Source organism: Eutrigla gurnardus (assembly GCF_963514095.1).
Source record: "Eutrigla gurnardus genome assembly, chromosome: 11".
Lineage (NCBI taxonomy): Eukaryota > Metazoa > Chordata > Actinopteri > Perciformes > Triglidae > Eutrigla > Eutrigla gurnardus.
The window spans coordinates 8,656,267-8,798,716 of record NC_139925.1 but is presented as its reverse complement, the minus strand read 5'-3'; the positions used below and the strand labels follow the sequence as shown (position 1 = coordinate 8,798,716).

General features: G+C 40.9%; 9 protein-coding genes across 16 annotated transcripts in view; 4 read left to right on the top strand and 5 right to left on the bottom strand.

Annotated features, from left to right (window-relative positions):
• The window catches only part of mlip (muscular LMNA-interacting protein), a 20,201-nt gene extending 10,702 nt beyond the window's left edge, over window positions 1-9,499 (top strand). For all 3 annotated transcript variants that reach the window (XM_084021843.1, XM_084021844.1, XM_084021845.1), the window contains 8 exons: window positions 455-526; window positions 1,766-1,840; window positions 1,915-1,998; window positions 2,090-2,149; window positions 2,947-2,991; window positions 4,088-4,150; window positions 4,267-4,395; window positions 8,703-9,499. In XM_084021843.1, the coding sequence (XP_083877969.1) occupies window positions 455-526; window positions 1,766-1,840; window positions 1,915-1,998; window positions 2,090-2,149; window positions 2,947-2,991; window positions 4,088-4,150; window positions 4,267-4,395; window positions 8,703-8,909 (735 nt within the window). In that variant the 3' untranslated portion in view covers window positions 8,910-9,499. The remainder of the gene's footprint in view (window positions 1-454; window positions 527-1,765; window positions 1,841-1,914; window positions 1,999-2,089; window positions 2,150-2,946; window positions 2,992-4,087; window positions 4,151-4,266; window positions 4,396-8,702) is intronic.
• A 13,546-nt stretch (window positions 9,500-23,045) lies between these two features.
• On the top strand, window positions 23,046-30,929 carry fam83b (family with sequence similarity 83 member B). The gene is made up of 5 exons (XM_084021713.1): window positions 23,046-23,198; window positions 24,605-25,069; window positions 26,049-26,213; window positions 27,397-27,521; window positions 27,907-30,929. Exons 2-5 carry the CDS (start codon window positions 24,620-24,622, stop codon window positions 29,918-29,920), a joined length of 2,754 nt encoding a protein of 917 aa, XP_083877839.1. The 5' UTR covers window positions 23,046-23,198; window positions 24,605-24,619; the 3' UTR covers window positions 29,921-30,929.
• A 3,886-nt stretch (window positions 30,930-34,815) lies between these two features.
• On the top strand, window positions 34,816-48,941 carry hcrtr2 (hypocretin (orexin) receptor 2). 2 transcript variants are annotated; one of them, XM_084021019.1, is made up of 7 exons: window positions 34,816-35,041; window positions 41,772-41,938; window positions 45,408-45,651; window positions 47,557-47,672; window positions 47,766-47,986; window positions 48,181-48,302; window positions 48,560-48,941. In XM_084021019.1, the coding sequence occupies exons 1-7, from the start codon at window positions 34,822-34,824 to the stop codon at window positions 48,715-48,717; spliced, it is 1,248 nt and encodes a 415-aa protein (XP_083877145.1). In that variant the 5' UTR covers window positions 34,816-34,821; the 3' UTR covers window positions 48,718-48,941. The 2 variants fall into 2 exon arrangements, with proteins under 2 accessions (XP_083877145.1, XP_083877144.1); XM_084021018.1 differs by having other exon boundaries at window positions 41,760-41,938; window positions 48,560-48,938.
• A 2,929-nt stretch (window positions 48,942-51,870) lies between these two features.
• Window positions 51,871-57,281, top strand: gfral (GDNF family receptor alpha like). The gene is made up of 9 exons (XM_084021167.1): window positions 51,871-51,965; window positions 52,247-52,372; window positions 52,804-52,959; window positions 53,144-53,200; window positions 54,612-54,927; window positions 56,259-56,518; window positions 56,607-56,675; window positions 56,920-56,998; window positions 57,094-57,281. Exons 1-9 carry the CDS (start codon window positions 51,929-51,931, stop codon window positions 57,152-57,154), a joined length of 1,161 nt encoding a protein of 386 aa, XP_083877293.1. The 5' UTR covers window positions 51,871-51,928; the 3' UTR covers window positions 57,155-57,281.
• A 2,122-nt stretch (window positions 57,282-59,403) lies between these two features.
• Window positions 59,404-75,568, bottom strand: hmgcll1 (3-hydroxymethyl-3-methylglutaryl-CoA lyase like 1). The gene is made up of 9 exons (XM_084021714.1): window positions 75,294-75,568; window positions 73,066-73,143; window positions 72,436-72,543; window positions 71,961-72,056; window positions 71,639-71,787; window positions 71,003-71,066; window positions 70,590-70,778; window positions 60,786-60,911; window positions 59,404-60,392 (listed from the first exon to the last, which is right to left on the bottom strand). Exons 1-9 carry the CDS (start codon window positions 75,387-75,389, stop codon window positions 60,288-60,290), a joined length of 1,011 nt encoding a protein of 336 aa, XP_083877840.1. The 5' UTR covers window positions 75,390-75,568; the 3' UTR covers window positions 59,404-60,287.
• Window positions 75,569-82,901: 7,333 nt separating this feature from the next.
• Window positions 82,902-92,280, bottom strand: bmp5 (bone morphogenetic protein 5). The gene is made up of 7 exons (XM_084020865.1): window positions 91,103-92,280; window positions 88,439-88,631; window positions 85,481-85,629; window positions 85,058-85,255; window positions 84,635-84,711; window positions 84,397-84,507; window positions 82,902-84,265 (listed from the first exon to the last, which is right to left on the bottom strand). The coding sequence occupies exons 1-7, from the start codon at window positions 91,596-91,598 to the stop codon at window positions 84,116-84,118; spliced, it is 1,374 nt and encodes a 457-aa protein (XP_083876991.1). The 5' UTR covers window positions 91,599-92,280; the 3' UTR covers window positions 82,902-84,115.
• Window positions 92,281-93,089: 809 nt separating this feature from the next.
• Window positions 93,090-114,683, bottom strand: col21a1 (collagen, type XXI, alpha 1). Of its 3 annotated transcripts, none has more exons than XM_084021330.1 (29): window positions 114,407-114,681; window positions 109,582-109,709; window positions 108,819-109,379; window positions 108,537-108,702; window positions 108,232-108,460; window positions 107,265-107,438; window positions 105,842-105,919; window positions 105,040-105,123; window positions 103,840-103,902; window positions 103,412-103,465; window positions 103,268-103,321; window positions 103,091-103,144; window positions 100,601-100,654; window positions 100,440-100,493; window positions 100,305-100,358; window positions 99,975-100,028; window positions 98,542-98,586; window positions 98,399-98,452; window positions 98,236-98,289; window positions 97,169-97,222; window positions 96,954-97,025; window positions 96,542-96,577; window positions 96,022-96,066; window positions 95,145-95,177; window positions 94,906-95,052; window positions 94,731-94,785; window positions 94,456-94,647; window positions 94,298-94,375; window positions 93,090-94,182 (listed from the first exon to the last, which is right to left on the bottom strand). In XM_084021330.1, exons 2-29 carry the CDS (start codon window positions 109,676-109,678, stop codon window positions 93,995-93,997), a joined length of 2,883 nt encoding a protein of 960 aa, XP_083877456.1. In that variant the 5' UTR covers window positions 109,679-109,709; window positions 114,407-114,681; the 3' UTR covers window positions 93,090-93,994. The 3 variants fall into 3 exon arrangements, with proteins under 3 accessions (XP_083877456.1, XP_083877457.1, XP_083877458.1); XM_084021331.1 differs by having other exon boundaries at window positions 107,265-107,435; XM_084021332.1 differs by lacking the exons at window positions 93,090-94,182; window positions 94,298-94,375 and having other exon boundaries at window positions 94,479-94,647; window positions 94,906-95,048; window positions 114,407-114,683.
• Window positions 114,684-119,220: 4,537 nt separating this feature from the next.
• On the bottom strand, window positions 119,221-131,218 carry LOC311021080 (uncharacterized protein). The gene is made up of 26 exons (XM_084021394.1): window positions 131,059-131,218; window positions 129,952-130,075; window positions 128,572-128,965; window positions 128,401-128,478; window positions 128,209-128,304; window positions 128,017-128,070; window positions 125,499-125,552; window positions 125,356-125,409; window positions 125,221-125,274; window positions 125,008-125,061; window positions 124,874-124,927; window positions 124,729-124,782; window positions 124,308-124,361; window positions 124,121-124,165; window positions 123,988-124,041; window positions 123,848-123,901; window positions 123,701-123,754; window positions 123,500-123,571; window positions 123,379-123,414; window positions 123,077-123,121; window positions 122,940-122,972; window positions 122,232-122,378; window positions 121,671-121,847; window positions 120,906-120,996; window positions 120,118-120,195; window positions 119,221-119,855 (listed from the first exon to the last, which is right to left on the bottom strand). The coding sequence occupies exons 1-26, from the start codon at window positions 131,135-131,137 to the stop codon at window positions 119,653-119,655; spliced, it is 2,292 nt and encodes a 763-aa protein (XP_083877520.1). The 5' UTR covers window positions 131,138-131,218; the 3' UTR covers window positions 119,221-119,652.
• Window positions 131,219-132,934: 1,716 nt separating this feature from the next.
• The window catches only part of dst (dystonin), a 91,537-nt gene continuing 82,021 nt past the window's right edge, over window positions 132,935-142,450 (bottom strand). The window contains exons 86-100 of one of the 3 annotated variants that reach the window (XM_084021834.1): window positions 142,378-142,450; window positions 141,988-142,176; window positions 141,736-141,865; window positions 141,373-141,536; window positions 141,126-141,288; window positions 140,889-141,043; window positions 140,718-140,792; window positions 140,521-140,538; window positions 139,684-139,800; window positions 138,124-138,241; window positions 136,766-136,831; window positions 135,434-135,624; window positions 135,105-135,215; window positions 134,419-134,539; window positions 132,935-134,025 (exon numbers count right to left, since the gene is read on the bottom strand). The exon at window positions 142,378-142,450 is cut by the window's right edge and continues 71 nt beyond it. In XM_084021834.1, coding sequence (XP_083877960.1) covers window positions 133,769-134,025; window positions 134,419-134,539; window positions 135,105-135,215; window positions 135,434-135,624; window positions 136,766-136,831; window positions 138,124-138,241; window positions 139,684-139,800; window positions 140,521-140,538; window positions 140,718-140,792; window positions 140,889-141,043; window positions 141,126-141,288; window positions 141,373-141,536; window positions 141,736-141,865; window positions 141,988-142,176; window positions 142,378-142,450 — 1,948 coding nt within the window. In that variant the 3' untranslated portion in view covers window positions 132,935-133,768. Of the gene's footprint in view, window positions 134,026-134,418; window positions 134,540-135,104; window positions 135,216-135,433; window positions 135,625-136,717; window positions 136,832-138,123; window positions 138,242-139,683; window positions 139,801-140,520; window positions 140,539-140,717; window positions 140,793-140,888; window positions 141,044-141,125; window positions 141,289-141,372; window positions 141,537-141,735; window positions 141,866-141,987; window positions 142,177-142,377 lie in introns of all 3 variants that reach the window. The other 2 variants (XM_084021835.1, XM_084021836.1) reach the window with 2 other exon arrangements.

Below are 142,450 nucleotides of genomic sequence, written 5' to 3'. Positions count from 1 at the left end.
GGTTTTTAACTACGAGTGTTTGCTGGGTTGTTATGATTGACGTATCTGAAATGTCACACGTTGAAGCAAGAGGGAGCGTCGTCTTCACTTCTGAGTATTAAACATCAGGAATTCACTTAAAGGAGTGCGAGCAGGGAAATATAAGTCAATCTGGGACACAGCCTTCCTGCCTGTAAAAGTTGGGTGTAGCTGAACTGTTGTGTGACATTTACAGTCAGTCAAATGAGCCACCCGAGCAGCTGTGGAAGCAGACAAACGCACTCCAGTATTGTTCTTGCCATTGAGCGTCTGGGGCATGGCTGACTGTTTTGCATGATTAATAGCCTGTGGCAGAGTGAGATAAAGCATGCCTTTTGGGAATGTAAAACATGCATTTTCACGAGATATTATACAAAGCATGTAAAATGTATATTCGTTATCTGCTCTTCTCTCTCTCTCTCTCTGTGAACTCCAGACACACAAGATTAAGTTAAGCTACAAATCGCTCGCTGCAATTCCCACAAACACCCTTCTGTTGGATCAGCAGGTGAGTTCACTTGTTTGCCCCACAGACTCGCCTTGTAATCCTGGTAAACATTCAATGACTCGAGGATCATTTATTGTCACACAGGGTTGCACAACGAAATACATCAGGACGAATGCAAACATGCAGCAACTCAAACACTGGGGGATTCTCTGGGCAGATAATATGGCTGTCTTTTTTAACTTAGATCATTTTTTAGCACCATGCATCATTGAAACCAGAGTCAATGCCCCACTAAAGCCAGCCTGCCTGTCAAAGGGATGCATGATGGAGCCAGGTCTCTGTAAAGATAAGGGCATTTTTTTTTATTCATCTTATATTCCAGGAGCAGGCTTGGTAGTGGAGTAGCCTGAGGCCCTAACTGGGTTAGCTTAGCACCCGCCTTGGCTCTCGTCCCTCTCCTCGTTGGACGCTTGACTCCGCTTTCAGTGGTGTTAAGTCTGGCTTGGTGGTTGGAAGATACCATGATCGTCTCAAGGTCCGCTGCACTTTATCCAATCCCCCCCTTCCTTCTCCGATGTTGACGAGTGCACCTTTGTCAGATGCCATACATAAACCCCTAAAAGACAACATATTTAAACAGAAATGTAGTGTTAATGTGAGCTACCAGCTGTTGCATCTACATGATACAGATATATGACACCCTAATGGAAGAGTGATAGAGGCACTGTTGCTATGTGGAGCATCATGTGAGGAATTTAAAATGGGAACAAAATGTATTCACAAACAAATTACATTTCTATTGCATTTCCAAAAACCTGCAATTTAAACAAGATGCACATTTGAAAATCTTTTCACAAGCCAAATCTGACTAAAGAGAAGTAAAAGCATGGCATATTGCTGTGTTATCAATGCGACAAGGTCCTTTTAGAGCTGTAGAGGAGGGAGAGATGAATGCCTGGGAATAATACAGAGTGGCTGAGTATGAATTGACTGGAGGAGATGTTGCAATGTTGTCAAAGCCCACTCTGAAAGCACTTGCAGCAGGGAGCGGCAGGGAGGATGAGCGAGAAGAAGGCCGATAAGGAAGTGCTTTAAAAGAATGTGGCAGGGATTCAGAGGAACCATGTGTGCACGCACGGTTTTGGAAGCAGGCTTGATATCTGTTTAAATAAAGATCATTCTCATTCCACCTGCCTGACCCCGAAGATTCATTCATCACCGATCTACACATCGATATCTTTGGGGAAGCTGCCTAAGAAACCACAGGAGCTCAATCCGAACTCTTCTTTGCGTTGACAGGTAATAGACGAGGAGGTAGAGAGAGAAGAGAGTCCGTGTGACAGTTTGCATAGAGGTGTGGACACCCACGCTGAGGTATTACTGCACACGTCATTCCTGGTTGGCTTCCTGCAAAATTCAGTCGAGTAACAATCGATCATTTCCCATAGATGTGTTCGCCTGCTGAGCTCCGACAACAGTCGGAGGAACTTTATGCTGTCATTGATGAGATACTGGCCGATTCCATTCCAACAGTGAGTTCATTTATGTGTATCACAATGCAATATGTGCTCATGTTCATTTGTAATATCATTAATTATGATACATTTTTTTTTCAACTTTAAGAGCAAATCATCGCGATCACAGGAGCCCTCCAGATCATCGACCCCCAATACTGGTCTACAAGTAGGTGGTGTTTCTTTAACAGAATGTGTTGCAAACTTACAAACTCTTGATTTTCCCTTTAAGTTAAGGGATAGTTTGACGTTTTGGGAATTATACTCATTCGCTGATAGTTAGATGAGACAACCGTATGTCTGTGCAGTAAATATGAAGCTGGTGCAGGAGACAGTTCACTTACAAAACCAAAGACAAAAACAAAAATATGTATTTTAGAAGGGTTGTTTGCCTGACACGTCATGTATTTTTACATCAGGAAATAGTCCAGCACATATAGCCCACATATACTTTGTTTGTATGAAATAAATGATATATAACATGATATTTAGTGGGTTGTGGATTTTTTATGCTAAGCTAAGCTAAATTACATTAGACATTAAAGTATGTATCTTGTTTAAACATTTCCCTAAAATGTAGACATCATTTGTATCTTTTGAAAATGTGGTATGTTCAATGTAGTTGGAACAAAAACTGAAACTTGTTTTTTTTAACATATTTCAGCTATAGCTAAAAATTAATAGTTATTTATAATAATCAATAAAATCATTAGCATGAAAAAAATAGAAATTAAGAGATGCAAAACTGCGGTTACCTTGGGGCCGCGGGAACTCTCTATTGTGTTTTACTGAATCTGGAAGTGAGATACCAGTCTGCATAATAATCAATGCAAGAAATCTGTTCATTAATCATCAAAGGACATTTTTCACATGAATCTTTTTTTTTCATTTTCCCACCAGAAGATGCTTTGGTAACTTTGATGTTTTGTTTCAGATATTATTTTCTTTCTTTTTTCCTTCCAACAGAACAACTCATCATTTACAAAATCTTTGGGACGTGAAACTAAATATGTGAGTATTCTGCCTGTTTAATTACAGGCAGACATTTTTTAGTTTACTCCCACATGAACACCAACATGACAAGCCACTACTGGCAGTACGCTTAACATGTCTCTGCAAAATGTGGTGGTCAAAACACACGTTTGATATTATGAAAATTTCACACAAATGTGACTAAAGAGAAGTTAAAGTTACTGAATGAATGACATATTTGACGAATGTAGACTGTAACTTGACTTGGAGTCGGAGGCATGCAGAGACATATTAACTCTAAAATGATAAGAACTGAGCTGTTAAGACAACACTTTATCATTTGTATTTGAAAAGGAGGGCCCTCAAAGTTATGAAGAGAATATTTTCCATCAGCAATTTCACTGCTTGCCAAATCTTAGATTTATGTAGATAATAACTTTTGCTTGACTTCACATAAAACCTTTCTTGTATCAGTGCTCGTTCAAAATGAGTCGAATCGCTCATCCAAACAACTTTGCACTCGACACTGCTCTTCCTGTGACCTGATCAATACACCTGCATCATGTAGTTGCCTCCAGTGGTCCAATATAAATAAGTACATCCTCCTGTACTTAAATACACATTTGAGGTACATTTACTTCAATTGAGTTTTTCTATTTTCTCCTACTTTATAGTTCTACTTCTACTTCTACTGTTTTGCTTGTAACAGAGTACATGTAAACTATAAAGATAAAGATCTGAGTACTGATTCCACCACAGGATACCTTAGTACACGTGTCGAGTGTGTCTCATATTGTTGTGGGTTACCATGTCGACACGGCCCTTTGAAGCAGTGCAAGCTGTACCCAGCATGCCATTCGGCGGTGTAGAAGTTAATTAGGATCCCCTCTCAAAACACATTATGTACACACACACACACACACACACAGACACACACACACACACACACACACACACACTGATAATAACTAATAAACATGTCCTTTAGATCTCAAGAGCTCACACTCGACACTCCACTTCATCGGCTCCTCAGCAGAACACCTGCCAAGTGGGAATTAAATTGGACAATCGATCGACAAACATACAGAGACTCCTTTCATTGTGTTTATGTTTTTCTCCCTAAATGTGTATCCAGGCATCTGTATGCAGCTTGCACCCCTCTACCTGTGTGGAAAGAAAGCTTGTGAATCCTAAAAAGGTACACATTTAATTGTTGTTTGAGGCTACCGCTGCAACTGATAGGCTATGACTCCGTTTCTTGGAAAGCAGGAATTTATTCTCTTTTGCTGGCAAACTCTGAACCCTTCCTTCCAGACGAAGCCAGGGGTTATTCGCCCGATGACGGCTATTCCAAGACTCACAGTCGACGAGGAAGAGGAGTTTCATCCAAACCCTTTCAGGCAGTCTGAAAGGGTTTGGCAGACCTCGGCTGACAACAAAAAGGTAGGCTGGTGAGCTCATTATGTAAGAGCAGGAATCTGCATCTGTGTATGTTTTCACATATAGTGATAAACATTATAGTTTTAACACTCCTCAGTCTCATGAATTCTAGTATTATGTAGTTGGAAAAACTTCTCGAACTATAATCAACATAAAACATGCATAACAAAGTGAAGCTTTCTGCCCATGGTACACGGTGGAGAGCTCTTTATCTCTTCCTCCTCCGTAAAGTCACAATTAAACAGGAACCCGACGCCTCCTGAATTACTGACCACTGCAAAGAGAGTAGGCAACTACATTAGTTGGAAAGATTAAATTCAGTTTGAGCAATCAATGCAATGCAATTTCTTTTATGTATGCGGCACAGGAGGAACGTTCGATAACAACAAAACCAAATGGTGAAAAAAAAGACTCATCTGAGGTTCCAGTTAAACAAACAATTTCAGACTTATGGATTAAATTTTTTTTTTTTGGTGTCACATACAATTATTTTCAAATAAGCCAAGTCATACTCTCTGCAAAAACAATGACATCCAGCACCTAAACTTCTCATACTGTCATGTGTATGGGTGTGTGTGTGTGTGTGTGTGTGTGTGTGTGTGTTTGTGTACTCCGAACAGTCAATAAAATCATTAAAATCTGTGATGCAAACATAAGCAAATGCAAGTTCCATAAGCAATTTTATTATTACATTAGTGGTATTGAATCCTCCTGTCAGTCCCAAATTATTGTTTTAATACAATATTTCAAATGTAATTACATTTTTGATAACTCATAACTAACTGTACGTGCTTTATATAATGAATCCCCGCTCTCTCTTGTATTCTGACTTTGATTTTGTCTCCAGTTTCAAAGTAAGTCATAATGGCATCCCTAACTATTCTGATATCACAAACTTTTATTTGAACCCAACACATAATAAATGACAGACCTGGCATTACACTCTCATATAAGCCAAGAATATGGTTCAGTCCCTCTGTTGAGATTTAAAATATCTATAAGGTACAATGAATAAAAACATGGACTGCCTCCATCCATCTGTTAAATTAAAGTTGCCTCATGTAGGACACAATCAATAGTATGTATCTTAAAGCTTAAAGGCAATAGACTCCTGTTTTCATTTGAACTCAAATGCACTGGATACGGTCGATACTGTGGCCTACAGCCATGTAGCTGCATGCGTACGTCCTGCTGTCCGTTCTCCTCCTGTTTTCACCACAGCACCTCTCTCGTCCGCCGGCCTCCTCAAATCCTCTGACAAGATGATTTCTTTTACTTCATAAGCTGTCAAGGTCTTCTCAACCTTAACTGGAGAGCTTAAGAAATTGGCATTTTCTCAGCTTTGAAGCATTGTCGATTGCAGAGTTTGTGATGTAGCACAATTTTTGAAGCCTTCAATAAAAAAACACATAGTACAATAACAACAACAGAAAACAACTTGGCTGCTCACTCACATCGTATTTTTTCAAAAATCAATCAAATTTGATAAAAAAAATTCAGAGAAGAGCCAAAGAATAGATGAATGCATGGTAATATATCAGCGGGAGATGGTCAAATATGCACATTTAAACTGCACAAAAGAAGTTCACAGGGAATCCTGTTTTTAAACCATAGCTGGTGCAATGCAGTAACCACAGAATAACAGCTTCCTGCAGCTTTGGTGCAAGAAATGTATTCCCTCACTCATATCAATATTAGAATGAACATTTGCCATTCATACAACGTTTAGTTTTCATTTCCTGCTGCTTGTCACACATGGGGACAGGCGGTGATGTGAACCAGAAAAATACAAAAACGAAATACGTGGACTTCAATAATAATGTGAATTTACTATCAAATTATTACTGAAAGCTCTTTCAAGAGAATCAACACAGATTGATAGCGTCTTGTGTACCTTGTTTATTTGTTGAATATATGACATCAAATGTCACGGTCTACAAGATCCAGACAGATATACAAAGAACAGAGACTGAGATGAGATGAGATGAGACTGTGAACACTTAACCATGTCACCAAGTACACACTTTCAAAACTCTTCACACTAGAGAGGATTTTAACATGTCAAGGCTTTTGACTAGTTTTCCCTCTGAAAGGCAGCCATTTACCTGCAGAAAGCCAAACAATAGCAGCGTTTCTGATGCAGACACATTGGTCGATGTATTTCTGAGGGGTGTAATATTTTGTTTTTGTGACTGTAATATTCAGTGTTGGAGCTCCAACATTGATATTCAGAGTGTGATGCAATGTTTCTTAGTCGACTGGCTTTTGGCCGTTGTCATTTCTCCTCAGATCTTTGATTCATCAAGGTCGTCATTATGCAGTGAGGTAATCATTAATATATTTCCGTGCATTTCAATTCAATTGAAAGGGAACTTTGACTTACATGCTCTTGATGCTAACAAACACTTTGACATACAATTATATATTATATATTGTTATCGTTAAAGGCATAGTTCCACATTCTTTGTATTCGAAGATCCCTTCTTATTCACCGACACAGTGAATATGAAACTGCAGCCGGTTAGCTTAGCTTACTGCTAGCCTGTCTAATAACTACATTTGCCTACCAGCCCCTCTAAAGTTCACGAATTAGCACGTTTGACCTTGTTGGTTTAATCGGTACAAACACTGAAGTGTAAAATCGAGACTGATTGATAATGACAAAGACGTTTCCAAGCAGATAGAGGAGACTCCAGTGACCCAGTCGAAAAGTAGGAACATTCCAGCACATGACTCCCTGTTAACAGATGGGACTTGTTTTAATAACTGACTGGCTGATAAATGTTCTTATTCTTGTCATGGTCATAAAGCAATGGCCTCTTTTTAAGACTCCATAAGCTTTTACTCACAGTAGTTGAGTTATTTGAAATAATCCTGACGTAAAATGTAAATCGTATGAATCATTTTCTATTCTAGTCTTTGGTAGAACTTTATAATGAGCAGCATGAGAGTGACACATTTATTCAATGATTAAGAAAAGAAACATGGATAGTGGTTACGTGTGCAGCCAAGATAAGCTGCATCGACATGTTTTACTGTCTGATTTTGAGCCGTCTGTTGACATTAACAATCGCGGATTTGTTCTAACAAGACAACGACTATGCAATCTGCATGATATGACAGCCCACACACTCAGGTCTTATGCTGTTGTCACGGTTACACTGATTTCTCTCAGCTGCCCCTGCTTCTTTTTTGTTCAGGTTTCTTTTTTAATCCTAATTGTGCCAGCGTGTCAATCCTCAATTATACTTTGCAGTGTCGGTATATTTCAAACCTAATATCTTCTGGGTTCAGGTCTTTGGAGCGGCTTGATTACCCTCTCTGCAGACCTTTTCTGCTTTTGATTCAACTTGTGTCCAACTCAATATGTGGTAATATAAATATTTCTGCTCCACTTGTTTTCCAATTTTCTGAACTCATCACAACTCACTAATCACATATTTTTTTGTCACAAATGAGACTTTGAGCCGCAGCCTTAGAACCCCATAACGACATGTGATAGATTGAAAGTGAGAAAAGCTGTGCAGTGTATCAGAGACGTAAAGAATTAAGAGTCATTGGGAGTATTATTTCACAAGAGAGCTGTTGCAGGCAGGGAAGTAAAAGAAGATGTCTGTAAATCGTTTTGAGAAAGACAGAAAAAAAGCTCTTGAGATTACACTATATTTAATTAGAAAAAAAATCACTGAATTAATTCTGCTGCTATACTTTTTTTCTTTCTTTCTTTTTACTTTGTACAGCAGTGCTTCATTTAAAAATTATATATATATTATATATATTTCCATTGTTGGTCACAGGTCACAGGGAGTCGTGGACAGACAATATAAAAACAATTAAAATGGGATGGTTTGTGTTGAGCCACAAAACAAACATTGAGATTTTGTTTGATCAAGTTTATTGAATTTGACACCAGAATCCTGATCAGGCTGCAGAAATTATTATCCATAGATGGATGGGCATATTGACATTAAAGACCAGATTTATGTCTTTAATGACCATTAACACAACACATCAGTTTAGTGCATCAAAATTACGGTGATAACCTGAAATGCCTTCAAAAATCATAATAACGAATTAAGCTAACATAGAGCAGGTGATTGAAGTCACCATGCAATCCAAAAATATAATTGTCAATTATAATCAAATACACAATGAATATTTATCACAGTGCAATCCTCAAGCAGCCACAGGGGGAACTTATTTCAAGCAATTTCACTTCCAGATGGCAAGTCTAAATAGAAAGCAGCACCCCATGTTTTCTCTGACTATCAATGCATGAACCTAAAAAACATTGTCCATTTCTATTTCAGGTGGACAGAGGACAAAAAGATTTTTATGCAAGTTCAGAAAGCCAATCATTAAGGGAAGAGAGGAAGCCTGAAAGAAGAGGTCCAAGCTCAGTGTGTGACCTGCAGATAACAGAGCCTGATGAGCGGGTGAGCGCCCCTGTGAAAGATGCCTCGGCATCTTTCAGTCCAACTGAAGGGCGGATGGAAGCTTCTGAGACTCACATTTAAAGGATTACCAGTAAAGCATTAAGCCTTTACCCTAAATGATTCTATTTTTTTAGTGAACAATTATCTGCTAATTATCAATATTCCAGACCATTAAAGGAGGAATGACAAGTTAATTGGCCCTTCGCTTAGCCCTGCGCCCTCGCTACGACTGTCAATGTGTCACCATGGAGCCCACAATAACACTCGTTGAATAAACATGATCTTATCTTTGGAAAAAGGAAAAGCAGAGAAAACAGTGAGTAGGGTGTACAATATGATGTCAAATCTGATTCAGCAGCAAAAAAGGAAAAAAGATAAAGATCACAGTCTGATCTGGTGATCGAGACTGCGAAATGTATGCAGATCATCCAGCAGCGAAGAAGGAAAGTTCAACTGTGATGTGGTGGAAACAACAGAAAAAGTCACGCAAATGATGTAACTCATTCACCTCTAAAGAAAATATTATTTTATTATTGTTAAATGATTTGAAAAAAAGCTGTAATATGTAATGACAGGCATCCCTATCTTCTACTATGCTCTGAGTTTTATATCCCATATGTATGGCGTTATATTTGTACATTTCCATATCAATAAAGAAAATCGCAAACGAATGACATGGAAGTCTGTTTGTTACATGGAATAGAGGTGGGGGGAAATGGATATGAGGCATTTTGTTCATGAGTAGGGTGATCTTTCATGTTTTCATTTGCAGAGCAATAGTACTACAAGGCATTGGATCTTGGAATATGAAAACTCACTGTAACACATGAAAATAAACTCATTATCTGCTGTGCTCCATTACATCCTCGATCAACATAAGCTATTTGAAATAACACACTTTCACTTTTTCTAAAAAAAAGTTACAGTATAAATAATATGTCGAAAAAAGTTATAGTATAGTAGCCTATGTCAAAAAAAAAAATCCCAGGATAGTATATTAAAAAAAAGTAATGAAAAAGTAAAATTTTAGTATGTCAAAGAAAGTTATAACAAAGTCATAGTATGTCCAAAAAAACCCAGAATAGTATGTTGAAAAAAACCCTCAAAAAGATAAGTTACATTTAAGTAAGTCAAAAAAGTCATAAAAAAGTAACTTTTTGTTAATTTTAGTATGTCAAAAATTCCTAAAAAGTAAAATTTAAGTATGTCAAAAAGTAAAAAAGTCATAAACAAGTAAAATTTGAGTTTGTCAAAAACTAAAAAAAGTCATAAAGTAAAATTTTAGTATGTCAAACAGGTAAGAAAAAGTAAAATTTTAGTATGTCAAAAAGTCATGAAAAAAGTAAAATTTTTGTATGTCAAAAAATCATAAAAAAGTAAAAAATTTAGTATGTCAAAAAAGTAATAAAAAGTAAAATTTTTGTATTTCAAAAAGTAAAAAACATCATAAAAAAGTGAAATTTTAGTATGTCAAAAAAGTCATAAAAAAAGACATTATAGTATGTTGAAAAAAATCCCAGTATACTATGTTGAAAAAGTCATGAACAAAGTAAAATTTTAGTATATCAAAAAATTCAAAGACAGACATACAGATACATGGATGTACTTTATTAATCCTAAACTGGAATTTATTTGTGTTACAGCAGCCAAAACAACAGTAAATGTACAGATAATTTACATATCACACCAGATATATACCTATAGAATACACACTATAAATCCATCCATCCATCCATCCATTTTCTACCGCTTTATCCTGTATTCAGGGTCACGGGGGGGCTGGAGCCGATCCCAGCTGTCATTGGGCGAAGGCAGGGTACACCCTGGACAGGTCGCCAGTCTATCGCAGGGACACACTATAAATAATACATTGAAATATATTCTACTGTTCATCCCCTCCCCGACGACATCCAGCAGCCGTGACGCACCCCGGGCACTGTGATCTTTAGCTTTTATGTTTTTATTCTGTTTTCACTTATGAATCAGTTTGACATCCTGGATATTTATCCTTAAAACGCATATTGTAGAACCTTCTGTCTGCACCTCTCTGAAGTGACAGTGTGGGCTCCGAAAATGGAGTCTTATTATCAGCGCCTCTGGTCTCCTGATGGACTCACAACTGATCTGGACTACACTAAATTAAGCTTGTTGTATGTTTTACACACTAATAATTTGATTTCACTCTCGGATGTGACCCTTTTTTCATCTGGAATTGGCTCCCGACCCCTGCGACCCTCTCACAGATTCAGCAAGTAGCTAATGGATGGATGTTTCTCACACCCTAGTAAGATAAACCTCCTCAACCCATAAAGGGCTTTCTGACATTGAGGAGTTCAAGCTAAGGTAGATGATTGATGCACTCACAGCCTCCAGTCCAACAGGAAATGTGTGCCCGCAATTAAAGTCAAGAATGTTGAAGCAGCGTTATAAAAATATCTTGGACAGCAGCTAAATAAAGACCACGACATTGAATTCAAGAGCTTAGAGAGCTTTGTTGTTGCACTTCAGGTCTGGGTGTGGTTTTCCTTTCTCAGGGGTGAAAAATCTAACATTCAGGCTCTCCCCTGTAAGCAACAGGATTCAGTATTTCTTTATTGATCAAATTGCATCTGGTAAGCTTAATTTGATATAAAGTGTCATGAATCAAGAACTGATGGATGAATATTTTGATGGCTGCTGGGTGGATTAGAGACAGTTTGATTCTGGTGCAGAAATAGATAACAGATCTGTGATATCATCTTCTTCTTGACCTGCTTCCGTAAAAGCTTCGTCCTCCTCGTGGGTGTCCAGATAACAGCATGAGATCTGCCACACACCAACTTTCAGACATTTCACAGTAGCAATATTGAGATATTGGTCTCTACGGCAACAACTTGGGGCGCAAACCATATTTCGCTCTTTCTTTGTGCCCGCATCGCAGTGAGCAACAAAGTACTTTCAAAAGTAGATAGCATATTGGCACTGCAACTGTTCCGCTCAGCATGCCACAATTTCATAAAAGTAGATGGTGGTATTCTGACTGACAATTATTCTGAAGCACATTGTGTCTCCGCTGTAGTACTCTCAGCCTCAGAGTTTCATGCTGCTCTCATATATGTTGTTTTCACTACTATTTCATTCCAGTTGCTGCTGCAGTGTCTGCACTATTCACTGGACAATGTTCACTCTTATTATTTTGACCTTATAACTCAGAGTCCTCGCTACATTTAAGGCATTTGCCAACAGATTAATGAATACAAGGACACTTTCGTCTCGTTACCCTGGGAGACTGTTCACAGCACAGACACACAAAAAGAGGGGACAATAAGGTGTAGATAAATGAAATACCAGCATGCACCAAGGGACCCCCTGAAATTACTTCTCAGATTTGACATTGTCAGTTTAGCAGAGGAATAAAGATCACAACATCATATCAGTATGCTGACTTGAGTGTGTACTCTAAGATTCAAATAAGTGTGAAATGATGAAATAACATGTAATATTTCAAGCTTGATATGTGACACAGAGGTTATATGCACTTTGATGAACTCATCTGTGCTTTATGAGCAGAGAGTCATAAAAGAAGCGTTGCACTCCAGTCCACCACCAGCGGATCAGCCTGGCACCCACTTTGCTCCCCTGTGAAGTGCTACCAGGAGGCAGGGGGCCGACAATAACAAACGTGAAGAAAGAAAAAAATTTTTTTGCTGATGGAGCTGAGATGACTTGGTTTCGAGTACTTGGAGCACTCAAGCTTCGTCCCAGCTGTGTCAGCCAGCTGCCCACACAGGCACGGATGACGGGAAACAGTCGACAATCTGCTCCTCCAATGTGTGAATCTGAGGAAGAAAGCCCAAAAAATAAGGAGATCCTCATTGAAAACATGATGTTTAAAAAAAATAAAATCAGTTGCTAGAGTAGTGTTTTGTAACTATCCCTAAAATATGTTTTATGAAAAAAAATCCTTGTTTGAGATACTTAGTTCCAGAATGTGTTGTCTCCCCGTGTTTGACATTTGCTACCAAACATCCCACACAGCATTACATTCAAATGCGGCTGCTGTTTGTTGTCCACTGTGCTGCTGGAGGAATGTTTTTCTCTTCACTTGAACAGAATTTACAGGTTTGCTGAAAATTGCTCTCTGGAGGTTGAGGACACAGTGGGGAATCTTGTGCTTTCTTTCGTGTATGTGGGTGCTGATTCAGACAACAGTGTACATATCTGTATGCATTGGAACAATACAGGCATTATGCTGTTCTTGTAAAGTTAACTTTTTATGACATTTTTATTATTTGTTTTTAAAACACAGAAACTTTATGATTTGTCTTCCCTGCCGCTACATGAAGGCAACCATCCAAACATCACCTTTGAGCGCATGTGACGGCGAGAGTTTTTGAGTCTGACGATGTAATGCAGAATATGCGATAGATATAAAGTGTATAATATGATGTTATAACATGTGTAATATGGTTTCACAATTTGGGATTAATTATTATTTTTACTATCATGTTTTAATTGAAAAGTATGTAGATGTCATATTGTAATTATTTGCCCGAATATTTAAATGCTTTTCACCCATAAACATGTATTCACCTTTCTACAGTTTAGTAAAAAAGGAGAAGAAATCAGACAGCACAGCAACAAAATAAAGATGGTAGCAATCAACTTTCACATCAAGGTCAAGGCCATAATATCCGCATTGCCATTACAGCACATATACATATATTTTATTATATATATATATATATTACTTATAACTGAAGTGAATATTATCATATTCTACATATCACCTATTGACTATATTATACAATAATCAATAGGGGATAACGCCTAACCTAACAACCTTACCTAAAAACCAACCTGGTCCTAAACAATTCCATACATGAGATTTTTTATCTTTAATTTATAATTTCATTGGTCTGTAATCATCTAGGATCTGTTGAATATCCTTGTGTATACTGGCGCTAACTAAGTAGCACAGGCCCTAAAGCAGGATTCATACAATCAAAGGGTTTGGGTTTTTTTTTTTAGAAAATAAACTTTGTGTTAGTTAGCTGAGTTCACTAGCAACGGTTGTTATGTTGGAGGAGGACGTCCAATATCCGTGTTCATATGACAGAATAGGCTAATCTGTGTTTATTTCACAGAATTGAGTTTGGGCTATCCTACCGAGCTGTAAAACGCGATCAAACTGCGGTCCGTGTCTATGTCAAGGAACCGGAACCTTGTTGTCCGTGTCTATATCACGGAATCTCGCCGTCCGTGTCTATATCACAGAACATCGCCGTCCGTGTCTATATCACAGAACATCGCCGTCCGTGTCTATATCACGGAACATCGCCGTCCGTGTCTATATCACGGAACATCGCCGTCCGTGTCTATATCACGGAACATCGCCGTCCGTGTCTATATCACGGAACATCGCCGTCCGTGTCTATATCACAGAACATCGCCGTCCGTGTCTATATCACGGAACATCGCCGTCCGTGTCTATATCACGGAACATCGCCGTCCGTGTCTATATCACAGAACATCGCCGTCCGTGTCTATATCACGGAACATCGCCGTCCGTGTCTATATCACGGAACCTCGCCGTCCGTGGCTATATCACGGAACCTCGCCGTCCGTGTCTATGTCACGGAACCGGAAACTCGCTGTCCGTGTCTATATCACGGAATTGCTGTGGCCATTTCAGGGATGTCTGTGAGACCAGGTTGCTAAATACAGTCAGTCAGTCCAAGTGAAGTTACAACTTATTTTATAGTCAATAAATAAACAAACATATATATATTTAGAAATATATTTTTGATTGACCATAAAATTAAAAGAAAAAAATTAATATATGAGACATTTCAAACTATTCATACAAAAGTGATTGTAACAGTAATGTTTTTTTTTTTTACATGGTTAGAGGTCGCTGCGGACTATTGTATTATTCAATATAAAAAGATTCATAAGAACAATATGATATACTAAATTACTGTGTGTGTGTATATATATATATATATATATATATATATATATATATATATATATATATATATATATATATATATATACATATGTAATCTTAGAAACCTCGGGAGGAACCTATCCGGCCTTTAAGGTTTGTCATCTTCCCTGTTAAGATTCACTTAACCTGAAAGATTACTATTCCTTCAGATTTCCCATTACACTGGAATATAACTGATTTCAGCAACTCCTCCTACAAGAGCAGCCTGACAAAGACCCCGACGACAACACAATCTCACTTTTTATCACTGGAGTACCGCCCACTAACACCTGTTTCGGGACTTAGTACCTTCTACTTAACCTGACCTTGTTTCCCACAGTTTCCCACCAAACCAAACACAACATATAAACTGAGCTTCTGTCTTTTACACAGTTTTGTAGCAGTGAAATAGTTTTGTCAGTTTAAGTCACTTCTCATTGTTTAATCTAAAATATTTTGTTATATTCTGGTCTACAAACATTAATTTCTCTCTTATTTCTGTCTTTTCATCTTTCATCCCATCTGTGATTACGAAACAGTAAACACTCAATATGTTTGCTACAGTGAGTGGATTTTTTTCTTTTGTTGCACTTGTATTGCTTCAGGTTTAACAAATGAGGATTAGTTCAAGGGTTCAGGCTGCATAGCTTCAGGCAGCTATACTGATATGGCTAATACAAAGAGTTTTACTTTCGTATTTCTGGGTTATTAATGGAGCTGTTGGCAGTCTGATACAGCTGATAAATCCTGTATTTTATATAAAAAAAAGGATCGTCAAGTAAAAAGGGTGAGAGGTTGTTTCTTCAGACCTTTAATGGAATTCAGATGAATACTGAATTGATGATAACTAGACGTATAGCTCCAGCACTTGACAGTGTTCTGCAGATCAAAGGCTTCAAATTCCTTGTTTCGTCTGCACACATCCCTTGAGAACATTTCATCACCTGTGTTGATGTGAAACGCCACATTGATTCCACATCTTTGCACAAATCTATAAAAACATTTAAGCAATATAATGTGGTTTGTCAGTGTACGAAGGGGTAAATATGGTGTATTCAGATATTTTCTGATTGCTTGGGAACAACCAGGTCTATACTTAAATGGGCAGGCCAGAGCAGATTAACATACTGATGCTTTGCAAATCACAAACCTCTTCTTTTTTCTTCATATAATCATACATCTTCACGGTGTCCCTGAATGTAGCATTAGTATGAAATGGTGAGTGAAACTCTTACAATGTTGATACCAGTCTTTCTGTCCTCTTATCTGTACATCAATTATGTTTTTGGGCTTTTAACAGAGGATTAAATAATAATAATTTGTGTTAAGACATATTGTTCAGCAGTAAGAAGTGCAGTATTAATTCTATCTTAACTCACGGACACAAAGCTCTTTGTTGGTGCAGTTTTCTGTAGCAAATCTCATTTTAATGAAGTGATGTAGCTGTCTTGGTCAGCTGTCAAAGGGGAGATCCTGCACAGAGTTGGGGTTTTATTTAGTCATTTCCTTTTACATATGAGTCCGGATCCATTTTCAAATGAGGAAATTAATGTCATGTTGTCCATAATTAGGCCATTAACATATTAATAGAGGGATAGGAAATTAGGTCTTTATTAATATGATCAACTGCAATTTACATAAGTATCTTCTATTTGCACACATGGAAACCTGAGACTCCTGCACTGTGAACATAGTACTTTATTTAATGTATGTTTTCATTAAGACTCATTTACATACATGTTCTCATGAAAGAAAATACAATTCAAAGGCGTGTTCCCATGATTAAGAGATGAAGATCTCATTACATGACACTAAGTTATAATTAAGGGATAGTGAGACATAAGTTAGATAAGGAAGACAGTTCTGTTTGATTTGTCATCACACGTAAAGTAAAGTCATCAGGAAAGTGAAAGATGCAATCAAACAACATTTGAGATTAATGATATTGGGTTTTTTTCTTATCTCAAGTTTTGCATCCTTTATTATATTCTTGATGTTTGAAGTCATTTGAACTTTCGACACATGATTGACATTTGAAGAGCTCACAACCTCAAACGTGGCTAATAATTAAAAGATCCGTTATCAAATATTATGCTCAGCACAATTCAAATGTATTCCTGATGATTAAATGCACATTATGTACTACATCTGCAGAACCAATTACAACAACCTGCAGTTCATACCTCCATGGTAAATGCCGACATTGTCACTTTTAAGATGCAATCAATCCATATTTATTGCCTTTTTGCCATTTAAAAAGTCGATAAATCGTCTTTAAATATTCTGTTTTGATTCAGAAGTCCTGACGTTTGAATTCATAAGGTTTAGTAAAAATTGTCTTGATGGGCCGTAAATTGATGTTTATGCATTTCTGAAATTGCTCCTTCAACTTTGAATAGAAAACACGACAGACAAGGTGCTTGTGGTCACAAGAGCATTGGGTTTGTTTGCTTTTTCTTTGTTTGAGTTTATTGCATGAAGAGGATAGATGAGTCACAGCACTCGCTTTGTGTAGCTCTGCTTTCACTTTCTCCACTGTCAATAACATGTTAAAAAGCCAGTTCGTATACTTAGCCCACACGTAGCATATTCTGAACAAATACCTCTGATTAAATTAAATTAGCAAAATAAAACAGTTTTCCACATTTGAAATTCTTGTCCAGTATTTTCCTTTCTTGTTTCTCTCCCTCAAATCCTTCATAATAAAATAAAGTGTGTCAGATCGGTGTGAATTAATTGAGATTACAACAGTTGTATTGAATAAAAGGGAAATGGGCTAGAAAGCTACATCATTTAAATAACTAAAGAATGTGTCGAACCTCAGCTGCTCTCTTCTCATGTCCTGACAGTGTATTTTTATGGGTAATTTTTTTACACCTGAATTAGAGAATAATTTGTTTGGCTGACCTTAAAATGAGCGGTGGTTATTTTGAATCCATCATCATTAGGGGTTCCATTTTTCTAAATCCATTATCAATGCCCTGCAGGACATAACTAACAGCAAACTGTTGGCTACAGCAAGCCTGTGAACTGAGAAGCATGAGACATTTTTCACAGTATGAGGTTATTATTATTATTATTATTATTATTATTATTATTATTATTATTATTACTATTGTGCTAACAAGCATCTATGATGATCTTTATTCTCATGAGGAAGATTTCAAGCACCTCTAGCATCCAATCTGTGTGTGGAAGTCAGCAGGGTTCACTTTATTGCCACTGGCTGCTCCAACTGGCTGAACAAATTGGCTGCATGGAAGTGGTCGGGATCTGGGGGGAGTAAAAGCTTCAGCCATCCATTATGCATAACTGCTTATCCTATTCAAGGTGGGTGGGCTGACATCGGGTAAATCGCAGGGCTGACACATGCGGACAACTATTGAGGCTCACTTTTTACGGCCAATTAACGCTCGCCAATTAACCTATCCTGCATATCCTTGAACCGTGGGAGGAAGCCGGAGAGCCCGGAGAAACTCACACTGACGTGGGGGGGAACATGCAAATGACAGCACGAGGCTCAGCATGCTACAAACAAAGTGCTCCGAAACGAATAATCCCAGAAGCATCCCACACGTTATAGGTCTGAGCTTTTCTTTTTCAAGGCTAGCAGCAGGCTTTCCATCAAGTGTGGCCACTTTACCAGATACAAACACTTCTCCCCTTCAGATGTAGTCATTAACACATCTTACAACATTGCATGGACACTGAACCCTTTGAAAGTATGAAGAACCAATGGGATGGAATGAGATTTGGGTGACAGTAAAAGGAAAACCCTTGTGTGTATATATATATATATATATATATATATATATATATATATATATATATATATATATATATATATATGAAAGCTGTGGGTGCATTAAGATAGATTTTCTCTAGAGAGAGTGGGTGCTTTGATGTTCTACTCTCTAACAAGTGTTCCCAGCAGGAGAACTGCGGAGTGTGACAGCAGGAGCTGCTAACGCTGTTTGAAAATCCTATTCTGACTAGAACAATCAAAGAAGACATTCATTTGGAAAGAAATAATGAATGGTTTATACTCTTATAATTATTTCTGGCTATACAGCTGTTTTTCTAAATAGAAAATCCGAAGGGCCACTGCATATAAAGAGATGAGTGACAGTGAATGTAATTGGGTTCTCTCTGGGGGAGGTTTGCCACCTACAATTTACCTTATTTGGAGGGAAGAATAGTCGGAGGCCAACGATGCAGATCATTATTATGTTGGTCCTGCCTCGGCCTTGTCACTTACTGGGAGAATATCTATCAGTCCTAGTAAGAGGTAGCCTACTGATAGAGTACCACTATTCCTTGTAAATTGATGTTCTGAGTGCAATGTCCCTCATGATGATTCCTCTGGCTGCATGAAGCTGAACCTCATAAAAGGGTTAAGCTGAGTGGATAGATTCATCAAAAACATTAAAAGGAGACTTTGATATATTCCCTCAGAATAAAACAACACAGATTTAGATTTATATCCTGAACTGGGACATTATCTGATTACAGTAGCTTGTTATCCAAAACAACAATAAATGTAGAGTTAATTTACATATCAATATAAATCATATAGTACAATATACTATATATACCAAACTAGAACAGCTACAGTATAAAATATGAAAATAGGATTAAATTGACTACAATACATTAGACAGTGTGCAAATTTGCCGCTGTTTTGTTTGAGTTCAATAAAAATGAAATATTGTGATAGTAAAACATGCAAATTCACCATGTGCAGGTTAAAGGAAAAGCAGAACAAGAACTATACAGCTATGAAATTTACCCGTACATGGTCATGGCGGATTGACGAAGCAGTGTGTCATGGATATTGATTTAAACCTGTGCTGTTGCACGCGCGCGCGCGCACACACACACACACACACACACACACACACACACACACACACACACACACACACACACACACACACACACACACACACACACACACACACACTCTGTATTCCTCCTGGTTGGCTGACGGGGGTGTGGTTACCTAACAGAGTAACAGAGAAGAAAACAAGATGAACAGATAATGAATAATAATTAATAAAAAATAAAGTTTTCTATAGTAGGTGTCAGGAAGTCATGCAGGCTATAATTAAATACATGTTCTAGGGCATGCATATATGCACAGCTGACCTCTGATTGCTGACATTTCTTATGTCAATTTACTTTGGAGAGTGGAGTGAGAGTAGCCGGCTGTAGTATTTGATTGCTGTGACATCACCACATCAATGAATTACTTGTTCTACGGACTAAAACCCTCCTTAAAAAAAAAAACACCAAGCAAGCTGTTATTAACCATGTGTCATAAACAGGCAAGTATTAACTTTGATGTCACCTTTTGTGTGAACCTGCTATGGCATCGCCTACAGTTTTGAACTTAATCCTCCTCATCTGTGTTGAAGTAAATGATGCAGGATGAATAGGCTGTGAAATTATTATTATTAGCCGTGACGGCGATGCTTTTGTGCGTGTCGTCGTGGCCAAAGTTCATCCTGGAGGCTTCTGTAAGAGGAACCACCACTGATGTCATTTCCATTTCTTTGCCAAACATTTTTTTCAGTCTGTCCATGTGAGGACAGGACTTTGCTTGAGATCAAAAGTTGAGGTCAAAGATGGGCGTGATTTGAGTATGAGGGAGGAAGGAAGTCGGCATGCTAAAAGATGATTGAATACCTGAGAACAATCCGTCAATCCAGCATTGTCATGCTGCTCACCAAAATGTCAGTCCTGCATTTAGTCAACTAGAAGCGCCCCATGACGACAGACACAACATGCTGCTTGCTCAGACTCGCTACCCGCCTGGGGAGCCGACCGTGACGACTGCACGGAGGAGGGATTGGGTGTCACTAAAGGTGACTCACCCAGAGGGAGAGAAAGAGAACTTCTCGGCAACTTACTTCGTCTTAACACACCCAGATTCAAGACGCAACGACACAATGGAACAGAGCTGTCGTTCTTCGTGGCTCTTTTCAGGTGAAGGAACAACCAGAGGTGTTTTCAGCCTTAAGACAGTGTGTCTTCATTTCCATGTTACATGTCACGCACTGTACGATAGAATATCATGGTCTCGTTATCATCAGTTTCCTGGGAAATCACGTCAATAAATAAGTAATTGGAAAGGTTAATTAGATCACAGCATATCCACTTTTTTAAATGAATAAGTGTTTGGCCTTAATTATCACATTAATTATGTTGGTGATGGATTTAATTTCCTGACTTTATCTCAGTGATGCTCACAATACAAAATAATTGGCAGGAAAAGAAGACTTTTTTTGGCTATTATTCATTAAATGAAGTGCCATGAATAGATTTAATTATTGCTTGAACAAAGAGGAATAAACACAGATGCACTGAGAATCTCTTAATTGCCTTTCAACAGTTTGGTGATTCTGTCAAGATAAATGTTAATGTTAGCACCCTGTGGCTACATTAGACAGGATAGCCTCTTATTACAATTATCTAACTCTATTTGAGCGTAATTCTCCAAATCTGAAAGTATTCCTTTGAGTATTCTTATGATTAAACTGAATGTTTTGACTCATTTTCAGTACGCATGTGGAAATGTATTTGTGAAGCCATGTCTCGTCATTTAATGAAGAGGCCAGTGTGGACATGTGTGTATGTGCTACAGGACATGGATGTCATTTAGACAAATATTGTTCAGTGCCTCAGGGTAGTTTACTTGAAATCCTGGACTGACCCTGAGAAATGCTTTGTGTCTGATACTCTGGATGACATCCAAACCGTCTTGTTTCTCCCCCACTAGAAGTTTAAAACATTATTCATGTCACACTGGTGCCTGACAGGAAGTGTTGGCCTCTCATTAGCACTATTGAAGCAGTAATATTTGAGTCTGAGAGCCGAATTGAGAAAAACATTCACAGCAGCAGTATAAATTGAAAGAAAAGAAGAAAAAAAAATGAACGGCTAATAGAAAATCCACCACCAGAAATAACCGGTTGTATAATGTATCACATATTTGCTGTGCTCAGTTTTATATATTCATTTTAGCAAGTGTGTAAATTGAATCCCAAATAAAATCAATGCATTTATTCATTAAAAATAAGCAAAATAACTAAAAACAAGACGGATTAATTCGCTCAGAACATTTTATGTGATATCTGCTTGTGTGTGAAGGGTATTCGATGTTGAGATGAGAGTAGAAGGTAACATTTACACAACATTTTCTACAATAAAAACAGGACTGAAAAGACACAATAAGTCATTGATCAGATATAAACTATGCGCTTTAGAAGGCTTTGCAGGATTCTTTACCATGTGACTGCCTTGACACTGTGTTATGTTATGAATGCACGTGTGCAGACATGTTTACCTTTATGTGCTTTTGAAGGAGACAAGCTTTGCACAAATACATTCATGAAAGCACGAACATACAATATTTACTGTAAATGTTCTTTATCAAAGTGTGAATATGACTCACACATCCATTTTATTCTTTGGCAAAACTAGTCATTCATGGCCTCCTGAAAAGCAGCAATTTTGTACAACATAAATACCAACGAGACGTCACAAACATGTCTTGAAGATCCCTTTAAGCTATTTTTTCTTTACGTGTGAGCCATTGTTCAAGGTCACACTGAACCTGTTTGTGCTTTTCGCCTCGAAGGTGAATGTTGTTGTTGGCTCTTGTGAGGTGGCTTCTGGGTGGTTGCAGTTTTTCCCTGTAACAATGCAGATGTTACACGATGAGCCACTTCCTCAAGGGTGAAAGTTGATCAGACAGGGCAAAGAAGTCCAGCTGCAAGCAAGATTTTACAAATATAAAAAAAATGTGCTCCTATATATTGAAGAACAGCCGTGTCTCCACCCTGATACTTCAGCATCTGAAATTAGATGAAAGTGACCAATGATCCTTTGAGTTAAACTTGGGTTTGTGGGCATCTTCTGTGAGTTCTTTTGTTTTAAATTGTTTCATAAAACTCATAAAAAGTTGAAGAAACACAAAGCAAGTGAATGATGAAATACATTCCTGCCATATTGTGCACATTCACAGCCCCGGACAGAACCCCTTCAAAGAAGTTCTCCCTATGAGCGTTCGTCAAAGCGTCTTTATGTCCCTCATTATCTTGATTTTCGTCACTGTGCACTTTGTCCGTGAGAGGAGGAGGAGGGGAGTGGCTAAATGCCTCAAACAGGTTTATGGCTGCCTGTGAGCGGGTTTCGAACAAGGCCGTTTGCATGTCAAAACTGGAATCCACACCCTCCATCTGCAGACTGCTTATCATGTTGAGACGCCTCCTCGTCTTTGTGTTCTTCCAGCTGCTGGTTTCTTCCAATATACAGCATAAGGTGAACGTACATAAATCTCAGAGGGATTTCCTGGGAGCAGTCAAGAGGATTCTCACAGAGTTCACAATCTAAATGTAAGTTGCTGTGGAGCATATGCTAACGTGGTTGGGACGAGGGTTTCGGCAAGAAGCGGCAGAATACCAAGCGCCTCAGTTTTCCAAATGAATTCTCTGAACAGCGGGAGGTTTGTGATAAAAATGCGTGTATACATATGCTGTTTGTACAAGGTTGTGATGTGCAGTGTGGGCTGTGATTAAATATGCCTCAACAACAGCTGCTCAGCGTTGCTTTTACAGTTTGGCATGTCTATTTATATAAGGCACAGCAGTGACGTAAAATAATCTTAAAAGTTGAGAATGTAAAAATATGATTTTAAAGCACAGTAGCAGGTTCCATAAAAGAGCCTGTACATGAAAAGGTCAAAGGATGGCTGTACTCTTGATAGGGAAGCTCACCTGGAAGTAAGTTCAGCACAAACTTTCCCATGTCAGGGTCTCAGCTGTTCAGCTGCTTTAAAACCACTTGTTTCTCTTTCTTGACACTCACATGTATCAGACATGACTGAAAACACCAACTCTGTTAAAGTGGAATGCCTAAATCTTTAAAATCCCAGCCGTTTCTACTCGCCTGTTAAGATATGATTGCTTTCATCCAGTAAGCTTTGATTCATAATGCTGAATATAAGCATTGCTTACCAGACTTTGAATTCATCTCTCAATTAAAATGTACAAATACAAGCTGCATATTTCCCTTTTTGTCAAGACGTGATTTAAAAGATGGTCATGAAGGTTTTCAATACGTCTATGTTTTATAGCTTCGTAGTCCAGTTTATGTCTGAAAGTCCACAACCTCATCAGAACGTGGGAGAAAGATGACGTCTATTTTAAGTGGTTTCATTTCTACTCCACCTTAACTTTTAGGTGGCAAACACTACAGGTGCAGCAATAGCATGTTCTCCCTCAGGCAGTCACTGTCTCCTCATCCTTTAATCCAGACTGTGAACAGGTTCAGCGTCTGATAACGATGAGTCAGTTTTCATGACGCGGCTTGTTGCAAGCGAGTTCAATTTCTGTTCCTAATCCATAGAAGTCATGGAAGACATGTCGTGTGTTGCATAATATTGTAAATTATGTCTTCTAGATGGTGATAATGAGTGTGTTTGGAAATGATAGGCCACTTCACTTCTGTAGTACACACGGTCCCAATGTAAACAAACACTGTCGCATTTACAAAAGGTACACAAGGATCCAATTAACTGGTCCATTAACAGTATTTATCCTTTCAGTTTTTCAGGTAACTGTTCATTATCTAGTTCTAAGTATTCCATAGAATGAACAACAGGTTGTACTTAATAATTGCAGCTGTAAGTGCTTTTCACTGGGGTTTTGATATTATTACATTTAACAAGAGCCTCTCAGCATTTCCCCCATCATGATGTTTAGCCTCTGATCCATGACAACATTGATTTCCATTACGGCAGGTGCTGAAACGAGCGATGGAGTCTCCAGTGTCTTCCCAGCTCTCGTCACTGAGGGGAGAGTTGAAATCAGAGGATTACATCCAGCCGCACTATAAGGAGTCATATCGCCTGGCGATCGATTTGCTGGCCAGCGGCGGTAGAGAGCGCTACCAGGAGTTCCTCAAGGGGGAACGCATCGGGAGCTTCCTCTCTGAGGAGGAGCTTCTCTTCATCACTGAGCATGTAGTACACCTCCCACCTCAAATCCACGCAGAGGAAAGCAACGGACCAGCGGACACCCAGTCGTCCTCCGGGACGTACTGGCCGCTCCACTCGGACGTGGACGCGCCAGACTTGGCGTTGGGGTGGCCGGAGGTCATGCACGGGAACCTGCAGACAAATATAGATCTGCTCTTTCATCCACCCAGGCAGAACAACCCCACCATCAAAGAGGTGGTTCGGAAGCATATTCAGGATGCAAGACAGGTGATCTAAACTACCTGCAACAATGCTTTCAATTCCCAGTCATAAGGAGGGTTAGGCTGCTGTTGTTGTTGTTGTCCAAATCTGGTTTTGCAACGTACCATCAGGAGGAGAAAGTGTGGGAACCGTATACAGTACAAGCACTACATTGCAGAGTCATGTCCATTATGCAGCTAACGCCTCAGCAAGTTCTCAAATTGTGTGCTGATGAATCACAAACTAGTTTTGTAACCAAAAGTAAGTAAGAATTAGTATTCTCCGTGCAGGTATCCATGCAACCTTGTTACTGCTGCACTGCTGCTTTTAATTAAACCACCTTCTACAGCAGAAACAGTCAAAGGAGGTCTGGCGAAATCAGCTCGAGATTTTTCTCTGTTCTCTCCTAATTACACAACCGGTGCAGTGTAAAGTAATCCATATGAAATGACAAATGCGTCATGGGACACATGAATGTTCGTCTTTTTTTAAGGGGTTGAATAATATTCATTTAAATGTGGGGGTGAATGGCCCATGCATGATTAAGAATGACTCACTTTTTCTCACATTTCACCTTGAGGGACAGAAACCTCCTACACAGGAAATTAAACAAGGAAGTTACGAGTCCCAACAGCACACAATGTAGTCGGACTGATTTTAATTGAAGAGCTCATTACACTGAATGGAACCCGGGATGATGTCGCTGCTTTGTAACATTCAGGTTATTCCAAACTGCACGTATACCTTGATGAACTTTCATCGTAGCTCATTCAAAGTGAAATGGAGGAGAAAAGCCTTTAATCTGGTCCTTGAATGCCAACAGAAATGCTCCAGGAGTCGTCTCTTTCTAGCTCTCAGACTCACATGAATTATTCCAGTTTGTAAATGACGACTGTGCGTAATCCTAAATAGGTCCTTTACAGGTGTCACAATTGGAAACTGGTTAAAAGCGCTCTGCTCTCTTGCATGATTAACTCATCATGATTTATTCACTTTGTTGTTGCAGGTCATTGCCATTTCCATGGACACGTTCACTGATGTCGATATTTTCAAAGAGGCCGTCGACGCCTCGATACGAGGAGTCCCTGTCTACGTGCTTTTGGATGACGTCCATTTGAAAAGTTTCCTCGCAATGGCTGAAAATCAAGACGTCAAAATCCAACAACTCAGAGTCAGGATATGATTTCAAACATCCATTTGGTTTTCTCAGTTTTAACCCCCTTAATTGATTCATTTACGGTTACACTTTGAAATGTTATGAAACATTCCTGTTGCGTTATAAGAAGCTGACATTTGGAAATGTCATGAGGGTCTTAATAAACAGTAGTATGACTTCTAAGAATAATGTATTCACTTCCTTGCTGAGAGTTAGACAAGACAGCTTGTAAAATCACGACTTGTCATTGTCATTCAGCTTTGTGAGGATTAAACAGACAAGATATAATGTGTCAATAAGTGATGGAAGTCATTTTTTCCAATCTTTGGTTAGAGCCAATGTAAGCTGTTCTGTCATTTCCAGTCCTTCATGTCCTTCCATGCTAAGTGAAGCTAAGCTGTAGCTTTAAATTCAATGATCTCACTCTCAGCAAGAAAACAGATAAGACAATGTACCAAAATGTTTGAAAGTGAGAAAAGGTAATGTTGCAGGGATGTAAAGTGTTATTTTTTATACACTTGTATCTTTGACTAAGATAATACATTTACATTCATAAATGTGTTTTTGATGGGAGTCTTTTTTAGGTTTCATTTCAAACCTAATTTCTCCTGGGTTTTTTTTGGGTGAAGTCACAATTATTTCTGTAGGCAAAAAAGATTCAAACACGCCCGTTGAGTTGCCATTAAGTGAATATCACCTGTTCGATCTATACTTCTGCGGCTGTGCAGTTAGGCATACACAACATCAACATTGTTTCTTTTGTATTTGGCCTCACGGTTTTCAAATACAAGGTGGTCTTTGATTAATTGATGGGTGTGATTTAGTATAAGTTTGGTGCAACACCAACTTGACCTGCCAGACAGGTTTGTTACACAAAATTCAAAAGAAGCCGTGATTGTTTGGAACATTTCAGGCACCTTAAAAAAAAAAAAGAAAAGAAATTGGCAGGTGATTGGATGAATCATCTGCCAATTAAACTCTTGCCAAAGCGAGACGGGAAATGCTTTCCTGCAGAAGTATAAATACGGCATGTGGGACTCAACAAATGCAACATATTTCAAATCTTTGGATACATCTGCACAGAACATCCATTTTTTCTCAGATTGGCATTTGATAATTGACATACTTATTACCTTCAGCTGTACGATTTAACTGACAAATCTCTCCTGACATTTTGCTTTCTCTACTCTGACCACAGAACATGAGGGTGCGCACTGTGAAAGGTCAAGATTACCTCTGTCGATCAGGAGGTAAATTTCATGGGGCGATGGAGCAGAAGTTTCTTTTAGTCGACTGCCTGACAGCGATTTACGGCTCATACGGGTAAATGCAAACTGCACTGCTTGAGACAACTGAGGCATTGACTAAACGTACACTCATACAGCAAAGCATTACATTTACTGATGTACTACGCACAATTTCTCTTATCATTTCTTATTGATGCCTTTTGAAGAAGTTGACTAAGCTTTCTAGAAATTGAGGCAACACGAAACAGCCCTTCACAAAGAATCTTCCTCAGTGAGTTTTAGAAATATATATTTTATTTGCTTTGTGTCGATAGTGTTTTGGCTCCACTTCTTTTATTTGTATTGATCTGGATAACCAAATTCATTTAACCCAAAGACATACATTTTTTTTTAAAGACACAGCATTCTCTTTTCTCCACATTAAAATAATAAAATAATCATGCATTTGTGTTTGTTTGCAGCTACACATGGTCGTATGAGAAGATACATCTGAGCATGGTGCAGGTCATCACAGGCCACCTGGTGAAGTTGTACGACGAGGAGTTTCGAACACTCTACGCCCGGTCTACTGTGCCTGCCGAACTCTGCCCCCCGGAGGGTTTGTTCCAACGCAACGGGCCACATGGACCACAGGTGTTGCCAAATTCTCACTCTGCCCAAAAACTGGATCGGAGGGACCAGTTGAGGCATACGTTGGACACGGTCTATCGGAAGACCTGCGACAGGAAACTGGGTGTGAGAAACCTTGAGGAGAGGCTCTTTGAAGAGGAGCCTAACGAGTTTGGATCCTTTATTCAGAATGGGTGTGTTCAGAATCAGATGCCCCAATTTCAGTCTGCAGAGATGATTAACTTCTTGAAAAGGCACAGCTACGCCGGGGAGAGACAAGATGGACAGATGCCACAGAACATCAGGGCGCCCAGAGCGAGCAACTGGAACATCTCCAGAGAAACAGGAAACGGGACGAGACATAACCCCATGGACAATTATTTACAGATGCCCCAGATCCACCGAGGTCAAAACATTCGTCAGTCGTACAATGGCAGCGACAAACAGATTCTGTCCATGCAGCAGAACATGCCAACACTAGAGAACACGTCCAAGTCCTTCATGCGCACATTGAGGATCGAGTCTTACCTCAACAAGCCCGACGTCCCATTTGGAGACTCTTCTGACTATTTAGATCAGTTCGAACCACAGGACAAAGCCAACGCCTTCATGCAGGCAAGGATGAGGTCTTCCCTTGTTTTGAGGTCGAACATACCGGAGCAAATGGAGCCAAACAGACACAACTCCTCAGCAGCACCGAACTCTGCTTTGCACTACTCATCCATGCAGTGGAACCCAACAGCGTCAGGTGAAAATAGATTAAGTAATGATGAGTTTCCGTTAAACAGGCAGAGATTGCAGATTCCAGATGACAATCGGAATAACCCAAGCTACGGTCAAGGTAGAAGCGCTTACCAATCTGTATACGCTAGCTTAGGCAGAGCTAAAGGGGGACACGGGACCCCAAACCCAGACATCATGACGGACAGTTGGAACAAAAGGCATAGCGTGGCAGATCCACGATCAAACACAGAGTATGCGAATGAATCCTCAGATCAAAGGTATGGAGCTTTTGCAAAGATGCAGATGAACAGAAGCACAGCAGGGATTAATGCACAGAGTGGAGGATACGGGTCACATCTAAAGGAAGATCAAAGGTCCGCTTCTCATTACGATGTCAAGAGGCTCTCAGGCCAAAAGGGCCCCGGTACTCCCTGGCAGGAGCCGCCATTCAGGACTCTGTCCGAAGCAGCCCTGGATGTCAATGGACAGGATTTAAAAGCTAACTCCAACAGCTCGAGCCAACAGCATTTTCTAAAGAAGAGTACCAACAAAATTAAATCATTACTGAACATACCAGAGAAAAAGATGGGTTCAGTAGGAACCATGGGAACACGGAGTGTGTCGTCTGGTGGCAGCACAGACACCATAACAGCCGAGGATGAGGAGAGGTTATCACACGGAGGAGGAAAACCCCAAAGCACAACCAGCTCCGTCAGGTCCTCCTCGGAGCACCAGAGTAGGCAGATAGAGGGCGACGGTGCAAACTCATCAAAACCTCGATTCAGAACTGAGGAGCAGCAACGTCCGTCTCCACCAAAACCAAGCACGCAAAAGAAACCTGCTATTTTTGACAAAAGTGCAAGGCCCAGCCATGACTCAGTAAGCTGGAGCAAAGATAGAAGCACAGAGACGCGCCTATACAGCAGATTTGAGCCTTTTCACTCGTTGGAAAAGAAAAATTCTTTGCGCTCTGCACACGGCTTCGGAAAGCCTCTCACACACACTCAGGAGAAAACCAAAGGCCTCCTGAAAGGCGAGGCGTCCATTGAACACAACCTCACCCGGGCTGCTCGAGGGCACCATGAAAATAAGCTGGAGAAGTTCTTTCACAGAGTTGGAAATTTCATACATAAGAACAAGTAGTGAGTCTACACACGTCACTTATTGCCAATGGACGTTTGGACCATGTTTATATTCTGCTGGTATGTCTATATTTCTCTGTCTACTTTTGTCTCCAGCAACGCTGTTTACATTTTGACGTCTGCTTAAGTTATGTGTACAGATGCAATGGCAATTACCAAGGAAAATATGTTTTATAAGAATGCAGACAATTGCACAACATCTTTGCACAACAAGTCTGTCTGGAGCCAACCTGAAGCAATAAATTCAAACAACAAGTTGTTGTGTCAAAACGTCGGACATGGAACGAATTTTTGCTGCAACTGTGTGCGTGCACATACCAAAGAGCTGTTACTTCTGTACATTCAGAGAATTATTCTGAAGGTGTTGCAACACACAAGCCAACCATGAATGTTATGAGTGGTGCAATACATTTGTAAAATGGAGCCAACAGGAAAGCAGCTTTCCTCTGCAAAGATGGCATCTCTCCAGGGTTTGTTATAGACTGGGAACAGGCATTAGTCACGGACTAATCATTGTGTGTTTTGTGGCTATAATGCTTCCATTATGTCTATGTGGAAACAAAACATCCAAAATAAACACATGCGTTTATTTTACTAGAACTACTTCTGCTTATTTGCTTCTATAGATTTCTACTATATTCTCCAAAAGTTTGCATAAGTTAATGCCACAAGGGCATATTTAAACATAACATTTCAAAAAAGGTGTAGAACAAATAATAATTGTTTTGTGAGTTGATATTTACATATGGTTTCTCCACATAAGGCACAACTCGACGTGCACAATAATGGAAAATACAGTACATACTGTGCTGCTCAGGGATGATTCAAGCATTTCATATTTTTTCATTCTATACTCAAGGTGACGGATTTATTCTAAGCACAGAGCAACGTGGCCCCCGGTGTAAATTCTAAGACGTAGAATTAATCTATTTCATTCATAAATATTCATGCATTACAGTTAGGTAGTCAGTATTACAGTGTTGTTTTAAAGTTTAATGTTAATGTTGCTTGCCAGTCGGTCCCATGCTGCTTCTCCAGGTTCTCAGTGATAATCCTGTTGCGGTGGGTGTTTTCAGGCACAGGAGATCATCCTTTAGTTTTTATTCTCTTGGTGATGCTGATAAAATGGTGATGAAAATTATGAATGATGAATTCTTGCTGTTTCTTGCTGTCTTTGGGGGCGCAAAGTAGAAGGGACTATACTGGGACTTATAGCCTTTGGCTACAAGTCCCAGTTTCAACGCACCTTTTCTGGAGTGCAACAGGTTAGAATTTGTGTTTGTGCTGCTACAATAAGCTCAATAGTACATGTTGACATACCTGTCATCTGGGAGGCTGTACTCGTCACACACCTGATATTTTAATGGCTATGAAAATTACAGTGATTAATGATTCAAGCCTTGTTATTTCCTGGTCATTAGTTTGTCCCGGTGAACAAATAAGTGATTAAAAACAGCATCCAATAAAAAAAATAAAAATAAATAAACATCAAGTACTGAGTAAAAGTTATGTACAAAAATTAACTGCGGAAAAAAAAAGATCCATGAATAACTGAACATCATTTTGTCCTCCCATTTACTTTATTCCACCATTAATAGAGAGAAGGGCATCAAAAGAAGCTGTGTGATGTAAATACATGGTCCCGCATGGCCCTGCAGCATAAGGTGAAAACAATCCCCACGGCGTACGTCATATCCAGTTTGGCCGTCCCGTGTCTCCCATTACATTTTTGTTACATGACACTGCAGTAACCAGATGTCCTCCTCCGCCTCGACTCCGGCTGCAACACATCCCCTCGCTTTGATGTCAGTCTGGAACTCGCTACACAATGTGAGTCTGAACTTTTTGGATGCACCTAAAGCACATCTTCCACCTCCTGATGCTGATCTCGACAATGCTGCCGGCGCTCCGCTCGGCTCATTGAAATGCAGCTCGATTCACCGGCGAGGTGAACAGATGCGATTGTATTGCTGTCCCTGCGTAGAGGGAGAGGCACTGAAGAAGCTCCCACAGTCTCTGTCTCTGGCCAAGAGTTGGAATATTTAACAGGGGGCTATTTTGTAGTGCATATTAGAGTTTTCTTCCTTGTGTCTGGTGAAAAGTTTCTCACGTAAAGCAATTTTAGGTGCAAAAAAAACAATACTGAGCTGTTTTTTCTGAGCTCATATTGCTTTCCCTAACATGAATACATTCCATTACTCTGTGCCTCATGTGCTCCTTAAACTCAATGACATTTTGTGTTTTATTGCTTTCTTTCCCACAAAGTCGATTCAATCTCTGTGACATTTTTCAAATTCGTCTGAAATTTCAGACGCAGACTTGCTGTTTGGAATTTACTGAATGTGGCACACAGGTACGATAATTTTCTTTATCCAGCGACATCGACGTGTTAAAAGACACACAGGCACAATGACTAATGGCTGAACAAATGGCTGCATTCCATATCTCTACGTCTCTGTTTTTGCATTGTAATTATGTTTTAATGGATCCTACAGATTAATAAGTGGGACTAATATGCATGATGTCTGCGTACTGTCTGGTCAGAGACATATCATTTTGTGTCACAGCTTGTAGTCTGATTGTCTGAGCTTTCACTGTGACGAGCCGTGAAACAGAGTCATACCAGATAAATGGCAAATACTGGAAGATGGTAAATACACGATAAATATATAACATGAACATCCACCCAGACAAATCAGATATAGCAAGTCTTTAAATGAATAATCCCTTCTCTACAAGTTCCTCCTCACCGACTGTGGCCTGATGACAAAACGCGCTGTCAAGATTTATCTTCAGGAAGCAACTAAACCTGCAAACCACACCAAAGAAAACAAAACATACGTTTCCACACAGCTTTGCCACACAACCGTCACTGTCATTGCTTCCAGATATTGATTACTTCAAATACAAATACAATGTCGTGGCAGGTCTATGATTGCATGCTGCTTTGTCAATATTGTCCCAGACTCTTCACAGAAAGAAGGAATTGTTAGAAATCGAAAGGAATATAAGTGGTGGAATATCAGTGGTTACACGATTCAGTTTCCATTCAGCTTCGGCGAATCACTGTTTTGCTCACGATTTTTAGACAATATGGAGTTTCATGTCTCATAATTTTAACTGAAGAAAGAATGAAATTGTTGCTTATTTGTAATCATCTTTCAATGCTGGATTTAATCAGCAGAGAATAAGTGGTGGTAGGTTTCATGTGAGGAGCTTCAGTCGCAGATATTCAGGATGGTGAGCAAAAGCACGGCAGGAATTTAATTAACTGGGCTTCAGGAGGGTTAAACAAATCCGGGAGGCAGATTAAGCTGGAAAATAGGAACTGTCCTGATAATATTCATATGAAACAATGCATTTAAACATGACAACTGGCATGAAAGAGGATCAACCTTCAGCAAATACAAAGCAGCGCTGCACGGACAACCACGGCTTTCAAAATTTGACATGATAAATGACAAACTATCATAAATCACAGAGATTTAGTCTCGTGTCAGACATGAAGAACGAGTGTTAACTGAAAGATATAAAAAAAAAACATTTGGTCCTGTCAGGTGTCAAATGAAGATGAAAACCAAGATGAAGAAATCAATACAAACTAAAGATTGGACCTGGTCTTCTCAATTCAGAGTAAACTCTGTGGTGTCATGGCAACCGTGTCCTCCAAATCAGTGAAACATAGGCCTTTAGAGACGGCTCGTCAGTGTGAAAGAAGCCCGTTCATTTAGCATGTCTCAAATAATTGAGGTGAAGTCATCATTAACATCAGAATCACAACTGTGTGCAACTAAGATTGCAAATTGTCATATTTTATGCAATCATTCTCCCTCCAGCCCTGCTGCGAGTACTCAACCTGCATTTCATCAGTTTTGCTCGATGATGGTATGCCTAATAGCTCCTGATTTGTTTGTTGTTGCATGCATACATTGGAGAAAAAGAAGAAAGATCTTGCTGAGCAGAAGATTGATCTTGCTGAGCATAAACACTGGAAACAGGTGGAAACAGCTACCCGCTGAAGCTCCCAAGAATTTTGTCTAATCACCTGCGGCCTATTTTTCTCCTCGACAATATACTGTCATCAATTACATTCGATTTTGCTCAAAACGACTTGTTATTTTGCACCTACAACGCGCTGAAAGAAGTGACTCTCAGTGGCATAAAAACAACAACAGGTGTTACCTTCATGTAGTGAAATGATTAAAGTGTGTATTACTGTTATACCTTTCAGTCATTACACGACAGTCTGTCCATATCGCTACATTTTGAACCAATTTGCCACATCTATCTATCTAATGAAGTGCTTTTGTGTGCTGCCAGCTCGTGCAACGTGATCACGCAGGTGAAGAGCGCGAGACGTCTCAATCACTCACTTAGAGGCTACTCTTGTGCTCTGAATCCAAAACAGAGGAAGCTGCAGCTCATTATCCTGCCAAAGTGACCTTCACGTTATCTTGTCCACTGGCAAATGGGATTGCCCTTGAAGTTGAAATCTTAATCAAATCTGAGTTTGGGTTCAAGACAAAAACTGATAATCTCCAGATAGATATAAAACGCCTCATATATTGATTATTAAAAGGGGCCAATTCCCCCTGTGGGGTTATTCCAACGCTCATATAAGAAGGTAGCAGACGTCAGCACACGTATGGATCTTGGGAATGACTCTCTCACTATAATGAGCTCCACTCGGGCTTCTCCTCCCCATCCCATCTCTTTGAGGAGGGTGGGTCACTGCAGTGGCTCCTTGCTCTCTACAATCAGGAGGACACGCGGAGGCGAGATCCGCGTCACGCTGACGAGGCGCGTAATTATCATTACCGCGCGTCTTTCCGCTCCACGAGCCGCGAACACTCGCTGAGCAGCGGGGATACAGCAGACCGCGCGAAAGCAGCAGCCCGCGGGATGTCTGGGATCACCGGGAATCTGGACTGCGAGGAGTGTTTATCTTCGGCACAGGTGGCCAACGGCACGGAGCTGCGTCCGCGCTCCACCGCGGATGACGACGACGACGAACTTCTGAGGTACATCTGGAGAGAGTACTTACACCCCAAGCAGTACGAATGGGTCCTCATCGTGGCTTACATTGTTGTCTTCTTCGTCTCACTCATCGGAAACTCCTTGGGTAAGTTTTAGTCGGATGTGTGTGATGCGTTTCTTCCCGCGGCAGTCGTGCGTAATCAGTCCTGGAAGCATCCAGCAGCAGAAGAACAACGTGGACAACTTTTTGAGAACGCGAATGAGCACATACAAAGAAAAAGGAGCGTGATGCCACAATGATGAAACACATAAAGTAGTCCAGGTTTTCCTTTTGATGTTGAATGGAATCGCAGCTGCTGATGGAGAAGGGTCGAGGGGGATGCATCAGCGCGTCTCTCGGCGTTGTTGGTCAACCACAGACGCGTCTGACAGGAATTGTGCAAATTATAGCCTCTATCACTTTTTTCTCCATACAGTGAGTGCACACTTTGCTCTGGGTACAAGTAATGGGGCGGAAAAAGCTTTTTGCACACAGATTGACACAGAATTTGTCATTTAAAATACCATCATCCTATCATTCTTTCATTGCGTATGTAAGCCACTGACTAGAGTGCTTTTGTACTATAGTTTCGTGGTCATTTCAGCCTCTGATGTATTTCCAGATTGTAGTGTGGATCATCTATTGCCACATTTAACCTGATTCTCATGTATTAATGTGTTCCCAGTGTCTTGCGCTGACAGACCTGAGCAGGGCACCAACATCCCTATGATGCTGTAGGTCATTTATATCTGTTTGTGTATGGTATACCACTAAAACTGACTCCATGGCACTTTAAAAGGGGGGCTTTGAAGTAAGTGTACTGTTGCAAACCCCAGAGCAGACCACACCTGTAAAAAAAAGGGTTAAGTTGATTAAAGATTATTTCCTAAATAGTGAGGACGTCATTAGATTATATATCAGACCTTCTTCATTCTTTTTGTGTGTGTGCCAACGTCTCCGATCTGGCTCCGGAAGATATTCATCTTGTGTTGTGTTGAATTTGAAATCAAACAGCATTTTTAAATAATGATTGATTCCCAACTAGACCCACTTTTCCATGTGAACCATCAAACTTGACTGAAGTTTCATAATTGGTATCCTTTTGTAAATAGTCATGGTGAAGACAAACTTCCTTATGGAAAAGTAGGAGTATTGGACATCAAAGCAAAACTATTAATTCCCATGTTGACACAAGCAATACTATCATATCAGCAAGATCTCTCTTAGTGATCTGGATTCACTAAATTAAACATGATTCAAGTCTCACAAGGCAGATTATCACGTCCACATGAAAAGGGAGTTTGAAACAAAAAAAAACAGCATCCAACATGAAAATGTCAAGAATGGAGTGAGCTGCACATATAAGAAAAACAGTGGATTCCTGAAGAGGAAATAGCCAAATATAAAACACTCATATACATTAGTATGTAAAGACATAGCAAAATGGCAGAATAGTGAAATTATCAATACTTAAAAAATATATAATACAAGAAAATGACCCTAAAGTACCATAAAATGGGTTAATAAATCAACTCCTTACATATGTACTCACAAAGAAAACTACTATTCAAATAAGTAATACATAAGCAATAATCTACTGGTCTCAATGGAGGTACTGAAATCCAAGTGTGAAACTGAAAACAGCATATCAAATGCCTTAAATGTCAATGTAAATATCAGTCCATATCTGAGGGCATCACGGTCAGATATATTATTTAATTCTTCTGCAACAGTACATTTGAGTCATGCTGGCATATAGCTGCCTGCTGTTTATTAAAGGCCCTGGTTGAGTCATTGATTATGTTTCCAATAAAACAGCTGGTCTGCACCATTAGTTGCCTGACAGCTTCAGAACTAGACAACCCACTAACCCTGCTTTGTCTGAAAGACTGATATTCCCTTTATATCATTCTTCAGCAGATACAAGCTTCACGAATACCAATAAGTCGCTGCGCTGCAGCTCCTCAAGAACACATGGAGCTGCTTTGTGTATCCTTGAAGTCCTTGAGCTTCAGGGCTCACAGTCCCATGTTGACCGGGTGTTAATTCGATCCCTTCTTGGAGGCATGAACGCTACTTGATGGGATGCAGCAGGGGGGAGCGTGGAAAGGTTTTGGTGTTGGCCCTGGGGAGCGACAAAGCACAGCTTGGTGGTTCGAACCCGAGAAACGAGCTGAGGGTAGCAGGTCCTTCAGGTCTGCAGGACGTGTTGGGAGAGCAGTTGTTGTTCTGCGATGCCTGGAGATTATACACTTCAGGGTATCATCCTCATCCACACCAATGAACGTTAGTGCCTTTGCCTTGGTTTTGTTTGCTAATTTGTCTCTTTTCGCTGCACTAGATGTTACTATTTCAGCCACTTTGGTCCAACAACCATAAGCACTGAGCAAGCAGCACATGTGGGGATTCTGTGGGTTACTGAGGCTGCTAGGACTCAGACATATGGGCAGCTGAACCACAGCAATGAATTATTAGTGTTGCAGTCGACATATTTGATCGGACACTTGAGGAAAATACTTTTTAATAATGAAGAAAACTGAAGATTTAAAGCTGCACAAGGAGCCCCATGTTACTGGGAGTCACTCGATTAAATGTGACCCTCAAAAACACTGCCTAATGGAGCTTTATGCAGCAGGGACGTGGCGTGCAGAATTAATCAGTTTTAATTGGAAATTATTCACAAATTGGAACTGTTAGCCTGATTGTCTAAACCCTCGTGAGAGCCAGCTGGAGAGAGTACCAGTGTGAGAGTGTTATTCCAAGTCTTAGAAAAACAGGGAGAGGAACAGATTCCACGTGGTCAAATGCTTGGTAACACTGGAGAAACAACGTATTTCAGAAGCATGTTGTCGGATTACACACTGATGTGCAGTAAGATACACTCAGTCATTGCTCAACGATGGCCTTGGATTCAGAAATATCAGTCAACTGTACAGATTGCATGAATCAAACGGGTATTATATGACAAAGTCAAATTGACATGTGCTTTAGTTTTTGTCTGCTTGTCCTGGACCTGAAACGAAAAGGCTTTGAGATTGTAATTTCAACCTGGGTCGAAATAGGACGCCGGGGAAGGACTTCACATCGAGAGGGATTTGATTAAAGGGGCCAACAACAGGCAGGAACTGTTGATGATGAACGGAGGCAGAGAGGTCAAACCAGAGAGGCGTACGCACTACTGCTGATGTAGTGGATCTGCAGTCTGATTACAGAGGAAAACAAAACTCCAACCAAACAGGGCAAACAAGGTGGTGGATGAAATACTTCACAGCACGTTTCTTATGCAGGCTGTCAGACAAGTGTTGTTGCTTCTACTGAGTGTATCGGTGAGGAAAGGGGAAGCGGTTATCTGCAGTCGACTGTACAAACTGCTTCAGGAAGTATTTACAGCCTGCTGCCCGTGTACTGTAATCAGTTACATGTTAGTCATTACACGTCTGCAGCCGCAGACAACTAGAATATCTTTGAAGTCTTCATGGTTTGGAGTAAAGGTGGACTTTAGCTGCATTCTTTTCCTGGATTTTCAAATATGTGGAAGATATTTGCATTTATGAAAGATACGAACATTTAAAATGCTAAACTAAAAAGCAGTGACATATTTTACCAACTGCTGTTTTAAGTTTGGAAATAACTTAAAGGGGTAGTTTACATTTTTTTGAACTTGCATGAGGTACTCAGCTAAAGTCAGTGTATTTAGACAAACAGGCAGGAGATGCTGAGCAACGAACTGCTGTGGGAGTGTACGCTGTATTTAGGATATTTTCCCCACTAAACCCTGCCGTCAGACAGCTTTCCAATGGGGAACTGAAGGCATTATATAATCCTCCTCAAATGCACCAGACCCCTTTGACAAAAGCAATCATTTTACGTCGGGAGTTGCTGCTCTTCCGCTGCTTTGATCAGTTAGTGCGTTTGCCTATAAGTCTCTAAAGTTTAGATTTCAATACACAGAGAACATTCCCATGAAGCTACTGAATGAATAACAAAAGAAAATAGAAGGTAAGGGCACCTGCCCTTTAAAGTTATAATAATTGACATTTGACAGTTGTTGTTTGTAGTGACACAGCATTCAAAGGAGGCCCCTCCTCCCTGGCTCAATGAGCGAGCAAGGGAGAGAGAGAGAGAGAGGGCTGCAATGATCGAGGGAGCTACAAAGTGAGTGAATGAAGAGAATGAGCAGCGTTAGTGAGAACAAAGCAGGGAATCAGACGAATAAGTCTTTTTATGATTGTTCCACGGCGCTTGTGTTGTAAAGTGCAAATTAACACCCATCTGCACAACCCTAGAGACGATGTCAACACAGCCACTCTGACAGCAGGGGAAGGACACAGAGGCTGGGGAACAGTGATGTAACAACAATGCATTAAAAGACGATAAATTATGGTCTAGAAATGAGCTTGATAGCTAATAGCTGGGTACATTTGAGTGCTAATTCAAGACATTTAAACTGATGTTGGTGTGGAGTTCATAATAAGCTGTGGTTGGCAGGGCAGACATTTAAATGTGGCTTCGTCGCATCCAAACCAGTCACAACAATAGCAGACGGGAACACACACAGAATGAAAATGCATTAGTGCATATAGCAATACTTTTGCTATATTGAGCATTTACATTCATACATGACAATAAAAGGCCAAGCAGGGACACAGATGAAGCATCTTATTTAGGTCGGACAGTTGCAGCACTCTCTTATTCATATTTTAAAAAATGAAGATTCTTGTTTTTTTGGCTGATATTTGCATTTATGTACGAACGTTGTAATGTTAAAGTCACAACATATGTACATAATAGTCTACTTGCATTGTAGTTGTTGTCTTATCGGCTATAGGTCTAAGTAGGATGCACATATCTATACACAAATCTTGCAGGTATTCATGACTTTGTTCTTTCATGCGTGGTTCTGAAAGTCGAGATGCGTTTCCACCTGCAGCAGCATGGTGCACAAAGGGAGCTCTACAGAAACAGAAACATGTCCATTCAACTACAGTACTATAGACTTTCCTGTCTTTGATGTTGTGCATTCAGATACAGTCACAGCCAGACTTTTCATCCTGCTTATATAATCCACTACAAGTCCAATGTATCACCTCTGCGCATTAAAAAAGTGATGATATCACATATATGGGGCTTGAAAAAAGAAAGTTCACATAAGAAACACTTGAATCTGAAAGGAGTCATTCAACGCCAATGATGAAATCCAACTAAAGAGTCCGCTGACAGTTAGGTACGATTTAAAAGGACAGAGTTCACCTACTGTTCTCCCGAGCTATTTCTGTGTTTCTGTCCCTCACACTCCTGTTGCAGCTGGTGAGACAGCAACACTTTCATCTTGGTTACTCTTATTGCTTCTTTGTGCTTCATGACCTATTGTAAAGGTGCTGGATTTTGCTCATGCATTTCAAAAGAGGGGTAGAGCCAGACAAATGTCATCCCAACAGCAAATTCACCCACATTATTGGCCCGTCTGACTGACGAGCAGAATCACCTTGGAAACATTACGTCATGACGCAGTCAGATATAATGTTCTAGGTAATTATTAGAAATATAGTATTGCTGAAGGTCTTGAAAAACTGTCTCTTGAGCAACTGAAATGGATTGATTGCACAGCAAGTAAACAAAAATAACATCACACATTACGGAACATTGTTAACGATACAGAAAAATACATATTTAACATTGCTTGTAGCGGCTGAATCCCAATCAATAAGGTTCTGTAAAGTGCCACGACCCCCCACCCCCCACCCCCCTCTGGCTCCGCTAAATATCGGCACAGTTAATTGAATCATGGGGTCTTTGAAATGCCATCAGTGGGATATTATGGGAAGCATGAATCATGCAGCATACAGGTACAGGACTGGTAGATGGACACTTAATTGCAGTAAGGGCAGAAGGCGTTCTTCCCCCGAGGAAGTCCTCTTAAATCCATCTTGACAGCACACTCAGGTGTCTGTGCACTGCCTTGTTCCAACTCTCAGACACTGAATTGATTTTTCCACTCCGCCCACCAGCGGTTCTGCATCCCCGCTGCCACCTCCGTTGTGCCCCAGTTGCACATGATTATGAACTCGCCGTCACAATGCTGCTTTTTGCAGTTGCAAGAGAGCGATGTATTTTACAGTCTCAAGACAAGACACTGGCAATTTGTTCAGCTGTGTAAACTGAACAAAGAGAAGGCAAATGGCTTTTATAGAGAGCTTTTGGGGGGGGGCAACCACAGGTGCCATCCCTGTGGGCTATATATTCATTCAGAGAAACAGAGTCTTTTTTTCTCAGCATGATATCAATGTGCACACAGCAGCAGCCGCAGGTAGACAGCTGAAAGCAGAGAGATTACAAACAACAAATAAAAGCTGAACTGTAGAAACTTCTAGAACTGGGATGACCATGAGTTTCCGCCGTATTATAAGCGGCGACACAGCGGATGTATTCTGATCCTCTGCAGGAGATGATCGTGAAACGTTTTCAGATTTTTTCGTAACTTGAAAAACCATAATGTATTTCGGCTAATTCCGGACTCTCGGGTAGATAAGTATGTAATAATTGGCGTGAAATTTGGTGAGGCAGCTGCAAAACTCTTGATAATTAATTTCTCTAATAATTAAAACACTCAAGTGTGACAGTCACAGCATTTAATGTCACACAACACATTTAAATGTAATCGTGCATTTCTGATTGATTGATATTTTGCCAACAGGACAAAAAGTGTAAACAGGACTATGATTACTTTGCGATTCAAAGTCCATGACTGACAGCGTGATTTACATGAAAATATGTTTGCCTTCACTGAGTCCTTGTGCGGTGTTTGATTGTGCATCCTTTTCAGTTTGTTTTGCAGTGTGGAAAAACCGCCACATGCGCACCGTGACCAACTACTTCATAGTGAATCTCTCCTTCGCCGACGTCTTGGTGACCATCATCTGCCTGCCTGCGAGTCTCGTGGTAGACATCACAGAGACGTGGTTCTTCGGAAACACGCTTTGCAAAATCGTGCCGTATCTTCAGGTATGTGATCAACGTTTTAAAAAACAGGATATAAGAAAAGTCGACCCGAGCAGAAAAACTCATTTAAAAAAAAGGGTTTGTGAATATGTGTGTAAAAAAGGGGCCATGTGGGAGCTGAGAGAGAGATACGGACCATGAAGGCCGGCTTTGAAGGTTCAGCTTGGCTTCTTCCTTAATGGTGAGGAGAAAAGAGAGCAAGAGGACCTAGACAAGCAGAGCACCTCTGCTCCTATTATTTTTCTTACTTTCTCTGTATTTATGAGGGTAAAAAAAAAAATACTGTGTGAGATGTCTCATGTACGACGGCGTATTAGGGCCACTGTCGAAAAAAAAAAAAAAAAAAAAACGGAGCCGAGAGAGGTGGGCAATATTCTGAGATTAAAAGTCACAAATTTGCTAGTTTTAAAGTGGCAAATTTGCGACTTTAAAACTAGCAAATTTGCGAGTTTTAAAGTGGCGAATTTGCTAGTTTATTACGATGCTAACAACCCGCATTTATGCTAGCTAACTTCCCATGAATGTAGCTTTTATCTTTCTAATTAATCCATCCTGTGTGTCAATGCTTTGCTAAGGTCCTTAGGGTGATGGCTCTTGATGGTTAGTGTTGGTTAATTTTATATGGGCCAAATTGTCATCTTACGGTATGTGTGTCGGTATGTGATCGGGTGGTTTGGCTAAGCTAGTGGTCATAGAGGAAGAAATCACGTAGCTTGACCCGGATGTTTGCCGTTGCTATGACAACAAGTGAAAGCTACCGCTAGCTTAGGCAAACTACCTGCTCAATAAACACAAATAAGATGACAATTTGGCCCATATAAAATTAACCAACAATAACCATCAACAGCCATTACCTTAAGGGCCATAGCAAAGCGTCACACGTTGGGATGAATTAATTAGAAAGATAAAAGGGACATTCGGAAGCGAAGTTAGCTAGCATAAATGCAGGTTGTTAGCATCGTAATAAACTAGCAAATTTGCCACTTTAAAACTCGCAAATTTGTGACTTTTAATCTCAGAATATTGCCCACCTCTCTCGGCTCCGTTTTTTTTTTTTTTTTTTCGACAGTGGCCCTAATACGCCATCATACTCATGTTATCCAAAGAGTGATGTAATGCCAGAAAGCGTCAGTGTGAAGAGAGTGGACCTAAATCCTGCAAAAATCCAATATCTTACCATATTCAATACACACCTGCATATTGAATATGGAATATTATTGGTATTGGTGAATACCACCAATATGTTGTGAAGTATTATGTGATCAACACATTGACTGAATGTATTCCGGACATGGACATGATGCTGTGCTGGCTGCTAGTTTGCTACCCACGCCAGCCAACAACAAGAAACAATGTTGCCATTTTATTCTTCAGCAAAACCAAGAGACAAGGAGACATTTCTACAAAGAGCGGTCTCTTTCAAGCTAATTCAAAATCAATAAAAAAGCTCAATCATGTCAGAAGATAGCCGCCGCATTTCGAGATCGCACACGTTGAAGTTTTCACTCATAGGAAATATTATGAACTGTGTGGGAGGGATGTAGCTCATCTAAAAGCAAATCGTGTTTATCTCGGTGAAGACTGTAGGCTACTGAATATACATGATGATGTCCCTGGCTTTGACCATGAATAGGTTTATGGCGTATAGTATTTGAAAATATGTAAAAGGAACGTAACCCCGCTACCAAGACGTGTTGCAGAAGTCAAGGCAAACAGATATGTCACTTTGTGATGCGAGAGATTACATCTGTGTTCAATTGGAGAGGCTGTAATCACAGTTGTGGTCGTAATGGAAAATATATGTATATATTTATATATACATACACAGCTCATGTGAGAGAATGTTCTATACAAGTGAACAAGCTCACTTTTGTGTCAAGTTGTGCGTTTTGCACCGTATTTACCTTCACGTTTGCGGCTGCTGCTCAGGGCCACCTCATGCTGCTTTTATAAACCCGGAAGGATCCATCTCCCCCAGATGTATTCCCACTTGGGAATTCTCCCTGCATTTTATGTGACATTGTATTACCTCAGGCGGGAGCATGTTACGAATCCAACAACATAATTGATACCTGACATACATAATGAAACAGTCGAGGAAAACTGTCCTGAATGAATATTTATATTTGAATAATGAAATTACAGTCAGAAAGTCTTTCGGCTTGTAGTTGCACTTTGATGTAATATTAAAGTAAAGGAGAGGGACGGCCCTCGGCAGCACAAGAAAAATATCCTGTTTTGTGTTATTTTTACCGTTCACATGGCCTCAAAACCTAAACCTACCAATCCCCTGCAGCTCACCTGCAGGCTGGCTCTGTGCTTTCTGTTTGCAGCAGTCTTCCCCATCACCAACAATCTCAAGCTCTCAAGCTCAACACATCTGCTGATGTATTATTGATTTTCTGTCAGGGAGAGGACAATTATGTGAGGATTTGTCTCCTGCTGCTTACTGGGGAATGCTTTCTCCACTCTTTTTTTAGACCATTTAAATGAAGGAAATGAGTCAGAGAAAAGTGATTTACTTTACCGTTGGCGTCCTTAAGCTAAACATTTCAAAGTGATGGGGCTGAGAGCGTTTATTTCCCGCAGGACACGGACCCAGCAGAACTCACGGGGGTTTCCCCCTCTAATGAAATTGGTGGCACTGCTCAGCCTTTGAGCTTTCAGTGGAGTCACCGACATTCCTGGAGATAATGAGATAATGAGAGCATACTCAACAATAGACAGTATTTCATGCATCGACATGCCACTTCTAACATTGAACAGATTCCACAGAATTGAAATCTCATTCCATCTGCTATGATTGCACCTTCCCCAGAGTCTCATTGAGAGCAAGGCAGGTGAATAATTCAGATGGAGGTGAGAGGAGACTGCTCTCAATCATGGAAGCTTGATCTCTACAGAGGTTAAATCCTGTATTGTGAAAGCAAGTGCAGCCATTGTACTTTGGTGAATACCAGTGATTGCTATTCTGATGGGGATAAAATGTGGCTCAAATCAGGCATTGTGGTGCTCTATTACCCACCAGAGTGATTACCTTACTGTCAGATGCTACATGTTATATTGCAAAGAAATGATAAAAGGATGTTTGCTGTTAAGCTTATTTTTTTAAAATTTGTAATATCCGTCTGTTGGAAATCATTCTTTTTGCAGACAAAATGTGTGAAAGATAGCCGATAGTCTTATCAGACAGATAGGACTTTAATAAAAAAAAAATTTTAGATCTGCTTTACGTTTACCTTGGACAGCAAATTGATTTAATCTTTCTTCTTTCCTATAAGAAACATGGATTTAATCCTTTTGTATCTGTTCATCTCTACATTCGTCAGATATGGTCTCCTGCAGCTGCCTTAGGAGCAGAGCTGACAGTTACATAGAAAGGCTGTATTTAAAACTGCAGTAACACATTCATGTAATCACTGCCCGTAAAAACGTCTCTATCTAACTGCTGTTTCTTTGTTCTCTTCTCCAGACCATCTCCGTTTCTGTTTCCGTCCTCACACTGAGTTGCATTGCCCAGGACCGTTGGTATGCTATCTGCCACCCACTGATGTTCAAGAGCACAGCCAAGAGGGCTCGCAAGAGTATCATTGTCATCTGGGTGGTGTCGTGCATCATCATGATCCCTCAGGCCATTGTGATGGAGAGCAGCAGCCTGCTGCCTGAACTAACAAACAAGACCAGCCTGTTCACAGTGTGTGATGAACACTGGGGAGGTTAGTTTTCATAAATCAGAAACACTGGATCAAACAGTGTTTATCCATTCTAATGTAAGCAACAAACAGCAGCATGCCCTGCTAACCAGCTTACTGTCTATAAACGTTACATCCAAAGACACAGGCCTGGTGTTAGGCGTTTCTACTGAAAGGTTACAAGGGTTTTCTGAGTTCTGCCGGCCTGCTGAGAGCTGAATGACCCTTGCAGGATCATTGTAATGATTTATAAGGCAAAGAACAGTTTAAAAACATCTTTGGGGATAAACAATCTGAAGTCTAAATTTTATGAAAATGGAAACCGAGGCGCTGAGAACATCATTTGATTACCATCACAAGGTGATGAAGTGTTCTTAAAGAGAGTTAAGGGGAGGATGTATTATTCAGCATCGTTGATTGTAGCAGCAGAGCGCCGCGTCCCCTTCTGTTACAGCTTAGGTCATTGTTAAACGATGAAACTCGCACCATTGAGAAAAATTGCGCGCTGATAAAACCACTTGATTCATTGATCTCCGGAAACAAAGCTGTGGATGTGAGCACAGGCCGACTTTGTGGTGGATTTGTGGAGATATTTCGGCCTGTGATTAAATGCATCCGCCACTTAGAAATCAAACGTTCGATATTGTTGTTAAGGCTCGAGCGTTTGAATTATGAAAGTGACACTTCCCTGGCAACACATTTCACAAATGTGGTAGCAGGCGACGTGACCCAGATGTAGACGCTGCGACGCGGTTGGTTGATTTACAGGCATTTAATTAATGCAAAGTCGTTAAATGGAAGTGAAGTTGGCAACTGGCAGGCAGTCAGTTAATCGGGCAGAAACATCCAAAGGCACTGAGGCAGGAAGGCAGACCTGTGGCACATCAGCACATGCTTTATTTTGACTTGAGAGAGTGAATTTCATACCAAATATATTTGTTTCCGCATTAAAAAAACCTAACTTTCAATTAACATTTTAGTATAACTGTCTGAAATTCTTGAAAGCACATTCGTAAAGAACACCACTTTCAGATATAGAGATATGAATCAAAGAAACCTTGCAAATGTCGGTATCAAGGAAACGCTACGACTCCAATAAAACATACTCTGTTCAAAAAACGTATTACCTTAAACATTTTATTTTCATCACTGATGAACCTGACACTGACATTTTTATAATATATTATGACTTTTTCCTAATGTGACTTTTTCATGACATTTTTATGATACTATGACTTCTTGACATTTTTTCATGCCTCACAAAATATGACCTTTGATGGTATTTCATGTCATACTATACTGTGACATTTCTTGAGGGTTCCCATGAGTCCTGGAAAACCTGGAAAAAAGTTGACCTATTTTCCAGTCATTAATGGCAAAAAGTAAAACATGGAAAAATCTTGTGCGTCTTATTATTTCAGCATTCTCCTAGTTCTCTTGCCTGATTTCAGACAGAATTTCCGAGTGGGCAGATTCAAAGGTTCTGGATTCAGGCAACTACTTCCCTTTAGCTGAGAATGAACTCCTGGGTTTTCTATCTCCCAGAAACACATCACATCACATCTGAGAGACTTGAGTTATGTTCAGCATCATATTAACACTCGGATGGCAGTTTATGGACAAGAGTGATTTGAATAGGCTGCTCTCGGTTATGACACATTGTTGCACAGATTGGATGACATATCATTTGACTAATTAATACTCTGTAATCATATTTGACCATTTGGCAGTACATATGTGGCCCACTAGGTGGTGTTCTGAGGCCCACAGTGATGAACCAGCTCTCGTTTTGCATGCGAAGTCAGAGACCCATTGTATTAAAAATGATGAGGACTGACAAGCATAGTAACAGTAACTAAGGGGCTCACCATCCAGACAGTTTTCAATCAAATGATGATGTTTTTTTCTTTCTTTGTTTCCATTCAACAGCGGATATCTACCCAAAGGTGTATCACACGTGTTTCTTCATTGTCACGTACATCGCACCCTTATGTCTCATGGTCCTGGCGTATATCCAGATCTGTCACAAGCTGTGGTGTCAACAGGTTTGCTTTGTTTCCTACAAAAATAAGCAATACATCAGCTCTTACAAAGCCACGTTTACAACTTCTGATGTGTGCACATTTTGAAAAATACAGATTCCTGGAAGCACATCAGTGCTGCAGAGGAAGTGGAGGTCCTTCCAGTGCTCGGCTCCGGTTCCGGGCCCGGGAGAGCCCGTCAGGATCAGGACCATCGCGGTTTGTGCCGAGATCAAACAGGTCCGAGCCCGACGCAAGACTGCTCGCATGCTGATGGTGGTGCTCTTTGTATTTGCCCTGTGCTACCTGCCAATCAGCGTGCTCAATGTGATGAAAAGGTAGGGCTATCTCCAGGTCTGCCGCTTCAAGGATCACATTAAATACAGATGCTGTATGTGATGAAACAGGGCTCACATTAAACGTACTGAATTCTTGCTCGTTTTCTGCAATCTTGTTGTAAAATAATGGGATTTATAACGGGAATGCATTACCAAATTAATCTTTAACTGATGCATGTCTGATTTACCTGCAGAGTCTTTGGGACTTTCAAGAAGACAAATGACAGAGAGACAGTGTATGCATGGTTCACGTTCTCACACTGGCTCATATATGCCAACAGTGCAGCAAATCCCATCATCTACAACTTCCTCAGCGGTAAGTTTGGAACCTGCCCCATCATTTAGACCAGTTGTGTAGGTTCATCACTGCCCTCTAGTGGCCACAACAATACAGCTCACTGGTTTAAATCCCTCATCTGATATTGTGCATGTACAAATAGTATCTAATACAAAACTCAAAGATACATTTGTATTCATCACACAAATGTTACTTAGCAGTTTTCAGATGTTGTTTTGCTCCAAGGCGTATAAAAATTCAGAGAAAGGTTCGCCTTTCTTTTTCTTTTCCAACAGGGAAGTTCCGTGGGGAATTCAAAGCAGCCTTTTCCTGCCAAGGTCAAACTCGAACTCAGAGGGCGAGACCCAGAGCGAGCACAGACAGCAGGAAGTCGCTGTCGACTCAAGTCAACAACATGGACAATGTGTCACGCATATCAGATCAGATAGTGTAGTCTTATAATGCAGGCAGGCAGTTCTTAGAGAGTTTTATGTTTGTTTCATGAGGACACTTGTATGTAAATATGTAAATAATGAGCTTTAGAGAACTTTCTGAAGACCTTCTCACTTCTTTCACAGGATTCACTTGTAATTCAGGACTCTATTTATTATCAAACGACAACATTTGAATGTCACACCATAATATTTTATGATATATGGGTTTAACGACATCATTTTAAATTGCACTTGGAAAATGTTATTGTATTGTTATTGTAAATGTAATATTTTGACTGAATGACTCGCATGAATCTGTATTACTGTTTATCGTTTACAACAGAAGAGAAGGTGCTATAGAGAATAAGTCTTAATTAAATACATGATTGTATGATTCTGTGTATAAAGAGTGTGAAAACGATGCTAGGTCAAGTGTCATAAACACCCACCACATGCTACCTGCATGAAAGCGTCCCGGCGGACGTCATTGTGAAGCCTTTTTTTCACTCGGCAGACACGGCGTTTGTTTTGAACATCAGTAAAGTGGTCTTTGTTCCACTGGAGTTGCACATTTGTCCACTATGAATACCAACGGCCCACTCGAAGGTCCCTTTTGAAGTGTACTGAAATGCTTTTGTGACTCAGCCCTCTGCTGACGGCTTCGGAGCCCGGGAGACACTGTCCAGTCGGAGAGCCGGTGGATGTCACGCATTTTTATACTAAAACCAAGCGACACTTTAAAGGGAGCAACACACGACATTCAGAGTGGACAGCTGTTTGCTGGGTAGATATAGAGGAGTAATGGCAAACAGCAATGCAGTGCACAAGCATTTACTTTCTCATCGTTGTCCAGACAGAGAGTTACAAAATCCCCCTCTCCTGTCCTTAAGTCCACACAGTTTACATATATTTTGTAATGTAAATGTATTTTTTTGTGTGTGTAATTGTCTTTTTTTTTCTGAAAGTAACTGCATAGTTTATTTTTCTACCATTAGAAACAATAACACTGAATATGAATGCTGCTGGTTAGTGACTATGAGCACGTGGCTTTTGGTTTTACATGCTTCTGAGAGTCAAATATTTAAAATCCCTATAGAATTACAAATCCCTTTCATTTTGAGTTTCTTTATTCAAAATTGTAACAGCCTTTGTCAACGCATTCACATAATGTGTTTTCACTCGTCTTGGATCTTGAGCATGACCAGCATGCTGTTTCTAATTTTCATGGGATTTGATGTTTCATGCAGCCAGGCTCCAGCACAATTACTGCAGAATTTTGCAATATTCACCAAGAATGATATGTTTATTCTCAAGCTGCTCAAAAATACGATTGGCCCCGGCACTTTCCTGCTCTGACCCCGATTAAGCACTGCAAAAAGCAAGAATCATAGATATAAAATTGGAAAATGTACCATAAAAATGTGAAAAATATCTTAAATTATTAAATGTTAAAATGGATGAAATGTGCAAATGTTCCCATATCAAGTTTAAAGAACGTGCAATTATGCTAATTTGTTATCGGATCATTTACGAAATGAGTATCAGATCTAAGATATTTTACAAAATGACTGGAGCAGCATGTCTGCCCGCTATGCCCCCGTTAATCAACACGACTGACGAGTGAATATTCAATCTTTATTGACAAACCATGTCTTTTCCATGAATATGTCGCCCCGCTGCTCTGCTCTCGGTTTGCCTGTTCACCTTTGCTCGATGCTCTATAAGAGTAATTAATGTTATGGATGTTATGAAGTTCTGGAATTGAGCTTCTTTGTCTGTCGTCATATTTGATGATGTTGTCACCCTAAAAAAAGGCGAGGAAATGTGATAATGATTTTGTGTTATTGTGGATGTCAAATATAATTCATGGTGCTCTTAGATTGATGCTAGATCGTTAATCTGGTGCATGCCTCGCTGCTGCTAGCAAGAGAATGTTTTTTTGACCACAGAGAAGCAAAATGTTTCATTACATAAAAACATGTGATTTTTGTGTGCAAAAGAGTGAAATAGAGAAAAGACTAATGCACATATTGTTTCTTTTAACGTCAACGTTATGAATGAAGCTTTGATGCTTCAAACTATTCTGTAGAGTCTAAGTTATGGATATGATTTGGATCGTGTTGTTAGAAATATTTATGATTTAATGCTAAACAAAACAAGACACTGTGATACTGTTGCACTGAGCACACACAGACAGGCTTTTCATAAAGGGAGCCGTTGTTTGAATAGAAGACTTTGCTAATAAATATTTTTTTAAGTTTATTCAAAGCTCCGCCCGAGCTGAGCCACGTCGTCGCCCCCTGGTGATCGGATCACCGATCTGTGATCTCGAGTTACCGCACGAAGACATTATGAAAATAGAACTGCCAGACTCTAATGTGTTGAGTTGATAATTAAAGAAATGCATGTATTTTCCAACTGGAACTAAGACATAGTCAGGATGCTGACAATCATTGTTTTGTGCTGTTGAGTGCATTTATGTATGTATTTATTTATTTATTTGGAAACACACTTTCTCACGTGAGTCCAGTGTTGCCCATCAGAGCTTCAAGCTCTCATCTCATCATCTGTCCTCAACTTGACCTTTCGGACTTTCTTTAGTTCCCTGGCTTGATGTTTCCGTCCTAGTGAGCTTTCAACGTGTAATTCATTGTTTATTCCTGCACATCTTTTATCAATAAAGTATATATTGCGCTACATTCTTTATCTACTGTCGTCTCTTATCTTTGGATCTCACAAAAACATAGAAATACACCATCAATTTTTGGCTATTTAATTGTCTAATGCTGCCGAAGCTGTGTATTCAGCAGAAAGTCGCTAACCTTGCCTTTACTGGGTAAAGTTAGCATACCATTGACTTAAAGAGCTTTATAATGTGAAATACCTTTATTATGCAAATAGCTCATAGATCCCAAATTCATCAACAACCAAATCTGGTAGTTAATTCCTACCTGTAAAGAAATACAAAGTAGAAAAATCAGACCCTTGTAAGAAAGTCAAACACACTCAATGACTTTATCAGGGTGAACGATTTGTTCCTGTTGTTCTTTGCGGTCTGTTTTGTTCTTGAATTACGTGGGTCATTTCATTACACGGGGCACGGCGCAGCCTCCCGTAAATGTGTTGCATCCTGTGACTGTGGGTGGCGTTTCCCAGCTTAACGCCAACGAGAGGCACACGGATCAGCTGCAGGAGTGTCAGCTGTCCACTGACAGCTTTACAACAGCTATCATGCAACCGATACACCTGGAAGCTGCAGTCATACTTGGTGAGTGAACCGTTACTACGGAATAAGGGACTTTTTCTCACGTTGCTGTGTTGTGTAACTAAAACTAAGGTGTGCTGTAGACTATAATGCATGTACAGTCAACCAAAATGTGCCTGTAATCAGTGATGTTGAAGTGTATCCTGTAAACATCACTCTTGGATTGCATTAAACCAAACTTTTCCATAACATCTTAAGGTAAATACATCTAAACGGTGAGAATAAATTCACATAAAAATCTGTTTTCAAGATAGATAAAATATTGTAATGTGCTCGTCTTTCAGGGATGTTGATCCCTCAGATATCCGGCAACAACGTTCCATCTTCTGCCTGTTTGGCTGCCGTGGAAACCTGCATGTCAAATCTATGCAAGTGGAGCGATGAGGCATTTTATGGTGACATCTGCGATGGTAAGAATGACACATTTACCATTTCCGCTGCGGGATGTTGGAACATGGCGTCAAGATGATGTTTTCTAGTGGCATTATAAAAGTAATGATTTCATTTCCTCAGGAGGCTCAGGACATGAGGCTACTTAATTTAATTGCACTTCTTGGGAGTATGGCTTAAATGTAATAACCAAGGGAAATAGCCTGGGGTAAAGTGTGTACCATGTTAAAAATAAATAAATAGACGATAATAAATAATCCGTCAATTACTTTTCTGACATCTGACATAGAATCCTGTGATGATGGTGAGTTTTATGTTGTCTGCATATAAAAAGAATGAGAAACAGTCAGAGCAGCAGGCACACGGGAAACACCTGTTGCACAAACAACAGCTCGCTCGCTTACGGAAAATCCTGTTTTTCTGCCTCCCTCCCGTGTTTGTGTCATTCAAGATGAAGGCTGCCAAACGAGAGGCTCAGAGGTCTGTAACTTGACCATGCAGACCGTATTGGACCAATTTCCCTCTCTGAACGGGTGTGTGTGTGCCTGGGAGGAGGAGCTCTGTGATTCTATACAAGCGCTGGCCACACAATGCCAGCAGAAGCCAGGTGCAGTATTCTCACTAGTCTCCGAGATAAGCATTTATGGGTGAAATTGCATTTTTGTTTGCCAAAGGTTGTCCGATGTACTCTGTGCACCAACGCTATTGTGCCGCTGAATGAACAATGGACTGGCTTTAATGGGCATTTGTTGGAGGAGAGCTGATCGTGTTTCCAATTCTTCTCACAACAGCTCAGCTGAAGAGGAGCCCAGCGATGGACTGGGAGTCAAGCAGTTTAATAGGCTATGGTAATTATTTACCAGCTGTGTGTGTGTTTGTGTGTGTGTGTGTGTGTGTGTGTGTGTGTGTGTGTGTGTGTGTGTGTGTGTGTGTGTGTGTGTGTGTGTGTGTGTGTGTGTGTGTGTGTGTGTGTGTGTGTGTGCCTCATTGTGGCAAAATGTGGTGCTGGAAACACACTCACAATAAGATTGTGGTGAATTTCCCTACCCTTTCACTATCATGGTAGAGAAATTAAAAATACAGGAAGTATAACGACTCACGCAATATTGCCATCTATTATATTTATTTATAATTTATTTATGCAGAGAAAACGTATGATTTATCCATCCATCCATCCATTTTCTACCGCTAATCCTGTATTCAGGGTCACGGGGGGGCTGGAGCCGATCCCAGCTGTCATTGGTAGGGGGTACCCTGGACAGGACGCCACTTATGATTTATGATTTCCTTATTTAAGTTATTAATTATTTATTTACACTGAAAAAAGATGTGCAACTTATCTGTGTCGCAATTAAAATATTTTAGTTTCTTAACAAAATGTAAATTGATTCCAGTATGTTTTAGTGACATTTTTAAGAGTTTTAATCATATTTTGATAATTGCACAGATAATATGAATTATATTTGACATCCACAATAACACAAAATCACATTTACTCGCCTTTTTTTTAGGGTGACAACATCATCAAACGTGCATTATTGTGACATGAGATTTTTCATATCGTCACATGACAACATGTGTGTAGTTGAGATCAAAATGAAGGCCAAGTTTAGAGACGGTGTGGTTCAATAAGGGTGCCAGAAGTCGAGGGCAGAGAAGTAGAGGTAGCCTGCAGATGATCGAAAAACGTCCCCCATCTCAACATCCCTCCGTTTCTCATTCACTGGGTTCACAATGTCCTCAGAAACAGACCTCAGGCTGTTTAAACCAACATCGACCATCGACCTTCATCACCAACACCAGTCCCCCCCTTTACAGCTTCAACACCCATCACCACATACTTCAAATACTCTGATGACACTGCTATACTTGGACAATCGCAACTCTGTTACAGTCAATCAAAATTCACCTTCTCTCTTCACACAATGATGCACTGACAACTACCTTCAGCTGAACGAGGACAAGACAAAAGAACCGGTCATTAGGAAACCAAACACAGCACACACTGGACTGAATCACACCTCCATCCAAAGCAAGACGATGGAGCCGGTCAGCAGCTTCAAATATGTGGTAGTTCCTGCTACAGCAGGTTTCTCCAGGACCGTATTGTGCCATGACGTCTCACAGATGATGAAAACAATACCAGCATTGCTGTCACAACTGCTAATGAGAAGATAAAATGGTGTACTGATTTAAAAAATATACAAAAAATGATATTTCTGTAATCTAAAACCTCACTTTTCACATTTCTTTTTGCAGAATATAACGCTTCTGCATCCTGCATGGAGCGAATGAAAGTTTGTGTCAGCGATACGGTTTGCAACAGGTACGTGACGCCTGTGATTGCGGCATGCATGGCACTACAGTGCGACCGGGACCGCTGTTCGCTGGCGATTCAGCAGTTCTACGGCAGCGTGCCGAACAATGTGGCAGAGATGCTGGTCATGTGCGAGTGTGAGGCTTCAGATCGGGTCTGTCTGGATGTGAAAACGGCTCTGCACAGCGGCACATGTGGAGGCCAGACCTGGATCTGCCAGGATACAGTCACCCATTGTGTCGAGGACAGTCACTGCAGGTATGTTACAACTCTGCCTCTCTTCATGGTGTGCAGAAATACTACAAAATAAATGACTTAATGCCATGAAAACAAGTTATTATACAGAGAAATTGTTTGGGAGGGAAATTATTATTCACTCTCAGGATTATGAAATAAATGAGGCTACTCAACCATCTTTGTTTAACATGTTGGCACGCATTTGCTAATAAGCACTACACAAAAAATACACATAAGCCTGATGGAATGGTATTAAAAGTTTAGGGTTCACCACAGTTATTATAATTCACTGTGAAAGAATGTCTTTCCCACATTTCAAAACAAATGTCAACCTCATGGTGGTGCAGGAGGAAGTGTCAGAGGGTTCATCATCTGGGAAACACATCTGTACAAAATGTCATGGCAGTCCATCCAACAGGTCTGGACCGAAGTGATGGACTGACTGTGGCTGATTCAGATTACAAGGGACCCCATGAATTAGCAGTACTAAATTGTATTCAAGTAAAAGTACTACTGCTGCTTGAAAGAACTTTTACTCAAGTAAAAGCACTAAAGTTATGCTTAAAAATGTACACTTAATGTCACTGTGTTACAAGTTGAGACGGATATAAATGGTAAATTAAAAGGAGATTACATTAAATGTAAATGTATGTACAAACAACGTCAGACAACAAGACATTATGTCCAAGGGTAATATGAAAATAAATCTCATCTCATGGAGCAGTGTGTTGATGTACTCACCTGGCAGCACGACACCTGGTTCATCCACAAAGCATAAAAAAACAGTCTCCTCGGCCTCTCCATCCCAGTCCAACCAGTCTCCTCAGCCTCTCCATCCCAGTACAACCAGTCCACTTGGCCTCAGACTGCAAAAAGTCCTGACACACCTGACTGGAGGTAGAAGGTGCCGGAGGATCCAGAGTGTTAGCATTTAGCATGTTAGCTAGACCCAGTGTGTAGCTACATGCGTGTCACTTAGCATGCTTGCTAGGTGGGGGTCTTTAATTATATATAGATACACTGAACATTAATGCTAATAGTTACCACATCTACACGTGATCTTGTATTCCATTGTGGCCAAAGTGTCTCAGACCCGACCTCGGGCCTTGAACGCATCAATTAAATAAGGTATCATTTCCGGAGTGTCACCAAGCTGTCTATCTGGAACTCTGCCACCGTGCGGCCGGAGAAGCACCTGCATCTCCAATAATGTGATTAACCGTAGGCCTACTCAAGAAAAAGTAAAGGGCATTTTTATAAACACTCAAACAAAGTACAAAAATACTTTTTAAGGCCTCCAGTAACGAGAGTAAAATGCAATTATTCCACCACTAATCACCCACATTTTCCAGAGACCTGTTAAAAACCTTCCGAGACCGATGCTGGAGGCCCGAAGAGGCCCAGTGCAGCGCCGACGACCTCCGACGCGACGAGTGCATCACGCGGATGGATCCGGCTCTCCTCCGCGGCGCAGACTCGGGATGTAGGGCCGCCTTCTTGGCCACTTTGGGCAGCGCGCTTCATCACCCGTGCGCGTGCGACGGACTGCGCGGCGGTCACCTGCTGACGTGCAACGTGATTCACGAGACGCTCCACAACATATCCCGCTTCAGTGAGTGGGGCTTTGTTTTTATTGACGAGATGTTAAATTAAGTTTACTTGGAAACATTTTTAAAGCATTTTGTAAATGTGTATTTCAGTGACACCATCGAGGGAAACGACACCAAAAATCGATGGATCTGAGCAAAGTCACATGACATGGTCACACGGTAAATTAACATCTGAAATGAATAATTATGCTGGTGAAATGAAATCCTGGGGACAGTTCAAAGACATGCATATGTGTGGTTAATTGGAGACTCTATTGCCCTTTGCTGTGTTAAATGTTGTGTGATTGGCTGTCAAAGGTGAACTCTTCATCAGTGTCTGCTGAGGTTGGACCCTCATGGACCAGCAGACAGATGGATATCAATACTGTTCTGACTACATTGAAAACATGTTTTCTCTTTTCAGATTACCTCCTCTACGCTTTTGCAACTGTGCTACTTTTTGGAGTTGTCGTCTTAATGCCTCTGGCTGTCAGCAAGATATGGTGAGTGCACCAACGGTGAATCATGTGAAATCTCTCTGATATCTAATGATAATAGGACATATTCATTTTTACTGTTATTACCGTTTGTCTTGCAGGATGTTGAGAAGAAGAGACGAAACAAAATTTCACCCTCCACAGAAAAGTGTTATTCTCTGATGGGTTTTTTTTTTAATGTTTTGTCATCACAATGAATATAACCAATATTTTTTAAAACAATGTTAATAAGAATATCCAATAATGATATGTTGCACATGTAATGTCATGAGTTGTCTTTTTGTGTAGATTTATTGGAGCTCCAGGCTTCAACGGCATCTGATAATAAACTTCTCTCCGAACACGTCAAAGTCACGATTGTTTCCAAATGTTGTATCGTTTCTGAGGCAACACGTGGGTTTGATGATGGTCAAACAGCAGCTTTGAAAGGAAAGCCTGCAGGTTAGCGGACAAATGGTTCAACCTCTCTTAACAGCTGTTTTTTATATCATATATATCATATTAGAAACAACAAATTACTTTAGACTGAAGAAGAAAAATGCATGAAAAAGTTAAGGCCAACAACTAAAAGTTTGTTGTGGTTTTTTTCAAAGAAAATCGATTAGCAAATGTGAGCTTCAAACTTTATATTTGTTTGCATGTGACTGGACATTATAAAGTAAGGAAGGAGGATTAATGCTTTGGACTGAATAATATAACGTTGGGTTTATTCTCAGTCCGCTGCAGGAACATTTTCAGCCTTCCAGGCTCTTGGAGACAATGATATGGTCTGCTAGTCTACTGTAATTTAGACTCCAGAGGTAAAGCTGGGGGCAGCAGCCTAATATTTAGCAGGTATCTGTACCTGGACTGCCTTTCTTTACTAAAACATTTAACTTTTGAAATATATTTATTTGTTAAAAAAAAGAAACTCAAATAAAATCCAGCAGAGGAGAAGTGAAGCTGGACAGTCTTCACAGCTACGGACTGTTTAGATTCGATGTTTCCTCCGACCAACATGTCTGTGGGAGGAAGAGGAAACCCATGTGGATATGGGAGAGATCACGACCGCATGTAAACACACAACCACATGCAAACACACACTGCTGCGTACAGAAAGACCCCCGCTGCTTGGATGCCAGAACATTCCTGCCACGCGGCCACAGTGCCGAACGCCGAGTCGACCGTGACGACGCGGATGTAAATACAGGAGAGGATGAGTCGGATAGACAGCGAAGGGGGGATTTGGCCTCTTCTTCTCGGTAGTAGGAGTTTTATTAGATTCACTGTTGTGTTCCAGCCAACCTACGCATTTCGGTCTGCTGCTTATCAATAAATAATTTTCTTTCCGGGCTTTAATTCCATTCTCATTTATTCATCATCTCTCTTTGGGTTGAGCAGGTGAACCTGCTCTTCTCTCAGGGCTTCCTGTCTGTCGGACTCACTCTGGCCTTTCTGCTTCTTCTCATATTAGTTTCCTCGGAGAGTTTCAGAGGTGCCGAGACCTTTGCTGCTTTGCCTCGCACTTTCATCCCACAGGATGATTTTCTGAGAGGGTTGTTGTAAAAACATAAGATGCTCCTGCATCACTTGGTGTTGTTGTATAATAGCTCCTGCTCGCAGCCTGAGGGCAGTGTATCTCTTGGGCGTATTGGCTGGAAGTGAATATATTTGGCCAGTCTAACATGTTATAACAAAGTGTTACACAATTCAAACTGAATGCAGAGTGGCTCTATGGATGGTGATAACATTTAACCCAACTATCCAGAGAGATATGTTCCAGATATACATCTCAAGGGATTAAACAAGACAGGAAACACACTTTGATCAAATGACACCATGTTGGATCACTATTGCAGTATTGCACTCGCATTCAGCAGCTGAGAGAAAGAAATCTGCATTTTCTTATATAGAACTCTGGCAGATTTTTTTACCAGCATAACTGTTTTTTTGTCTTTCAAATGATCCATCCTGTGAAGTTTCTCTCGAGCTCGCCCACTATTGGAATGCTTCCACCTGATGACCTTTCGTCTACAACAAACGCGTTTGCATACTTGATGAAGATGGATAATTGTGGGGAGGTAATTACCACATTATATATTAATACTTAATGCAAATATACCAGTTCTATTCCAAACCTGGTTATTAGAGTCAAGGGTTTTTTTTAGACCCGGTTCAAATCCCAGTCCTGCAGCTTCCAGTCTGACATTTAAAGTAGACGAATTCATTACATGTCTGAAATTAATGACAAAGCTGTGACACCAAAGTCCTGATGACCTTTGCAGAGAAATCCACAGTGCCACTTTTTCTTATTTTTTCCTCATTTGCACCATCATAATCCTCATATACATGCCATTTATTAGTCGCCATCTTGGTTTAAAGAAAATGTCATAGAAATGTAGTGTCACATGTCATTTTAATGTTTATATTTTATCAGGTTTTACAGATATAGGAGGATATAAACAGACAGGAGAAAACCACATTGGACACTCACACAAAAAGTAGCTTATGTCATGGTAAAAGCTTTTTAATGGCAATAAACGATCAAGGGGCACTTCTTCAATGATCCTTGCAAACCTGAGGGTAAACACTCGTCGGAGACGCCTCTGAAATTGGGAGGAGTCTTGTTTTCACTTCCTATTCATACAGGATCTGACCTGTAAATACTTCAAAGGGGTATTTCAGGAAAGAGCTTTTTCTTTTTTCTGTTTGTCTTCTCTCCTAATTAAAATGAAACACCTCTGTATGATAATGCATTGAGTTCAGGGAGAAGATACTACATTATTTTAAGTTATTTTCTGAGTTATTTTAAGGCCACTGAGCTACGCAAAGTAATGAAAGTGACTGACTTTTACTTGGTTATTTTGCTTGAGTCAAATAGATATGAGATCATTTTGTAAACAGATGTGAATAATTCAGCTTTTAAAAAAAGGTCAGTATGTATTCATGACTCATCAAGTCATCAGTCTGGACATTCATCACAAATGAATACTCTCCTTGATTGTCAGCATTTGTTATGTGCAACAATACAGAGCATAAGAAAAGGAGACGATGGTCCTTGGAGTACTTCAGCTCCCAAATAATAGACTCCAAAATGTGGAAAATATCGAAAGCTAGGGAGCTGAACTCAAAAGAGCTGATTCTGGAAACACAAAACACATGTTGTCTGATCAATCTTGAGATAATTTGGCTGAGACAGTTTAAAACAATTTACTTCAACTACGGAAGCATAGGCAACAAATCTGAAGGCAGCAACAACAGGGGAAGCACTTGGAAGGGAGTCAGATAATTAAATATATTGCTTTAAAGAAGCACATCACAGTGTTCGGCCTCTCGCCTGGGCAACGCGGGAGTTTGTCTTGCGATGTAAAGCATTGCAGATGAAGTCACCAGCCTCTATAACTTTGGCCAGGTTCACACCCTGCAAAGAAAAATATCATAGTGTCGGTGAAAACGCAATGATTCAGGGTGATTTTGTCTTTGATGAAAGATGAAAATTGACTTAAAGTCAGGCTGCCGGTGACTTCAAATGAATGTGTGCAACAGGTGATAGCAAACCAAAGTGTAGTGACAATATCCCGCCAGCAGGGGTAGGGATTGTTAAATAAATTTGTTCCTGGCCCTGCAACACTGTGGGCTTGTGCAAAAGTTGTGTAAAACCACTCATATTATAAAATAAACATTTACAGAGCCGTATGTTTGCAGAGCGATCTGTTTATGTAAATACGCTCTGAAAGATTGTTGAGCTCGGTTGATCTGTCGGGGATTACAGACACATAAAACACAAAGTGCAGTGTGAAGAAGGCACACTTACAGTTTCAATGCCCATGCCATGGAGCATGTAGAGTACATCCTCTGTGGAAACATTGCCAGATGAACCCTGAGCGTATGGGCAACCTCCCAGGCCAGCTACTGCAGAATCCACCACACAGACCCCCATCTGCAAAGGGGGCACACAACAGAGACATTCAGCACCGCCACAGCGGCTTCACCTCAGGTAAAATGCAGGAACAAAGACCCTTGTTCTGTTGGATTGTTCTGCCCGCTCCAGCATGCCTTGCCAGGGCCGCGGTCGTGTTTTACAGCTGTTTAGGAGAACTGTGGGCTTATGTCCTGAGGATGAGTGGGCAGAGAATGTCCCGCAGTACGGCTTAGTCATCCTCTTTGTCAGCTTAAACCACCAGCACCACATAATTACGGCCCCGTTCGAACAGAATATTTCATGTGTTTCTGATTTCTCCGGGTTACTCATGTTTTTACAGCACTACTCTGCCCTTAACCATGGGGGATTCACTTTCTTGCCACATTGAGAAGACATTTTCCCCCCAACTGGACGGTGTCCTCTTACAGTGCCAACAATACAGGAATTGTAGCATTGTAGCACCGAATTATCATTATATAAATTATTTCACAGATGACCACGGTTGCCAGTGTTCCTGTCCTCTGGTGGTGGTGCCTGTAGGAGGTTTATTGTTTTTAAAGTTGTTTACATGTTTGGTTCATTGGCTGCTTACAATCCATTCTGTGGGAGAATTTTGTGTGTGTTTTTACGGCCAATAATAGCAAATGTCTTCCACGTGGAAATGACCTGTTTCCTTTTCAGTTGTTTTTCTGAATAAAATACTTTTATTCAACATCTTAGTTAACCACTTTTGTTTTGCTGTTAATGCTACAAATATATTTTGTATATTTTAATATTCATCCAGATAGATTTTACAATTTTTCTGGAGAGACCAAACTGCAGTTTTCACCCTAACCACACACGCAACCTCTTTGTTTTCACACCAAAAAATGATGAAGCCCGACCTTCACTTTTTCAGTCATTACGGACGAAGATCTCAGGATGTTTTCCACATGTCCCTGAGATCGTCATGAGAATATTAAAGATGTTTTCCAGCTTCCGTGGCAGAGCCAGATGTCAAGAGGATCCCACAGTGAGGTGAAATTAACACGCTGATCCTCTCAGTGGCATCGGGTCAGGAATGACTTTCACCCCATGGAGCAGAACCAAGTGAGCTAAATTAAAAGAATCTATATTGCCTTTTTTTTTTTTTTTTTTTTAAACAATGCTGCTAATTGGTTGCTTTTGCTCCAGACAAGAACCTACTTCTTTCAGGGGCCGTCTGAGCCAGCCGTAATTACTGTTTGTGTTGGCAAGGGAAGAGGAGGAGGAGGTGGGGTAGAAGGAGGAGGGGGATCTACTCCGGTGTGTGCAGTGCACGAGATTTCCAGACCTTGGATAAAGCCAGAGCAGGATATTGTACTAGGCAGATTTTTTTTTGTAGTATAAACACAGAGTTGTAATCTACCATGCCAATCCTCTCGCTTTCAGCTGCTGACCGTGTAAGGCCAAGGGTCCTGAGCGTACTGTTACCGAGAGGAACAAAACGGACCCTTCAGCAGCATGCCCTGTTCCTCGGGACACTAATCGCGCAGGAACTGGTGGTCAGCAGCTTGAGCTTGCCAATGCTCAGTTCGGTTCACACTGCCCAGAAACCAGATGTGCACTCGGTGTTAAAAAGTCATATTCAGTGAGCTGTGGGCATAGAAAAACAATACATTCCTGGGTAAAGACACAGTGCATTTTCAAACTCGCATGATTCGGGATAAGCTTGTTGACATTCTGACGAGGCTGAAGATGGACACGCTCCCATTTTTGGTTTTATAACTGCATCAGAATGAGGGAGCGAGAGAGAGACAGAGAGAGAGAGAGAGAGCGCATGCATTCACTGAAGGATATGAAGCAGTGATGCTTTACCCACCGCTACATAAACTGGGAAGCTGAAAGAAACTGTCACAGAGCCGCTGTAGACATATATCAACTCTTCCCAGGAACGCATAAATAAGCACGCCACTGAATTACTATTAGAGGGCAGCTTGGAGATAGACTAAACAAACATGAGGAACACAAATAGCATTCTTACTTCATGACCTACTATTTGAGCATAAAAAGTCTGAACTACATAATCACGCCAATCACCTTCCATATTGACCTCTTTGTGGATCTGAGCCACTGATGTTTTAAAATGACTGAACGTTATGTCTCCACGTTCAGGTGGAAGCTGTGTGGTCAGTTATAGTTATAGATAAAGAACAGTATGAAATGAAAACTTAGCTCATTGTATTATCCCCAAGATTTGGTACACGGCTACTTATTGGCGTCAACACAGACAATGCTGAATGCACCTGTTGCACCTGCTCTTATTGACCAAAGACAATCTTTAAGTAATAGAAATATATATTTGAAAATACCCGTTGAAATACCTGTTGATCTCATCATGTTATTGTAAAGTGTGTGATGTTATATTGTATGTGCTTGCATGTTTATCTGTTCTTTAATGGTTTTTTCAATAAACTGTATGTGCCCTTTATGCTGTTTCCTCTAATATATGCATTGATGCCTCTTCTTTCTATGTATTACATCAATCTGCCAAGTGAAAATCTAAATATTACTTACATAATTTGTCCTGTAAATAATTTTTTTTATTTATTATCAATATTATGTTTGTGACTTAATTGCATTTGATTGTTTATTTAACATACAGTGTGCATAATTATGTATTATTGAATTTGATCATATGTTTTTTTCCTCTGGAAATGAGCACTGACAGGTTATCATAATAATGGTGATGATGAAGACCACGGTGGTCATAATACAACAATGTTATACACTAAATGTCGTATATAATATCATCATATCAGCACCTGCCAACAATGAATCAAGGAAACACAGCATTAAGTTACATAAACTTATTAACCTTGCACAGCACATCGTGGATAAACAGCGCCTCATGGACAGACAAAAAAGCATGCTGAATATGAATGTATTGTAGAAGAGCTCAAATGTGAGCACATACAGGTTATACTGTATTCCCCAGCTGCAGCTGTACACAAAACACCAAAATTGCGGGTAACAATAAATAATTTTCCTTGCCAAGCCTGTGAAATCTAAGTACATACGTTGTCATTGTGTGACCTGCCAGGAGTAGGTTAGCAACAAAGCCCCCCCACCAGACCTCCTGAGAAAAAAAAAAAAGGTACAAAGACTGAGGAATGTCTTTATCAAGAACAAAAGAGGTGACTCAGGGCTGACAGCACTGGGGGAATTCATTTCTCTCTCAGTTGGTGGTGTGGACTTCTGGCACACGGTAATGAAAAGCTATGATAAAATCTTTCATTTCCATCTTGTTTATGGGTGAGCAAATGGTAGGCAAAATATCCCCGGCTGCTATTTTTTTTTCCCTGTGGCAACGGGGCAGCTGTGATGAATCATTCTAAATATGATTCACAAAGGAATTTAACTGTCCCTCTGTGCTTTTTCACTCCACCATCCAAAAGTCAAGGCTACTTTTAAAAAGAGATCCCACTTTACACATGGACGATGTTGAGCTTTTCTTCAGCACCATGCTGCTGCTGGATTGCAGATGTACAACACTGCTGCTTATAATTAAAAAAAAAAAAGCGAGATGTGAGAGTAAATCAAACCATTATTTCTTTGTGCTTTACTGTATTTTGTGTCCTGACAGAGTTGACTATCATATCATGTTTTAGGGTTTAACTAAGAAATGTTCTGGTGCAGTAAATATTTGTCTAACAGTCAATCAGTTTTTTTTATACATGATTGGTAGAAAGCAAACCTCTGCTACAATTTATAATACCATAACCTGCCATGAATGTTAATTAAGATGTTTATATAAGCATGAATTCACATTTCTTTGAATACGGGATAGTATTTTGCGAACAGAATCGCAGTAAAAAGTAAGAACTGGCCTGCTTTAATATGTGGGAAAATACCAGCTGCATATGTGGAAATATTATTGTTGTAATTACTAGCATAAACATCAAGGTGCTTTGTCTTTGATGAGTGGTGTAACTCTTAATTAAACGTTTCCACGTATTAAAAACCAGGTCTTTGTTATTCTTGGGTTGCACTGTAAATGAATCACATTACCACAGTAATTATGAAGTCGTTTACTGTACTGGCACACAACATAATTATCGTCGGCACACTAGATATTTACAAGTGCTATCAAAGTTTCTGGAGCTGGGTCCGCACCGTTCATCACGTGCTCGGCAGCGGAGCGAATGAAAGGATCGTTTTTCCGCCGGCCTTTAAGCACAGCATTGTCAGAGAGTTCAACAGCCAGGCGACAGATGAGTTAGGAGCCCCCCAGGGCCCTTCTATCCACCTAGCTCTCGGTCGCTTTGTCCAATAGACACTGAATAGGTGAGCCTTTGTGCTGACCCCCCCTCACATCTGTTGACCCACCCAGCCCCCAATGAGCTTCCTCCTCTGCACTGACAATGTGCTCCAGAGAACTGATACAGCCATATCTGCGTTACCTCTGTTTTACGTCTGGATTTATGTCAGTTTTACACTCGCTACAGGCAAATCGGTGAAAACAGCCCGACGAGAGCTTCCACAGGGGTTTACAAGCTAATTACATTTTTTTTTTGCAAGCTGTGTAGACAGAGTTTATTACTGTTAAAGTCCATGATTTTTTTTTTCTTCACTACAACACATGTGCACTGTGATGGAAGGGCCCATTGGAAATATCTTATGTTCATTAAGATTCAGGGATTTTTTTTTTTCAGTGGGCAGTTTGTGAATCATCTTGCTTTGTGGGGAAGCTTAGATCATGTTTCTTAATGCCCCTCTTCCTTGTTGACAGATGGCTGCTGCTTTTCTCTGTGTCCCATTGTAACCTACACAGTTGTTTTGTGTCTTCTTGATTCTCCCCAAAACAGAGAATACATTCATCATGTCGTAAACTGACACATTGTCATTCAAGCTCAGGGCAGATTTACAGAAAAACGATACATTCTTTTACACTTCATTCTGAAAAGTGCAATATTTATTTAAGATGTCAACAGTGTTGACACTTGTATGCAAAGCTCTAATAAATGTTATATCATTTGATATGACTTCAAACAACCAGAAATGGCCTTGATAATAACATGACTTATCTTTAGCTCTTTGTAAAAACTAAGAAAGGATGCTGTTTTTGAACGTACGGCAACTCCTGCACCGAAAATTGTCTTAAGAGATGGATTGGGAGTAGCTCAACATACGATTATCCCGGCAGGAATAATGATTTAAAGCCCCAGAAAAGACTTGTGATCTCTACAATGTTGGCAGTTACTAAAGGAAGTTGAAAGACATCCTGGAACAAGAATCACCACCCCGACTTTGCTTCCACATCTGGTTGCTCCTCTTCACGTCATCATGAGTGAGAACATTGATTTATGCAACAGCCGGGCATTTATCCATAATCCGACTGTGGTTCTCCACAATAGCGTTGAAATCCATCATAAGGAGAAAGATGTGCATGTGAAGGGGAAGATGCCCAGAGAATGCCTGCCAAGCCACTGCAGAAAGCAAAAACTGTCAAACAATTCAACATGAGAGGATGTGCGGATCAAGACGATGAAGCATTGCTGTCTCGTGCTTATACAGAGGAGAACTCGGAGGTAAATGGGCCTCCTCTTCAAACCACGCCAGGATTTTAAGCCCTCTACAGACCTCTGCAGGAAAAAGTACTGGCTCTTTTTCACATCCATCATGCAAAGATCAGGATGTGTTTTCATACTTCTCTTGACTCACGCGTGTCCTCCCAGAATATCAGAGCTCGTGTCTTCCTTTTCTTCAGAGAGATCTGAAAGTGTTCCTCCTTTATCAGAGACCCAACATCATTTTGACAAATTAGCAGCGATGTCAGGTCCTCCTTCGCTCTCATTTTCAAAGACGTCTGTTTGATGTCTGCCAGATTCAGAGAGTTTTCAAGCTCCTTCCTCTGCGTTTCCCAGAATTCACAGGTCCCACCCAACTTTTGGAGCAGTCTTGGAATCGTTCCCTTTCATTTTAAGAACTTCCAGAAATGCCAGGTGGCTTGAGCGATTAGTAAGGCAGCACAGTCTTGCCAGAGAGAGCAGCACCTTGTAAACCACAATTTTTTTGTGGAAAGATGGAAAGATTGCTATGAATTTGGGATTGTGGGTGAGCTCTTGTTAGTGTGTGTGTTTTATTGTGTTTTATTATCATTGTTAATGCAGGGTGCGAGTTACGGGGGAGCAGGGGGAGCCATGGCTCCCCTGGTGGCCACCTGAGCTCCCCTGGAAACATGATTTGTGAAATTTGGGGGGAGCTCTAAAATATTGATATGATTGCCAAATTAATTATATTTTGGCCATGGTTTTCCCTCAAAGGTGTAAAATAAGAGAAATAAAATTGTATTTTTAGTTCGTGATTCATGAAAAAAGCGTTGCCTGCTTGCACGTCGGAGGCGCTTGAAGCGTGGGGGGGCGTTGCCTGCAGGCCGCAGCTCCACGTGACCCCACTGCTCACACGCGCTAAAGATCAAAGTGTTTAATTGTCATTCACTCGTTCAGTTAGCGCTGTCTGATAATTACAATTACTGCTGACATCATGTCGAAAAGAAAAAAACAACAACTTACCTTGGGTTATTTCTTTAAAAAGACGTCCAATAAAGAACCTGACCAAGAAGACCAGCCGACTGTAGCTGTGACTGCTGCTCCAGTCACAGAACCGAGAGAGGAGGCAGGTAACGTTAGTGCTAACTTGACGGCTAACGTTAACTTGGGGGCTGAAGAGAAGACGACAAGACAAGAAGACGAAGAAGAAGAAGATGACGATGCTAATGATGACCACCCCACCTCGTCCCCCTCTTCCTCCCTGCCTGCTGCTGGAGATGGGGGAGACGAAGAAGTTAATTCGGTGGTCCCGGTGGGCTGGACCAGCCAACAGTGGAGTGAGTGGACCACACGCCTCCCATGGCTGTTCTCCAAGGATGGCTGCATAGGATGCACCGTTTGCAGGGATGCTAAAAACCTTCTCCTCACTGATAAAGCTGGAGCGCACTTATCAGAAGAATGGATGAATGGGGACGTAACCAGCAAAGCAAAGAATAACTTGCGTAAGAAGATATACAAGCACCGGGATAGTGTATCGCACAACAGGGCAGTTGAACTGGCAGAAACAAGAAAAAAAGCAATACTGCCGAAAACGATTCTCGCAGTCAACGCAAAGTTGATAGAGGAAACGTCCAATGCTTTCAGATCTGCGTATATGGTTGCAAAAGAAAGGATGGCATTTAAAAAACTCCCACCTGTCATGCAGCTCCAAGAGCTTAACGGGGCAAAGGTAGGCTCTGTACACAGATCAGACAAATCATGTGCTGAGATTATTGTTCACATTGCACACGAAATGAGGAAAAAATTTGTTACTAATGTCAAAAAGGCCCAGTCAAAAATAAGCATCACTATTGATGAGAGCACAGTGCACGGGCGTGCATATATGATTATGTATGTGAGATGTGACGTGACAGGAAAGGGAGACGTGGATAATGTCTTTTTAGACCTGAAAGAGTTAGCGCAGGGCACAGACGCCGAGTCCATCTACAGCAGCCTGAGAGAGACTCTACGTGAGGCAGGTTTTGATGACGACTTTTTGATTAACAATCTTATCAGTATCGCCACTGACGGCGCTTCTGTCCTCACTGGCAAACGCAGTGGGGTCATTACTCGCCTAAAACAGGACTTCCCCAAAATGCAGTCAATACACTGCCTTTGCCACCGGTTAGAGCTGGCAGTCCATGACTCTCTAAAACTCGTTGCTGGATGTCGAGATTTTCGTTTCAAAGTTGTACACCTTGTACAGCCAGTCAGCAAAGAACGTCAGACTCCTCGAGGAGGCCGCAGAGGAGTTGAACATGCAGCTTTTAAAAATCGGGCAGATTTTTACAATTAGGTGGGTGTCAAGCAGTTTTAGAACTGTAAAAGCAGTCTGGAACAACTACCCTGCTTTAGCAAGCCAGTTTAAAGTAGCAAGTGAGGATCCATCTCGGAATGACACTGAGAGGAAGAAATTCCTTGGGCTCCATAGACAACTGTCCAACGCTGGATTTGTAGCCGATTTGGCTTGCATGAAAGACATGCTTCGTGAGCTGCAGGCCCTGTCACTAAGGTTGCAGCAAAGGGACATGGATATAGTGAGCGCTAATTCTCAGATTCAGCAGTGCATTGATGTTCTTTCTGCTATGAAAGAGTGTGGAGGAAAATCTGCACAGAAGGCCGAGGAACGCATAGCACAAGGACAGTTCAAAGGTTTGGAGCTAATTGAGAGCAGCGGTAAGATTAAAAGGGGTCAGTTCTACCAGTCTGTGATCGACAATCTTAAAAAGCGAATGCCAGAGTCAGATCTCGTTAATATGCTCAAACCCCTCGACAAGCGCTTTTGGCCACAGGACCGCAATGCACTTATACTCTATGGAGAAAAAGAAATAAGGGCCCTTGCGAAAACACTCGGTGAATCTGTCAGTGAAGCAGTGCAGGAGCTTCGTGACTGGAAGTTGGAAGTTGGAGGCGCACCAGGCAAAACGCTGGAGAAGCTGTCCATAGCAAGCAGGACATACCTGCCCACTTCATCGGAGTGCGAGAGGGGCTTTTCAGCTGTGAATGACACTGACTCTAAGACTCGCAATAGACTGCGTGAAGCCAGCCTCTCACCACTACTTTTTGTGGATCTTAATGGACCTCCATTGGAGAGATTCGATCCAACGCCGTTCATCACATCTTGGCTGAAATCAGGTCATCGCCTGTCCACATCATGGCTTACTGGACCTCGAGCAAAAGCAGCTGAACCCAGGCCGCTGTGGTCGCTTCTGTGTTAGGTAAGACCTGCTTTAACTTCAATTGTGCTGTGTTGTAGGCCTATGGATTGCTGTGTTGTGATACTTATGAGACGGGCTATGTGCATTGTTGTGTTGTGTATGTGGCGTTGCATCTCCCCTAGCTGTATTGTAAATAATAGGCTATTGCCATATTGTTCATGGTTGGTGCCGCTGGCTGCTCTTATCGCGTGTTTGGCTCTGTGTACAGCATGTGATGTATGATGTGATGATGATCGATCGGGGTGTTTCATGTAAATATTGTACATAGACCTATGGTGTGCGTGCAACGGATTTTCTCTTTATAATAGGCATATGCTGTTGCTATTAATGACAGGATCAGCATTTGTTTGCCCCCCTCCAAAAAAAAAAAAAAAAAAACGATCGCCCGCCCCCAGCCCCGGCTCCCCCGGACACCGTGGTATAACTCGCACACTGTGTTAATGTTTATGTCTTTTGTGACTAAGGGCCCACTTGTAAACAAGATATATTGGGGGTCGGCCCCAGGATAGAAACGCCTGTAACAAATACCGGATCAAATTCAAGGTTTAGAAATGAATGTAAGGTTAGACTGTAATGGTCCACATAAAAGATAAACTCCATATTGATTTGTTTGATGTTAGAAGGATAAATGGCCTTGAACAGGACTTAATTGTCGAAGTTGGATAAGTTGATGGAAGATGTATTGATTCTTTGTTGACAAAACAATAAAAGCACAAACTTGTTGTAAGTCTTAACTGAAATATTGAGAGCTTTAATTCAACCTCATCTTCTGCTACAGCAATATAGCTAAACACTCTACTTCGTCTGCTATTGGTGATAATAATTATTGTAATAGTAATGATCATAACATAATAAATCATGATGGTCAACAGTAGTATCAGTAGGAGTTTTGAGATTCCTCCTCCTTCTAAAACATTATGAGTTCTTACCTGAAGTGCAGTCAGGACGTTAGGCAGTGCTTGTCCATAAGTGTCATGGCAGTGGACTGCTAGAGCGTCGATGGGCACCTCGTTCATCACACTCTGCAGCATCTTAGTCATGGAACCTGGTGTACCAACACCGATGGTATCCCCCAAGGAAATCTCATAGCAGCCCATTTCATATAACCTCTTTGCCACCTAAAGAATGTTGAAAATATGGCAAAATGTCCTCATTAACAGGGAATCATACAGCAAAAGATCTAACCTTAACCAAATCTGGAAGATTACAGTGGATATGTCTGGAAAAACGACTTGCTAATATGCCACGCCGATGGCAAGTGATTACATCTCATTCATATTTTCACGACTGAATGTTTCAGTGAAGATGGACGTATAATAAGGATGTAAAAAATGTATCTCACCTCAGAGACTTTGGAAGGTTCGATGTGTCCCTCGTGGGGGCATCCAAGGGCACAGGAAACATATCTGAAAGAGGAACATTTTATTGTGTCACATTTTATAGCATTTGATGAACTATGAAAAAGTAAACAGCTGCTGTGGACATAGCAGCAATTCACTGCAACATGGAGAACTTCAAGCTGCTGATTATTCTGGTATATGGTTCCTGTATTCCTGATAGAGTAAGATGATTCTGTGGATTATGATGTTTCCTATTATTTTGGCTGTTTATCTGTTAAGTGAGATATCTCAAACATCATACAAAAAATGTAATCCACTCTTGTTCTGACGTATTCATATTTTGGGGCAGAGAAGATTGTATAATCAACAAAACAATCGACAGTTGAACTATATTCAGTAACTCACCCTGTTTGGTTTGCTTTAAATGGTCCTCTAATGCACAGATATAACCTGGTGAACATCTGGAAGTTTGCTATGAAGCTATCATTACTGTATTGTGTATTCTTTTATGGAAACTGCAGTATTTTCAATTGTGTTTACATTAGAGTAACAACATCAATAGACAAGAACAATGAAGTAAAACAATAGACAGGTGTTTTCATTCATTATAAGTGAGAATTCATATCCATAATACTAACCCACGGACTGGAATTTGTCGTTCCTTGGCAGTGTTAATGACTTCCTCAAAACTCAGCATGCTTTCATCAATAGAGCAGTTAATATTTTTTTTACTGAAGGTTTCCGATGCCGATCCAAACACGGCCACTTCAGTAGCACCGGCTGAAACCTTCGAACAAGAGAGAGAAATGAACTCGTAAAACCATTTTGAAGACTGTTAATCACACTTACACAAGTAGAGTAATTATCTAGAGAATAAAAAGATGCAGTGCCGACAAGCATGGGTAAATAGCTACGGTTTATAGCAGAGCTCATCACACTGAATTGAAAATTAATCCTTACAGCATCCTGGAAGCCTTGCATGTTAGGTGTCAAAACAGGGTACCGGACGTGAGGTGCTCTCTGGATTCCTTTGAGTACTTCAGTGTGGTCTGCCATCTAAAGGAAGGGGGTGCATATGATGTAGAAATATAAACATTTAAGATGAGAATGCATCTTCCTGCACAAATGTGTGTGCAGCAGACATTCCACGAATGGACCAAATTACTTTTTTTAAATCTCATGTTCCTTAATAAATAAAATGGGTTAAAAAATGTCACGTTTGCTCTTTTTCAGGAAGTAAATAATGGTACAATTTATGACAGGGAGTGGGAGGGTGACCATATGAATGGTATCTTAACATATTCTTTCCAAAAGCATCTGTGTGTCCAGCAAGGATGCTGGAGGAGCAGGGTTTCCTCAGTAGTTATGCAGACAAGAAAGAGAGCCTAATAAATCACTCAGCACTCTTTTGCTGTGCACAAAGAAGAGTTATTACCTGCGGTACCCACTTTGAAGAGACAAAGCTGGTGGCCTCGATCACAGGCAGGCCTGTTCCTGAGAGCATGTCTATCAGCTGGATTTTCACCCCTGTCGGAACAATTTCCTGGGGAACAATGAAACCGAAACTGCTCTTTCTGGATTTGATTCCACTCAAGATGGGAGGTACAACAAGCAGATATATGGCAGTTTTTTTATAAGTTTTTTTTTCTTTTTGCTATGCAGCTTGCCAATCACTTTGCTTTCTGTATTCACATGCGGAATCTTGCACTTGCTGAACATTTTTAAATCTGTCAAACACTACAATATTTCTTAGAATAAAACATTGTGGGGAATAAAATTATCCCTGCATCCAGTCCAATCTGTTAAACTGCACGTGTGCAATGAGGAAATGATAAAGCGGTGACACGCTAAGCAGAGTATTCTAAGCCAGAAGCGGTGTCATCTTTCCTATTAAATTTCAAAGAAAATGTGAAACATATGCTCCTGGCAATTATGGGACACAACCCATATGTTATGGATTGTTTTATGTATGAAAAATGGGGGTTTCCCAGTGTAATACAACACAAGGGTGCATATTTATAAATATAAATAAGATTTGTGACTGAAATGACAGCGTATACCTTACCTTTTCATTTTGAAGTCCATCTCTCGGCCCAACTTCAACTATTTTAACAAACTTTGGATACTCATGTGCTGTAATGGCCTGGAAAGAATATCAAAGAGAAGAGGATAAGGAGAGGTCTTCACTGAAGCAGACAGTTGGCCCTCTTGGCGTGGGATGCTCCAGGACATTGTTTCTAACATGAACAACTCTCAAAGACAGATGTAACCCAAGAACCAAAACATAAGCCTGTCTTGACATTCGGATGCAAACATAGTATGTCTCACAGAGAAAAGACTGGGAGAGAAGGTGAGGGTAACTCCACACAAACCACAAGGGATATTCTGAGGATCAGGGTATTTTTCTGGTCTTAACCTCGTAATTCTAGAGAAAAATTGCCTTTTTCATTAAATATAGAACTATCATGAAGAGATTAAAGATTGTATAATTTAGCTGGCTCCTTAAACTAAGTGACATGTTTCAAAAAAACACCAAGCTCAGCAAAACCTGCAAACTGCTATCTAACGTCCTATCGACGTTGAAGCAGAGAACACGCAAAATAGACAGTTAGCTAATTAGCTGTTACGGCTAACGGCTAGCGGCTAGCGTGTCTTCTTTCATATCCAACGGACATGGAGAAATATAAATAATCATTAGGACCCTTTTTTCTGTCTATTTGACAAATGTGAGTCAACTTTTCACGCTTCGTTCGCCTCCGTATGTCTCCAACTTCGTAAATATATTATATCTCTGACTTTAGCTTGCTAACGTTAGACATTAGACTGTCCTCCCCAAACTTCACTTCCGGTGCTGTGGCCTTACGTAAACAGGTTAACGGTAAGTAAACGCTTGACGTTAACAGTTAAGCCCTGATTATGCTTCTGCGTAGTGATCACGCAACGGCCACGCAGTTGCTGGGAGACCGTGATGGTTCTGCGTTGGGTTTACATGTCGAAATGCAATTCAAAGCCACACCGGTAAAGGGCGCTATGTTTTTTGTAAAGACTGACCGACCGACCGAGACTCTTGACGTATATCGTCGTAGCCTCGTTATAGCCTATTTGTTTACTTTCCGGCTTTAAACATCCACAATTTTTCAGAACTTGGTGTTTTATTTCTTTGTGCAAAAGCGACAAGGTGCAAACAATAAAACGAGGTGCAAACAATAAAAGTAGCCTTTTAAAAGTTTAAATGGCGGTGTTTATGAGTGGAAACCGGATTCGGTCTCCAGTGGATGTAGTTAGTGGACCAATCACAGCCAATGCCGCTGCGTTGGTGTTGCGTTGGTGCTGCGTCGCCTCGACGCGCGTCTAGGATTTTTGGGAGGCGCACGTCAGGCCCTTGCGTTGGACGTAAGGGGGTCCGCAAGGACGTAAGGGGTCCGCAAGCCCCCTTGGGTTGTCTCGACGCGGAAGCATAACTCAGCCTTAAAGGCCATGCAGTGTAGCTAGCTAGCTGAGTTGGCTCAATTGACGTTAGCTACCTTACGTAGCTGTACGTTACTAATGTTGCCTTCAAGTCGGCCACACGTAATTACCGAAATTCCGCAACACGAAGGCAGCGGAAACTGGCTACATGGAGGTACTTGGATGTTACTTGAGTAGTTTAATTTAATCCTTCTTTATACTTTACTTTGTACTTTTTAATCCACAATAGTAATGTATGAAATTGGCTTGCATTGTCAGATTAAACTATCAACAGTATATAAAGTAACATAGTTTGAATTATCCACCAACTATAACAATAACATAATGCACACTGTTGCATCAGTAATCCAGTACTTCTACTTTAGGTACATTTAGTAGATTTTGTCTGTAATACTTGATGCTTTGTATTAGGATTTCAAGATGCTTCTTGAGTGATTTGATGCAACGTAAATATCATGATTATCTAAATGAGAAGAACCACCATGGTCAGCAATAAACATGGTATTCTTCTTCTTGTTAAATCATTATCAAATAATAAGGCAGCCAAATGTAGTAAACAGAAAGGAAGCATCTAGCTTGTCACATACGGCCAATTCAAAAATATAAATACAATCTACCTTTCTTATTTAGAGACACAATTTCCATTGAAGAGGAATACATAAGCAGTACACATGACAGTGCCGATGCTGCAGTGCATGCTGCGTATGTTGCCTATTACATAAGCAGCATGCACTGCAGCATCGGCACTGTGCGTCCTCTCTGTCATGACAGAGTCATGTGTCAGAGCATGTGCAGCAGATTAGAAACAAGAAAAACAACGCCCACCTTCTCCTCCTGCAGCCAGCGTTTCAGCCATGGGTAGTCCTGGATGAGTTGCTCATAGCTCAGGCAGTGCTTCACTGTGGTGGGTACGTTGCCCATCCGAAAGGCTGCTGTTCAGCCCCGCTGCACCTCCGTGTCCCCGATACCTGGATGGACTGCTGCAACCAATAAGGCAAATTGAAGCCTCGGATCAATATGCTAATAGGCCTACCGACGATGGAGGGCCTGGCTGCATGAGAGGGAAGCAGAGGACGGCTGCAGACGGTGGATGAGTCAGCAGTTGCCATGGCAGCCACATCCCTACTGTACCAGGGAGACGATAAAAACAGAGGACTGAGGGGGGCTGGAAGCTGAGAGAGAGGAAATGGTGTGAAGCAAAGTGGCAAATGGAGCGATACGGGAGATTAATGCTGCACTTAAGACGGGGAATTTTTCCAAATGCATTTCGAGGGATGATATAATAAATGCATCAAAAAGGGGAATGCAGGTGCAGCGCAAAAAGATTCTATAAGGAAAGAGGAGTTTGTACAACTGCAATTTGACTCCAAATGATGTATAAATAGGTTAACCACTGAATACGTAGATCTGCATTTTGACCATTCACTGAAAAGTCTTACAGTTAATGTTTCATATCTCGGTAGAACAAGATTAGATAGATATTCAACCCCCTGTTCTAGTGAGAATGGAAGGCTTCAGGGGAAAACAGGCTGCTCTGATTGATCTCCTGTGACCTGAACAGTTGAAGGGCTTCCATTGCCAGACATGCCACTCCTGCCAATGTCAACTGCATGGTGTAATAAAATCCCTTGTTAAGCCAGAGCAACATTTACCAGAGAAAGAGCCGTTCTTCTGAAGCCAGATGTTAACAATAGAGGGGCTAAATGAAGTCCTCGCATTCAACCATCTCACCACGCTAAACTGCTCCGTGATGAGAGACCTCTACCTCTCTCCCAGGGGAGGAGGGCCACTCCTATGATCAGCCCTGAAAAAAGCTTTCTTTGGAGCAGACTTCAAGGTTGATGTCTATCAGTTGCCACCCCCTAAAATTGTTTTCGTATCGCCCCTAATCGCTTATTCACGGTCCTCTTAGGTTCATAAAACAGTGCAGTGGTTGATCATTGTTGTATGCAACTTTTAAATAATATAAACACAACTAATTTAGTTTTGTGCATTAAATGATATCAGATTGATAATAAGTTCTACCAAGGATTTTTGATGTAGTTATATTTGCCTGAAAATAATAAATCTTTTCAGATTTCTGTTAATCTGTGCTGAAAACGTGTCGCATTTTGCAGAAGCACCAAGTTAGTGCAAATTATTTTGACATTTCTGCGACCATAGTGCATAGTGTTGGGTATATATTCTGTAGAACCTTTAAAATTATATGTTGAGGAACTAAATATCAACGTATAATATTATCACCATAACAAATGTAATTCATCATTTGTATTTGCTGTCTGTTTTCAGAAATGTGACTACATTTCCAGAAAAGGTTGGTTTCACACTGGCTCTTTTTCAATCAGTGATAACTGCATCAACCAATTAACCCTAACTGGCCTTTTAACATTTCTACTTTCAAGGAAACTCAGCACTGTGGTTTATCTTGACAAGTACCAGCTGCAGAGGGTCGCTTTAAAGAACTGGCCTTCAGGGGTTTTCCTGCTTATAGGAGTCAATGTAATGCAGGTGAGTGGAACCTTTAAAGGCTAAGATGGTATGTAAATGGAGGAAGATTTCGACATTTTACCCAAAAATAGTATGATAGAAAAGGTCATCCGATATCTGTTAAAAAAAGGACAAATAGCCTTTTTTGTAGAAGATATTAGTGAAATTTGTGTAAGAAGAACACGTAACTAGGTTTTACTTGATTTGATCTTTTTGATCAATCCGTGTTTTAGACTGGACACATAAATGGAGGATTTTGTCAAATTAAATGGAGGATTTATGTATCACAACAGTATTTACAAATGTGCTTCGTTCCAGACCTCTGTAATCACGGCACACATGTTCCATTCAAACAATAATGAAGTGAAACTAAATGGCAATTTAGTCTACTCATCAGACCACTATCAAATAAATCAAAGTGTACAAAGTTAAGGATGTTTCCTGCGCGGTTAAACTCTGTAAAGGGGTGCTTCTCTTTACGTTAGATTAGGCAAACAGATACGCCTTGGCAGGAAAAAGAATGTCTCCGCGCTGGTTTTTAAGCTGTCTCCTGAGGACAATATATTCTACCCATGAGGATTTTGGAGACCAAGCACATGATGAATGCCTCAAAATATTAAATAAAAATCAAACGGGGCAAATGTCACAACATGTTTCTGAGCTGAAAACGTTGTGTATAAAAAGAAAGGCACTATTCTCTCTTTTTTTCTGTCCTAAGAAAGAAACAGATGTGAAAAGCAGCACTTTATGGAGTACAGGTTTCAGCTGGGCACGAAAGAGGCTTTAAGCTCTCGGATATATACTGAAAACAAAGTGGGAGAAGGAAAACAGGAACCAGATTAAATCAATTTTCATCGTCCACCCGTCTTCAATTTTACACCACGGATGTAACTGAACTTTAACAAGAGAGTCCCGATGCCGAACGGCTAGCACATGATCATCACCCTGAAAGCAATAATCATGATGACATAGTCTTTCTTACCCGGAGAAGATGGAAGGGTTTGTTGGCTATATAGTTAGAATAATTACACCCCGTCCCACAGAAAGAGACCACTTTATGGTGTGTAATTGAAACTGAATTGTGTATAAGACGCACTGTACAAAAAAGAGCATGAAAAAGAATGGACGTATATATAAATAATCTCGCTCTTGTGGAAGGAAAGGCATCACCACCCCCGTCTTATTTCCATTATATTCAACTATGTACCGAGAAGAAGAAAAAAAAACTGACCACAAACACTTTTTTTTTTTGAATAAAAATGTAAAGCCTTGATAAAAATAGCAGCCTACCTTACAGTTTCTTCAGGAAGGCTGGCTGCTCCGAGCCAACTTTCCACAGCTCCCCTTAGAGACAGCATGTGTGTTAAAGATTATCCTCACTGTAATCACACCACAGAGCGCCCTGTGGCTTTCACTCACAAAAGCCACTGACCTGTGTGTTGTGTCCACATTTGATCACGACTGTTGAGCATTGATGTATAAAAATGCAATTCCTCTGGCTCTGTACATGTTGAATACATTTGAAAAACATCGCTGTGGCAGCCGCCTGTTCAGAATGATGAACATTAGATTTGATAAGGAGTGAAAACCCCCACAAAAAAGCACAACACCCCCCAGAATAATCAATTGGCTGCAATTTTGTCTTATTCTGCTACAATCTTAATTATTTTTCCTTCACAAAGTCAAAAACAAATCACACCACTTGGTCAAAGATGCATTCAAGCGGATGTTTCTAAGCGGCCAGATATTTATCGTGCAGATTTTATATCGTACCACAGAGGACTTCATGGCTGGATTGCTGCTCCGACTGGATCATAAAGTATCGAGATTTCCTTCAACGTATCGCTATAGCCTTGGTGGGAGAAATTGAATTTCACAGCGACGTTTACAACAGCCAGAATCCACATGAACGGGGTTAAGTGGTGGCTGTTGACATCTCTATTTGCTTTCTAAACGGATACGGCAGCATGTTTGGTTCATTATTCCTGTTGTGGTGTGAGACGACGACAGTCACAAGCCGCAAGCGTCTCGGCCTCGAGCTGAGGATTGTTTAACACTATGTTGAAGCCATACCTGCACTGTAAGAGCTGAGTATGGCCGACAACAGTTAATGGAAAATACTTGAGAAATAACCTTCAAATTTGTGCCAAATATCGTAAAAGCGTAAATAAAGTCTTTGTTGTTCATTACGTTTGGACATGCTTGATGTATGAGGCTTTCAATCACCAACCAAGAGGACTTTTGATCTCATTGTGAAAGATGTGCACATTGTCTTTCCGTAATAAGCTGCAGACATAATAGCAGTTGCAGTTCTGCTGAGCAAATAGAGCCTCCATTCTACAGTATAAATTCTACGTAGCTTTAATCGTCTTGGCTCGGGATGATGCTTAACTGACTCCTTAAATTTAAAGACCTGGACAGCAGGTTTCAATAGAAAGGGTTTACCTTTGTAGAGTGATTTGGGATGTTTTTCTTTCTTGCTTGTGTTTTTTTTTATTTATTTTCTTAGTTCGTAATTGCGCCCAGGTTCTTCTCATGGACCCTGTTTGGCAGCATTTTAAACATTAGTTTGAGAGCTGGGCTGTACAGTAAATCAGCACGATTAGTTCAGGATAGAGACATCCTTGGCCTCGGCAACAGGTTTATATCCTGTGCATCTCCTTTGATTTGTATTTTTCCTTTAAGCCTTTATTTCATTTTATGTGGTCTCTGACATAAATTGTACAATAGATGGGTGACAGGCGGACATAACTGAAAGAGAGCAGACATTGGCTTTTATTCCTGCTGAGACCAAACCCACAAAAAACTTAGAAGTTAGAAGACTCACGTTTTTTCTGGATTATCGTGGAAAATATGTGTCATAAATGCCGCATGCAATAGTAAAAAGGAAAACGGAAAGAGACTTCCTTTTAAAACAACTGTGTGTGAATTCATTTTATAGAGTTGTGTGAAGTAAGCAGAGGGTTTAAATGTGTGATTCTAGTTGATTTATTACTTCAATCCAGACTAAAAACACAGGACTTCAAAGTAAAGTCACGGTTTAAATGCACAGGTGCCACCTCTAGTGCTAATGGGAAGTGACAGTTGACTTCACAAGCGGCCTGTTGTGACTTTGAGAACCCAAAACCCTCGTTTCTCCGTCCGGGGAAGCTAATGTGCATATGTGAATAACAAGCAAACATAGCGGCGTTTCTGCGTGGCCTTCTGTCGGGCCACATTCCTCGCTGGTCCGGCTGCTGCCTTGTCATACCAAACAACATGTAAAAATGCGACCCATATGGTCTCCCCGTTCCAAGAGGGACTGATTGAGCTGTGTGGAAGTCGTAGCCCACCCACCGAATACAAATAAGGAGAACCATATGTGGGGAGATGAATTAGGTAAACTGCACAACATTTTTATTAGATACAGTTTCACTTGCCTTGTGGACGGACTGCAAGGTGACACTTTCAAAACAAACGCTGAGCCTCGGAAAGAAAAAGACCTCGGAGGGGAATCAATGAAACATGGAATTACTAAATCAAATGAACGATAACTATTATGTTTTGTGCTCTGATTAGATTGACCAAAATGCGGTTAAAAATAAGCATCATGTCAATCATCTGACCTGCCGGCATTAGAGCCGACTTTTCTGCTAATCAAGCCCATGAATGACGGACAAAGTCACAAATAAAACAATTAACTAGAAGTGTGTAGAGTTACTGGCATGTTAATCTCCATTAAGACTGTGAGCAAATGTTTAGTTTCACAGTTTATGAGTATGTTTGTGTAAAATCTGACGTTTCTGTCATGGACCGTTTGATTTTCATTCAAATACAATTTACAAAAATGAATAACTACTGAAACTACTTTCAATACGCTATAAATAAATCATTATGGGAAGTGGTCTACAAGGCTGAGGAGAATGAAAGATGTTATAAGGAGCCATTGACGATAGAAACATTCAGTGTTGAAAATAAGAAGTTTGATTTATTCTCGGTATTCCTGCTGTTTTGTTTCACTTTGACATACTTAGAAACCGCTGCAAATGATTTTGAAAATCAGAAGTTTACAGACTTATTTAATATGTGTGAGTGAGCCATCGCTCCACTAAAACTGGGCTTCATTCATTTCTGGAAAAAGAAAAGAGGCTTAAAAATATTCCAGCCTTTGTGATTTAATCAGCGAGGACATCTCTGAGACGCTTCCAGCACGAACTCCTCCGCCGGTGGTCTGACAAGAACGGCGGCTTGTTACATCGCCTTTTTTGTTTCGCAATATTTGTCAGCACATTCCCTGCTAGTGATGGTTTAGTTGAGATTCTATTATTTTTTTAAATGACCTGGATCATCAAGCATTTTGCGACTTGAGAGAGCGCCAGCTTTCGGCCTGCTAAGAGCTTCAAGATGATCTCACCTCACTAAATATATCAAATTTGCTGAACAAAAGAACATGTTCTTAACAGCCGCTCGCGTGGACGCGTCTGTTTTCTCGATCAGGTGAAGAGAATAAACATGTATGCGGTGGAGAAGAGTCTTAATATCAGCACTGGAAACACACTGTAAGCGTGTTTAGGTAAAGCCAGCGGTATGTTGTGACAGACGCTACGAGCCTGAGAGCGTGATTCATGAATAATTCACAAGAAACACTTGGTGATACGTAAACTGTGATGGGTCGTGACCTTTTTCTCCAGCATGTTTTTCAGAAGTGCTGATGTGATGAATGTCAAAGCACCTCTGACTCACTGCAGCCTGTTTTTGACCGCGCTGCTCTCAGAGGAGAAGGGGGTCGCTATATTAATCGGCCCCTGAGTATGGCAATTGTTAGCCCCTTTCCTTTCATGTGGTCAGGCTCGATGTCGTGAAGGCCGTGTCGTTTCGGAGAGAACTTAAATAGGAGCTCATTCATAGCAGCTTCCGCGCTACAGAAAAGGAAGAAATGTAGCCATATTGGAAAGAATCCACGCTATTAAAACAGTAGATGGGATTGTGAAGTGCGAGGAGTAATCATGCCAGGCAACAGGCCGCAGGAATGCAAATCACCCCTCAAGCCAAGAGTTAAGTTAGCAGGTGGCCTCCTCTATTCACTGAATGTCAACACTCCTTTTAGATGGAGCGCACATAACATCTGGGCAAGCCAGCCACTGCTTTTAATTAAGTGAAATACAGTCACTCAATGTTCTGCCATGTCAGAGAAAAAAAGAAAATGTTATAGAAGTGGGAGGGTAGAGGGGGTGAAATAAGTGCAACAGTACATATCCTGTGTTCAGTGAAGGTCAACACAGTTGTGTAAACAAATATTAATCCTTAACCTAATCCCTAGATTGCCGAGACCATTGAAAATCCCTGAGTGTTTCTCTGTAAATGGCACGTCTGCTCGCATTTTTTCTGGAAGTTCTGCTTATCCTGAAGGAGGAGGAAATGCAGCAAACTCAAGTTTAGTTTACGGTCCCTGCTTCGTTTCCGGGGGTGAATCTTAGCTCCGAGGCGATGGCAACATCCAAAATATGAGTGAGAACGTAGGCGAGCAAGCGGTGTGCGTCATATTCATCACACAAATCATATGATGGATGGTATCTCTCCCCGTAATCGGGATTGCTTACGAAATGATATACTCTGCCTCATGATAATCGCCCTTGCAGGTCGCAGCAGTGTCCCTCCAGTATTCCCGGCCCCCGAGAGCCCGTCGACAGGCTCCTTGGGTGGACCCCTAGTTTATATCGCACTTGTCAAACATTTATAAATCTGCGACGGTAGTCCGGCAACAAGCGTGTAAAACATCCGCAGAGCTCCATACAGAAATACAAAAGGATGACTAGACTTTGAAAAGGGTGGAGGACTTGCAGCTGGAGGGGGAGGGGGTAAAAAATCCCCAAGATTCACTGCATTTTTGCATATAGTTTAGAGTGATATATGGAGCGAGAAAAGCTGTGAGGTCAAGGAAAGGCAAAGCAAAAGATGAGAGTTTTTCAAGTGGTACATTTATTAAAATACACAACAATCTACATTGATATACTTTCCCCAAACATAGGAGGAAACAGTGTTTATGGAAGAAATTTCCATAAACATTGTTTCAAAATTGTCACAAGTGAACTCTCGACGTTATGAGCGGGTAATTCCAGACTGACATCGCTGTCTGAGAACACTTGTGAAAAACAACAACAAAGTAAAAAGCTGGCTTGAAAGGAGGTGAAACCGTATCAGTGCTGAAAGACAGTGGCAGCTTGGAAATAGCTTTGGGCAGTTTGGTTTACATTAGAGAACACTCGCTATTTTTATTTCCCAGTGATTCAATTTGATTTACAATATTTCCAACCGCCTGTTGAAGTTGGGATATTAGCGGTAATGATATCGTCTTGCGGTCTCCCTTGTCAAATTAACTTGTGATGTTGCATTATTCTCCACGTGTCTTTTATAACTGCGGGTAGAGAAGTAGGATTTTATCATGGATGGTGATAAAGAGAAAGATCATGGTGAATTTCAATTATTGGAATCATCGTGAATATGAAAAAGCTGTATTTTTTACCATAAAATAAATTAAAAATATTTTATTGTATTTTATTATCTATAAAAAATAGAGCTCCATTTAAAAAAACAGGATTCAAAATACATTTTTAAAATGTAATTATGCACATTATGCAGGAAGGCCTTTGATTTATGATGATCTTATTTAAGATCATTTGATTTGATACTGTGATGATTACCGGGATAATATCGTGAATTTCAATTATTTTAGCGGGGATAGTGAAGTTTTCATCTCGTCCAATGCCTAAATGTGGGTCCATAATGGAGATAAACACATCATACACTGACATCCGTGTATAATTTGAGTATTTCTAGCACAAGCGTATTGTAAAAAGGGAAAAACAGGCAGAAGGGGAAGCGATCTTTTGCATCGCGGTGACTCCAGTGAACTCATAAAAGTTATCACACAGACGTAACTAAGAGGGAGTATATGCCAACGGACACACAAGTTAACTGATAACTGACGTGTAAATAAAAATCAACATTTTTATCCTAATCATTTAAATATCACAATATTCAGTGCTATTTAAAAAAAAGAGAGAGGAAATAAATTAGGTAATAAAACTTTATATACATAATACTGTACATCACATCACACCTGCAGATGTGTTTTCCAGCGATTCCCATACCAGATAGCATAAATTAAAGTTCGCCGGCCGCTAATGGCAACCACAAGACCTGACTACCATGTTTCTATATTTCTTGAGGATGACGTTGGAGCTGTCATCAAAGTAAAGCACCGATATTGCGTTGAGCTTCGTCGGAGCGCAGCACGGCTTTGGCACATTGTCAGGAAACATTAAATGGACCTATAAATGAGAGCAGAACGTGAGTGAGTGTTTAAAAGAGGCAGCGAGTTTCAAATGAATCACACCTGCTGGGAACATTATGGGAGCTTATAAGGTGATTTTTATTGCAACGCACTCTAAAGAATACTCACCAGGGTTTGAACAATTGCGTGATTTGTTGCATTCATGTGTGCGTTGAGTGGAAATGAGCATTCCCCATCGCAGTAAAACGCAGCATAGCCCTCAGGTGCGATGATCCAATCCTTAACCCCCCCAAAAACACAAGCTTCCTTTATTTATGACACTTTATAATCTCAATCAAAATGTATTGTTCATTGTCTTACTACTGTTTTCTAAATGTTTCTGTGACGGGAAATAAGTTTGTCTTACCTGCCAGCCTAAATCCCGGAAACTGACGTAAAGTTCGTGCTTCTTGCAGGCTTGCTTCTGTTCACTGGTGTTGTAATCTGAAAACAATAAATAAATAAATAAATAAAACGGCTTAAGCTTTTCAACAAATGTGCTACAAATACATCTATGCAGTCCATAAATACAGACTTTTGGGAGTCCATAGCAGCATCCTACAGTGGGGCTCTGCTAATCACTCGAATTGTGATAAATTAGAAATATATTGTGTTTTCTTTCCCACATCTGGCCGGCAATCTTCGGGATATGTTCCTGCTGTAAATTAAGTTGGTCTGTCTGAACGACGGCCACATCGGCAGAAAGACGTCTAAATTAAAACATCTGATGTGTGTAGGAAAAAAAGTAAATGATCGTAGCATCTTCACTGCATCATAAAAGTGCACATACCTCCAGTTTTTGGGGCCCTGGATGATTCTTGTTGATTAGCAGATTTATTGCGATTGTGGTTCTTTTTCTTCCCACCAGCAGCTCTGACAGAGCGAAGCAACACCCCGCTGGCCTTGAAGAAGGCAACCAGGAAAGGCTGTTTGGACTGGGGCCCATTCCTCCCAATGATTCCAGCAGATTTGATGTTAATACTTCGGCCTTTAACAAGCGGAAAAGGTAAAAAACAAACTTTCAAAACAAAACAAAAGGAAATAGGATTTTCTGTCATTCTATGACCAGCATCTCTGCGAATACTATTAATAATTTAGTCAAATGCAGACGTGTGGATTGTCTGAAACGTCCTGAACTTCTGTGGCCTTTTCTCGATTCCAAGAGTGTGCTCCAAGAAGAAATTCATAATAATAAAAACTGAACTTCACTTGCCATCTACAGTTTCCACACAGAGCTGCAGGCCCAGGTTCTGCTGCGGGTTCATCACCCAGTGGTTGCTGGTGGTCGTGATGTCGAACACTAACCAGCCTCCGTCGGACGCCTGGACCCTTTTGGAGTCGAGCAGGAACGTCTCCGCATCGCTGGAGGTACGAGAAGAAACAATGAAACCGACATTTGCTTTGAATCAGCCGCAGTCAAAATGATGCACACTCAAACGGGCCGGTACACGGTATACGGTACACACAGTATGTCTCCATATTATTCAAATTATATCGTAATCCATTGAAAACCTTATATGGTGTGTTGATTTTCAATATTTACTTTCAGAGAGGTGTCGGTGAACTGAATGTGTTCCCTTTACTGCTGCAGTAGAACAAATACAAGCTGCTTGTGCACCATAATGTTGCATAGCTTTAATGGGACACAAAAAGGAAACCATATGCTTCTTTAAGTGCATTAAAAGCCAAATATCCGAGTGGCTTTTATTAAAGTTTTTATGATTTCTCTCTTCTTCCTTTTGAAAGCAAACATTCCTCTTTATGAAAGGCCTTCGTTATTAAAAACTGGTGATTTGGTGTGGAAGAGTAATTTGGTCATTTGCACTGAAGATAAAAAGAAAAAGCAGCCTATTGTTGGGGGATCTGACTTGTAATAAACTGCAGAGTTGTGCGGTTTAAACGCACGCCAAGATTTCCACTATTCGATGGGCAAAACATTTCAGGAGTTGTGAATCATGTATATCAGCCTGTGCATATTTTTAACATGCGGCAACAATCAACCCGATGTTGCAAAACGAACAACAAAAAACGTGCTTCGCAATTTGCATTGGGTTCCTTTCAAGTGACAGATCTGATCAGGCGGCGCCTGTTCAGCTTCTTTTGTTCATGCGCTCAAGTACGCTGGTTCCCTCGATCGCCAGGGGCAATAAAACCCATTTTTTTGTTGTTTTTTTGCCCCCGCAACGTCAGTGAAGAGAATCGCTAGCAAGCAAACATGGATGTAAACACCGTCGGTTTCACATTCTAACAAAAATACGCTCTGCAAATGTTTTAAAGTGTAAGAAAAACGCATTCAACGTCGTCACGCAACAACATCAGCTGTACACACGTTGTGTTTGGGTGAAAAAGAGCGAATGTAAACAGAACTAAACTGTTGGTTTAGAAAACACCGGCGTCTCAAGTTCACGTCTCCCACGAGTCGTGAGCAGAATGCAAACTTTACTTAACCCTAACAAAGTTATTTTTTCAGGACTGTTGACGGTAAGTGAGGGGAGAGGGTCCTTGGCTGGACTTGAACTGTGGACATTGTTAATAATGTCTGTGGTCGCTGTCTTAAACCCTTGAGATGCCCCAACAAAAATAAAAAAAAACTATATTTTAATTAGCTATTTAATCCCATTAAATATAGATGCACAAGTGATTTTATTTAGAAACAACCAACTGAAAACCATTGGCAGTGACCGTGTGTAGAAAAACATGAATGAAATGGCTCATAATACTCCCATAATATCATGTTATTGTTTTCTAAAACGAGTTAACACTTCAGCATTAAAATCACAGTATTGTTTCAGAGATCTGTTGCACTGGGAAATAGATCTTCTTGTGTGTGATTGCTAACTCCGACACAGTTCCCCATGAAAGCGTGTGTGAAAACTTAGACTGAGCAGCCTTTCTCTTTAAGATGGCAGAGTCCATTGACTTGGGCCTTTTCAAAGCCCAGGAGGGCCATATCTCCCCTTCAATCACCCACACACATTTTTGGCAAGCGAATGTGGGCCCACTTTTAAGTGCACCCTTGTGTATTCAGCTATGTCATGGTTTGAACTTCCGGAATATTGTTAAGACAGGCAGGTGGTGGGCATAACAGTGACCACAGGAGCACCCGAGGGAGCCCCTTCCCCCCTATTGTGGGCCCTCATGGCTTCATCTGGGAAGCGGCCGGCTTTGGCAGGCAACACAAGACGAGTGATAACTGATGGACCTTCCGAGCCTCATAAGTGGCCGACTTGCTAATGGACTTCTCTTTATCCGAGGACTATATTTGTAAGGCAGACGTGGTGCGGATGAAGGAGAACAGAGTTGGAGATACTGTGCGAGTGGAAAGTTTTAACTGTGCAAGACAGTAGCTGTTGGAATATGTGCCTTTTTAACTGTGAAATAAGATAAGTGGGGTGAAAGTACTCCCCTGGCCCCTGTCAGAGTGTTACTGGACTAAAATGTCTGAATAGAAGGCAGCATTTTAGTGTTTTAGCTGGTGGAGGTAATTTAATTACTTTAAATGTTGTTGGCAGTTTAATCTAATGCATCATTTTAAAGATCAAGTCATATGTTTTGTATGTAAAATCACCCCCAACTACGATATTATCGTGATCCTGATGTCACAATATGTTCTAATTGCAAGAAAATAACATATATTGAGATTTGCTACCTTTTTAAACAAAACAAATTAGCAGTTTGTCAACATCTGTTTGCTCTGAAAAGTTTTCATTCCCTTCATCTCACTTCAATCATTTTAATCGCAGCAAAACATGGGTTTGTCAATCAAGCAGACAGACTGACCAACACTCAACTTCCTGCCTTCCTTTACCCATGATCACACCAGAAAACATTCAGCACCATCTAATAGACTGAAAAAAGCAACTGCCACCATAAGGTTTGATTTGTTTTTGCAATATTTTTAGTTTATATATCAAAAGGTCAACACTTTTATCGATTCAATATTACCACGCAAAATATTGCGATACTATGCTTAATGCCTACCTTTAAACTATACAGTAAGTAACTTCTACTACTTCTGCCATAAGAAAAAACAATATTTGTATTGGAAATTATTTCCAGTAGAAGTATAAAGTAGCAGAAACTGGAAATACTCATGTTAAAGTGCAAATACCTCAAAATTTGTCTAGAATCCACCACTGCCTTTAATATGTGGTTTTAGTTGTTTACTTACTTGTTTTGATATTCCTTGATGACTTGGTAGATGGTCACCTTCAGGGTCACGTTGTCATAGCGACTGTGACTGCGGTCCTTGTAGATCCGAAACTCTGCAGCCGTCACCGCCTCTCCTTCAGGGATTTGAGTCAGATCGAAACGGAACTCCTTGTAGTGTCGTCGTTGGTGAGAAAAATCTTTATCTTTCTCCACTGGGAAAGAAAATATGTTGTGACTAATTTCACCTTTACTGGGAGGCCAAGCTCACGCTGATCAGAAAAATATGACTTCAACTCCCAAACTGCTGCGTGCGTTGCTCCGAGGAGAGTATATGTCAGCATTAACGCACAGGGAAAAAAAGGAGTAATTTATCACATCTTCTTTTACATTCCACGTCCAATCCAAACATTTTGACTACCAACAAAAGCACTTTCCAGTTCATTAAATCAGTCAACTGAATACAGGTAGCAGCTCCCAGACAGGCCCTCTACTGTGTGCCTAACTGCATTCTCTGGCCATGATGAATGGGCTGTCAGTTAAGAAAAACAGGCTGATTTCAATTAAAGACACTTTGGTCTGTTCCTCATGTGAGAGAAAGGACCAGACAGGATTCCTCAACGTCATGAGCGTCTACTCTGACCTCATTTCTGACCTCACACTGAATACAATGTGCTATGAGACCTACGGGGTTTCATACAATGCACATTTCTAGTATAATGAGTAACATAAGATATCGTCATTTTTTCAAGAAAGCAAGAAAAAAATCGATAAAGCAGAGTATCGCAATATTTTGCGTGGCAACATTGTATGATTATTTTATATTTTTGCTGCACGCAAATAAATATGTGCAGCGTGCATTTTTCAAATGGTTGCATCTATTTTTTGTAGCCACCTGAATGCAATGCCTTTAAAGATCAAAGGTCCTTGGTGCATCAACGTTATGAGCACGCTGACAAAAGATACGTTGATGCCACTATCTGTCTCACACCCCCGCCTCGCAGCGGAAAAGGTCAGTGGATTTTCTGACACCCGTAGCGATATCACGCGGTGCATTTCCCTGATATTTTATCGAGAGAGACCGCCTGTGGTTACTTAGCACAAACAGGTCAGAGGTCAGCTCTGACTTTTACCCACTGAGCGTGTTCCATTATATTAGCCACAGGCAGTAATCTGAAGCAGAGGTGCCACCGACGGCATTTCACTTCAAAATAAAGATTAAATAATAATAACTTCACTCTATGGTCAGGTAGAGCCACTTGTATTCTTGATGTGTTGTGTATTAATTGGACTCAGCTTGTTGTATCCGTATTTCGTCAACAAGATCAATCAAGTTTCAGTTTGACTTCTGCGTTGTTGATTTTCAGCGGCTGAATTCCTATTTATGCGCCGAAGGTTCAGGTGGTTACAGTAAGCATATTAAACTGCATGAAACGCCACATAGACGTTTCTAAAACAGTTGAGGTCAGGAGCTCTATTTGAGTGTACTGTAATAAAGACAGAGCCCCATTGAACACTTCACTGACAGTCCCCAGAACGAGAGCAGAGCTTTCAAGGCTGACAGTGTACATGCCCTGGTATAGTGGTAAGTGGAAACAGATGGGCTCAGGCCAAGGTGAAGGATTATACTTCCAAGAAACACTAGACAAATTCACTTGTACATGTTTTTGCTTCATATTTAAGAAACCGACATCCTTAACACTACAATACCAGGATGATCTAAAAGATTTTTCATGGTGATTTTCTTCATCTTTCATTTGGGGGTTTGCAGTGTCTCATAATTTATTGTGGTTGTTCATTTCAACATTCCATGTGGGATGCTTAATATTTGAATTCTCATTAAAAAGCGATTAATGCCTCAAATAATACGAACATGACTGGAGCTACTGCTTTCTCTTCTGTGGTAGAATCAAGAAATATAGAGGCATCAGTCAATATCACTCTGCTTTTAACAACAGGAAATCATTTAGGGCAATTTTCTCAAGGTCAGACAGTCATCTGATAAGGCCCTCTGAACTGCTGGGTTCAGGGTCGCTGCTACTGAACAAACAGAATCATTATACAGATCAGCTGCCATTTAATAGAAAGCAGCACAAATTGGCTAAAAGGTCAAAATGTTGGGCCTAATTCTGTTAAATACTAAATATTTCACACAGAGTCTAACGAGCTGAACTGATGTCTGAAAATGTACATATTTAGGCATAAAAGAAACAAATTAAACTGAGTGAGAGGAGGGCATAACTGTACATTTTAATATAGTTATTTATAGGACAACATAGCTCAGGTTATTTAAACTAAATCTACACTTTTTCTTTTATAAAAGTATGCTCTGATACCAACCCAGCAGACATGCTAATAATTATTAATAAATTAAGATGGACACTTTACTTTACTGTTGAACTACATGAATGATGGCTTTAATGCTGCAGTATTTTAGCTCCTTGTCTACGATTAATTAATTGGACGAAAATTGCAAAATATTAGAGATAAAGCACACTCAGGGAAAGTCCTTATTAAAGCATAATTTCCTTTACAGTTGAAGGAATAAAGATATAAAATAAATGTGATTTCAAAACTCAGAAATCACTCCAAATAACAATGTCAAACCTGGCCTGTACTCTAATTTCGATTCCTACTGATTGAATGCAACCTGGTGCGACGTGAGCCCCACTTTAACGCCACTTACCTAAATTGACGAAACTCATGACCATGTCGGCGTCGTTGAGAAAGTTGGTGTCGCGCGCTGTGGTGAGCGCGGGGCTGTGGCCTAACAGAGGGGCCGCGCGGTAAGGCTGCGCCACGCGGGAGTACCCGGCATGCTGGGGGCTGTAGTACGCTTTCCTGGAGTGGCCCTGAGTCTTGGCAGCGAGGCTCTTCCCGGCGCCCAGATGCGTGCCCCCCTCCTCCTCCTCCACGGCCATGGCGTTGTACAGGTCGAGCATGAAGAGCGGCGCCGAGGACGCCTGCTTCCCGGGCGAGAAGGGCCTCGGACGGTGGGGCAAGCCCAGGATGGAGAGGATCTCTCTCTGGATCTCCCTGCGTTCGTGATTGCGCAACCTCCTGTAAATGAAGCTGGAGTGCACATGGTTGTCACTTAACCCGCAATGAGCGCACGACAGAAAGCTCAAGCAGCTCCACGCAAGTCCGAGAGCAGCGCGGTTCAGAGGCGTAAGCGCTGTCATCCTGACTAGTAGTTCACTCTGGGATGTCAAGTTGAGCTACATCGCACTCCGTGAGAAAAAAATAAAATCATTTATATATTTATATAGAATTATCTCTCTACTAATGAGGAATCATAGACTCCCCATATTAAGACAGAGGCACCACAACTTGGACGGTGGTAACTGAAGAGGCTTTTACCAGTCAAGTCCTTCTACAAATGAGGTATCAGCTTGCAGAAAAGTCGGCGCTCCTGTCCCGCGCTTGCGAGCTTCCTCCAGCAGTATTTCCTCCTCCAGGGTCCATCCAAAGCCTCCACCAACCCCAAGTATTTATGGAGCTGTGACCCAGTCCCTCACCTTACTCCTCTGTGATGCACAGACCCGTAGGTACGCCCATAATGTCGAGGGATACCCGGAGTTTCCAGTGGATGAAATGTGTTGAACTGTGTCAAAAAAATGAACAGAGGAGCTCATGCTCCAACTCGCATTTTTCTTTTTCTTCTTTTTTTTTCTTCTCTCCCTCCCCCTGAGAGAATTGGGGCTAGTTGCCCTCTGAGTCCATCCCACACTCAACTTTTTTGTTTTTGCATCCACCTCTACCGGCAGCAATAAAACTTCAGCCCCGGTCCCATGATGAATGTGGCGGCGCAGGAGTGTAAAAGGAGACACTTGAAATCCGAGAGCTCCGTCTTAACGAGTGAAAGAATAATGACAGAGCCTTTTAATCACCTCAAGGTATTGAAGTCCGCGTGTTTGTGGGAGAAGGCTGCAGCTGCATTCAGCACCAACAACAACGGTCCTGTTGTTTTTGTGTACTGCGTGCAGGATAAGTATTATTTTAATAAACGCACCAACAAACAAGTGGGCCAGATTGTAATGTGCTGCACTTGAAGGTACCTACGATCATAAACGGGCTACATATCAGGGAAGAGATGAAAAAAAACAACTGCAAATTCAGTATTAAGATCTTCAGTCTAATTGCAAATAAATGCATGTATTCTCAATGATTTCCATCTACACTATTTTTAAAAAAAAGTGTAAAGACGTATAGAAATGTTAAGAGAGCTAGAAAGCTCCATTCTCAGAGGAGCATTCAGTTAACAGCATATTGAAGAATGTATATTAGGATAATTAAAAACATAAATACCCATGTGATGGGTGGCTGCTGTCCAAAATGAAAAAAAAGTTAGTATTACTTTTGGCTAACTCCTGGATGTCCTGGGATGTTACCAAATAGCGCCATCTAGCGTCGAAAGCACCTAAATAGTTCTTTCTGAAGTCTAAACACACACTTTGGAGCTGCACTTGTATCGTCGTTTCCTAGTCCTGTGTCCTTAGAAGACTCAGGTGATGACCTTTTTTTTCCATCCTGTTTGGTGCTGTAGTGAAAATGGAAATGGTGACACAAAACCCCCCAAAAAGTTAAATAAATAAAAAATGCAGGAGAAAGATGAGATAATGTGACGGTCTCCTATTACATCTCAAACTAAAAAGCCCAAAGACCAAACTTAGTTCACAAATCATTAAGATTTTTTAATTCTAGGAAAAAAATAAAAGAACGATTCATACAAAAGTCACCTTAACACAAAATAATAAACTTACAAAAGCTGTTTAAGACACGTCACGGCTGAAATACACAGTTATGACTATGACTACTTATAAATAACAATAAAATGCCTGCTACAGTAATGAAAAGGTAAGCCTTGGGGAACATAAATGACATAACATTTCAGATGTTGGAACGTTGAAAATGTTACTTCCTAATTGGTATTGTGATAGCAGGGGAATGATTAATTTATATGGGAAGATACACAATATTGGCTGTTTTAAAATGTTTTCATAATGACCTAAGTGCTTAACAGTCAAACTGAATGCTCGAGGAACACAGACTTCATAATCTGCTCCAGGAATTCACAGGCTTGTGCCGACGCATGCCAATTTCACTAATAATTTATGTTGAAATAATACACTGAACGTGGAATTTATAGACCATAGAAGATGTGTGTTGTTTAACAGAAGATATAGCTCCCCATCCTATGCATGGTGAAAATGTAGAGAGCGACATGCAGTGAACAACACCAGGGGGCATTATGGGAATAAGCACCATCCACACTACCCAGAGAGAGAGATCCGGACATACATGAAGTACACAAGGTGATCAGATGAGAGGAGAAGATGGAGCTAGTTATCAATTCTCCAAGCACCACTAAAACCTCAAAGCTTGTTCAAAGACGTGTGAATAATAAACTAATAATAAAAATGTGGTAGGATCTAGTTCTGGGATCACATAAAAGCTGGAAGAGGAGGTCCGTTTTGTTTCTGTGACAGAGAGAAGCTGTAAAGATGAGATCTTCCTGAGAATGGCTGTTTGTTCCACATCAGCTCCAGACTGGCGCCTGCAGTGACGCTGCATTGCGTCAATAGTTTGGCCCTTTGCTGTAAGGATCCCGCCTCATCATGCTACCGTAGCACATGGATGGGTCACACACCCCGGGCTGACCAGGGATGCCAGGGTTACCACTGGTACCCTCTGCTCCGTTTAGACCAGGGGATCCAGGCTTACCTGGAGAACCTGGCTTACCATACCCATGGGGACCCATTGGACCTGTGGAGTTAAAAATACTAGACCGTGATCACTTCAAAGGAACGGTATACCATGATATAAGGAGGAAATGTGTCAATGCAGTCCAGCAAATAACCATAATTAGCCTAATAATTACCTAGAGGGCCCGGTGGCCCTTGGTCTCCAATGGTGGTTCGACCAGGACTCCCCTTCTCACCTTGGAAACCTGGTTCTCCTACAAACACAAATGTACCCGTTTGAGCATCCTGCAAAACAGTTATAATAACATAGTGTAGACTTTGAGGCTGCTTTTACCTTTCAGCCCATTAATACCAGGGTGCCCTGGCTGACCAGGGCGGCCTGGTTGACCCCTGGAGCCACTAAGTCCAGGAGGACCCCTGAGTCCCTGGAGCCCAGCTGGACCCGGAGGACCAGGAGATCCAGGCCGGCTTTGACATCTGGTACAGCTACTCTGCTGGTTGCTCAGCAACAATAAAGGCAGCTCAGCTAGTATGATTGACAAGGAAAGTGTGTTCAGATGTGTGGTGAGAACACACAGAAACACGTAATGGGTCTATAATGAGACTCACACTGAAGAATGTCTCTGCAGATCTGCCGAATGTGACTGTCCGACATTTGATTTGCCTGGAATCAAAAATGATGGATCATTTAGATCCGTCCGTTCCATTATATTAGTGTTTTAGACATACCATCATAATAAAGAACATTATTGACAGTAACGTAAGCACGGTGTGTAGCTCATACAGATCTTCCTTCAGGTCCAGGTGAGCCAGGTGGACCATTGTCCCCCTGCAGCCCTCTGGGGCCAGCTGGGCCTGACTGGCCCGGCTGTCCGGGCCGTCCCACTTGACCTTCTTGACCTCTCTGGCCCGAATCCCCTGCTGTCCCTTTCTGGCAAAAATACCAACCCAGGGTTAGCAATACACACACATCAATTCATGTTGGAGGGCGGTACAGTTATTAAGGCATTCATCTTAACATACCTCTCCTTTTAGTCCCGTTGGACCAGCGGAGCCCTGTCAATGAAAGTCAGGATGAGTCATTAAAACTAGGAAGCACTCATAGTGGACACACCTCCAACAAGGCTGCAGCATCCTTTAAGTGTGATGGACTGTTAACACAGAAGATCTACTTCTAGATGCTTGTTGACAGATAGTTTTATGGATAATCCCAAATCTGAGATAATGACCTCTGGGTGTCAAGCTGTTGTAGCACCACCTATAGGCTAAATACATTACTGCAATATTTTGCAGCATCACTGCTGATGTGCCCTAGATGTCATCTAGACTTGGTTACAGTTGCACCTGCATGCTTACAGAAATGTAATAATACACAACACAAGTCGTTATGAATGGATTATTTTTACAGGGTCATGCAAAGGTACCAATGAATGAGGATGTGGTAAAAAAAAAATAATAATAACTGCACACAAAAGGCCTATATGGATTAAATATAGATATATTGTACCAACTCTGTTATACCCCTCTTACAAGAAGAAATAATGTTGCTAAGCCACACCTTTGAGTCAAGATTTAAAGTTAACTACACAACATGGCCACATGGGGGCGCTGTCCACATTTAAATCTAAATGACAGTTTTGAGCGTTCCTGCTCAGTATCAGAGAAACAGACATGGACCGTTCATTAGGGAAGTAATTCATATATTGTTAAGTTTTACTTACTACAACATTAAAGAAAATCATTTCAAAACACAGTACAATATTTAATATCTTTTAAATATCTTATTGACTTCATTGCGGGTTTTCTTTTTTACTACTACTAGGCTACTACTACTACTACTACTACTACTACTTCTACTACTAGACTTCACAACACAACAAAGCTGATCAGAGGAACTCACGTGCTGCCCTTGCCGGCCACTCTCTCCTTTTTCACCTCTCATTCCCTGATGAGAAAATCATGAGATTAATTCACAAAAGTATCTGAAATCACTGATGCATATGGGTCGTAGTATTGATGGGGGATGATGTGTTTTAAATACACTTTTTTACCCAGATGTGATCACATAAATATGATTACACTTCCTTGTTGCATTCCAGAGTTGATTTTGTTGTTATAACATGAAATTGATCCAGTTTAGATTAATGTAGAATGTTAGATGTGAGCAGAACGACAAATATCTAGTTATACTTCCCAAAGACATGTGATTGTTTTCTAAACCCATAATCAATATGTAATAATTCAGGCTTTATTTCCACTGGATGCTTGAAATATGTTGACTTCTATGTGAAACTAATTAAAGGCAATATATTCCTCCACTTATAGAGGACCTATACTTATACAATCATACAACAATTATGGATCCACACTGTATTGATTTTAATAAAAAACAGATCAATTGTGTCCATGTCCAATCTTACCAGCTCTCCTCTTTCACCTGGATTTCCTCTTTGTCCCTGAGAAAACAATCAAAAATAAAAAAAGGCATGAATTATAACAGTGCATTACAATATTGTGACAGGGAAACAAAACACAAATTCCAATTGATTGAAGCTCATATTTTGGCTCGCTAGAGATCCAAAAATAACGGTCATAACATGATACTGACGTGATGTAAATGTGTTACTGATATGGAAGTTAAGTGATTCTTACAGCTGGAAGTTCTGGCAAACTAATTTTTACTGACTTTTTATGTTTACTGGACTGGTTTAACCCTGACGACTAAACAACTACAAATTATTAATCAAAATTGTCATAAATCATATGCTAGAAAGATTTCAACTGAATGAAAGGGGGTAGAGATGGCCGCGTACCAACACTGGCAGAACTAACCTTGCTGCCCATTAGTCCCGGCATGCCTGGGTGCCCTGGCTGACCTGCTCGTCCTGGTTCCCCTGCTTTCCCCTTCATAGGATTCAGTTTAACACCAACCATTAGAAACAACAACACACTTTTTATATACTGTATAACATAAAGTTCCCAAAAAAGTTTATATTACATTTTAAAGCCACCTGGTTCATATTTGATTATTTAAAATTGGAACGTACCACAGGCCCTGACGATCCTTGTTTACCTGGACTTCCAATTTCGCCCTTATTCCCCTGGATTATGAAATAAAACATGTTACAGAAAACATACAATGAAATAACATCCAAACGACATCATATCACACACTGCTGGACTGCAGTTGGTATTTTCACTCCTTATCATAATTCATTTTCGTTGATGCATGCTATAGTTTTAGTATACTTGTGTATTGCAGCTTGACGTTTAATTGTCTTATCATGTGCTTTTTTTCCAGTCAAACAATCCTCAGTAATTTGCAGTCTGAAGGTCAGCCATGAAGTCAAAGTATTGCCTCCATGTCCATAAACTAGCTTTTCACTCGTGTGTGCCATTTGCCAATACACGTTGGCCCATTAGAGGCAGATCCGCTAATGAAAAGTGATTAGGAGACGGAGCGTCCAAACCAGACTGCTTACATTTCCACTGAAATTCCACTGACGAAAGCATTAGTGGCGGATCATGGCTTAAAATAGTGCTGCCGGTGTGGCCAAGAGATCGTTACTTGAACCAAAATGTGTATTTCAGAAAATGTCGAACAATCAAAACATACAAAAGCTGCTGACCAAAGCAGCTCTGTGCATTTCAATCAATTCACTTGTTAGAAAGCTTCAAAGATTTAACCTTATCCACTCTAATGACCCTGGGTTGTATAGGCTGTGTGCTATAGAGCTTGGGAATGTACTGGAATGCCACAAGGGACCCATCTACTTGTTGGCGGCTGTTTAAACTCCACTACATTATGCTTGGACTCACGGCATGGCTCGGCCTGCAGCTTGTTCGTGGTTGATTGATCTGCAGTATTGACTTTTTAGGGGTCACAGGTTGAGCCAGTGCCCATGCAGTCTGCAGAGGGGACTAACTCACATTATATAAAGTGCACTGTTTATCCATTTTTAATACTTTATTAAGTAGTTTTGATGACGGTAAGAGGAAAATCAGCGATTATTTCTGCTAGCTTCGGTGTAGCTGTGCATCACTGACGGCGGCCTACAGCTGCTTGAAGAAGCTCCAATGGGATTTGGGAATGGGAACAGGCGTGAATGATTACCTTGGTTCCGATTGATCCTTTTAAACCAGGTGTACCGGGTAAACCCATTTCACCCTAGAGTGAAGAAATAAACTGAATAAAAAACTGTTTTCGGTAACTCTTTAGATTCAATACACTTTTTAATGCACTGCATCTACACACACATAGTCCAACAGCAACTTACAGGGGATCCAATCGATCCTGGGAAGCCCCTGGATCCATGCAAACCATCTTCCCCCTTAAATGAAAATAATGTCAGTCAAACATGATCACAAAGAATGATGCCATTGATCCATCTAATTCGTACATGCATTAGGAAGAGCTCACCTTTTGGCCACTCAGGCCAGTTATTCCCGGTAACCCAGGCATACCCTGGGAGCAAAGAAACACATTGTATTGCAGATCCATATATTCAAGAATGCCAATTGATTTTTCATTAAACTGCATGCATTCTTGTGCAGGACGACAGATTTCCAGTTCACGTCCGTTCAAAGTGATATAATGACTTTTTGGAACAATTGAAGCAGACATATTACTCTCCCTAGTTACGGTTGGCCAGACGTTCACAGGAAAAGTGGAGAAACATGGTAGTTGAATAATTCATTTAATTTCCTCCTTTAAACTGTCTCGTTCTGTGCAGTATTACTGTCTTAAATATCATCACATGTCAAAGTGTACAGTATTTCGAACAATATGTGCTGCATTTGATCAACGCACATTTGATTTGCTGCAATACTGTGATAGAAAAAGTAGTTGTTTAAACTCCACGTAGGAAAAAGAAGGAGAGAGGATCCAAATTTATAATCAAATGGTTTAATACACTGAACGTTTCTGTGGTTCAACACATGCAGCAAAACGACCCCGGAACGCCTCTTTAGTTTTTTGTTTTGGGGTTATTTTCTTCTGAGATAAATGCTTGCAGATGCTGAGTGTTTGCCTCAGACTGAAGCTTGAAACACATGTTGTGAGAGAGGAGATTTGACAGGCAGAGAGACAGAATATATAGATAGAGCCATACAGACGCTCACACTATCTACATGTGAAGAAATCCCCGTTCTGGGGAACTTCATCTTGTTTTAACTTGAGGAAGTACGGTACTAATCCTGTCTCCTTGGATACATCACTAACTCTATTGTACTGGTGGGGGGGGGATGGCTTGCAGCCTTGTGGAGCAAATGACTCATCTTGTGCAGGCCCATCGCAAAACTTTTGGACAACATTTACAATCATGATCAGTTGAGTGGCTGGCCCGTCGAAACACTTTCTTTCCTAAAACAGATTTGTGTGGAGCGCCGCAGAATTCCCTCGCCGAGTTACTTTTACTGCTTTCGATTAGAGCCCGAGCCCACTTGTTACATAACAGGGTTATCCTGGGATGAACTACAGGGGAAATACCCCTAATTTACTGGCTGTCACTCTCTGAACTGCTGACAGTATGTTAACACGCTGCACTCGTACTACAGTAAAACATGTGCATGCAAATCTGTGTGCTCCAGAAAAGCAGCTCTTGTACAGTATCTGTCCATTTTAATCTTCTGTTACTTAAAGTGTATTTTCATGTATACTTGTCAACCGAAATGTAAAGTACCGCACACATAACAATCCCCTTTTCTTTTCCCCTCCAATCTTAACTCCATATGACATTTAATTCATGCATAATAAGCATCACAGCCTCAATTCCTAGAAGTCCAAGTAAAGAGGCAAACGAGCTACAAAATACCAAACATGCACAATGAGTCACGTCTGTGTTTACAACTCACAGGATGGCCTTCTCTTCCATCCACACCAGGAAGACCAGTGGCCCCAGCTTCTCCCTTAATAGGTCGGAGAAACAAAAACATCATACACGTCATTGCCTCTTCATTTTTAAACGTTTCATGCTGGATTTATTAAATAGGCATCTAAACAAATGTGGTGTCTCCCTCGTCTTTACTGTATGACTACATTTCCATGGTGGCCAAACATCAACAACACAACTCTTGGGGAACAGCAACGTTTTTCAAGAGTATGCCGGTTTAGCCAACTTCATGCCTCCACTATTCTTTTAATCCCGGACTGAGCTTTGTAGCATACTGTCCAAACAAACAGACCTTTTGACCGGGTCTCCCTGGAAATCCAGCCTTTCCAACTCTCCCAGGCAAGCCCTGAAACCAGAGAAAGGGATTTTCACAAACAATAAATGGCACATGAGCTCTGGATTTGAATATTAAATGTTTTATACATACTGGGTCTCCTCGATAACCTGCTGGCCCAGGAGGTCCCAGACTTCCCTTTTCTCCCTGGAACCATCATCCACCCGATTGTTACATTTCTGGTGTATTTTTGCAATACTATATACAATACTTGTGTACTTTTCAGTAGCCTTGAGGATTGTTTGCACCCTTACCACTTGACCAGCTTTCCCTGGTAACCCTTTCATTCCTGTGGATCCTATTGAGCCCTGAGAAGAAGAAAAAAGAAATTAAATCATTAGGTGTCTAATAAAAGTTCCTTCCATGGTCTAAGTGGCTTATCTGATCTGTCAGGCGTTGACGAATCTGCCACTCATTTGACAGGATCATGTTTATAATATTGCAACAACTCAGTCCCAGTCTGGGGACCAGATGATCATGTTTCATTGGTATCAAAACATACATCCAGTACCTCTCCAGCTGTGGCGTCACTACAGTTCTGTCTGCCTTCATGACGAAGGGATTTAATGCCACTGACTGGAAGTGCGGCCAGGGTAGTAAAAGCACAATCATGGAAGCCAATTGGTAGCGCCTTGGTAGTGCTTAATTTGCTTTTTATGCTGCAGTAAATGTTACTGTTTTATTGGATTATGTTGGCAGTGTGACGACGTGTAGCATAAATATGAACAGCCGCCAGGTGTTAGAAGCAATGATTGGTTTGCAGCCTCAGGTGTGCAGGAAAGATGTGATTCCTATTAGGAAGTCTGTCAAAATGAAGGTAGTTACAGTGTTAGATAGCCACATAATTCGTAATAACGTATTCCTTCAAAGCTGATTAATGTGAGTTTTGAAGTGGCTGACACTTATTCCGCTTGTGTCCTTGAATTATGGACTTCAGACGTTGAGCAGACCAAGTCTCATGTTTCCGTTCTCTATATCCTACGCCAGGAAAATGAGGCTGCACCCTTGGGTGGTCTTACAATATGGCAACAATTTGGAACGGTGGATGTAAATGCTTAAACATCCATAGAAAAACGTATACTATGCAAAATGAGGATTCCCACCAACAATGCAAACACCTCTTGACAAATACATTAAGAGTATTTAGTGACATGGACCGTGTACCTGCTTAACATCAGCATGTTGGTTTTGCCATGAGCATGTCGATGTTAGTATTTAGCTCAAAGCACGCACTAACAATGTACTACTTCAGAGAGCCTTCTAATCTACTATATTCAACAGCAGAAGTGATGGAAGATCACTAGCAGTACACCCCCTCTAGAAGCTCACCTCATCATTCATGGTACATTACACTTAGTAGACGTCTAATTATGGGATTTTACAAGAGCTCTTTGACAGACCAGTAAAATCCCATGATCCTCTGTAAGCATGACTGGAGATAGGATAAAAAGATGCAGTAAATCCACCTGATCTTTAAATTATTGTGCTGCCAAAAAAAGTGTTTCCTCTAAAAATCAAAGAAAATGGAGTAGAAAGTCCAAACACGAGTAAAAAGTTAATTTGATACACGCTGGAACTTAGTTAATCTCCATTAATGAGACGGATGTTACGGGAGGATTCACTCCAGGTGCAGACGGTCGTCTGAACACAGCTGAGACCGTTTGGAACAAAATTACATTAACTGCTTGAGTTGTTCTCCACTCCAGCCAACTGGCAGGAATTCCCTGCGGTCACACTGATTACAAGGTAGGGCGATACGACAGAGGTGATGCAGACTAGAGAGGATGCATTAGCTCAAAATTATGCTAAAGGCGAAATGTCAGAGCAATAAAACGGTCCTGAATGAAGCTGTGGGACAGTTGAGGCCTTTGTAGTTCCTGTTGAGTACGAACTGCTGGATCATTTGGGCACGGCTTGCGCATTTTCATTTCACAGGTGCGTTTCCCTTGTGGCTCATATGCTTTTGCCAACTTATATAAATCATGCCAGCTGCTGGTAACATGGGGCATGATTTCCGGGCCGTGTGACTAAATAGTGCAGGAGGACGTTATCCAGCTGGATTTCTTAACACCTTGATGCTTTGAATGGGGCTTTGAGGCTCAGAGATTGTCACGAATGTGGAAGATGTTTCGCCCTCAGGTTTTATTTATTCATCCTTCTCCTTTACAATATTAGACGACACTCAATTTCAAGGTTTAACTTTTAACTAGAAGCCAAGAAACCAATTAAAACAAGGTACTGGCTCTCTTAAAATTATAGTGTTATGGGTTTTTTTTTGGGGGGGGGGGGGGTTTGGCTTTCTAAGGAAAGGCCAGAACAAAAAGTCAGGAAGTATGAACACATTCAAAAAGTCTCTGAAGGCCCTCCTGCTCGTTCTACAACACGCTCCTGTCAGACAGTATAGAAGTTGTATTTTTTTTTTACTCTCTCAGGGGATCTGGCTTTATATTCATAACATATGGTTTCTAGCGTGATTGATGCGACGATGTTCAAACGCTTCAAGTTAATGTCTCTAGCAGGGATTTCCTGTTAATCCTACATTTGATCTCATAAAAGGAAGATTTACCTTGTGTGTCTTTTGTTCTATTATACGACTACGATGCTACTATTGTTTTTTTTTTTCTACAGAAATCGTATTGGTCAGCACGTACAGCTCGCTCGCATTTCATGCTTGAATTAAATAATATTGGACAACATCTGGATAGCATATTACAGAGGAGAATTTGAATAATTAACATCACCACCTTCTCTCCTGGTTGTCCAGGCGACCCTGGTGATCCAGGCACGCCCCTCTCACCCTGCAGGAACAAACGTGTGTTACAAAATGTTGTTATTTTTTAATGGTAACAAATAAGTGCAGCAGCAGCATCATAGTGGAAGCAGTCGTGCCAGAAATGTTTTTTTTTTTTTAAACTTCCTACCGAAACGCCGGGCCTCCCTTGCTCGCCTTTGTACCCGTCTGAGCCACGTAGACCCTGAAAACAGACAAAAGGAAACCAGATTTAAATTTTGTAATTTGGATGCTGAATTCAATGTCAAGCTACATTAAGTGAGATTGTGGTTACCTCTACACCAGGTGGACCTGGCAGCCCTGGGCTTCCTCTAACGCCATGGATACCCTTAAAATAATAATAATTTCAAAAAGACAAGAGATACAAACATTCGGTTAAACTTTTGAGTGCATGAGCTCTGAGTGATTCTAGGCTGCAGGGTGAGTTTTGATGACATGTGGTTCACTTTTGCATGGTTTGAAAAACACCACTGTGCTGCCACCAGTGGTTTAATCAGAGATGTTTTTTTTATTTATCCATCGGAAAAATATTCACCACTGAAGCGGTCACGACCACATCGGATTAACGAGCAGAAAGTTAATGGGCACATTCTATCAATTGGTTTTGGTATTTTCTCAGACGCTGTTATAGAGGCTGCTGTGGTAGTGTTGTGGTGGAGGCTGAGATCTGTATGTTTGTATATTGAACTATGTAGTACTCACAGGCTTACCATCAGCACCAGCAGGTCCAGGCTGACCAGGTTTGCCCGTGTTTCCTTGTCCCCCCTAAGAAAGGGAAATTTAATAATGAGAAGAAAAAGAAGAAACATTGCACATCTTTCTATCGGGCCGCATCAACATAAATTAATCCAATTTAAAAATCATCTCTGCTAATATGTTTTCACTGGTGATTTCATGACTCTTGTGTTAGTTCATCTAATGTAAGATGCTCTTGAACACGCTGTGGGGTGATACGGTTCACCTGCAGCCTGCGGGGGCAGCATTTTGAATCAGTTAGTCAATGACGTTAAAGCAAAGCCGTGACGTTATAATCACAAACATTCCTGAACCCACGAAGGTTTTATTAACAAGTTAATTTTATGAAATCGCATGTTGCTATGGTGATCTCTCTCCGAGGTCCATGTGAAACAGCTTTCATGATCAGAGCCGTTAGTATTTGGTCGATGCCCTGAGATCAATGAAGAGAAACATTTAGGATTTAATCCCTATTTGGTAATTTTCCATTCTAAGCAGTGTTTATCTTAAGCAGTGGTCTGGTTTGCTTCAAGCAAGCAGAACATTACAGGAACTTACAAGGCTCACCGTACTGTAACTTCCTCACAATGACACGCCGCAAGGCTATTTACAGCAGATAACAGTGTATTTAAGAGATAAAATGCGCAAAACCTCCCACGCAGCGCCGTTTCTGGCACGATGGAGATCTGTCCTTACACACTGTAACGATTGTCGTTGGATTTGACTCATTGGTAAAGTGCAACCTCATGTGCTCATCACTGATGCGACACAGAGAGCAACGTTTGGACAATCACGCACACAGACCTTGGAGGCCGAGCTGTGAGGGAGTTTGGTCTCCTAACAGAAGCCGTCTATTCTCTTCGTCACTCCACAGTTACACATAAACCAACAGTGTTAAAGATTAATTGTTTTTCTCTCATTTAATCTCAACAGTACCACTGTTCAAAGTAAATATTTAACCCACTGTCTGGACTCCGAGGACGTGGTCGGGCTAAACCAGGAACAGACTCTGTTCTCTGATACTTCACGGCTCGTACTGAAGAAGCTTTTTTGTGGGTTTTTTTGTTTTGTGTGCTGGTTTTCAGTGTGGGAAAGTTATGCTGAATATAAAACAACAAAATGACACAAGCTTAAGAATGAACAACAATATAATGAGGAAATACTGACCGTAATCCCTGGAAGTCCGGGGGGTCCAGGAGGACAAACACAAGGTTCTTGAGTTGGTTCTGAGTAATCAGGACTGTTGGCGCACTATAATTAACAAAGACCATATTCAGAATTAGAGCTGAAGGGCTTTGTTGGTTGATTTTCGACAACAATTTTAACAATTATTCATTTTTAAGAGAAAATGCTACAATAAAATGTGATCATTAGCTCTTTCTGCTATAATGTGACATTGTGAACTGAATAGATTTTTGTTTTTAAATAAAATGGTGTGAGGCTTCTGATCCCTCATCAAAAGGCAACTCCTGTTTCAATAAAATATCCCATAGAGAGAGTGAAGAGAAGCAGTGGTTTACTTCAGGCCTGTCATCTTGTCTCTATTGATATTTTCATCGTCCTCGCATTAAAAACAGTAATTTGGCACACTTGCTGGTTACAACACAACAGGCCTTTGCTTCACAGATAAATTAGAGCCAGCAAACAATAAAAAATGTGTGCTGAGTGCAAAAGGTTTGAAGCAGAGCCACGGGTCATCCTCCAAACAAATTAGCATATGCATGAACAGATGTCACTTGAAATGAATATGCTGAGTTGACACTTTCACTACCATAGTACACTACACTGTGCTGATGAGATGTAAAGTAAGAAAATCATTTCATGCCATGCAGTATGAGGTGTAGGGTTAACCGTTAGAGTGTGTGTTTCGAAGCAGAACCCGGATTTGGCTGGACAAGGTGAGAAGGAGTGACCTTTGTTGCTTTTGGACTGAAAAACAAGTTGAGAACCAACAGATTCTTGTACTTACAACTCCGGGTACTTCACACGCAGTCTCTCGGTTATTCTGCTCGGGGTCACAGTAAATGCGAAGCTTCTGGATTTCAAACTAAACAAGATAAACAAGATAACTGTTAAAGAAAACACACACACACACACAACCTCCACTGTTGGAGACTCCGAACAAACTAGCAACACAAACATGGGAGTTATTTAGCGACGTTTAGTTTTATCGGTGCTTTGCCACTAATGAATTGAAATTGCTATTGTGCAACTGTTAAATCCGTTGGGCAGTGAGCGGCTACGTGTTGCCAGACCTCCCTCGGAGTTGGAAGCGCGCTGCAGCGATGTTACCCCCTTCTTCCATTATTTGGTATTTTGTTGATGTTAAACTGGTTTCACATTAGATACCGTGAGCAGAACCGTGATCCGGACAAAGAAATTGGTGTAAAATCATACAGTTTACATTTTGTCAATAACCACGACGGCTAGCAGCCTATTTAGATCTGAACACAATAAGAATGTCTGGTGCTTCATGCTAATTTAATGCAGTCTAAAATTGCACCGTGATCCTATTACAAAAATCTGTTTCCAATTAGAAGTATGTTTATCCAGATGTAATACTCACGTAAGTGCGTTCACTCTTTTATATGCTTGAAACTATGTGATCCTTGTAACAATGGATCAGTACACACAATAACATTCAGTGCCAAGCTGCGGGCTCTTGTCCACATCCGCAGCTATAATTATTGGAGAAATCATGAATGAATTATGTTCTTTCCTTCTTTCTTTTACACTTTTTCTTGACTCTATTATTATTTTTATGGTGCATTAAACGGTTGATGATTAAATCATTATTTTCTTTATATACACATTATAATCTACAACTAGTTATTATAGATTATAATAATAATAAACAAAATGCTCCATTATTTGCATTATTAAACTTGCATTTTATTACATAAACCATCAGTATGACCTCAAATGCAACCATGGCAAGCCTAATTGCTCACATATGTACCTGAGGTACGTTTTATTGTTTCATATTAAAAGTTTCATATTAAGAATTAGAATGGATGTATTGTGCAGAATGCAGTTATTTTTCTTTTCCATATTGTTGTCATTGCATTGAAATGTTATATTTGCAGGGAAGTGTAAGCATTGCAGACGATGTAGCCTTCTGCAGAGCAAATTACAACACAGCTTACGCATATAAAACAAAGATGACTAAGACCTTGTGGAGAAAAGGGCTGAGTTAAGAGTTAAGCGTGTCTCTCAGGCGGCAGCACTAAACAGTGTGATGCTGTTTAAAACTTATATCAGAACTGAGGTTTCTCAACTGCTCATTAAACAGATGGCTCCCTCTCTCTATAGTCAATTGGACGTACTGCCAGAGTATTTTTCGGGTAGCCCAACATGTCATTTATTAAGATGTGGTTGATAATAAAACTTACCGGCACTGTTGTTTCCTTTCTGACATATTTTCCAACTTGGGTTTTTCCATTGATGAAAATACCAACAGGGGGCTCCAAGGATTGGGTTTCTATTTCCAGGTCGTCAACATACAGAGTAACGTCCTCCTCAGTGACCAGCAGTCGCAGTTGGTGCCATTTCTCATCAAACAGCTTCTTTTGTCACAGAAAAAGAACAGGAAGTAGTCATAAATACAATGGTGCTGGCAGTGTGCTGATAAAGACATAAAAAAACAAGAATCTGATTCCAGGAGGGGGTGTGTTCATTACTGTAATTATTGTTCAAAGCGTCCTTGGGTTCCTTGAAAGGTGCTATATAAAGACCAGGTATTATTACTATAATGATTATTAATTAATGCACAGTTACCGAGATAATATATACATATATATGCATTTCTTATACATAATATTATCGAATGAGGATACCAAGATTGATTATATATATATATAGATAAATAAATATGTGGGAAACATAGCATGCAGTTTCAGTTTGCAGTTTTGAGGTTTTTGGACAAACTGCAGTGGAGATGGTTGTTTCTCGTCCTTAATGCTGTTTGTCATAGAAGCAGCACAGTATAGCTTCTCCTTTAGTAAAGGTTGAACAGGCTTCTGAAGCTCTACGGGTTGAAACAAGCCATCTGGATGTGTGAATGGGAGGATTAGCATTGATTGACAAGTATTATGTGTAGTTGAAAGAAAAATGCTCATAGCTTTGGAGGTGCATTTCATTTAAATGTAATTTAAAAGAGTTGTGTTATATGAAATAATGATAGAGGATTACTTCTTTGAATGTGACTTTTTACGTGTATGACTGGGATTTCTCTTGGACTAGTTACAAAGTTAATACTCAGAAGAGATTATACAACTGTGTAGCGTAGAACTCACTTTGAAAGCAGTGGAGTGCCCTTTTGAGACAATTTCAAAGAAATAATATCCACCGTTACCGTACCCTTGCTGTCTGTTGTGAAAACGTAACCGTTTGAGTTCCACTCGCTGCTTCGCTGGTCGTGGTGAACATGACGGTGCGTGCCCCCCCGTTTAAAGTGACCGCCATCTGAGGTCTGCCGTCACGCGTCTGGATCCTCCACACATCCCACGCCTCCGTTGCCACGGATCCTTTGTACCTCAGCGTGGCCACAAAAACATATGACGGGGGTAGCCCATCAGGGAAAAGGGTCCTGGAGGACCAAACTTAAGTCAGTCAACTCGTCAACATGATGATGATGAAGACAGAAAAAAAAGCAGAGTCGTTACCGCGTGGCTTCGCTCAAGTCAACTCGAGACGTCACTTCATAGGCCTTAGTGCCGGAATATGTCCCTTGTATCTTCTTGGTTTTTTTAGCCAAATTTAAATGGTAGAGAATATCGAAACCCTTCTCATCGCGGGAGTCTATGGGAATTCTTGCAGGACAAACAGTCTCTGCAACAGACAAACAGTGAAATAGAATATTGGAGAAAGGGACGAATAGGTAGGTGAAGAGATACCAATGATACTGCAACACTTTTAGCTCCAGATACTGATCAGCCGTTGCTTACCTTCACACAGTTTCTGGCGTATGACCTGGATGATCCTGGAAATACCTTTGTAGTCCTCAACAGAGAAGACATAAGTTGAAACTGGCTTGTTTGCAATTTCGCGCAACTCTGCCTGTTCTACCTCCGGCCCGACGCCAATCGCAAACAGAATGACTCCTTTTTTCCTAGCTTCCTCCGCCGCTTTCAAGACCTCGTCTTGAGACTTGCCGTCTGTGAGGACGACAGCGATACGGGAAACGCCTGATGGGCCGCGCTCAGACAGGCCAAACAGTTTGTCCGTAGCAAACTTAATGGCAGTCCCTGTCCTCGTGTTTCCCCCCATGTAATCAATGGACTCCATAGCTTTGATGAGGTCTTTGGTGCGAAAATGCTTCCCAAGGGGGATTTCTAAGACGGGGTCATCACTGTACTGGACGACTCCAACCTGCGTGAACTTCTGTCCAATGTTGAAGCTTGTTGTAATGTTGACAAGCCAACGTTTCACTATTTCAAAATTGACATCTTCGACACTCCACGAGCCATCTAAAATAAAGACCAAATCACCTGGTGCGGTCCTACAACCTGAAACAGACGGAAAAGAAACAGTCAGCAATGTAAAATAAGAATTTCAATAAATCCTATCTAATGTGGTGGGATGCATGAAATGAAATGCATTTAACAGTACATGAAATCACCATTGCCAGTTGTATGGTATTGGCAGATTTGAATGTATGGACAACAGGCATAACAAAGTGTGAGAAAATGAAGACAGAAGAGCTCTTACTTCTTATTTCTTCATCTTGAGCTGCACTAAACAAATGGAGAAGCATGAAGCACAGGCATCTTAAGACACAATGCACGGATGTCGCTTTGTAACCCATTATGCAGCAGTACCAAGTTCCAATTGTGCACCTACAGGGAAAGGGAAAAACATGCTTTGTATTGCAGAGAAAAAGAAGAAAAGGACAATGCAAGCATTTGTGAAATGTGGTCGCTGTGTTATAACACATTTTAATCCCTAAAACGATTATTGTTTTTCCATTATTGAGGTGTTTGCCGCCATTGATTCTGACTCGTCCCCTCTCCATTGACTTTAAAACACAAAGCTATCTCACTACCTGCAGTTCCACACACACATACAGTAAGTTATCATAAAGGGTGTGTCGTTGTCTTTGACTTATGAATTTATTTAAACAATAAATGTCAATGAAAGCATTGTATACACATGCGAATGAGCGGTATTTGTGCATTAAGGTACTGTTGACTCTGGATGAGGTCTTGATTTACATTTTTCATCAACTGAGCTGTGCATTTTGCAGAAGCCTGGTTATCTCCAAGATAGACATTAGGAAAGAGGAGTGTGCACATACAGGCTGACTTGGTGAGAACAATACTGTATGCATTGCACTTAGGTCAAGGCCCAAGTGAAGAAAGGTTTATTCATGTTAATGTAAATCTGTATACGTAAATAGTGAAATAACAAAACAGAAAGTAGAACAAATGGCCCCCAAATGTCAAAATAATTTACCACAAATGGACAACAATTAATCTGAGAAAAACCTATTTTCCCCATTCAGAATAGTCCAGCAGAAATGTATTTCTTTCTTTAAAAAGCATTGTATAACTGTTTTGTCCATTTGGCGGCAGTGTAGAAACATTGACATATTATCACCATATAAAGTTGATATGGTGAATGTGTTAAAGACATATAGCAGACAACATCAGAATTAATTTGGAGATGTATTACTATATACCTGGGTCCAATTAACGTTTTTATGCTCTGTTTTTGGTCTCCACCAACGCCTGAGAAAATATCTGGCTCTTTAGCTGCTAAATGCTCCTCTATGTTCACCAGCTAGTCGCTAATTGTGTCTGTCTGCTGTTTGGTGCTGAGCAGTAGGCCACAGTGGGTTTGTCAGAGCTAATGCTAGCTAATGCTAACGTTAGTCACTGGGGCTAGCAAGTGCAAAACCCATGTTTGCTTTTACCTAAGTGGTATTCATTGTCTACCTCCCACTGCTGTACTACCCACAAATCCCTTCTTCACTTACTTGTACCACAAAGTACTCCGAGCTTTGCAACCAATGTCAATGCGGCGCACTCCGTCTTTCCAGTTGTGCTGCACAGCCACAGTACACCTAAGGATTTTCCTCCTGTCATCCACCACATCCTCACATGGCACTGTCGGCTTTACTAAATAAACAATTCACCGACCCTCCAACCACAGCCGCCCTAAAACCAGCGCTCACCGTTTCCTGTGGGATTATCAGCTGCTTCCTTAAATCTGCTGCCATTTGCCAATCTCTGCCCACTGTTGGCCCGAAATACAACACGCATGCCGGGGTTTACTCCTACACTCTTCCTCCTTCATGAACAAATCCAATTGTAATACCTTCCTTCCCATCAGCAGATTGTCAAGAGCTGCTAAAGCGTTTATGGTAGTTATGTCAAAACGTGTGTCATTCTTGGAGTAAGACTATAGTACACCTTGGCATAATGCTTCAAAACATTGGCAAGTCTGAACATATGGGAAATTTACTTTTAAGGAACATGTTAGCAAAACAATTTGTACATATGATTAATCTCTTTTGGTTTGCTTCAATACCTTTCAACACCCTCCAATTATTTTATATTCCACCCAATCCATCCCCTGTCTTGTGCTGAAATGATTTCACTGCATGTGCCCAGCCCTGAAGGCTCTGAACTTTACACCTGCAGAGCAGCATCCTTGCTGTGTGGCTGACTGTTGAAAAGCTCCTTCCTACTTCCAGGGAATCAAAACAAAGATCAAAACACACGCAATTGTGCAATTGTCAGATTAATTGATGATATTCAATTATACTGTATTTAAAGAGATGGTATCTGATCCATTTATCTAGCATATCTTACAAGTTCTAACTTGTCAAGCACTCCAAGATAACCTATGTGAGGGTTTTCCCTCATCGGGCGCATCAGTACCACAAAAATACACGAGCCGTACTTTTCCTTTTAATCTAGTAGCTAAACAACTTTATTTAGGGGAAATTGTGCTTTTAACTAATACAGGTCCACCCTCTACTGGACTCTATAGGTAATCTGCAATCACAAGCATGCCTTTCCCGGTGAAACTTTGCATAAGTGTAGCCGCCCTTTTCTCTTCAGTGAACGGCGATTTGCCTATCTTCATGGATAGAATCTCCATTTCCAACAGTGCACATCAGTGCCCGTCATGTCCCGGCCTTTTCGCCAGGACGGATCTTCAGCAGGGACCATGCAGAGAGTGGAGTCCAGCAACCACCAACGCTGTCAAAATCCCCGATCCAGCTACAAACATTGCGCTGCTGCCTCCAGTCAGCTGTGACATCTTTGTCTGCAGATGATGACGACATCTCATTGGCGTCCAGTGCATCAGCTTCCTACAGATGTCCACCGCCGTAATGGCCAGGTGGGTCATGTTGGGCTACCACCACCACCACCCACACCCCAGCTTGGAGGGGCCCAACATGGTGGGGAAACTCTGTAAACCCTGTTCACATAACTGCAAGAATGCCATTTTAAGCCACTTGAACAAATGGCCAAATCTGTTCTGTCTGGTGTTCAGTCTTGGGGAACCAACTCAAAAATGGATCCCGAGTTCACATTGTACATGTGAGCAGAGAGTCAATATTTGATCACTTGTCACTTGTGGCTGCTTCATCAAATTATCTTGTACAGCATTTTAAGAAAGAAACTGCTGACGATTCTTAAAGGAGGCACTTGCCAATGAAGCCCAGATACGTTGTATACAGTAGACGAAGCAGGACTTGTGGAAGGAATTTGACAGGAAGGAATTGGCTGTACTCCTTATTCATAGCCATTTCTGATTGTGACATGTAAAGGTCAATGAAACAGTGGCGAGGAAGTGACCCTTGGCATCCACAAAAGCATTTCTTCCTGCGCAGCCAACAGAGGGGTCAAGCTCTATAACATGACTGCATTTTTTCCACCGTGAAACTCAAAGCATTGCAGTAACACAGTCGAAGGAGGCGTTAAGCAAGCCATAGTTGTGCAAGCCGTTTTCCTCAGAATTTTTCCCCACTAGAGAGCTGGAGGTGGCTATTGGAAAACCCCCTCATTGGCAGGTTCCAGTCAAGATGACTTTCCCCTCGGCTGACTTTCCCCAAACAGAGTGTTTCTACACCTCTGCTCGAGTGACATGGAATCAATTTACACCAGTGGGATTCCAGCTGTGGACTGTGACCAAACACATGTAGTTACGATGAAGGCAAGCAGTGTTCATCCAGGAATAAAAACACCACATTACACTTGCTATGATGCTTAGAGTTGGAATTCATGCAGAATTAACAGGTGCACTGGTGTTACAGGTTCGTACCACACTCCATCCATCTCTGATGTTATTGCTGAACACACTTTGTAGCTCCAGGTTTTGTTGACTGAATGGCAGAACTGACGCTGGAATCAATTTAAAACAAACAAAGACTTCCTAGCTATGAATATACTACCACATGGCTTTAATTCTAGGTTGAGCCAATTGTTTGTTGCAATACTTTGCAAAATTGACAAGATTTATGTGAGACTAAGTTTGTATTAGCAGCTTGGCTCCAGCTGGAAATGCCGTTCAGGAAGCTGCTGTACAATGATTTCTCCCACTTCATTCAGACATCATTTCACTTGTTTAGGCTGGGTGACACCAAGTCATCTCAGATTTTAAAAAACAGACCACCGAATTTTGAATAATGGAGCTCAAAAAAGTTTTCCATTTGTATTATACCATTATTTATGTAATACAACTGCTTGCATTAACTCCACATGACCTGCTCAAGTTATGCTTATCTGCTGTGAATTTGGCAAAAAGGAAGTTGTTCCTATCCAGAAACAACAACTGCTGTTAATGCTGAACAGTTGCCAAGATCTGGGGGGATTTATTGCTGCAAAATACTTCAAGCTACAAAAGCAACGCCAAGCCCCTTCAGTTGTTCTCCCTAGAAATCTGTTTAACTAATCCAACAAGTTCCATAATGTCTTGTTAAAATGTCAGCCTATAAAACGGTTTATCACTGTCCACTCTCAGATGTTTTCTACTCTGATTATTGCTCTTCATTTACATGCAAGTTTCACATCTGTAAAAAGGTACGACACATGCCGTACCATGGTGCACAATGCAATGTGCTTGCACGGATTCAATGAGTATGAAAAAAAAATAGCCTTTTTACGAGAAGTGAATTTGCCAGGAAAAAAAATCTTGAGCTGATTCCATTCATTCTTTGCATGACAGTAGTCCAAACAGGGGACTGATAACTGAGCTTAATGTCTTCAATATGCAACTACAGCAGCCCTTATTCTAGGACACGTAAAAGTTTGACACTGTGCAAAAACTCTTATTAATCTGAACACATAACACACAGCACATTGGAAATTAAATTAAATGTACTAAAATAAGCTCAACAGGTTCACTTTAATGATCAACAACCGCCTTAGATTTGAATACTCCAACTTTCTACTGATACATGCATATGACAGTTGCATCGTTGTGCATAAAACAGCAACTTGTAACCACATAAAATAATTTAAAAGAAGAAATACAGTACATTGCCTTATTAACCTGTAAGCAAAGTAAGCAAAAAGGTTACCGGTAAGCGTCCAAGCCCTTTTGTGAGTTCCTGTAAATCCTCTCATTTAGAGCCACTGCTCAACAGTGTTCGCAACCCTGAGTTTACACAAACTGTATTGAGGGAGATGTGCACATGTTTCTCTGCTGAATGAAAGCCTGCCCTTTCCAGCAGCGCTCCCCGTTCTCTTCTGTTTCTGTCCTTCTTCCTCTCCACCCCCCTCCACCCTCACTCCGGACTTTTTACTGGCCTTCAGCCACCCTCAATTACCAGGGGTGGAAAGAGAAGCAGATAAGGAGAGCTATGAAATAGTGAAGCAGACAGACCATCTCTGACAGTCCTGAAGGAAAATAATAGTAACGAGCACAGGCTCCTTCCAAGCGTTGGAGGGTTTGGATCATGTGGGGGTTGCTAGGGGCATAACCGGAGAACATGGAGCTTTCTGGATGCGGGGCAAGCCCCAGATCAGCCAACACGTTTTAGTAAACCGAGCCGCATATGTACTCAACTGATCCGGGTACCCTCAGCAGAACCTGGAGTGCCCAGCAGTGTATAGAGTACTCCTTTTTGAACTCCACTTAATCACACAACTGGGCAGCGGATTATGTTCTGACAAGTCAGCAGTGAACAAGGTGTGTAAAGCTACCGCAGTGGTGTTTCTGCGAGTACAGCTGGAAGTCATTAAACGCAAGAAGTGAATCTGCTATCTGCCAAGCAGGCAGATTTCAGATTGATCCAGTCAAACAAGTTGTATCATGTTTGTACTCGGGGGCAGCCTACTCTTCATCAACCCAGAGCAGCCTCGGTGTTAGCAGGCTCTCTAAGGCCTGATAATGTAGTGAACACTTTACTGGACAACACTGGTTTATTCACTTTAAAATTACATACTTTGTTGATAACTGCAGTGCATTACAGAAGAGTATATGACTGATGTTCTCAATATTTTAAAGTCATCTAGAAAAATGAAAAAAAGCAATTAATTTTAACAAGTCATGGTGTTGGAAGAAAGTCAGGTGAATAAGAAAACTTCACTACATTAATTATAATGATTTCCATTTGTTATACATTTAAAGAAAGTCAGCTAGAAGCTTTATTTGCGTGAATAAAAATGTTCTTTTAGGTGAAATTTTCAGTAAAATTACAATAAAATATGATTTTGAAGTACTTGTGCTTTGAATATACTGCCACTTAATTCTTGTACTCCACTACATTTCATAAATATAATAGATCTTTTTATTAATTTTTTACCTGACAGCTTGGTTCTTCTAATTACTTTATATACAAAGCTTTTACATGCAATACTTATGGTCATCTTATAGTCAAGTGTGCATTGTTAAAGTATTGCTTCCTACACCTTTTCCACTATAAAAAATCATCAAATAGTGCTTTGATGAAATATAAAGCTCACATAAGAGATACATGAGCGAAATACAGTATGTCATCAGACATCACCTCATGCTGAGATGGAGCAGCAGTGGGTTCCTGATGATGGCCTTGTTGACCCTGAGCCTCAGCACACTCTGGTGGATCACATAAGCAAATAGTGAGCTGGTGTTTGGAGCCTGGGAGTGGCCAACCTGCTGATGAGAGAAGACTTTCCAATGCTGACTAATCTTCTGTCTCTGGTCTGTGACCAACATGAAGGAAACCCTGGGGCAGAAAATCTCTGCTCATTTTCCTTCAAGAAACCACTTGAGTGGTCGTTTGAGGTCTATACATGAATCAATATGACAGGTCATATCTGGAAATGTGACATTGATTAAATGTATTAGTGGGATGATCAAGATTAAACCATAGATGTTTGGCTTACAAACTTACTTTGAATTGCACCCAAGAGACCTGCAGCAAATCTGATGCATTTCAATTAAATTGCCACATTATGATCAATTCAACTGGAAGCAGTTAAAGTCAGTTTTGCTGCTGTTCATCATATTCATTTGTGGAAACGGGTGAAATTCTTTGTTTGTATACATTTTATATGAATGTACTGTGTATAGTATATGCAGCTGCACTTTCATGCACAAGTGATGAAGTAAGGAGCAAAAACAACAACAAAAAAGCTATAAAATCTTGTGCAATCAAAGGACAATGAGTTCACATATCTAAAGCAAAAATGTGGGCTCAAAAATATTGTCAATTTTTTTCATTCATGCCTGGACTTTGAGATCCAGTGGCATCCTACAGCAGTTCAGTTGGTATAAGTCGATGTGTCACCAGTAGTGTAATACAGGACCTGAATGCAGACGCAGACATAGAGATAACTGGAACAAATATTCATTATAAAAATGTACTTACTGAGAACAGTCCAAATCATCAAAAGGCAGGTCACTGAAGAAAATCCACAAAATCACAGGAACACCAGGAAACAGACTGGAATATAAACACAGGACAAAGTGACAGAAACACAAAGGAACTAAACACACCAGGAACTGATTGGGAAACAAGACACAGGTGAGCAGACAGGAGGGCAGGCTGACCAATCACAGCAGGAGGCTGGGGGACAATGGGCACAGGTGAGACACATGAGGGCATATAAAAGACAAGGGGACGGGGAGATCAAGTCACCTGAAAGGAGAGGAGAGAGGGAACAGGAAGTTACAAAATAAAACAGGAAGTAAAACAACAACCGAAAAAATCTTGGAACCCCTTGGGGTGATCTGACCCCTAGAGGTTTGGCCAGGAAAGAAAAGGGTTTTTTTGTCAGGACATCATATATATTTTGTGGATTCTCCATACTACGTTTGTGCAAAAGGGGTATAAAACATGTACTCTTAAATGAAAATGGATGTAAAATGTGCACATTTCTATGTTTAGTGCACACAGTAAATAAAACATGTTAAAGAGCTTTCAATGTTGCCAAAAGTCTACACTACAAACTCTATGACATACTTTTGATAACAGATTCGCCTTCAGGCAATCATGTGGGGAAAATAGGGATCAAAGAGGCTTGAAAATCGGTTAAAAGGCTCTTTTTTATTTGGTTATTCATGACTGGAAGTGAATAACTGCTCCCATGCTATAGCCCCGCAGCCTCAGACAAAACCATTTAACAGATATTTTAATTCGTTTCCGGCATGTGATCGCGAGAGAACATTTTTTTGTGCAAAACTCAACCCCAGAAGCTTCAACTGAGAAATCAGTTTGAAGTCTGCTAATAAGCAGAAAAAGAGATGAAGAATCAAATTAACCAGAAAAGTTTTATGTCATCCACCCACCATCCATCTGTGGTTAAAAAAAAAAAAAAAAAAGTTGAAACAGCATCAGCACAGTGCTCGCTGTCACTTCGAGAAAACACATTTGGCTCATGGCTTACATCAACTAACATTCACAGGGTCTGGCAGTTGCTCTGAAACTTCTTTTTTTTTTTTTAAAGAACTGCCTGAGGAGATCATAAACCCCCCCCCACCCTCTCTCTCTCTCTCTCTCCCTCCCTCCCTCCCTCCCCTCTGATTGTGTGCCATCGCTTTGAAGCCCGACCGTCCCGGGTCGTTTTAATCAACTCACATGCTTTTAGCCGTATTTATCTTGATCACTTGTATGGTTTGCCACATATATAAATAGTGGGCATGTCTGAAAGCAAGTGGTTGAGCCCAGAAAGAAAAATCAGTGGATAATCGTGGATTAGTAATAGTTTCCATGACAGAGGGTGACCGTAGCGTCCAGAGCAGCATGGCACACATGATGCTGCAGTCGCGGAGGAGGCGGTGGAGGATGATCTACACTCCATGGGCTTCTCAGAGGAAACAAGCCTGAGCCAGGAAAGACGCTGTGAAGAGCCACATGTAGAGCTCTCCGAGTTTCTCACTTTAGAAGTGTTTCTCTGTGGAAAACATGCATTATTCCTCTCAACTCAAGTAGTTTCTCTTTCGGAATACACTGACCACAAGGCAGGGGAAAGGCCCTGGACAAGGCGTCGGTCCACTGCATGGCTAATACTTCCCCTCTAAGCAGAGTCTCCATTCCACTTGACCAGCAGGTTTTTCAGCTGGAAAGTCGACACGTGCCAGGAATCAAACCACCGTGTTGCTGTGAAGCAACAGCCCTAGAAAAGGTTCTGCTGTTTGTGTCATTGTTTGCTCTCATCGCTACAACAAAATCTACGATTTTCAGATATAATTTCTGGTATGATTTACAAACCTTCCACTTGTGGAAATGCAGAGAGCTTTATTTTATTTGAAGGTACTTCAACGATATTGAGTATCAGGAAAACTCCATTCCAAGATGGCATTTGATTAAAAGTTGCTCACTGGCTGCACATTCTGACACCTTTCAGCCTTCCATATTTCCATTCTTCCAATAACTTTATATGTGTTTTCATCATTGAACTCACTTCTGATCATTTTTTGAGGTGTTTGGGATTATACGATGGGTCGTTTGTGGTCTTTGTGGAAGAATGAACATTCTTCTTCATCAATTGATGAATTTAAAGGCATTATAAAGAATGTGGTGATGGATGCGTGTGGTTGTTTTTCTTGAGAGGCTGTTGTGTTCTTCTGTTTCATTCTGTTCTATTGTATTGTATTATTTTGTATCTCAATAAGAATTTCTGGTAAAATAACAACAACAATTTTAATGAACAAAAGGTTTTGAATGAGGAAAAGTATGCATGACATGAAAATGAAAAAAGTAATTAAAAATACGAAGACATTTTTGTATTATTGTTTGGGCATAAATTGTTAAATATGTGCATAATATGACTGGGGAAAGAGATCTCAAAGGGTTAAAAAATGCATTTTTAATATCAGTTCAACTTAAAGAATAAGTTTAGTTTATACAACGAAAACAAGAGTTAATTTTGGAATTCAAATACTATTCATTCATCCATTTTTGTAGTTGTTTTTCCTGCCTTTAGTCCGACAATGACACTCCAATCCATGAAAGACATAACTGTGGTCGTGAATCTAAAAAAGGCTTTCACACAATAGTGTAAAAAACATCAGTATAATTTTTTGACTTTTATTATAAAGAACAGATGTTTAATGACAGCTCAGACTTGTGAAATCAGTTTAAATAAAATTGAATCATGAAGATGGTCTTTTTATACAAGTATATTGTGTTACCACTCTCCCTCAATATAAGGTGTGGTCTTTGGTAACCTTGTAGATCAAACTGTTCCCAGTTCACGTTTCATTAGGGATGCATATTTACATGAACAATTTCAATTTATTTGAACAAACATACATATTAACAAAAACAATCTACCATGTTTTCCCTCCTATAAGCTCAATATTCAATTCACCGTCCACAAAGCCTCTTTATTTCTTCTTCTACGGGCGATTCCTCAACCTCCGTGGTGCTGGCTGAGGTGTCCCGCCGGTGGAGTTCAGCTGAGCACACCCAGAGGTGAGACAAACACCTGGAGCCCCTCTGAGACCTGCATGGCCCCTGAGTCCAGGCCGGCCCACGTGTCCCCTCTCACCCTGCTTCCCTGGCTGGCCGCTGAAGGCTCTGCCGTCACGTCCACGTTGACCTGAGATCGAGGCAAAAATGTTTTTAGTCCTGAGGTGTCTACTTCACAGACTGAAGGAACAGAGCGTGTACAGAGGAAGATAATGACATTTATTTGGAAAATATCAAACCTCTTTTTACAGTAACACAGCTCCTCTCCCTTCATAACTCAGACTCAGCTGAATAATGTTTGTAAAATGACGCACAATCCCAGATGTGGATCTATTACTGCCTCATTTTAACCAAGTCATCAAACAGTTTCATGTCATGGAAGATGAATTTACCCATTGGCCCTTGGTCTCCATAGTGACCAGGTAGGCTGTAACCCTTGGGTCCTTTATCACCTTGCTCTCCTTTGTCACCTGCAGGGGAGAAACACACACACACACACATTGGTCTCGACAGCAGGAGTGAGCGCCACTCAAGAACACAGCGTGCATGTTGATTAAAGGCCGTGTGTGTTACTGAGATCACTGTTAAATGAACATTTAAAACACCTTGTAAATATTCCTCGATTTCATTGGCTTAATGGCGCGGGAATGGCACCAACCATAAATCAGAGCCAGGAACATGTCAGCCTATGAGTTTTAAAGTGTTTGATTGGGCAGTTTCATACATGATGAAAGGAAGGCTGGTCTGTTTTTCCAAGTAGTGGAAAACGGTAGAAGAAGTACATTTACACTACTACGGTGCCGTTTTTTTAAAAAGGCCTGGATTCTGGCTTGACTGGTCCTCTACTTCACTTCAACACGTACTTAACTTTACCAAACAACTATGAACCACAGATAATTGCCCTCCGTCTCTGCAGTTGCTCACCATGTGTTTTAGCACCTTTCAACTCACACTGTGGTTAACGCTCCCCACGCGGGGCACAACTTCAAAATGAAGAGTGATGTTGCCATGTCTGGTATAAATAAGCAAATGCTCAACTTTATGTGGTGATGATGTGTTAGTGGTTAACAGTTTGTTTTTCTGCCCCTAAGAAAACAAAGCAATTCATACAGGTTTGCATAATGAATCTGAATTATTGTTTCATCACTTGTTTTTCCTCAAACAAAACAAGAAACAACACCTGTTTCTCCTTTTCTGCCAAGATCCCCGGCTTCTCCGTAGAATCCTGGGAGGCCCTCTTCTCCGTCCACACCGTCATTACCAGGGTCACCCTGACAACATCATCAATAGGAAAATACACCGTTAATCTTTTGTGTTTTCAGTATAAACCTCGCAGGTGCTCCTTACAAATCATGAATTAAGATTCCATTCACCCCTGACCAGCTGAAAAAAGTGAAAAGATTGATTTGGCTGATTATGAAATACTTTGTTGGGGAAACCTTTTACATCACTGTTCTTGGTTTGGCATTCAACGCCACAACATGAGGCTCACTGGCCTCAACCTACTACGGTGGATTATAGCTTCAAGAGCATTTATCAAGCCTGAGAGTCGCTGAGATTAAGTTGGGGAACATGTTCGACGTTGTATAATAATGTGGAAAAGGCTTTTCAATCCAACGACAGCGTCGATGCTCTCCAAAAAACATTCAACACAGACCAAGTGTCTAGTCTGCGACTCCTTATTTGTCCTCTGTGGAGATGTGGAAAATCGAACCCTTTTCATTCCAAGCATTTTCTGCCAATAAACCTCAACCCTCTCAGTCCAGTCTAGACCCTTTATGCAATATGTTTGCATTTTACTCAGCCGCGAAGACAAAAGCAAACAATGTAAGCAGAATGTTTATCAGCTAAAGGTCCCGAGAAGAGGAGGTGATGCCTAAAGCGATGATTTTTTTTTTTTTTAATTCACCTTGAACAATCAACACCCAAACCGTTAAAAACTCACAGCAGGTCCGGGGGGTCCTTTCCGTCCTGGCGGCCCAGGGGCCCCCATGGGCACGTCCCCATACAGAGGACAAACTGCAGCACAAGTCCTCTTCACTGAGTTGGCAAAGGTGGACATCTGCTCCAGGACCACCACCTTACAAACCTCGATCACGTGTTGAGCGGAGAGGGTCGGACCCTGCGTAACAAATCATTAGCACATCCATCACTGGAAGGGACCCAACTGTGGGACACGTAATAAGAACTTTACAGGACAGGGCATGCTGAAGCAATGGCTGCCTCTCAGAGGAAACGCAACCAAGAGATGAAGCCAACATTATTTCCTTAGGCTCATTATGGATTTATAGCCACACTAAATGAATCCCTTGCTGTGAGCTGCTTATATCTACGGGCTCATGTGAAACTCTTTAAATGTGTTTTTGACACCAACGCTGTTAACAAACAGTGTGTGTGCCAGTCAGTGTAACCGTCGGTGCAAATGATTACTCTGCTGTTTTTGTGCCATCATTCAGTAGTAGTACTATACTGTAGTAATATTTGTAGGATCAGCCAAAAGACTTACTGGTGGACCCCGAGGCCCCTGAAAGCCATCTGGTCCTCTTTCACCTCGAATCCCTTTGACTCCGACAGGACCTGATCCTCCAGGTGGGCCCGCTGGCCCACGCTTCCCCCGGGGTCCCAGAGGACCCTGATCAGCCCTGTCACCGACCTAGAGCAAGCACATCCAGCAGAATACAATGATAAATCAGTTCAGCTTTGAATGTGAAATAGTACCGAACAGAGTCACATAGACGGTTAAGCAAGTAACAGAATCTTAGTGGTGAATAAATAAATATTAGTAAAACAAATCAAACCTGTTAGAGAACACTTGAGAAATGTGCAATATTCATTTTGATGCAATTGTGGGTGTTACTGCCCTCGCCACATCTACAGAAGCTCTAAATATGTCTGGAATGTTATTTGATGGATTGATATGGAATTTTTCAGACTCCTCAGACAGAGAATGTGGTGAATGTAGTATAAAACGGTGATAGTCTGGCAGAAATATCACATAGTATTAGGAAACACCGTCCTGTCTGAATGCTCTGTTGAGTAACCCAAGTCATCACAGCCAAGTTACAATTCATCTTTTAATGATATTAGAGGAACTCATTAAGCACAAACCTATTCATGCAGGGAGGTAAAGAAGTGTACCAATGCGTTTTAGTGCTAGAAACATTTTTATATTTTTCAATAGCAAAAAAACTTGAATGAAAGAATCACAGCTCACCTTTCCCTTCGGGCCCGTAACTCCATTTTCCCCCTTTAAAAAAAAAAGTCAATGTTAGCAGTCGCTCAAAGAAAACAAAAACTACAACAAAACGTTTGTAATGATGAGCAGAGAGAATTAAAATATTCAGGCAGTACCTGGCCACCTTTAACTCCTTTGATTCCCTGGATTCCTGTGTCACCCTGCACAAGGCAAATTGAAAGAAACAGTATTGCTTGCATAACAGCTTGCAAATATTTGATGTATCGGACAGGTGTTCTGCTCCATGAATAGAGAATGTATCAGATGAAGACAGCGATACTTCAGTCAGGACACTATACAGCTTTTAGCTCATCTGTAGTTTTAAGAAAACACTGACAGATCCTGAATCGCTTGCATTCAGCTCACAGTGAATATGTATTAATCGTGATTTTGCTGTCATGGATGAAGATGTATTTACCTTAGACCCTGGCTTTCCAGGTACACCCACGTGTCCCTGCGAAAAGATGACATGGTTTAATGGCCTGAGGAAAATGAACTAGCGTTTGGAAGAGTTCAGAAAATTCATCCGGAGCACTTACAACAGGTCCCGGTGGTCCGATAAATCCAGGTCTTCCTGGCTTCCCAGCAGAACCCTTGTAACCTCTTGGGCCCTCGAGAATAAAACATTTATTAAACCGACCTAAGGGACTGCTTGATTCTTTGTCATTTCCCTTTAAGATGGCAAACTACTTGTAGTACAAACATGTATGATGTGCTTGTCTTCTGAAAATGCAACTTACAGTCCGGCCTTGGGGACCCATTTCTCCTGCTGGCCCGAGGGTGCCTTTCTCTCCCTGTAAAAAACACAAACCACAACAAATTAATCTGCCAAAAAACAACTCAATTGCACAGATATTCAAACAGCCTAACCACAGAAGGCGAGTTACCTTTGTTCCACTTCGTCCAAGTTTTCCGTTGAGACCTTGTGGTCCTTGATAAGCCTGTGAGGAACAGATAACACTTAACATAACACGACTGCACGCCTTCTGAACACCACCATCAAGATATCATCAGAAGAATATAATACCTCTATTCCTAGATCTCCATCTCTGCCTGGCAGGCCCGGATCTCCGATAATGCCCTATAGGGGAACAATATAATCATTAGAAAACAAAAGCATGATTTTGGACGCGTAAGCGAGCATGTCAGCAATGAAGCACCTTCGGTCCGATGGAGCCAGCTCTGCCCCCGGGTCCATGGATCCCCTATTTTTCCACAAGTTCAGACAGAAAACAAACAGGTCCATCAAAACAAAGCATTTTTAAATATTCTTGATGTTTGCAGACTCAAATTGATCAAAAGGAACACATCATTTTCATGTCATCGTGATTCATTTGTGGTACATACAGGCGCCCCCTTCGCTCCAGCAGCTCCCCTCTCTCCAGGATCTCCCACAATGCCCTGTCAACATGAGTTATACATTATACCCAATGGATTTTATTCAGTAGGCAACATGGTGAACCCAAGGGCCTTCTTTCGTACACAATAGAGGAGGTTATCGTTGCCTTTGAGGCTCTTATGTCAGTGACTCATCAGCTTTTGTTGTTTTAGTTCAGATCTCCGCCAGAATCTCGGCCACACAAACCAACGTTGTTTATGGAGACGGCACATAAGCCAGAAACATAGCTGCTTTCCAGTGTTTTACCACATTAAAAATCATTCTCTGGCTCTCCATGCTCACATGAGGGGATTTTGAAGGTAGCGGACAAAGAATTAAATATGTCTCATTCGGGATTGTGGAACAGGGACTCCCACACAACAAACCCACCTGCTTTCCTGTTGGCCCAGCACGTCCTACTACACCAGTGGTCCCCTTTTCTCCCTAAAAAAAAAAAAAAAAAAAAAGCACAATGAAATCGAATCACAACATTTAGATTGAAAAGAAAACAGAGAGGGGAAGGGATTTTGAATACCTTAACTCCTTGAAATCCAGGAATCCCTTCATGTCCTTTTCCACCTTTCACACCCTTCAGGGACGCCAAAATGTTATTAATACAATGATTTTTTTGGGAAAGGGCTTTCCACTGTGTCTAAAATGTTAACTCACAACTTCTCCTGGGTTCCCGGTCTCTCCAAGGCCTCCAGGTGGTCCACGGACTCCCTTTAAATAGTCACAATGTGGACATTAAGGGTTATCTATAAAGTTGTACAACTTTAACAGCAAACTGCGCAGAAATCCAATGAAAAGTCTGTAACATCGTTAGCTGGCTGCCCAATTAAAGAGTTCTTATTAAAGCTGGAACAATGCGCAGGAGTTTACCTTGAAGCCCGCTGCCCCACTCAGTCCTTTCAGCCCCTTCGGACCTCTGTCTCCCTGTTAACACAACACGCCATTAATACAGATTTGTAACTTTTAAGGGTAAAGAAAATGTTTAATCTGAGTGTGATTCATTACCACTTGGCCCCATAGTCCTCTCATTCCTATCTCGCCTTTGATTCCTTCTTCACCCTGAGGACGAGCGTGCGGTTTCATTAATGCATTCTGAGAAGGAGCCAAACTGAAGTGTAACCCTGATCGTAGCATGCGACGGATCTTACCTTCAGGCCTGACTCGCCGATGTTGCCGTAGTCTCCTGTGTTTCCCCGGATTCCCTGCAATCATGGATCAATGCAAACATTTGACTAAATCACAAGCAAGACTGCAGCCATTTGTTTGGGAATCGACCATCTTTAGAAATAACCGGCGTAACATGTAAACGGTAGCAACTCTAGTGCCTTCTGGAGATTTGAGATACAGATCAGACAGAGAAACTGTTTAGACACGATCAGAAATTAGCTGTTGATTCTTCTGCAACCATCGTGGCAAGACGGAGAGTGAACAAAGAGCTGAGAGAAGAAGCACGAGAGATAAGCTTAGTTTAGCATAAAGACTGGAACTAGGGGAAAAAGCTAGCCTGGTCCTGTCCAAAGGTTTAAAAAAATCCACCTACGAGAACCTCTAAAGCTAACTATTTAACATGCTACATCTTGTTGGCTTAAAAATCAAATGTGTAAATTGGTGAAAAAGCTGCACTTGTCTTAGAAAAGAGTCTTAGTTTCCCAGTGTTTCCAGCTAAGCTAAACTAAGCTAGCCAGCTTCTGGCTGTGAAAATAATTAACGGACAGTTATGAGAGGGGCATAAATCGTCTCATCCAATACGTAAAAAAGAGGAAAAAAGGTCTCAAAATGTTGATAAGTCGTTTAATTGCAAGCTAAAGTCAGGAGATAGCTTAGTCCAAAGACCTGAAGCAGGGGGCAACAGCTAGCTTGTCTATAAAAGGACACAAGAAAACACAAGAGCGTAAAAAGGACTGGCTACATGTTTCCCGCTGCATGCCGTCATTATGCTAAGCTAAGCTAACCAGTAGCCAGGACAGACAAGAGCGGTATATAACGCAAGAAAATGAGTGTTCACAAAAACTATAACTTTAACGTAAGATGTAAAAACCATATAACAAAATGAGGATTAAAAAGTGTGAACAGGCACAGGCACACACACACACATTTCCATTAGTGGAAAATATACACAAGCAAATTCAGCAGGATTTCGGAAACATTATTCATGTATACAACAAAATGGGCCAGAGTATTGTTTTTACAGATGCTGACTTCCTCGGTAGTAGAAGGAAAGTGTTTTCCAGTTGGCTGTATTTCACAGAGTCAACAAACGGATTAAACAAGCTCCAGGATGCCCTTTGTGTTGTCTGTTTATTTGACCACATCACCTAACTTTAAGCCGAGTCAGCTGGACGTGGGTTAACCTCAGAGATGGCCGACAGTACGGCGAGAGGCACCACCGTGAATCCTACAAGATGGTATAGCCCCGGAGAACGACGGACCACCCACCAGCTGAGATTGACAGTTCGTATATCTGTGCCAGGAAATGCCCACCTCGGATGCCAGTGGGGGGGGTTTCAACATGTTGGGGCTCTCGGATTCTGGCAGGAGGTCAAAACTCTTAACGAGTCACACGAGACAGATGTTTATCCCAGATAAGCTACGGCTGCTACACATGAAAATGTAGCGTGTACAGCTCTGGAAATGTGCTCTGCATGTACACGGGTCTGGAGGTGTACGTGTGTTTGCTCAGGCAGCATGGGGGATTTCCTTGAGTGCAAAGGACATGTTAAATGCCAAACGATATATATATATATAAATATAAAAAAAACAATCCTCCTTCCTTTAACACATGTTCTCTAGACTTGTTTTTGAAAGACTCTCAGATCCGCCCCAACATATCGCTGACTGTTAAGCATGAAAGAGATTAACATGTCATAAATTTAAAGTGGAAATAATCACATCTGGGGCTCCCGAAGGATACAACTATGAGTGTATTTGTTCATTCACTGATGCGATTGTAACTGGCTCCTGCAGCAAAATACGGTGTTCATTATCATTTGTCTCAAACCTCTCCGCTCTTACACAATTTGATCTTCCTGTGGGGAATTAATTAGCCTTATCCACAACAATAAAAGCATTTAAGACACATTTTCACACGCTAGTTAAGCACTCTAATGCCACCCATTACCAGACACTGGAGGGTACGGTTATTGCTCAACTGCTTGGTTTTCCCCCCTGTGTGTGTGGGATTCATTACATTTGGCTTAGTGTCTTCCAAGTGGAAAAGCAAAACCGCTAGAAACCCTGTGATCTCCCGCCAGTTTGAGGTAAATCCTATATTCTAAACAGCTTGCGTTTTAAGATGCACACGGCTATTTCTGAATGACAAAAACAAATTTACTGTTGCATCTGTATTGGTGCGCGTTTACCTCGGCTTCCCCCTAAATCTTGCAAAGCGGACATGAGTTTTCAAACTATGAAAGGAGCCTCCATGTTTACTATCGTTAAGCGCTTCTGCTTCCAGATCTGTTTCCATCCTGTCGTGTCTCACTTGTGCTTCTATTGCCATTTTCCACAGCTACGAGTTTTACAATGTCACTCACCCCTGATTCAGCTTAACTCTTTATTGGACAGCAAGAGGATGTTGCTAATGCAAAGAATACACCGAGTAAACAGCTTTCATCCAGTGGATGGATATGTGCATGACTGAGAGAGAGCTGTTATAAATGTGTTTACCCAATTTCCTCCTCTTCCTTGGTCTCCGCCTGTTCCTGGAAGACCTCTGTGACCCTGCAGAAGAATAACAAATATGTCACGATAGTAAAAATGCAAGTATGTAAAACTTTGTTTAAACAGAAAGAGCGTTACATAAACGTCAGTAGATCAAACACAAATACAAGCCAATTTCCACTGTACAGTTAGACTGACCTTTGGTCCCGGAGCTCCCTGAACGCCAGGTTGCCCGTGCATACATTTGCAGGACGCTCTTCCAGCTGTGAGGCCGATCTCGGCGTACCCTCCACACTGCCAGGGACGGAAAGGCGAGACAGCAGGATTAAAACCACAAACACGTCTCCAACAAGAAGGAGTGAAACCCGGTTGAATGGGGAGCCGACTGACCACACTGGAGAGTTCACAGCAGCCCTCTGAATAAGCCTGCTCCGGGTCACATGACACCTCCATCTGCTGGAGGTCCACCTGGAAAGAGATGGGAGATCATGCGAGAGATTACAAGTGGATCCCAAATCAAAGTAAGTTGGAATATTACTTTAAAAAAAGCTGCAAACGTACCGTCGCAGAGCGACCGCCCGCCGCCCGCTTCACGATGGAGGTGAACCCTCGGCGGATGACTGGTCTGGGCTCATCGATGGATTCCACGCTGACTTCTTCGCAGTCTATCAGCAGCTTCACCTGGCTCGCCTTCACACTCAGCGCCAACTTGTGCCACTCTCCGTCAAATAACCTTTCCACCCCGTGGAAGGTCCTCAGCATCTGGCTCCCGCGGGGGCTGGTGTAGAAGAAGTCTAAAGAGCGCGTATCACCATGGAAACGCAGGCCGACTTGCTCTCGTCCTTTGGGGTCGCTGACCTGCCACAGGTCCCAGGATTTCCTGGCGGCGTCCTTGGTCACCTTAAATGTGGCGATGATGGCGTAGTCGGAGGGGAGTCCATCGGGATACACGTCGCTGGGGAGAGAGAGAGAGGTGACTTTCCTCACAGAACAACAAGAGTTTTATTTTATAAAAACATGAATAAGTAGAAACAGAGCTCCTTGAATTTTAAAATTTCACTTTTTTTCCTTTGCAACTTTTGGTGAACTGATCTTTTTGGGGGGGATTATGTACTATTTAACAGAAAGAGATTCTTTGTTTCTTCAATTTCAACAAAGCACATGTTCAATTAACTCCAGGGCCACAATTCAGGATCTGTAGGCAACACTGCTTTCATTGTCAGTTCAAAGAAAGACATGCTAGCAGCTCTGTGAGGCACAGCAGTGCTCTGAGCTCAATGCTAACTCTCAGCACGTTAACTCACAAAACGATGCTAACATGTTGACATTTAGCCTTAAATAGTTACATAACATGAGGCTGAAAAGCATTATTTTGCTGCAACTCTGCTTGAAAGTCTGTTTCCTAAAAATGATGTTCCCACACGACGCATCTCTATAGTGAATTATGTTATGAGGAAAACATTTTCTGTGGTGGATTACGTTTTCTCTTGCTATGTCACAAATTAGTGTGTGGAGTGTCAACATAAGGATGAGGTCGGGGAGGTGGATGGGTCGAGCATCACAAGGCTTTCACCCGGTCCCGTGTGAACCAAGTTACAATGTTGCATTTTTGTTTTGTTTCATTTCAAACCGAGTCATTTTGTTGCCTTAACCTAATTTTGTAGTTTTTTTTTTACCACGTTTGAAATGGTTTCAGACTGTGACTGTTCAATCTGGATAAAAATACACTTCTCTGGATATATAATAGAAAGTGTAGTTGTATGGGAATGCATCACCCCTGAAATCTGTGTTGCACCTGTAATCACACCCAGCAGTGTCATCAGGGTGCACTGGTCACTCCTGTAGTTCACCTCTAGAAGTTGAACTACTGCAGATCAACATTACTATTTGATCATTTTCAGCTTCTGGGATTAATTGGGCTCGGTGAGTCTCCTACTGTACCTCATGGTCCTCCGTAGGTGGATGGAAGGGTTGACCCGGTAGGCCACCGCCTCGGGTTGAGAGCCGTCCACTCTCCTCACTCCTCTCGACTCAGCTACACGAAACTCCTCCAGCAAGTCGAAACCTCACAGCACAAACACAGAGATTCAGCATCAAAGGTGCAGGGCTGCTTCTAAATCTTACATCAGCGTTGATATCCCCAAAAAAGAGTCTCTAAAATAGTTGCATTACTCAATGTCATTAATAATGGCTAATCTCATCACAGGTACCATGAGGTCATTTAGGAAAGCCATTTACACAAAGGGGCTGTTTATTTTCTGTCATGGGTGGATTTGGCTACTGGATTCTCAACACTGGGCGCTTTGTGCAGCGGACTGAATGAGATCAGCATGGCTGTTGTGTTTCCTGTGAGGCTAAAAAAAAAAAAGTGTGTTTGAAAGATGGTGAAAGATTCTGATTACAATCGTGTGACTCAAGTAGAAAATATGTTTAAAAACGACTTTAAAACGAAAAAAAACCTGGTACCTCTTAGTGCCGCATGTTAATATGTTACCCCTCTGATTCTGAAATCACCTGCTGTCTGTCTGCGGAGGCTTGTCTCACTGAATTACAGTCAACAGGCCAGCAAAACATATTAAAATCAAGCAGGCTACATTACTACTGACATTAATATTGCTCTGTACCTCTCATACTATTTCTGGCTGGCTGGACAACCATAGTTAGAAAAAACATTGTGTTAACTAATAATTTTAAGGTGACGGTGAGACTCAGTGGAGATTCTGGGCTTCAAAGCTTCATGTACAAAGCTTAACCTCAGGATGATCTTTTGACCTCTTAGTGTCCACATGACACTGAGAGCAGAGACTACGATACTGGGTTGGAATGAAAACAATGGACTATGAACTGACAAACACTGACATCTGCTGGTCTTGATGTCATATTACACTGTTCAACCTGAAAAACTATAATCACAGCATATTTTGTCAAGTTTTGTCAAGTTTTACAAAATGCCTTATTGAGATTAGAAATCGTTATTCTCTTTACTATGGCTGATAATCCAGTGTTATTTTTATGCATTAATAAAATATGAAAAATATTTCAACCTACTTGGCAACTTTTGACATCGGGTCAGTCCCAGGAAGGTGAAGAGTGCTGCAAACACCAGCATTTCTTTGTAGACGGGCATTTTCAAATGTTTGAAGTCAGGGGCTATAAGTGCCTATACAGCAATTAAACAAATTAGATTAACAAGTCCAGAAATATACATATCTTTGCATGAATATTGATGATTTAGAAAATGTAAAAAAAACAACAAAAAAAAACAGAAAAAGATGGTCATGGTAATGGTCATTTTCTTGACCTCACTAGTGGAATATCAAGTCAAAGCTAGTGATTTAAAAATAATAATAATAATAATAATAATAATTTTATTGACAAGGTTTATTATCATATTTTATGATCTTTTACAAAGAAACATTTTTAAAAAGTGTGTCCACTAAATGGATTTGTACGCTAAGATTCTGAAGTTTAACCAAATTAGAAAAAAGCAATTACTACACTAACCACTAGATAACATACAAAGCTGATCAAACTACATTATCCCTTTGATTAGCAACCTGACATCATATACGACTCCTACGTAAATCAAATTGTATTTTAAAAAAAGAAAAGAGAATGTTGTCTTTACTCACATATTCCTGAAAAAGAAAGTCTTGGGACTCCTGCAGACGGGTCTTTTCCAGTTCCTGGTGTGAGGATATATCCCACTCTATAGTGCCATCCCCGGCCCAGTGTTTGAGCTGAACAGGAGGACCATTCAAACTACACGATCTGGGTCTCAGAGGAGCCTGACCCCTGAGCTCCACACCACCTTTGGTCCCCAGGGGATCTGTCTCTTCTCATAGGCCAGTTACACCTACAGTCAGTCCAGTAAACTGACTCATCACATGAAGGGAATGTAGGTGAACATGTCAGAGCCTTTAGTGTTTAGCTATTGAGAGTAAAACGTAACAGTAATATTGAAGAGTATAAACCTACACTTCAGCTAAGTTGTGTTCAATGCAGCTCTCAAGAAAAAAGCAGTGTGTGTTTTACTGTGCAACACTTCTGTATGTCTTCACACATCCACCAGCACAGTTAGAAGAACAAAATACTTTTGTTACTACTCTTGTAGAAACGTGAATCTATAATTGTTCAAAAAACAGTCACATAGGTTTTAGTGCATGTTCATTTAAGACAGTGTTTTAACATCCACACAGTCTCACTGAGAGAAAGATGTAGTATGTCGCAGCTAAACACAAGACGCTCTGCAAACATTCCACCGAGAGGAGACCACGTCTTCGATTTAACTCCTCCACACTGCATCTAACGGCCGGGGCTACAGGGAGACGACGGAATAACACAGATATATATAGTAGATAACCACTTCTAGTGTCAGAAATTAAAGGAAAATGGCAAAAATGCCCCATGAAATCTAAAAATGCCCGTAAAACTGTAAATGTGTTTGAAAAAATCTATTTATCATAGTATAGTATGACATCTTTTTGACATACTATACAATGATTTTTAATAGCATTTGCTATAATACTTTATATGAACTACTGAAACACAAGAGAATACTTTGCTTTAGTCTAAGACTTAGACTTAGATCCACGATGGAAGAACTTAGACTCTTAAGTTCTTCCATCGTGCTCTGCTTGTCTGGTCTCAGAGTAAAAAGTGCTGTGTTAGCTTTAATCTAGGTCTCCGAGCAGGTAAAATAATGCAGTCATAATGCAAAAGAGATCATTTTTATAACCCAATCGTGACAATAATAACTGTCTACTTTAATAATCAATATATTGATCAATTTTGTTGTATAAAACATATTGTATAGAGATAAAATTCTATAAAACGTGGTGACATTTGGTTAACCGATGTAACGGTATCTGCTGCTAGCATGGCTAGCTAGTAGCATGAGCTGAAACGGGCGAAGCAGAGAGGATTCTGTGGTCCACACCAGCCTCTGGTGGCTTTCTGCAAGCAGGTTTATTACAAAGTAATGTTACAGTGACAATTTCAGCTCTACCGAAATTAACGACACATTGACATAGATGCACAGGAGGATGTCTACACGGAGCGGCACCTCTTCAAGCCCACGCTGCTGTGAAGTGGTCAAAAGGAAACAGGGACTGCAGCGGCCCGCAAACAAACAGGACTCGAAAGCTTCATGATTACGAAGTTTCTGCTACTTGCCTTAAATAGTGTTTTTCAAAAGGTTTCTGCAGTGCTTACTGGGGGTTTATTGTAGTATATTGCATTGCCCTTTAAATGCATGTTGGCAGTATATCATAGCACTTAAATAAGATAATTGCAGTGCCTTAAATGGTACCATAATGTACCATCTACTCCAAACATCAGCAAACATAAATTACAGTACATTCAGTAACTCTCAGCGCGCTATCCCGCGTGTTGCCCTTCATTAGTGTTTTAGAAATGTTAGCTAACCTTACAACATCGTCATTTCCAAGGTTTTCTAGTGTTCGTCAAACCTCTACCGTTTTTTTTCCTCATCGATAAAATAAAATAAAATACAATAAAAACAATTTTACATTTTCACAAAAAATAAAATACATTAAAAACAAATACACAAGGCCATTAACATTTCATTCTCACATAATATTAAACCACATTGCCTCGCAACGGAATATTTTACATCTTCAAAATGATTTAAATAACTCAACACATTTTCAGTCTTTTAAGTTAGATATCTCCAGTGTCCGATACGTATTTTAGGGTGCAATTCGCTCCAGGGTCGTTTAGATTTCAAGGCCACCGACTATCGCTTGGATCCCTTGGCCAGTTTGCTTGTGGGAGTGGATCTCCTCTGGGGAGTGGGGATCTTGGAGGGTTTTCCTCCGTGTTGGCGGGAAGCAGAGCGCGACGTTGCTCGCGCCGAGTCCCCGACTGTCTCGGACGCGTCGGAGCACACGGACTGGATGTCTGAGATGTCGAAGTCCGAGGCGTCACTTCCTCTACGACTGCTCCCTCTGCTTCCGGCTTTACTTCCCGGTCGGCTGGAATTTCTTCGTGAATCTAAATGAATGAATGAATGAATACTTTATTACAGACTCAGAGGTTCCATATAAAATACATAAAATACATTAAATACATGAAAAAAAAAAAGATAAAAGGACAGTTGAGCTATCGGTGTTTCGCCACTGGCAGTGTGGCAGCATAGTGTTACATCCAAACATCTATCGACGAATATAAATAAATTAGCATCATTATCAATACATACTTGATTTCTTCATACTAGCTGTCTGAGGCTAATGTGCTGACTTCAGACTTTTATCCAACACCTTCTGCGACCTCTGGGTGACTTTCTCGTTACTTCAACCATCATTTTCTACAAACTACAATTAATTTCTTCAAAAAACACTTTTCCCCTCAAAATCTAAGGAAAGTTAGTACCCCTGAAGTACTCACCACCTTGTGTCCTAGCTTTCAGTACAGCAGCGCTGATCAAAGTTCCCTCCTCACCAGACTGGAATCCTTTACCCGACAAGTAGCCAGGAAGTCGTAGCTTGCTGCCTTGAACTGGCGTCCCCTGCAAAAGACGCAACTTGAATTAATTTCAATGGGAGTTAACTGTCCGGTGTAATGACAGTGTTTTAGAAAACGATCCTTCTTACTGACGTACATAAATAGTTTTACCAGAAAGTATTATGACTGTTGTTGAGTTAGTCTTAAAATTTGATTATTGGCCTTATTTTTGCAACATCTTGAGAGCCTTTAGAAGCCGTTAGTATTTGGATTATGTGTTAAACCTGCAGCTAGAAAGTCCTTAAACAATCAGACATGCATAGATGACATACAGCGTTGGTCATATATTATAGTGGAATTAAAATGAGACAGACATCTTTGTCTAAAAGAATTAAATATTCAGCCCATTAGTCACCACAGCAGTTAGAGTTTAATGACCCAACTGAATTGTCTAACACATTTTGTTTTTCATTGCAGAAGAAAATTGGAAATCAGTTAAATGAGAAATAAATACCTCTAACAAAAACACCTTTCACAAACTAGGAGCCTTGATAATCATGCAGTAGATTTCAGTTGGGTCATAAATCTGAAGCGTCCGTGCGGTACGTAGCTATACTATATGACTATACCTCTGAGGATGAACCTTGGCTCCCAAAGGAGTCTGATGATTTAAGAGGAGTGGAGGTTTTGCTGTTTGTAAGCCAGGGCTTATCATAATTGCGGGTTATGTGTTGGGAAGTCTGGGGAACAATTGCAAATCAAAAAACACAGACATGGATTCACAAATCAAAAAAAACTACCAGAAACACTAGATGGAAGAAACACAAAAAAAATAAAAATAAACAAGAGCATGATCAAATAATGTGAAAATAAATAAGGCATATAAATGAGAGGGAACTTGTGATGGGTGGGGTGATCCGTCGACAGAGGGGCCGACAGCTCGAGAAGCGCCTCTCACCTTGGGCGTACTGGTCACTGCTGGGGTTGGATGGACAGCGCAGCTCTGGCTGGAGGTGGATCTGTTGGGAGAAGCTCCTCTGGACGACGGCCGAGATCGTCGGCCTCTGTAGCGGAAGCTCGCCATCACCTGAGTGGTTCCCTCCGGGAGGATGAACTTCTCTCGCAGCTCCATGTTGGTCCTGCCTTTAGCTAAGAAATGACACCCCAAATAAGCCACAATGCATTAATACAACTGTTTATTTTATTTTTATTAGTACATTTGTGGTGATTTGAGTTAACACTTTATTTTTAATTTTAAGTCCCTAATTTCCAAGGAATATAACTATGACTAATTATAGGTAAAATAGAAATCTATGTGACGTAACTGCTCAATTTATAATATCAATTTAATTTATAATAACTGTCTACTGGTAATGTAAGCTGTAATCGTAATATGGAGTACTTACAGATTGAGTATGTAGGATACGTTTCAAACACAGGCCTGCTACAGTTATTTTCAGGCAACTTCTAAATAACTTAATGGGGAAATATCTTTAAAAAATAAAGTGTTACCATGATGGGATTCTAAATAAAGCAGAATATTCCAAATGAATATGAATAAATGTACTGAATACTGAATGAATGATGAAAACACAAGACTCATGCCACTTCACATCCCATCCATACTGCTGCAACAGTAGTGGAGTAAATGTTTCTCAACCAGCAAAGCTTCGTTGTTTGCTTGGACTGCTAAACAAAGAGGTGAAAAGATTTACCCAAACACTCCCACACCAAAAACGGCCCAATTGCAAAAAGGAATAAAACATCAACTACACGGAATAAACCAAACAGACAGCAGTGCACCGGCTGTGTTACAAAACAAACTGGCTTACATGCGGATTTAATCACTAAGCCACACTGTCAAACAAAGTAAACAGTGCGATTAATAATTCTTTCAGTTACAGTGTGTGTGAGAAAAATCCATAATTTCCCTCATGACGATGTTAGTCCAGTTTCATATATTTATATATTAATATTCTATTTAACCCCTTAGAGGTTTTTGTTTGATCGTCGAGCAAACCTGAAAACAGCAAAAGAAGCGCGGCTGCTCGTCGCATGCAGGGCCAGAAAAAAAGAGCTAATTTGTCCCAAAACGGCGACTCAACACACACAACAACGGCATGCATGAACACCAGCCGGGGCTGAGCGACGGTGGATTGCGAGTGAAGGTCGGTTTGTGAGATAAACAGATACGGTGGACCAAACACAAGCAGCACACGGTCGGATGTGCAGACACACATACCACAGGTGGGTTCATGGAGCAAGGTGAGATAGTTTGAGATTTGCCAACCTATAGGAGACTGAGTAATCGAAGAGTTTGACTCCGAGCGCAACATTTTGCTCCCGTGGTGATGAACTAGAAGAGATTATATCAAGTTCAGCAGGAAGAAGGTTTGGCAGGAAATACAGACATGATTAATACAGAAGATGGCAGAAACAAGCAGAGTACAGAAAGCTTTTTGCAGCAGACGTGGAGGACGGTTTGTACTTCAATCAATTAATAGCGACACTTACAGCTATTATTCTCTAATATTCATGTTCTTCTGACAAATGAGAAATTTGAGTCTTGCCATGTTTTTCACCCAGTTTTTCTTGTTATTTAATTTCAGAAAACACAGTCACCATGGTTACTTCCACAGATAAATTCAAAGTGAGGATTAGACTCCTAAACTCTGTGTAGCCTTACATGGATCAGGAACAGAGACAATACTCATCCCTTCACAGTGAGAGTGATTATAATAACTACGGAAACACTAATAATATTTACCATGTCATTTTAGGAAAAAAGTATCTCTTTGTTTTCCAAGAGAATATAATAATATTCACTGACTGTTTCAACTTCACATTAAATAGTCATCAGACATCACCGCTTCACTCACGTAATAATAATGCATTGAGACTCTCTTAGTCCTGCATTGTGACTCTCTTAGTCCTACATTGAGACTCTCTTAGTCCTGCATTGAGACTCTCTTAGTCCTGCATTGTGACTCTCTTAGTCCTACATTGAGACTCTCTTAGTCCTGCATTGAGACTCTCTTAGTCCTGCATTGAGACTCTCTTAGTCTTGCATTGTGACTCTCTTAGTCCTGCATTGAGACTCTCTTAGTCCTGCATTGAGACTCTCTTAGTCCTACATTGAGACTCTCTTAGTCCTGCATTGAGACTCTCTTAATCCTGCATTGAGACTCTCTTAGTCCTACATTGAGACTCTCTTAGTCCTGCATTGTGACTCTCTTAGTCCTGCATTGAGACTCTGTTAGTCCTGCATTGAGACTCTCTTAGTCCTACATTGAGACTCTCTTAGTCCTGCATTGAGACTCTTAGTCCTGCATTGAGACTCTTTAGTCCTGCATTGAGACTCTCTTAGTCCTGCATTGAGACTCTCTTAGTCCTGTATTGAGACTCTCTTAGTCCTGCATGGAGACTCTGTTAGTCCTGCATTGTGACTCTCTTAGTCCTGCATTGAGACACTCTTAGTCCTGCATTGAGACTCTCTTAGTCCTGCATTGAGACACTCTTAGTCCTGCATTGAGACTCTCTTAGTCCTGCATTGAGACTCTGTTATTCCTGCATTGAGACTCTCTTAGTCCTGCATTGAGACTCTCTTAGACCTGCATTGTGACTTCTTGGGTGACCTTTTGAACTCACCTCGACAGGGGTCGTTCTTCACCAGGAACTCATCCAGGGCCATCCAGCCTCCTCCCACCCGCACCATCACAGTGCTGCGTAAGATTCGTACCAGACGAAGCTGCTGAGAGTCTCCGAACTGTGAGGGAGGGAAACAGAGAGGGCATGTGTGAAAACACTGACCTCTGTATGAACACTCTCTCACTGCAGAATGGAAGCTGTGCAACACTGGAAACCAGACTGGTTTGGAGGATCACATTCATTGCAATGAATTATTATTAATTCATCTTTAAATTCAATTAGACAACTTAAAATCAAAATTGTGCAAAAATCAAACAGCCATCAAGGATGTGTATTTTTTCCACGTCAGCACTGATTTCCTTTTTCCATGTTGCACAGATTTACACAAAACAGGATTATGACACAAAAACATACATGTTCAGTTTTCATTCTCAAAGACACAAATTACACAAAGATCAATCCAACTGGTCTTCTTCTAGTAGCGTGTGCTGGTGGGTGTGATTCAACTGTATTGTTACTAGGTTACTATGAGTCCATCCAAATGAGTTTGTGCTGGAATTATTTGATTTTCTCTTACATTTCCTCATTTGATATTGAGCCTGCTTCATCAATAAAAGTATCTACTTATTGTAGATATCGTATACTGGAATCTATGCACAACAAAATGCAGATGTAAAGTATGTCGGAAGATATTTCACTATCACATAATATAATTATTTATAGATCTATAACTACAGTATCAGTCAGGCTCTACATTTCGGTTACAGTTCAAACTGAACTTGAGCTCATGTTTGCTGTACAGTTTATAAAGCAGCTACTTTCTGGTTGCAACGTCTGACTTTATTCCGACAGCGTCTGGCTCCAGCTTGCTGCCATTAACTGCAGCTTGAGCCTGTGAAAAAAGCATTATGTGAAGGCACATGGTTCTACCACCAGGAGGCACTGTTGTATAATAATTTGCCTCCGTCATACCGACCACACAAACCAAAACACAAGAACACGGGAGCATGTTATGGATGTGAACGGTGGGAGGCTTATGAGGGGACGGACAGAAGTCAGCCAGTTGGATATGACCATGAGCATAAGCACAAAGACATTAATAACACAGGACGACCACAGCTGCATGCTTTCTGTCAAAACAAACAAAAATAAAAAACAATTCCACATCATGATCAAACGGACAAACAGCAAGCTCCCGCAATCCAGCACTCTGTCGCACTGTCTACAACTACGACTCTGGATGCACTGACACGGATGCAGATCCAATGCAGCTAGCTCCAATCACACACCGAGAACAACATGAGGAATGGGTTTCAAAGTAATGTCCGTCTAATCCACCACAGTGACACGCAGACATGACCAAACAATGATGAGCCTCCGCTAAGTGCCTTTTATCTTATGATGTCTCTTCGGCTGGAAAAAACGAAAATCTTGCACTCGCATGATTATACTATAATGATTCAATGCCACTGGTGATTTAAGTGATCAAATACATTAAATGTGATGATGATCTGGAGGAAAAAAGGAGGCACAAGAAACATCTGAAGAATAACCATTTACCAGAATACAGCTTTCCAATACGGCAACGTGTAGGTGGGGGGTAAGATTTTGATTTTCCCTGTTTGCTATTGTCTCATCGCCGATTAAGGAGTCATGTAAGCAGTGAACCAGACCAAACTGTCAAAAGAATGATTTCAATTCATTGTTGTATGACACATCAACACAAACTAGTTCATCAAGCAACACTAACGTCCTCATCCCCCGCTTACTAACACCCATTATTCAACTTAATCCAAACAGGAAGCATGTGGCATATGAACACACATCAGTAATGAATATTGACCCGCAACATGCAGTTTGTCAAGACATATTAATGCAGTAGGTCGAATGATAAAAGCAAAGTATTCATTGAAATCATCCAGGCTGCCCCAACTATGGAAATAAATTAATAAAACAGTGTCAGTTACACAAAAGTATGTCAGCCAGTGTTGAGGTAAATCATTCCCATGAAGCGCCAAAGGCAAGCACACAGAAAGCATTATTTCCCACTCTGCCCAGCAGATGAACTAATAAAATATATGGGCTGAAATGGTATTGGCTTGTAATATTGTATTTTCTGAAACTCAAAAGCAGGTATATACATATTTACTACATTATTTACACTAGAAATAAATCTGATAAATGCACACATCTGGCCTTTATTGCTTCTTTTTTATATAATATTTAACGTGGGACTGTTTGGCGGCCATGGATCTTTATTTCTACTTCTGAGTTTCAGCGTGTAAACATCAGCCAGGATTCTGGGCAGAGAGTGTTAATTGGAAAGCAAACATGGTAAATGAAAAAAGGTTGGATAAGGCACAGAAGAGAGGAGGAGAGGAGGGCGTTCATATGTACCTGGTTTCCAAGGTAGAACTGGTGACGTGAGGAACAATAAAAATATAGAAAGTTAGAGTTTTTACCATGCATTGACCTTCAGTGACACTTTTTTGCAGCACTTACCTCTCTGTTGTGAATTGATCTGCTCGTATCTAATACATTTCATAATCACGGCATTGCTTGTATTTGTTGAAACTTGCTCTAAATCTGCTTACCCGGTATTTGTTGGCACCAATTTGCTCCACTTGGAAACGTTTTGTACATTTGCATTTCGCTACTTGTCTCGTCACCTACAAAGAAAAAAACATTTGATTGAAGCATAATAATAATAATTATAATAATAATAATAATAATTAGTGAAATGTTGCTTAAATTGAGAAATTCACCTCATCTTCAATTTTATCAGCATCTGTTAACGGTTTGTAAGCGTCCTTGTTGGGATGGAGAGCTGCCACAAACTCGTAGTAGTCAATGTAGCCGTCGCCGTCTCTGTCGAAGATGTCCGCCACGGCGCTCATCTCCAGGCGGCTGGTGGGAAATTCTATTGAAAGTGTTTAAGAAATGAGCGTTTTGCTGGCGGTGGTAGGTGCTGCTCTGCTGTGAGTTTGTCGTGTGACACTTACTGGAGGAGAGGATGCCCTCTATGAACTCCTGTCGGGTCACCTTGCCATCTTGATCTTTGTCAATGCGGCGGAAGAAGTCCATGACACGTGACTTTTTATGGTTCATCCAGCGCATGTAGCGCTTACGCCACACATCAAAGTCGAAGTTAGCGAATTCCTTCAACTGCACGGAAAACAATAAGTGGAGGAATGAGCACCACATGGCAGGTAAAAGTGCTTGTGTGTAAAACCTTGTGTGCTTTCTCACCTCCTCCAGTCTGTCCAAGGCATCATTGAGTTTCCTCCTCCTGTCCAAAGCCAGCAGCCACACGTGCTGCCACTTGGTGACCAGCAGGTTCACCCGCGGGTTCTTGGTCTCAATGGGAGGCTGTGTTGCTGACGCGTACATGGTTTGTGTGGGAGAGCGTTTTCCTGTGGAGTGGAAGACAAAAAAAATAACCTTGAGCGTGACCGAGCTCTCACTGTGTAATCAGGGGGCATAGATGAGCAGTGACATCACTCCAGGTGCTAAAATGGACAAGATGAGGATGCCGGGTCACCCTGCGGTGACTAAACACCGGACCAGATGGCTCAGGTCACGCTCTGTGGGGGCTGTTTGTGGGATACATACTTCCAGTTCTTCCCTTGTCAAGCACAGGAATGTGAGACTGGACTGGGGGCTCCGCCGCAGCCTTCCTTTTGTGTGTCTTAGTGATTTTGTCAACATCTGGTTGCTTCCTGGTCATTTCCTCCATGAAGGCCTGCAGGCAGAAGCAACAAGTAGCTTCCAGTTTGGTTCTTGTACACTCACAGTCAACCACAGTCATTAACAACAGATCCAATCGATTACATTACTGAACAATGACGCATGAATTCTTCTGACCTGGTGTTCTGCTATGAGGGTTTTGACCTCCTCGAGCTCCTGCGGCAGCTGCTCCTTGTCCTTATCGTTGAGGTTGGTCTCGGCCCACTGCAGCCAGGTCAGCAGATTCTCCAGCAGCTCCTGAGTGGATAACAGCTCGCTGAGGGCCGTGGCCAGCCGCTGCTGGTGCTGCCTGGCCCAAGCCTGCACCTGTAACAGTAACATTACACACATTACTCATACGGAATGAAAGCAAAGCCGTTCCTTTTGTGTGGTGAGCCATACGCATGTGTGAATTCAGTGATTTGTGCGAAAACGTCTCGCTCACTGCAGCTTGAAGCATCCAAATTGTGAGAGTGTGCTGTGTCATACCTCTGGGTATGAAAGGCATGCGTGCAGCTGTGAACTGACCTCTTCTAGCCGAGCTTTAATGATGGTGTTCCAGTGTTTGATGGTTGTGATGGAGTCTGGATGGCAGATGACC

Excerpts from the sequence above, each read along its gene's own strand:
- fam83b (XM_084021713.1), top strand. The coding sequence starts at position 24,620 with ATGGAGTCTCCAGTGTCTTCCCAGCTCTCGTCACTGAGGGGAGAGTTG. Across the intron at positions 25,070-26,048 it reads ATATTCAGGATGCAAGACAG|GTCATTGCCATTTCCATGGA; the intron begins GTGATCTAAACT and ends TTGTTGTTGCAG. Across the intron at positions 26,214-27,396 it reads TCAAAATCCAACAACTCAGA|AACATGAGGGTGCGCACTGT; the intron begins GTCAGGATATGA and ends CTCTGACCACAG.
- hcrtr2 (XM_084021018.1), top strand. The coding sequence starts at position 34,822 with ATGTCTGGGATCACCGGGAATCTGGACTGCGAGGAGTGTTTATCTTCG. Across the intron at positions 45,652-47,556 it reads GTGTGATGAACACTGGGGAG|CGGATATCTACCCAAAGGTG; the intron begins GTTAGTTTTCAT and ends TCCATTCAACAG. Across the intron at positions 47,673-47,765 it reads ACAAGCTGTGGTGTCAACAG|ATTCCTGGAAGCACATCAGT; the intron begins GTTTGCTTTGTT and ends TGAAAAATACAG.
- gfral (XM_084021167.1), top strand. The coding sequence starts at position 51,929 with ATGCAACCGATACACCTGGAAGCTGCAGTCATACTTG. Across the intron at positions 52,373-52,803 it reads TTATGGTGACATCTGCGATG|ATGAAGGCTGCCAAACGAGA; the intron begins GTAAGAATGACA and ends GTGTCATTCAAG. Across the intron at positions 56,519-56,606 it reads CCACAACATATCCCGCTTCA|TGACACCATCGAGGGAAACG; the intron begins GTGAGTGGGGCT and ends TGTGTATTTCAG.
- hmgcll1 (XM_084021714.1), bottom strand. The coding sequence starts at position 75,389 with ATGGGCAACGTACCCACCACAGTGAAGCACTGCCTGAGCTATGAGCAA. Across the intron at positions 71,788-71,960 it reads TGCAAGGCTTCCAGGATGCT|GTTTCAGCCGGTGCTACTGA; the intron begins GTAAGGATTAAT and ends TCTTGTTCGAAG. Across the intron at positions 71,067-71,638 it reads CGACAAATTCCAGTCCGTGG|ATATGTTTCCTGTGCCCTTG; the intron begins GTTAGTATTATG and ends TTCCTCTTTCAG.
- bmp5 (XM_084020865.1), bottom strand. The coding sequence starts at position 91,598 with ATGACAGCGCTTACGCCTCTGAACCGCGCTGCTCTCGGACTTGCGTGG. Across the intron at positions 85,630-88,438 it reads ATCAAGGAATATCAAAACAA|CGATGCGGAGACGTTCCTGC; the intron begins GTAAGTAAACAA and ends TCGTACCTCCAG. Across the intron at positions 84,508-84,634 it reads TCCGGGATTTAGGCTGGCAG|GATTGGATCATCGCACCTGA; the intron begins GTAAGACAAACT and ends GGGGGGGTTAAG.
- col21a1 (XM_084021330.1), bottom strand. The coding sequence starts at position 109,678 with ATGGGTTACAAAGCGACATCCGTGCATTGTGTCTTAAGATGCCTGTGC. Across the intron at positions 109,380-109,581 it reads TCAAGATGAAGAAATAAGAA|GTTGTAGGACCGCACCAGGT; the intron begins GTAAGAGCTCTT and ends CGTCTGTTTCAG. Across the intron at positions 103,903-105,039 it reads CCGGACTTCCAGGGATTACG|GGGGGACAAGGAAACACGGG; the intron begins GTCAGTATTTCC and ends TCCCTTTCTTAG.
- LOC311021080 (XM_084021394.1), bottom strand. The coding sequence starts at position 131,137 with ATGCCCGTCTACAAAGAAATGCTGGTGTTTGCAGCACTCTTCACCTTC. Across the intron at positions 125,275-125,355 it reads GAGGACTATGGGGCCAAGTG|GGAGACAGAGGTCCGAAGGG; the intron begins GTAATGAATCAC and ends TTGTGTTAACAG. Across the intron at positions 122,973-123,076 it reads AAGGAGTTAAAGGTGGCCAG|GGGGAAAATGGAGTTACGGG; the intron begins GTACTGCCTGAA and ends TTTTTTTTAAAG.